We start from the raw sequence: 137,038 nt of genomic DNA, 5'->3' as shown, positions 1-137,038 counted from the left end.
GCAGGTGCGCAGGGACGCCGGGGGAATGGCGGGGATCTGAGGCGGGGGGGGGGGGGGAAGGACGCGGGCAGGGGCGGGGTGTGCATGTGCGCGGGGGGTGGGGCGCGGTCTCCAGGTGCGCGGAGTAGGGCGGGGGGAGTGCAGGTGCACAGGCGCACGAGGCGGCGCGGGGAGGGGAGCGGACTGCAGGTGCGGGGGGAGGGGCGGGGGTCTGCAGGTGTGCGGGGGGGGGGTGCCGTGGAGAGTGCCGGGGATACCGAGGGCACCTGCTACGGGGCCGGCCTCGGGGATGCTGGACCCGAACTCCGCTCCTCCCCTGCCCCCTCCCTAACCCCTGAGGTCCGAGTGAGCCCACGCACCGGGCCATCCGCACCCCACAGTAGCCCCCACAAAGACCTCCGGGGTCTCCGCCGGCGGTGCGGGCGCCCCCCTCGTCCCTGCCCCGGGGCGCATGAGCGAACCCCCGGCGCGGACGCGGGAGGAGGGCAGCAGGCGACCGCAGGGACAAAGGCCGTCGCAGCGCGACGCGCGCGGGAAAAGGTAAAGACGGGGGCACCTCGGTGGGGCGGGTCCTAGGGAGGCCCGCCGCACCCCGGGTGTCCGCGTTCTGTCCGTGCTCGGGCGCCGCCGGGACCCGAACGCCCGGCACCGAGGGCCTCGACCTGCGGGGCGCCACACGCACAAGCTACGCCCGCCGTCGCAGGCGTCACAAACATTCCTCACAGGCCGCAGAGCGGGAGCGGAGAACGCGCGGGAAAGCCGCCACCGCCTCCGGTCACCCCACCCATTGGCTAACCCTGCCGTCGTTCACGGCGGCCCGCCTCTCCTGCTCGCGGGCGATGTTCTCATTGGCTGACTACCGCCAGCCGTCCGCCCTCATTGGCCCGCCCCTCCGTTCGTCGGGCTGGAGCGGTGGAGACAGGCCGAGAGCCGCGCGTGGCCCCGCCCCCGCTCGCACAGAGGCGCATCGGTGTTGGTGCTGGAGGCCCCGCCCCCCCGTGCCGTGTGCAAAACCAAACAGCCGTTAGGGAGGAGGTGCCAGGGGCGGGGCCTGGTTAGAAGAGGCTGCTCGATTGGGCAGCCTCTGGGGTTCAAACCAGCAAGGCGAACGAGGATTGGCCGGGGCGGCCCGAAGCGGGCCCCGGTTATTGTCCGGGCTTCGGCGGCGGCGGCGGCAGCGGCGGCGGCTGCGGTCGGTGCTCCGGGGCGGCGGCTCGGCGGCGGCTCGGCGGGAGCAAGGGCGGGTGCGGCCGAGACCATGGTGAGGGCGGCGGCCGAGTGGCCGAGTGGCCGGGCGGCTGGCGGCGCGGATACCTGTTGAGGCAGCCCGGGGTCGCCCCGCCCGCCGTGGTGACGGCGCGCAGCGAGGGGAGCGGGCAGTGAGGCTGGCCTGCGGCCCTCCGCCGGCGGATGAACACACGGGCGGGTCTCGGGAGCCAAAAGTCCCGGCGGCGGCGGGCTGTCGGCTTGCTGCGGAGCCGCGGCTCCCGGGCCCGGCGGGCAGGTGTGGGGCCGGCGGCGGCCCCTCCGACCCCGGCGGCGGACCTGCGTGGGCCGCTGCCCCGTGCGGCTCGGAAAGCCCGCGCCTTAATGCCGCTGCCTGCGGAGCGGGTGGGACGTAAGTGACTTCGGGCCCGGCCGGCGCGGCTGGCGGCTGAGAGCGGGTCGGTGTTTCCGGACTCGGCACTGCGGGCCGCCGGAACCGCCGGAGCCCTGGGCGCGGGGCGGACGGGGAGGGTCTCGTCCTGCGGAAGGACGGAGTGCAGGAGGCTCGGGACGGCTCGTAGGTGCTGCTGCCTCCGTGCTGCCGCCGCCTGCGCGTTTAGTGCCGAACGTTAGAGCCGCTGAGATGCGTGCGGTGGACGCTGTAGTCTCCGGGTGCTTCGTTTTGTGTTTCTGTTGACGTGACAGAGATCGCAAGCAGGCAGAGAGGGGGAAGCAGGTCTCTACCGAGCTGAACGCCCGACGCGGGGCTCGATCCCAGGACCCAGGGATCATGACCCGAGCCGAAGGCAGAGGCTGTAACCGTCCCAGGCACCCCTGTAGGCTACAGGTTCTTTGAAGAGTTGCGCTGCAGAGGGGCCGCGCGGTTTCAGAGCTTAGCGTCCATTCGCTGGCACAGCTGGTCAGTCTTGTAAACGGATTTTAAATGTTGACGACGCCGCGGTAGACTTGAATGGTACGGATGAATCCGTCAGGCCGAGAACCTCGGGTTCCGTCTTAGCTCAGGTCCTTGGTGTTCCCTCCCCGAGGCCAGAGCGTGTCTGACTTACCAGTGATGTCCCGGTGGTGTGTGCGCACGCCTGCTGCGCAGCCCGGCTCTATGGGGGGGGGGGGGGGAGGCGGGGGGGGGCTATGGCCCTTGTCTTTTTCTCCAAAACGTAGTTTTGTGGGGGTTCGGGTGGCGCGTACCTGCACTTCAGTTGTTGAAACGACTGCGAAAGTCTCCCTTGCTTCCCTGTACCAGGTCCTGTTTGTGAACGGTAAGACTCTCCAGTCCTCCTTTTACTGGCTGTTGATAGTAGGATTCGTTTAGCCCTTTCCGTGTAGCTGGAAGGTCTTTCTGATTCTCAAATATACCGAACAAAGTTTGGCATTGGAGCCATTCTTCAGTGTCCCATCAGTGGCATGAAGTCCTGTCACCTCACTCTGCAGCCAGCACTGCCGGTCCTCTTCAGACGGCTTCTTTCTTCCAAAGTGACACTCTGTACCCGTGAGGCACTCACCCTGGTTCCAGCCCCCCTGCAGCCTCCAGCACCCATCTTTCTCTCTGTTCCTCTGGTTTTGACAGGTGCCTCCTGTAAGATGCACCAACAGTATCTGCCTGTGAGGGTCGTGTCCGGCAGGTGCCACGGTGCCCTCCTAGCTGAGTGCTCGTCTGGTGGACATGCGCAGTGCATCTCTGCCCCAGTACGCCAGCTGCTTGTGCCTCTGGGCTGCTGGGGACCTGCGCGCTGGTCGCGGCCTCAGTTCCCGTGGTAGAGCCCCGGGTGGGACGGCTGGAGCACGTGCTACTTCATGGGCATGTTCTTGAGGGTTTGGTTTTTATAAGGTGCTTTTTTCCTCTCTCTCCAAACAGCTGACTTCTGACTATTTCTGTGGAAATGATATATGTTAACTGGTTTTTAAAAAATATTTTAAAAATATTATTTCATTATGAAATATTTCCAGCATAAAAGTTACATTGACTTGTTGAAGGTTCTTCAGGGTGAAATTCGAGAAAAAAAAGTCAAAACTTCGGGAATCTCATTTTAAATAAGTATTTAAGATTTAACATTATGTTTATATACGTTAATAAATGGTGGCGTAAAACCTGTATGTCTGAACTTGAGGAAGGAGATCACCTAGAATTTTTTTAACTACCTGAGGTAAAACTGGAAGAAATTGTTTCCCATATCTTTTTGAAATAGCATTTTCAAGTCTTCATCTGGAGCTTTTTTTCACTTAGGCTGGAGGCAAAGCTGGAAAGGACAGTGGGAAGGCCAAGGCTAAGGCCGTGTCTCGCTCCCAGAGAGCCGGGCTACAGGTAATTGATGTTCTCATAATTCGCTATTAAATTAGTTTCTTTAAACCCAGAGGTGTTTCATTAATTATGAAAATGTACTTGTATTGTTGACCTTTTAATGAAATTAATTGGTTGAAATTTAAATACTAAAACAACAGTGTTTTAATTTGTATATTTCTAAATAAGAACAAGTCATGAAATGACCTTAAATGAACTCTGTGATTTTGCTCTCATAAAATGTGTTATTTCTGGATTGTAAGTATGTTCTTGGTTCTCTTATAAATTGGGGCACGTTCAAGTAAGTCTGCTGTGGGCTTTCTTCTGGGGGAGGTGTGTGTGGTGAGGGGGTAACTCTGAGATGACAAGAATTTGGGGCAGAATGACGGGCGGTTTGTTAGTTCTTTGACTATCCCTAGTAGCTTCAGCTCTAGACTGCAGTGATGTACCCGAAACACTCAGTACCTTCAAACTTTCTTGCGACTGTAATCCACAAACTCAGAATGTTCTGAATAAGTAAGAATTACTCCCTGCGTGTAAGACACCCTTTTCAAAGGAAGATGTGTGAAGGCCAGACTGTAAGGTTTGGATTTTCAGCCTCTCGGCTGTGGTGAGCCACTGAGAGCTTTGGATCAGGAGCGTGGCATGACCCGTGGGTACTGAAGGAAGGGGCTAAAAGTCACCCCTGATGCTGCCTTCTGTATCGCAGAGCATCGTTTGAACCTGACCGCAGCGGGTGAGAGCCAGGCACGGCGGGCGGCTGGCCTTGGTGCTGTAGTCGGCAGCACGCCCCTGCGCTGGTGCGGGGTGGAAGGAGCAGCAGGCGCGTGTGCGATCCGCCGGTAGAGGGTTGACAGGCGAGAAAGGTCTCCCTAACGCTCAGAACCTTCGGGCGGAGGAGTTTGTCTTGAGGCAGAAGCAGGTTGTGACATAATCGGTGTCAGGTGGGTAACTTGAAGTTCCCCAGAACACCGGCAGGAAGAGACTCGCCAGTGGTAGATCGGAGCCCCCATTCCAGGAGGAAGCGATCAAAAGAATGACAGATTTAAGTTCCCTTGTGTCAGATTGTTGATGCTACAGATGTTTGCTGATAGAGCATGAGAATAGAACACGGGGACCCTGGCAGACCCTCAGAAACACATGGGATCTGAGTCAGAGAAAGAAAAGCCTGAAGACCAGCCCTCCTGGAAGACCATTAGAGCTCTGTGTCATCCCTGCAGCTGATGGAGAAATGGGGTTCCACGTCCTAGTGTGTCGTTAGACAGCCTGCCTGCTCCGGGGGAGCCCGGGGTTACTTAGTGAAGGACTGTGAGCAGAATGCCGTGCCTGTCCTCCTCAAGGATGTGATCTAGAAGTGGCCGCTAGATTTGGCAGTTCGGGTGTCACCACTGACCTTCAAGAATGATGTTCGGGGGGCGCCTGGGTGGCTCAGTGGGTTGAGCCGCTGCCTTCGGCTCGGGTCATGATCTCAGGGTCCTGGGATCGAGTCCCGCATCGGGCTCTCTGCTCAGCAGGAAGCCTGCTTCCCTCTCTCTCTGCCTGCCTCTCCATCTACTTGTGATTTCTCTCTGTCAAAAAAATAAATAAAATCTTTAAAAAAAAAAAAAAAAAAAAAAAAGAATGATGTTCGGTGGGGCGCCTGGGTGGCTCAGTGGGTTAAGCCGCTGCCTTCGGCTCGGGTCATGATCTCAGGGTCCTGGGATCGAGTCCCACATCGGGCTCTCTGCTCAGCAGGGGGCCTGCTTCCCTTCCTCTCTCTCTGCCTGCCTCTCTGCCTACTTGTGATCTCTCTCTGTCAAATAAATAAATAAAATCTTTAAAAAAAAAAAAAAAAAAAGAACAATGTTCGGCAAAAGCCAAGTTTGGGTTGGAATAAAAGAGGTGACAGGAAAGTTAGGGGTTTGGGGTTTCCTTTTAAGTTTTGCCTTTGGAGGGTCACCTGGGTGGCTCAGTGAACCAGTTAGGTGTCCAACTCGAGATCAGCTCAGGTCAGGCAAATTCAAGCCCCGAGCTGGGCTCCAAGCTGGGTGTGGCACCTGCTTAAACATCAGTCCATCCATCCGTCTGGGCCTTTGGAAAGGAGATGTGCAGACAAGCAGGAGCTTTGCCAGAGGCGTGGAGGCGTTCTGAGCGAGGTACACATGAGAGGCCGCATGAGGGGCTGGTGGAGCTGCTACAGTGCCAGAGCAATGTAGGGTGGGGCGGTCAGGCACAGGGGTGTGGAACAAGACCCCTTGGAGCTGAGGAAGTGCCTCGTCTCAAGAAGAGTCCCAGTGAGAAAATGGTGTTGGTTTCTCTTAGCCACCAGATCACCTCTTAAAACCAAGCACAGAAGGGTGGCCGGGGCCCAAGGAAGGTGGCGGGAGGGGAAGTCCCACGAGGCTGTTCCGTGAAGGGACTAATGATCCCCACACGAGGCAAGGCCCTGTGGGGTGTGCGCGGCTGCTGCACCGCGTGCTTTCCCTGCGCGTGGCTGCGACACTCTGCGTTCCGAACAAGTGCTGTTCTACCTTTTCTTCTCTTCGCAGGAGAGTAACTGGCATGGAGGGGTGGGCTCCTTACTAGGACATAAGCACAGGTCCCGGGAGCTCTCTGTTGCTAGATCGGTGTGACTTTTTTTTTTCCTTTAAATATTTTATTTATTTATTTGACAGAGATCACAAGTAGGCAGAGAGGCAGGCAGAGAGAGAGAAGGGGAAGCAGGCTCCCTGCCGAGTAGAGAGCCCAATGTGGGGCTCAATCCCAGGACCCTGCGACCATGACCTGAGCCAAAGACAGAGGCTTAACCCGCTGAGCCACCCAGGCGCCCCAGATCAGTGTGACTTCTGACATGCACAACCAAATTCATCTTCTGTCCTGTGTCACCCCCATCACTCAGCCTTCGGTCACATGCGGGGTGTGACGGTGAGACTCTCAGGTGCTTCCCACCCTGATGGTTTGTCTTTCAGTTTCCCGTGGGCCGCATCCACAGACATCTGAAGACTCGAACTACGAGCCACGGAAGGGTCGGTGCCACGGCTGCCGTGTACAGTGCCGCGATCCTGGAGTACCTCACTGCGGAGGTGTGCGGGACGGGCTCATGTGGGTTCTGGTGGGGGCAGTGCTCTGAAGGACTGGAGCCCTCGGAGTTGGGGCTCAAGACAAAAAAACATGCGTGCTTCGAGATGCGTCTTACTGGCTGCCAGGGTCGAGCGGAACCTTGATGTACTCTTGTCTAAAGTCCAGACGAGAGTCAGCAGTCTGTACCTTTAAGCCATGTGACAAGGAGTGTCACATACTCTCAGTGCTCCTCTAGTAACGCAGGGAGCCATGACTAGGTATCACTGCTCCGTGATCTTTGTGAGATTAGACCACAGTCTCCTGGCGAGTGAGGATTTGAGGTGGGTAGAGATTTGCCATTGTGAGGATGCATTTTTAAAAATCGCAGGTACATGATGGTGATGGGGTCGTATGCATAAAATGCCGTGTCAGTTTGACACTTTAGGATGATAAGTTAGTTAATTCTTAACAGTTGGGTGATGGATCAGCACTGCCTCCGTTGCGGCCACTTCTAAGGCTCTGAAACTCCTTCAGCCACCTCCCAAGCCAGGGAAGTCATTAGAGAAGCAAGCAAGCCAGACGGTGGCCATGGCCAATCTGGTGGAAACAAGGAAGGTTATTCCTCAGGAGAGCTGTGGTCGGGACCAAGGCTAAAGGTGGAAGTTTGGTCTGTTCATTGTCACTGCCGCTGCTCTCTTATCTTCCCCAAGTCCATAACCTGCGGATGGCCTCGTCTCCTTTAGGTCCTGAGCCAAGGATACGGTGTTGGCAGCATGGACCGTCTGCCCCCTTCTCCTGCAGCTCTCCCAGTGTGTGTGTGCATGTGCATGTGCGTGTGCTTAGCGGCAGACTTTGGAGAGGGCCGTACTGCATTCGCTCGTGTGGAGGCATAGTCTTCTGGCTCAGAATGTTCCAGATAGTTAAGTTGGGGAAGTTAGTCATTATTAGAAGTAAAGAAAATACTGGAATCTAAGGTCAGGGATAATCACTTTTCAGCCTTGGTTTTGTACTTGGTGAGCTCTCGAAAGATGCTGGTACCCCGCCTCCCGCCAGAGCAGCCAGTTTTGGAAAGAACGGAGCGGGGTCCCACTGGCTTGTAAAGTGTGCCCATGGCTTCCGGTGCACACCAAGGCTTCTGGCTGCTCTGTCTCCGTGCGGCTCTAGGGACTTGCTTTTGTAGGTTGTACAATGCCGGTATAGTCTAGGGAGGCAAAAAAAAAAAAAAAAATTAAAAATGCAGTTTTATGGCCAGCTGGGGCTCTGAAGTTCTTTTAGTTGAAAATTCCCATTCTAGAATAAGGCATGCTGCCTGCGCATTATAGGGCCCACTGATGTTAAAAACTCTGAGAAATTGGGACGCCTGGGTGGCTCAGTTGGTTGAGCAGCTGCCTTCGGCCCAGGTCATGATCCCAGCATCCTGGGATCGAGTCCCACATCGGGCTCCTTGCTCCGCAGGGAGCCTGCTTCTCCCTCTGACTCTGCCTTCCACTCTGTCTGCCTGTGCTCGCTCTCGCTCTCTCTCTGACAAATAAAAAAAAAAAAAAAAAAAACTCTGAGAAATTATTTTCATTAGGTTTTTAAACTTTTCTACGAGTACTAAGAAATAAACTGCAGCCGCTAAAGGCTGGGCAAAACTAGACTACAGGGACACAGAGAAAGAACGCTTTTCCGAGGCGTTTGCATTGAACATGGCGGCAAAGGGACAGTCTCTCCCTCGCCTTCTTGTAGAAGCGGGTGCTTGCCCGGGCGTCTCTTGTCCCTGCAGCAGGCAGCTGCGGAAGGGCCTAGTGAAGTAAGGAGTCCTCTGAGAGCATCAGGAACATGCAAGCGCAGGTTGTCGGTTCCCACGTCTGTCATGTCCAGGCGCCTCGGGGATCTTTCTCACTCTGATGGGTCCACACTGACCCTCAGAGCCTTCACCCCCTGACGCGCTGTCCCCCTGGGTGCTTTGTAGGTGCTGGAGCTGGCGGGCAACGCCTCCAAGGATCTCAAGGTAAAGCGGATCACTCCGCGCCACTTGCAGCTGGCGATCCGTGGGGATGAGGAGTTGGACTCGCTTATCAAGGCCACCATCGCCGGGGGCGGTACGTATGCTAACCCGCTGGCCTCGGCCATCCGTGGCCTCTGTGAGGAAGGCCAGAGTCAGATCTACACTCCCCGGTGTGTGTGTGGTCTGTGTGTGCTGACACACGCACACCCCAAAACCCATAAGAGCGCTATTCTGCACAGTTTCAGTGGGGCTCCTGGAGCCCGAGAGAGGGAGCCCTGGGGGTAGGTACTGTCACAGGGTCGGCGTGTGGAAGGGGACTTGAGTCTGTGCGGTCGCTGACCGTCGAGGCGCAGTGGCCGTCTGATTCTGTGCACTTCCTTGCAGGTGTGATCCCGCACATCCACAAGTCTCTGATTGGCAAGAAGGGACAGCAGAAGACCGCTTAGAGCATGGTTTTAACCAACCCCTTCCTCCCCGTCATCGTACTGTAACCGGGTCGAAGAAAGAACGGGGCCGTGTGGAGGTTTTCGGAGAGGCGGGTGGAAAAGCATAGACAGTTATTGTAGACGCGATGAGAGACCTGTGTGTGTCCCAAGGCTCCAGTTTGACAAAGCCCCTTTCCACGTGGCAGCACCTGGGTGTTGATTGGCTGGGTTTCTCCCGTGTGTTTTATACAAAAATGGAATCGATAAACCATTTTTTACAAAAATAACATGTCTCAGAACTGTTCTGTTCGTGAGGTGTTGGAACTGTTTTGCTCCTTCTTTGAAATTTTTAAAATTTCAAATCAGTCATCCTATATTCACGGTAATTTTTAAACAGAGATTGGGAATATGGACTTCCCAGGATTGATACCATGTCCTTCTATGGGGTCGTAGGCGCGCTCTGCTCACGGGACGCACCCTCAAGTTACACACCGCGAGGGAGGGAACCGGCGGTGAGACCGGGGCACGCCAGCAGTTAGGAGGTGCGTCCCGATTCCACAGGGACTCGAGGACGGAAACGTACAGTCAGAACCTGTATACGAGGCTAGTGGAGTTGTCTCCGGAGCCCTTACTGTGTGGCAGACAGACCCTTACTGTGTGGCAGACCCTGAGCTAAGCACTTTAATGATCAGGAAATTGTGCGCACCCACTCACGAACATACGGAAACCGGGGCTCACGGATGTCACCGTTAGCCAGAAGATGCTTCTCTCATAGCCAGAAGGTGGCTGAGCCGGGATACAGCCTCAACTTGGCCGACTCCAGAACCCACACGCGCACCTGGGATTAGAGTTAAAATTGATCAGAGTTTCTGCTTCTGCTTCAACCTCCAGCTTCCACTTGTCTTGCCTTGACACAGCAGAGCACTCAGCAGGTACGGGCCGTGTTTCTGAACGCTGGCTTGCTTGGTCAGCTTCCAAGTAATGCGTGCGATTGAACCCAGCTGCCAACTCAGAGACCATCAGAAAGCTCTATGTTTCTGCCAGGGAGTCTTCGTTAAAAAAGAAAGTTTAATGTTTTATAATGTAGCACTATCAAGATAAAACTTATTTTTAAAAACTTATTTTATTAATGGAAATTTTCAAAAATACCGAAAATAAAGAGAATAGTGTAATAAAGCCTGGCGTGCTCCTCCTCCGGCTTCCAGGTTACCCTGTGCTCAGCTCTGTCTTACCTGTGCGCCCGCCTGGCCCTCCTGCCAGTGGGCTGCTTTGAATCCCATTTCAGGCGCCATCTATTTGAGTGCCTGCATACTTACTGAGCTCTAAAGAGGGGACACTTTTTGGACCATAATCACAATCTTTTCTTTTTTTAAGATTTTATTTATTTGGGGCACCTGGGGGGCTCAGTCGTTAAGCGTCTGCATTCAGCTCAGGTCATAATCTCAGGGTCCTTTAAAAAAAAAAAAAAACCTCCTGGGGCACCTGGGTGGCTCAGTGGGTTAAGCCTCTGCCTTCAGCTCAGTTCATGATCTCAGGGTTCTGGGATCGAGCCCCGCTCGATCTCGGCTCTCTGCTCGGCGGGGAGCCTGCTTCCTCCTCACTCTCTCTGCCTGCCTCTCTGCCTACTTGTGATCTCTCTGTGTCAAATAAATATATTTTTTTTAAATCCTTAAAAAAAAGATTTTATTTGACAGCAAGAGACACAGCGAGAGAGGGAACACAAGCAGGGGGAATGGAAGAGGGGGAAGCAGGCTCCCTGCTGAGCAGGGAGTCCAGTGCGGGACTCGATCCCAGGACCCTGAGATCATGACCTGAGCCGAAGGCAGAGGCTTAACCCACTGAGCCCCCCACATCCCCCTACAGTCAATAATTCTCATACCTACCTCCTAGAGTCTACAGTTAATAGTTCATCATGTAATTCATCTGTGGGATGGCTCTCATTTGCCTGATGTTTTTATGCTCTGTTTGTCCTGGTTGCCCTGGTTTTCTTGTTGGAGAGGGGAAGGTGTGTGATCGGATCATGTCGTTATGTCAGATGACTGACAGGTTTTGAGGATCTGGGGACACAAGCGTCCCCTGGGATATGTGCTAAGTTCAGTCAAGGGCTTAGTGTGTTGAATAAGGACGTTTGCCTCTGAGATTCATGAATCCAATTCTGAGCAAGATCTGTCATCTGCTTGGGAAGGGCTTCGACTGAAAGTAATTTCAAAGCACTTTTTGGGGCATGTTCTATCTGTTTGGCCTTCAGGTGATGTGCACGGCCTCCCTGGCGAGGTCAGAGTTTGAGGCGTGCAGGCGCCGGGGAGGGTGAGGGCACAGCCTGAAATATGCAAAGTTGAAGGCCACCCCCGCCCTGCAAAACCAGGCTTTGGCACAGTTTACCAGTCGCCGACCAGCCTTTCTTTCTTTTTTTTTTTTTTTTAAAGATTTTATTTATTTATTTGACAGAGAAATCACAAATAGGCAGAGAGGCAGACAGAGAAGGGGAAGCAGGCTCGCTGCTGAGCAGAGAGCCCGATGCGGGGCTCGATCCCAGGACCCTGGGCTAAAGGCAGAGGCTTTAACCTACTGGACCACCCAGGAGCCCCGCTGACCAGCCTTTCTTAGCGCACAAATAGGAAGTTAACGTGTGATCCGATGAGGCTCCAAGCTTAGAATTCTCTTCTGGAGGTAGGGAAGGTCACTACACATTTTCTTTGAAAACTCCCCACACATCTTCTATGGATTTGCCTCTAGCCCCCTAAATAAATCTGAGAATGCAAAGAAATCCAGACCCACGGGCGTTCGCTAGCTGGTCTGGCTGGCCACACAGCTGGAGTTGGAACTCAGGTCAGTCTGACTGTGGGTTCCAGGCCCGGCTGCGCTGAGGCCACCATGGGGGACGAGGGGTCTGCTGCCCACCCAGCCTGTGCAGGCGCTGCCGTTCGTTGTGTGCCTGGAGCTTAGGCTAGAAAATGTGATTAACGCAGGTCTGGACGTCACTCGAAGGAGCTCCTTCCGACACCTGCATGGACAGCCCGGGGGTCTTGTGTGACAAGTTTCCGTTTTCTCCCAGTTCCCTCTGTGGCCTCAACCCTCACTCAACTGCCATCCTATCCCCTCCCATCCAGGCTTCTGCTGCAGGGGTGAGCACAGCCCCCATACTTCCCACAGGTTTCACGGGAGTGCGTTCCGAGTTTATACTTTCTAGAACATGCGTCCCGATTTTTCCCAAAAATGCCCCATGCCAGGCCACCCAGGCCACCATGCTCACCTCCTGCCCTGCCTCCCTGTTTCAGCCCACACGATGCGACACTGCCAGATGCATGGATGTGTCCCTTTTAGTGTCACAGCCAGCTCCTAGGCTGAGTCCGTGCACCCTGTGAAGCCCTCCCTCTGTGGGGACCCTGCTGCCAGGATCTGCTGCCCCCATCCGAGCCTTGGCTGTGCCGTGAGCCATCCACACTCCCCGCAGCAGCTTTGCGTGAGGCCCACCGGGGTCTCTGGCGGCTGTACTCAAGGACTGCCGTGAGGCTGCGTGCTGCATAGGACGTGGCTCCCCGAGGACTTGCACCGTCCCTTCCACCATCCACAGATTGTTTTATCAAGTATCACCTTCTAAGATTTGTTCCAAGTGTTTAAAAAGTGTTTTGAAATGTTCAAAAGGGTCCAAGTAGGAACACCTCCAAGTTCAGACAGAGCTCAGCTGAGGGGCTGGAAAACCCGGGGAAGTTTGGGCAAGTGACAGGACCTTGCCATCAGCGGGGACAGGACTGGGGTGGGGTGGGGGTGGGGCATTCCTGGGGAGGACGCCCCCAGGGAGGAGGCCTCACCAAAGGGGATGGTAGTTTGCGAGTTGTGCTCCATAACTTTCTGCCTCCGAGGTGTTCCTGTATCCATGCATGGTCCCGATGGGGAGGAGGTGGTCTGAGAGCGTGATGATGAGGCTGGTGGCCTGGGAGAGGATGAGGTGATGGGAGAGGGAGCTTAGGACAGATCATCTGAACGCAGAGAGCCACAGGTTGCGGAGACGTGGGTGTGTCCACGTAGACGCCCCATATTCTGCAGAGAGAAGTGAGGTCTGTACCTGCACAGCCAAGGACAAAGGGCCCAGTGGGAGGACCTCTCCCAGGCAGAAGCCTCAGAGCTTCCCAAACCAGGCAGCAGTGCTTTGCACCACCAAGTGGGCGGGCCCTGAGGCCCCAGGCCCGGTAGGAAGTGCCTGCCGCTGGAGGGCAGAGGGAGCCGTTTCCAGTTCGCATGTCACCCTTGACTGAAACCCGGGTCCCCTCCTGGCTTCTGCCTTCCTCCTTCCCTTGGCACGGAGCACAGGGGCACTCCCGGTCGTGCCGGCACAGCTGCAGACGGGCTCCCAAGTTCACCCCGTCTGCACACGTGCGTAAGGGAGCCCAGGCAATGGTCCTGCTCTTTTTTTTTTTTTTTTTTTTTTTATTTCCAGCATAACAGTATTCATTATTTTTGCACCACACCCCGTGCTCCATGCAATCCGTGCCCTCTATAATACCCACCACCTGGTACCCCAACCTCCCACCCCCCGTCCCTTCAAAACCCTCAGATTGTTTTTCAGAGTCCATAGTCTCTCATGGTTCACCTCCCCTTCCAATTTCCCCCAACTCCCTTCTCCACTCTAAGTCCCCATGTCCTCCATGCTATTTGTTATGCTCCACAAATAAGTGAAACCATATGATAATTGACTCTCTCTGCTTGACTTATTTCACTCAGCATAATCTCTTCCAGTCCCGTCCATGTTGCTACAAAAGTTGGGTATTCATCCTTTCTGATGGAGGCATAATACTCTATCCCCAGGGGTACAGGTCTGTGAATCACCAGGTTTACACACTTCACAGCACTCACCAAAGCACATACCCTCCCCAATGTCCATAATCCCACCCCCTTCTCCCAAACCTCCTCCCCCCAGCAACCCTCAGTTTGTTTTGTGAGATTAAAAGTCACTTATGGTTTGTCTCCCTCCCAATCCCATCTTGTTTCATTTATTCTTCTCCTACCCACTTAAGCCCCCATGTTGCATCACCACTTCCTCATATCAAGGAGATCATATGATAGTTGTCTTTCTCTGCTTGACTTATTTCGCTAAGCATGATACGCTCTAGTTCCATCCATGTTGTCGCAAATGGCAAGATTTCATTTCTTTTGATGGCTGCATCGTATTCCATTGTGTATATATACCACATCTTCTTGATCCATTCATCTGTTGATGGACATCTAGGTTCTTTCCATAGTTTGGCTATTGTGGACATTGCTGCTATAAACATTCGGGTGCATGTGCCCCTTTGGATCACTACGTTTGTATCCTTAGGGTAAATACCCAATAGTGCAATTGCTGGGTCATAGGGCAGTTCTATTTTCAACATTTTGAGGAACCTCCATGCTGTTTTCCAGAGTGGCTGCACCAGCTTGCATTCCCACCAACAGTGTAGGAGGGTTCCCCTTTCTCCGCATCCTCGCCAGCATCTGTCATTTCCTGACTTGTTTATTTTAGCCATTCTGACTGGTGTGAGGTGATATCTCATTGTGGTTTTGATTTGTATTTCCCTGATGCCGAGTGATATGGAGCACTTTTTCATGTGTCTGTTGGCCATCTGGATGTCTTCTTTGCAGAAATGTCTGTTCATGTCCTCTGCCCATTTCTTGATTGGATTATTTGTTCTTTGGGTGTTGAGTTTGCTAAGTTCTTTATAGATTCTGGACACTAGTCCTTTATCTGATATGTCATTTGCAAATATCTTCTCCCATTCTGTCAGTTGTCTTTTGATTTTGTTAACTGTTTCCTTTGCTGTGCAAAAGCTTTTGATCTTGATGAAATCCCAATAGTTCATTTTTGCCCTTGCTTCCCTTGCCTTTTGCGTTGTTCCTAGGAAGATGTTTCTGCGGTTGAGGTCAAAGAGGTTGCTGCCTGTGTTCTCCTCAAGGATTTTGATGGATTCCTTTCGCACATTGAGGTCCTTCATCCATTTTGAGTCTATTTTTGTGTGTGGTGTAAGGAAATGGTCCAATTTCATTTTTCTGCATGTGGCTGTCCAATTTTCCCAGCACCATTTATTGAAGAGGCTGTCTTTTTGCCATTGGACATTCTTTCCTGCTTTGTCGAAGATTAGTTGACCATAGAGTTGAGGGTCTATTGGAGACTAAACAGCATCCTTCTAAAGAATGAATGGGTCAACCGGGAAATTAAAGAAGAATTGAAAAAAATCATGGAAACAAATGATAATGAAAATACAACGGTTCAAAATCTGTGGGACACAACAAAGGCAGTCCTGAGAGGAAAATATATAGCGGTACAAGCCTTTCTCAAGAAACAAGAAAGGTCTCAGGTACACAACCTAACCCTACACCTAAAGGAGCTGGAGAAAGAACAAGAAAGAAACCCTAAGCCCAGCAGGAGAAGAGAAATCATAAAGATCAGAGCAGAAATCAATGAAATAGAAACCAAAAAAAAATAGAACAAATCAACGAAACTAGGAGCTGGTTCTTTGAAAGAATTAATAAAATTGATAAACCCCTGGCCCGACTTATCAAAAAGAAAAGAGAAAGGACCCAAATAAATAAAATCATGAATGAAAGAGGAGAGATCACAACTAACACCAAAGAAATACAAACTATTATAAGAACATACTATGAGCAACTCTACGCCAATAAATTTGACAATCTGGAAGAAATGGATGCATTCCTAGAAACATATAAACTACCACAACTGAACCAGGAAGAAATAGAAAGCCTGAACAGACCCATAACCAGTAAGGAGATTGAAACAGTCATTAAAAATCTCCAAACAAACAAAAGCCCAGGGCCAGACGGCTTCCCGGGGGAATTCTACCAAACATTTAAAGAAGAACTAATTCCTATTCTCCTGAAACTGTTCCAAAAAATAGAAATGGAAGGAAAACTTCCAAACTCATTTTATGAGGCCAGCATCACCTTGATCCTAAAACCAGACAAGGATCCCACCAAAAAAGAGAGCTATAGACCGATATCCTTGATGAACACAGATGCGAAAATACTCAACAAAATACTAGCCAATAGGATTCAACAGTACATTAAAAAGATTATTCACCACGACCAAGTGGGATTTATTCCAGGGCTGCAAGGTTGGTTCAACATCCGCAAATCAGTCAATGTGATACAACACATCAATAAAAGAAAGAACAAGAACCATATGATACTCTCAATAGATGCTGAAAAAGCATTTGACAAAGTACAGCATCCCTTCCTGATCAAAACTCTTCAAAGTGTAGGGATAGAGGGCACATACCTCAATATCATCAAAGCCATCTATGAAAAACCCACCGCAAATATCATTCTCAATGGAGAAAAACTGAAAGCTTTTCCGCTAAGGTCAGGAACACGGCAGGGATGTCCATTATCACCACTGCTATTCAACATAGTACTAGAGGTCCTAGCCTCAGCAATCAGACAACAAAAGGAAATTAAAGGCATCCAAATCGGCAAAGAAGAAGTCAAATTATCACTCTTCGCAGATGATATGATACTATATGTGGAAAACCCAAAAGACTCCACTCCAAAACTGCTAGAACTTATACAGGAATTCAGTAAAGTGTCAGGATATAAAATCAATGCACAGAAATCAGTTGCATTTCTCTACACCAACAGCAAGACAGAAGAAAGAGAAATTAAGGAGTCAGTCCCATTTACAATTGCACCCAAAACCATAAGATACCTAGGAATAAACCTAACCAAAGAGACACAGAATCTATACTCAGAAAACTATAAAGTACTCATGAAAGAAATTGAGGAAGACACAAAGAAATGGAAAAATGTTCCATGCTCCTGGATTGGAAGAATAAATATTGTGAAAATGTCTATGCTACCTAAAGCAATCTACACATTTAATGCAATTCCTATCAAAGTACCATCCATCTTTTTCAAAGAAATGGAACAAATAATGCTAAAATTTATATGGAACCAGAAAAGACCTCGAATAGCCAAAGGGATATTGAAAAAGAAAGCCAACGTTGGTGGCATCACAATTCCGGACTTCAAGCTCTATTACAAAGCTGTCGTCATCAAGACAGCATGGTACTGGCACAAAAACAGACACGTAGATCAATGGTCCTGCTCTTTTTTTAACAAAAGTCCAGGTGAGCAAGTTTTGAACTATGAGTCGCTGCGTCCTTCCCGCAAGCCTATCACATTCCGCTCGCCCCGGGGCTACTCCGGCCTGCCCATGGCTTCGTGGAGGCCTGCCTGGGCACTGCGCTGGGCTTTGCTGCCAGCAGGACGGACGGTATCTATCATCTCAAACCGCCGCACAGGGAGGAAGGAACTGAGGCCAGCCCTCTGCAGGAGCGGGACGCAGTGGCCCTTTGCAAAGCTCTGACCCGAGACGTAGAAGAATGGCTTTGGGGGATGCAGGTGCAGATACGGGGCGTGGCCACATGACTGGTGACCAGGACACCGCTCACTCTGGACCCGGGACACCCAGTGCGCGATGCCAAGGGATCTGAGCAGCTGCGGCGAGCGCTCTGCCCCGGGACATGTGCCCGGCCCTGGGGCTGGCCTCCACTCCCCAGCCTCGGTGGGGGCACCGGGGCTGAGCCTGCATCGTGGGGCCCTCAGCACCGGGTCCTCGCGGCCCTCCTGGCCCTTCCCGGCACCCCCACCCCTGCAGCCATCCCTCAGGACAGGGAGGGGGCTTCAGGAAGTCTCTCCACCCTCAAGAGCCCTGTCCCCTCCGCATACACTCTGGAACACCCGATCAGCTAAGGACGTGGCGGATCTTCAGGGGAAGGAAAGGCCTGCACTTCGCCTAGTGTGGGCACAATTTCTCAGCTCTCCGTGGTACTTTCCAGCGAGGTCCGTGACCTCCTGGCTCTAAGCAGAGAAATAGGCTGAGTTTGACGATGCGCCCCCCCCTCATGTGGTCATCCTGGCGGGTGGGTGGTTTCAGGGGCCCAGAACACTGGCCAGAATGTCTCACCAGTGGGGAGCGCGATGTGCTGGAGCTTTGCACCTGCGGTGGAGAGCGGATGGGGGTCCTGGGCCCACCAGCACTTCCGGTAAAGAGGTGGAGTTGGGGACTGTGGCGCCACCATCTGTGAGCGCATCGCTTCGTATCTGTATCTGCATCGCTTCGTATCTGTCGCCGAGCCGCTCCTACAGCAGCGGGCTCTCCAGTCAGAAGCTATTGTCTCGGGGCGCCTGGGTGGCTCAGTGGGTTAAAACCTCTGCCTTCGGCTCAGGTCATGATCCCAGGGTCCTGGGATCGAACCCCGCATCAGGCTCTCTGCTCAGCAGGGGCCTGCTTCCTCCTCTCTCTGCCTGCCTCTCTGCCTACTTGTGATCTCTGTCAAATAAATAAAATCCTTAAAAAAAAAAAAAAAAAGTTATTGTCTCCTTTCTGGGTTTACCAAGAATCCATTTGATTTCTTCCCAGATCTGGTTATGCAAGTAAGTCGTAACTATTTTAAGTATGCAACTCAGTTAACAATTATGTAACTCCATGATGAAGTAAGTTGTAATGTCTATGACCTATAGGTTTGGGAAGGGCCCAGGAGCACAAACTCCTGTTTGAGAAGTGAGAGGCCCGAGGCAGCTGGGAAAGACCTGGGTTTTGCAGGGACGTGCTTCATGGAAGGCCGTGCAGATGCCCCAGTGGCAGGCCCTGCACGCAGTCACAGCCACACCTGCCAGTCCGTTTGGAGTAAAAATCCCATGTTTGGGGCACCTGGGCAGCTCAGTCGGTGAAGCGTCTGCCTTCGGCTCAGGTCATGATCTCAAGGTCCTGGGATCGACCCCCACATCGGGTTCCCTGCTCTGCGGGAGCCTGCTTCTCCCTTTCCCACTCCCCCACTGTGTTTCCTCTCTTGTGTCTGTCAAATATATAAATAAAATCTTTTTTTTTTTAAGATTTTATTTATTTGACAGAGAGAGAGAGAGAGAGAGATCACAAGTAGGCAGAGAAGCAGGCAGAGAGAGGGGGAAGCAAGCTCACCACCGAGCAGAGAGCCCGATGCGGGGCTCAATCCCAGGACCCTGAGACCATGACCTGAGCCGAAGGCAGAGGCTTAATCCACTGAGCCACCCAGGTACCCCCTATAAATAAAATCTTTTTTTTTTTTTTTTTTTTTTGACAGAGAGAGAAGGATCACGAGTAGGCAGAGAGGCAGGCAGAGAGAGAGAGGGAAGCAGGCTCCCTGAGGAGCAGAGAGCCTGATGTGGGGCTTGATCCCAGGATCCTGGGATCATGACCTGAGCCGAAGGCAGAGGCTTAACCCACTGAGCCACCCAGGTGCCCCTAAATAAAATCTTAAAGAAAAAAAAAGTAATGCTGCTAGGACTTGCCTTGGGTTTGGCCACAGTTTGTTTTTCCCAGCTTGCAAATCATTTTTATTTTTAAAAAAGATTTTATTTATTTATTTGACAGACAGAGATCACAGGTAGGCAGAGAGGCAGGCAGAGAGAGAGGAAGGGAAGCAGGTTCCCTGCTGAGCAGAGAGCCCGACGTGGGGCTCGATCCCAGGACCCTGAGATCGTGACCTGAGCTGAAGGCAGAGGCTTAACCCACTGAGCCACCCAGGTGCCCTGAGAGAGAAAATTTCTTTCTTTCTTTCTTTTTTTTTTTAAAGATTTTATTTATTTGTCAGAGAGAGAGAGAGGGGGAGAGAGCAAACACAGGCAGACAGAGAGGCAGGCAGAGGCAGAGGGAGAAGCAGGCTCCCTGCCGAGCAAGAAGCCCGATGTGGGACTCGATTCCAGGACGCTGGGATCATGACCTGAGCTGAAGCAGCTGCTTAACCAACTGAGCCACCCAGGCATCCTGAGAGAGATCAAGCAAACTCCCTATTGAACCCAAAGCCCAATGTAGAAGTTGATCCCAGGACCCTGAGATCATGACCTGGGCCAAAATCCAGTCAGATGCTCGACAGACTGAGCCACCCAGATGCCCCTGCAGATTTTTTATTCCTGAAAACACTCATCTTTTGTGGATAAAATGTACACTTGCCATAAAAGTACATGTACTTCATTTTCACTGGTGACCGCCTCCCGCTGGTCCCTGCACACCACTTGCCCCAGATGACACAGTGGCCCCAGGACCTCCACCTCCCACGGTCTACACTCGGCACATAGTCAGAGGGATCCTTTCACAGTGCGAGCTCCATGGATCTTAATTGGATCCGCATTTCAATAAACAGGGATAAATTATTCCAACTGGGAATAAAAAACACTTCCAAGACAGAAGACACAGGAGAGGGATTGGATAGTTGATGATATTAAGGGATCATTATTTTAGATGGTTATACTAAAAATGCAAATTCACATCTTTTGGAGACACACTATGTACTAAGACATTCGTGCATGTGTCTGGAATTTGCTTCGAAACAGTCCAGCTGGAGGACAGGGAGGACGAGGGAGGAGAGCCGGAGCCCCACCGTTCCTGTGCCGCGCTGTGCGCTTCTGTCCAGTGAGCCCGGAGTGGGAGCTTACTGAGCAACTGTGGGGTTGTGGAAAAGAGGAATATACCCATCTGAGTTTTGGTGGTGACTTTTGTATTTTGTATCTTTTTTTTTTTTTTTTAAATTTTAGTTATTTATCTGGGAGAGAGAGAGAGAATGAGCAGCAGGGAAGAACAGAGGGGGAGGGACAGTCTCTCCCCTAGGCAGGGAGCCTGATGCGGGACTCCATCCCGGGACCCTGGGATCATAACCTGAGCTGAAGGAAGATGCTTCACTGACTGAGCCCCACAGGCGCCCCTAGATGGTGACTTGGATTCAAGTATCTACTTCTCTCCATGGACCCTGATGTCACTGCAGCCAAGGGAGTGGGCCAGGGAGGGCTCACCGCGGGGGGGCACCAGGCCGAAGCCACACAGACAGACAGCTCATGTCAGACAGGGGATGGCGTGAGCGTCCCAAATGGTATCGTTTCTAACAGGTTGAGAGTGAAAGTCCACGAGTCCTTAGTTATCAGAAGAGAGAGATTCGAAATTCACTCTATTTTCACGGTTTCAGAATAATGATTGATTCAGGCCGAGGTGAGACCGGAGGCCTGGGAACCGAGGCAGTGTCGCCTACGCACCACCTGCTCACCGGGAGGCGGACAGAGTCCCTTCCAGTAGGGCCGTCCAGCGGGCAGCACTGCCTCACCGTGGAGACAGCCTGAGGTCAGGTGCACCCCACCAGAGGCAAAATCGAGGGCACACAGCCTCACCCACAAGGTCTTCCTGCTCAGAAGGGTCAGCTTGAGAGTAGTGAACATTCTCCGCTTCACTTCTAGCTCACAGAGGAACATGCAAGGAAGGGACACGGACAGGTGATGTCTGGCTGCTCCAGAATTGAGGAGCTGCCCGACATCACTGTTCCCCGCTACTTAGGGAGCCAATGATAAAGTGCAGGCTGGGGCTCCTGGGTGGCTCAGTCGGCTGGGCATCTGCCTTCAGGTCATGATCTCCGGGTCCTGGGATTGGCCGACCCTCACCCCAGAAGCAAGCGTGACAGCGCATGGGTCCAAGCATGTGGTCTTCCTGGGGTCTGGGGCAATGGATTATGGTGACAATTGCCCAAGTCAGTAAGTTCACTAATAATTATTCTATTAAGAAGGGTGAATTTTATGATGTGTAATTATAATCTCAAGAAAGTACTTAAGAGAAATCCCACTATGCAAAAAAAGTGGAAGGATCATTGTGGATTTAAAGAGACTGGAGACACAGAACAAGATGTGGGGCCTGGGCTGGGTCCCGGCCAGGCGGAGAAGGGGGTTGCGGAAGGCACCAGTTGTAGGGGAGTCCCACCGTAACAAACTTGTCCCAAGCCCCCTGGGGAAAACCTAAATATGGACCAGGTACCACAGATTGTATGGATTTTGCCCCATTTTCGGAGGTGTGAGAGGCGTTGGGTGAGGCCTGCCTTCAAGGGAGCGTGTTTGGCCAACTCCCCAGGGTATGGGGGACACCGCAGCCACACCACAATGCGGACCTGCCCACCCTGCCTTCTCCTGGGGGCCTTCATCATGGAGCACTGACTGACCCTTACTTTGCATAGGTTTGAGCTTGCCCTCATTTTGAGAACCAAGCCCAGTATGTTTTGGGGAGACACATGGGTGCTGGAGATGGACAGGGACAGAGATTAGAACCACGGCTGCCTGTGGCGAGGGAACCAGCACGCCTCGAGCGACAGGCAGCTGCTCTCCTTCCCAGCTCTCCCAATGCACGGATGCTGGGCAACTTCTAAAGGTGGCCTGAGAGGATCCCCACCCTGGTTCTGCGTGCCCTTGTGCAGTCCCCTCCCCTCAAGGGTGGGCTGAACCTCACAAACACAGCAACTGTGACACTGCATTGTCCCGTTGTGGGGACTGACTTCCACTGACTCTGGCATCACCCCTCGTATCACCGTAATGGACACAACCACTGACCAGGTGTGGATGATCGAGGACTAACCTGTTAACAAAAGAACAAGGCAGACTGGGTTGATGAAACGTCTCCCGGACACATGACGCACATGGACAGTGTCCCCACAGTCACCGAGGACAAGAGAAAATGACACAGCCACAGACACACCAGCACCGTGTGCAGAGGGAACTGGCGAGCAGCCAGACATTCTCACACCACTCAGAACAGCTCCCGGCTCAAGAGCCCCTACAGGCAGGGGTGCTGCGGGTCACAGAGGGTGCTCCTAGCTTGTAGTTCTAGACCTTTAGCAGGCTCCCTTCTGCCTGTCCAGCAAGCTTATCACTGAACATCTGCACCACTTGGTCTCAAGCCCAGCTCACGAAGGGCAAGGGCCTTGCCTCAACCAGACCTGGGGACTCCGGATGATCAGGTTCCCACGATGGCAAGGTGGCAGCCCTGGGAGTCCTGACAGAGGTGGGGATTCAAGTCATGGGTCAGGCAGATTCCTGGGCTCTTGCCCACCTTTCCCCATCACTTTCCTTTGTTAACATCCTTGCTTGCCAACCTTGTCCCCTAAGGCTGTTCCTGAAGTCAAGCTGAAGATCCAGCTACTCCACAATCACAACATGAGCCAAAAACCTTCCCCAGGCTCTCCCGCAGAGGCACTGGGCACCTACAAAGCAATCGCCTCACAGGAGATCCAGAACCAGGTGCTGCCAGCGGTTAGAAGACTCAGCATAGGTGAGCCTGGGCTGGGCAGGTCGTCAGCCTTTGGCTCAAATCATGATTTCAGCATCCTGGGATCAAGTCCTACATCAGGCTCCCTGCTCAGCAGTAAGCCTGGTTCTCTCCCTCCCACTCATAAAAATAAAGCACATAGTCCACATAGCAAATGGGGGAAACCTAGCACCCCCTTAATGCCAGCAGACTTACATCCCAATGCAGGCCTCCAAAAGTTAGGATTCCACTTCCTGTAACAGTCCCCACCCCGCTCCAAAGCTCTGGTCCAGCAAGAGTCACCTCCTGCTGAAGTCACAGTCTGTGGACCCCCAGCCCCCACATACTCTGGGGTCACCTTGTGATGGCTATTTCTTGGGTCAGGGGAGCAAACCAACCTGTTGCTGCAAGGACCCCCCGCCCCCCTCAAACAAGGACAGACAGCTGTGGTTTAGGTTTTATTTCATCATAAACTGAACTCTGAGATCCAGCTAGGCCTGGGGGTAAGGAACCATGGAACCCACAGAACTGCAGCGAGCGGAGATTCTGGGGTAGTTCGAGCAGGCAGGGGTAGAGGGATGCTCTCCCGAGCTACAGAAGGAATGGTCGGGTAGTTAAGATAAAACACGAGTCAGACTGATCAGATCTGTCCACAGTCAGCAATGGTGATCTTCTTGCTGGTCTTGCCATTCCTGGACCCGAAGCGCTCCATGGCCTCCACGATGTTCATGCCCTCTTTGACCTTGCCAAAGACCACGTGCTTGCCATCCAACCTACAACACGACAGGCGGCATCAGTGCTGGGGCCAGTGACCAAGCGGCTCGCACTGCGCAGGTAAGGGAGCGGGGGCCCCACACCCCAACAGAGTACATCCAAGAACATCAGGAGGGGAGCGCACTCAGCTTTTAGCACCAGCGCCCACTGACCCAACACTGCATCCATTTAGCTGAACAAATGGCAACACCACAGTGACTAGGAATCAGCCTCAGAAGGTGAAAGTTCTCTCAACTGCTGTTAACAATGCTCTGCTCGAAACAGACCCTGAAGCGCACCCGTGTGGCCCAGTGAGTTAAGCACCTCCAGTCATCATCTCAGGGTCCCAGGGTCCCAGGGTCCCTGCTCAGCGGGAAGTGTGCTCCTCTTCCGCCTCTCCAGTACCTCCCCCAGCTCACAGGCCCTGGAGAGCCAACAAGCACCGCTCTTTCCTTGTTTGTGAGTGATCTCCACACCCAACACAGGGCCTGAATTTATGATCCTGAGATGAAGCGTTCAGCCCTCCTGCGGAAGTGCCATTCACTCCTCTGCTGAGCGCCCCTCTCCCCATTCCGGTGTCTGTCTTTCACGATTTTATTCATTAGAGATCACAACTAGGCAGAGATGCCGGTGTGTGTGTGTGTGTATAGCAGGCTCCCTGCCCAGCAAGGAGCCCGAGGCAGTACTTGATCCCAGGACCCTGAGCCCAAGGGAGACAGACGTTCAACCCACTGAACCACCCAGGCATCCCCAGTATCTTGCCTTCTGTAGCACAGGACGGAATTCTGTAGCTCCCCCACGTTCCCCCACCCCTTTAGATGGAAAACAGAAACGGGGAAGAGAGGGTCTGTCGCCCCTTGGTACTCTTCGCCGTGCTCTGCCCTTACCATTCGGTCTTGGCAGTGCAGATGAAGAACTGGGAGCCATTCGTGTTGGGTCCAGCATTGGCCATGGACAGGATGCCAGGACCCGTGTGCTTCAGGATGAAGTTCTCATCATCAAACTTCTCCCCGTAGATGGACTTGCCACCAGTGCCATTATGGCGTGTGAAGTCCCCACCCTGTAAACAAGAGCAAAACCTGTCACTCCTGGCAGCGCGATCGGAAAATGCACCAGACTTCGAAACTCTACCCTGAAAACACCAGCTCCAGCTGACTCGCAAGGTCAAGTGGGCAGCAGCTCCCACACACGCACCGGCTCGCTCTCCGGGGAGACTCACAGCAGCGCAGCCCGTACCTGGCACATAAATCCCGGGATGATCCTGTGAAAGCAGGAACCTTTGTAACCGAATCCTTTCTCTCCGGTGCTCAGAGCACGGAAGTTCTCTGTCGCGAGAAAACACACACACCCACATGTACACAGACACACCCGCAGGCGCTCAGGGTCGCGACCTGCCGCACGCCAGGGCTCCGCACCAAGAACACTCACCTGCCGTCTTCGGCACCTTGTCTGCGAACAGCTGCAAGAGAACAGAGCGTGGTAAGCGTCCGCGCGCGTCTGCGGCTCGGCAGCCCGTCTCAGGGCCTCCAAAACACGACAAGAAAATGCCTCTTTGGTGATTATCACGAATCCCAAGAACCAACGGCTCCCGCCAGGCGGAGGTCCCGTGGGGTCGGGATGGGCAACACAAGACCCAGACGCGCCAAACTCCGCCACCGGCCAGGAACCCGCGCGAGACTTCCCTGCCCCCAACATCAGGGGCCTCACACTCCGAACGCGCGTGGCGGCTCCGAGCACCCGCTCCGGAGCGCTCAGACCCCCGCGGCGGCCTCACCCCGTCGGCTCCCGGGGGCCGTCCTGCACCCGGAGTCCCCGCGGGGCGTGGGACCCACTTCCCACGTAACTGACGCCGCGTGCCCGCGCGGGGGCCCCCGCCGCAGCTCCACCCGCAGGGGTGCAGGCGCCTCCCGCAAGCCCCGCCCGCCCGACCACGGGGCGTGGGGAGGCTGGGATCTGCCCCCGGAGGCCGCCAGGAGGGGATTCCGCACGTCCCCCAGCAGATGAGCCCCCGGGAGGGGCCGAGGCCGCGCCACGTGCGGAGGGCTGCCGGGCGCGTCCCCGTGCGCCGCCCGCAGAGCTGCCGGGGGACCGTTGGGCGGGCGGGGCCGGCGTCGTCGGCGCAAGGCGGGGGCGCCGCACGCTTCCGCCGGGCGGGGCCGGGCCGCTTCCGCAGTGCGCCCCCCCTCCCGCACCGCTGTCCCCTAGGCCGCCCCCCGGGGCCCCCGCCGCCCCGCCTGCGGGCGTTGCCTACCCCGAGCGCGCGGCCCGAGCACGTGCGCGCCGCCCGTCCCCCGCCGCCCCGCCTTTGTCCGCCGCCGCCCCTCCCCCGCCGCCCCCGGCCGCCCAAAATGGCCCCTCGTCAGGAAATGGCGCCGCACCGCCCGCGCTCCTCGGGCCGGGGCTGCCCGTCCGCCCGCGCCCCCGCTCGCCGCCGCCCCCCGTTCGCCCGCGCCCGCCCGCCCGCGCCCGTGCGGCGCGCCCCGGCCGCCCACCTCGAAGGAGACGCGGCCCAAGGGCTCGCCGTCCACGGCGATGTCGAAGAACACGGTGGGGTTGACCATGGCTGGGCGGCGCGGACGGCTCCGGAGCGGCGGCGTCTGCAAGGCGGCACGAGCCGCGCCGCCGTCCCTTTTATAGCTCGCCGGGCCCCGCCCATGGCCGGTCGCGCGCCCGGACTCTGGCCAATCGCGAGCGCGAGCTGGCCGGAGTGATGGTACGGCTGGCCTATGAGCGGAGACGGCGCCGGAGGGGCGGGATGGGGGCGCGCGTGCGCGCTGACGGCGCAGGCAGGTTCCCGCCTGCGGGCTCCGTCGCGCCGCTGCGGCGTGGGGACTAGGTCGGGGACGGGGTGCGGGCGTGGGGGGCCGAGGCCCTGCGCGCCGGCGGAGCCCTAGGGAGCGCCGGGCGGGAGGGGGACGGAGGCGACGGCGCGGGCAGGCCTATGCAGCCCGGCGGCCAGGGCGTGTCCCCATTGCGCAGAGGGGGCAACTGAGGCGAACGCAGGCCTCAAGGTCGCGCCGCCCGCCAAGGTCGCCCGTGCCCCCAGGCCTGCACCCCGCGACCCCGCGCGCGGCTGGGGGCGTCGGGTGTTCCCGGGCATTGCCCCCTTCTCCAGCGCACGGAAGGCGCCGCCGCCCCCGTCTCAGAGGTTACGAAATGCCTCCAAATGCCCCACTTTCCGAAAATACCCTGCAGAGTCCGCTCGAGCTTTCTCCGGGAGGGGGACGTGGACGCGAGGGCCGGGCAGGCGCGTACCTGCAGAGACGCGGCGCGTGTTCTTGCCCCCTTTCGACCTAGGGAGCAGGAGTGAGCCGCGCCCCAGACGGCGTCCACCCCCACGCCCGGGCTCTGACGCGGACGGTGACCCCATCCCCCGTGCGGAGGCTGGAAGGGGGTTGTCAGGTCCTCGGAGGCCGCTTAGTTGCAGCAGTCCCGGTGTCCTTTCGTGTGTCGTCCGCCCGGCCCAGGAAGCCGCTCGATGCGCCCCGCCGGGGGCGTCCCGCGCTGTCCCGGCAGCTGCGTGCGGAGCCCGCGTGTGCTGGGCTGGCAGACCCTGCTTCCCGGCCCCGCCACCCCGCGGCCCCCGCTGTCAGCGCTGCAAAGTGGGGCTCCTCCCTGTGAGCAGCTGCTCGGAGTCACCGGCCTGCGAGTGTTCCGAAGCCAGACCTGGAAACCGTCGCCCCCCTCCCGTATCCCCTGGGGCTTGGTGACCTTGAGGAAGCTGTGCGTTTCCTTTTGCATTAAACAAAGTGCCCCAGGCCCTCAGCCCTAAACGCGCCGCACGGCTCTCTGGCCTCCACGCTGAGCCCTGTAGCACTTAGGGACCCGTCCTAGGGAAGGGAGGACCCTGCGAATGCAGAAGGGACCTGGCTCACGCTCACATCCCAGTAAAGTGTTGCCTTCTCGTAAACATCCCCGGGGTCAGCACAGTCCCGGAGCTGCCCCTTGCATTCACACCAGCACGCAGTGTGTGCACTCAAGGAGATGAGCGTGCTAGAGGAGCCGGTGGGGCAGGCAGTCCCGAGTTAGCATTATCAGCTGAACCCAACTTCCTAACTGAGTAAAGTATCAGCTGGCCCAGAACCTCAGGAATGCGGGGCTGTCCTGCCTTGTTTGGATGAATCACACTTGAAGCAAACCCGATGGAGACAGCTCCCTGATCCCACTAGCTCCGGGGTGCTCTAAACCCACCAGCACGGCTCTGTAACCTTGTTCCTATAGCATGTTCTGCACAAATGGGTCTCCCAAGATGTCTCTGAGCCACAGAGAACATAATGGGAGAAAAACCAGGTTACTGAAAACATTAAGGAAACAGACCACTCTGGAAGAGGGTGACTCGACTCGTCTCCTGTGTACCTCTCGCCCAGGGACTGCCGTGGACCGTCTGTCTTCCTGCTGCTCCTGTGACTTCAGAGTCCACAGTCCCAGGGCTTGTCCTGGGCCCCCCTTCCCCGACACTGCCCTGCGTCAGCCGTGTCCCCCACAGCTCCTACTGCTTCCCTGAGGCCTTGGCTCCCCCAACCGTCTCTCCAGTTCTGCCTTCTCCCATGAACTCCTTCAGATTGCTCCTGAGTCACAGTTCTGTGTTCCACTCGGTGATGCTTCTTACACACCCACCACGGTCAGTCTCACCCATTCCCGAGGCTCAGATCACCGGGAGGCTTCTAGGCCAGCCCCCGAGCCCACGGCTCCCTCCAGAGCTGCCATGGATCCCTCTGTCATTCCTCCTCGTGGATGAACCACTCGCAGACAGCTCTGCCACCTCCCTCCCCAAGCTGCCGCTGCTGCCTCCTCCTCCTCCTCTTCCCTCCCTCCCTGGGCCTTCCCACAGCTACAGCTCCTGCTTGGCCTTCTGCAGCAGCGCCCTGCCTGATTATTGGGCCCCAGTTTTTCCAGGGACTTCCAGAATGGTCATTCTCAAATCCTCTGAAATTGTAACTCCCATGCTAAACGACACAGGATAGATGGAAGCAGCCCTTCATGGCCGCGTCTCAGCCGGCCTGTGCTCCGGTTCTGTCGGTGGACGGCCCTCCTGCCAGCTGAGCTTCTCCGCACTGCCCCCCTGGCTTTGCAGGACTCACCCTTTGCCTACACAGGGCCTCCCTGTTCCCCACCTGCAAAGCTCACTTTGTGCTGGGTCCTCCCTGAGACGCTTTCCCGAGCTCTCCTGGAGTTGGGTGCCTGAGAACACTCCTCAGAATAGAGCTCAGTAAAGGTGTGTTGAATCAATGCCCAGGTGAGGCCTGCAGTTCCGTGTGCTGAGTGGAAGGGCCCACAAGAGCTGGCTCTGGGTGCGTCTCCCTGGTGGGCTTGTCCATGAGTCCCCCCCGACGGCCGGGCCTGGGCCTGCGCCCACCTGGGTGTCAGCTGGCTCTCCCAGCTTTGGAGAGTTAGCCTGCCTGTGGACGTGGTCGAGGGATGGGCGGCTTGCCTCTACTCCCACCCACCTCAACAGGCTGCTGAGAGACATCAGCACCCTCGCTTTCTTCCCTGACCTGTCTGTCCTCTCCAGGCTGCTGTCTGTCCAGGCCCGACCTACGTGTGTGGCCTGCCTCCTTCCAACCCACCACTCTGAACTCGCTTGCAGGGATAGCTGGCACTGCCACGTCCCAGACTCCTGCCTCACTTTGCCCCTCAAGCTGCTCCCACCCAGGCCCCCTGACCTCTGCTTCACCAGCCCCACACACTTGTGTGCTTTATGGCGGTTGGCATCCGGCCCCGTGAATGAGGCAGGGTCCTCCACTCGGGGCCGCAGGGACCACCCCACGGTTCGATTCAGAGCAGGCCAAAGCAAGGGGGGGATGCCCACAACAGTGGCTCCCAGGGGAATTTGTCTAGGCACTGAGGGTCTAGGGCAGAGCCCAGCGCCTATGTGCTGTCAGGGGATCGAGCTGACCGGGAAGTCCGGAGTCAGGGAGCTGTGTGGGAAATGCCATCCCAGCAGGTACCCCTGTCCGCACCCGCTCCCTGGGCTGGTGAGCCTGGAAAGGAGACGGAGGTCCTCTGGCTGCCCCGCAGGCATAGACACCACCAGATACTGAGGAGACATTTGCGGACCTGAGGACTGCGTCATGGTTAAGGAGGCTTATTTATTTATTTTTTTAAAGATTTATTTGACAGAGAGAGAAAGTGAGCACTAGCAGGGGTGCTGCAGAGAGAGAGGGAGAAGCAGGTTCCCGCTGAGCAGAGAGTCCGCCTGATGTGGGGCTTGATCCCGGGACCTTGGGATCATGACCTGAGTCGAAGGCAGACGCTCCACTGAGCCACCCAGGCGCCCCGTGGTTAAGGGTGTTCAGAGGAAGAGAACTGTGAGATGGCACACTGTGTGTCCCCCCGGCCTGTGAGCAAAGGGGTGCAGGCAAGGATGCGTCCCCAAAGGACCTCGTGCCCACTTTTAGGAACTCGCTGTCCCCAACCCCAAACTGCATTTTCAAATGTGTAGTTACAAGTTGATTGAAATTTCCAGTTCAGACCTGCACATTGAAATCCTGCAAATGTTATGTATTGTGTCTTCACATTTAAGACAACTTTACGTTCAACATATTTAGAAGTTCATCAATCTTATTTAATACTAAGGGAGATTTTCTTTGTTATTTTTGGCCAAATAAGGACTTTAAAAGGAAACCAGATAGATTACATTTAGAAAGGCTGTTGAAATATTTGAAGGTGTATTTGAACAATTTCAAATCTGCTATACTCACAAGCAGACTAAGATGGTTTGCAAGCTAAAGAGTTATGTGTTTGTTTTTAGATTTATGTTTTTAGAAAGACAAATGTAATAAATTAAGTATCAGCTGGTACAAATAAAATAACACAAGCCTACATGAGAAGCCATAGGGCCCACAAGGCCACGACAGGGGCCCTGGGGACTTGGCTCCTGCCGTCCCCAGGCTGGTCAGCTCAGGGCTCCAGATAGCGCCTCTCCCCCGCTCCGTATCTCCCAAGTTCATGTCCCAGATCATCCGGCTGGGCTGCCGGAAGACCAGGGAAGGGGAGAGAAGGAAATCGCAGGCTGGGAGTGATGCCGCCTATTAGTCCTGTTCCCAGCTTCCCCTGAGCCTCCCAGAGGCGGTCGCCCTCCGTGCAGTAATCCGGGAAACTGGATATTTGGGCCTGGGCGCACCACCACCGAGCCCCCTGCGTTCTGCTGGTGATGAGGTGGCGAGAGGGCACTCCGGGGAGATGGACGGCTGGCAGCAGACAAGGACTGGGCATCCTGAGCCGGGCAAGTGGCACAGGGAGGACCAGACCCTCCAGGGCTGGGGGAGGCCCTCCAGCTGCTTCTTCAGCCTCCAGACAGGGCTGCGTTTTGGAGGCGGAGCCAGGTGTCTGCTGCGTGGATCCCAGATGGCCCAGGTCACCGAAAGCTGCTGGGGTCTGGGGCTTTCCCACGGCCTCCCACCGGGACTCACGAGGTGGGGAATCCCTCCAACAGAGAAGGAGGTACAGTAACCAAACCCAGGGGACTGAGGCCTGAGTCCTTTCAGAGCTCTAGGGAGTGTCCGGTGCCATTCTTGGGGTCAGTGTGGAGTTCTCCCACCAGTCCTTCGAAGTGGACGTTGGTAATTTCCCCAGGGAGATGAGACTCAGCAAGGCCACACGGCTGGCAGGAGCTAGAGGCGGGTGACACCTGGTCTCCCGGGCCCGGGTCACCTGCTCATTGCCAGCACACCTGGTCCCAGAAGTAAACCAGACAGAGGGCTCTGGTGCCGCACACACAATAGGACATTCGCTGCTTCAGCCGCTGTGGACAGCTCCACCACATGGAGCGCGTTCATTTCACGCTGCCATCCCCACCCTCCATCTCCAGAACTTTCCGTCTGTGCCCCCCCAACACGGAGTCCCCACCCCCTCCCCCACACCCCTGCCCCCTGCTCCGCCCACTGTCTCTTACTGCAGCTTCTGGGATACCTCCTGTAGGTGGGACTGTGTCCTTCTGTGACCAGCTCATTTCACGGCACGTCGCGTCCCCAGGGACAAATCAGTGTCGCAGGTGTCCTTCCTTTTTGTGGCTGCATGATGTCCCACGGCAGGGACACGCCCTCTTTTGTTCATCGGTTCACCTGTGGATGCACACTCCGGGTGCTTCCTGCCGCTGGTTGCTGTGAACGTGGCCGAGTCCCTGCTGTTGGTCCTTCTGGGTGCATGACCCCGAGTGGCTCTCACTGGGCCACAGAGTTAACCTAGGTTTCATTCTGTCAGGAACCGCCATGCTGTTTCCTGCCACTGTGGCCTCATGGCCACAGCCACCAACCCAGGTCCTCCAGGTCCCGCCAGCACCTGCTGTGTCCTGCTTGTTTCTCTGATTTGGTGGCTGTGAGGGGCAAGGTGGTGGTTTTGTTTGGGATTGTCCTCATGGTCACAAACACCGCGCATCCTCTCCGGGGTCGGCCGTCTGTGTCCTCTTCCGAGAAACGTCTGCTCAAGTCCTCCGCCTATTTTTTTCATTGGATTGTTTGCTTGCTCTTTGTTTGTTTGTTTCTTTTTTTAAAGATTTTATTTATTTGAGAGAGAGAATGCGCGCAGGCTGGGGGGAGGGGCAGAGAAGCAGGCTTCCCGCTGAGCAGGGAGCCAGACGCCGGACTCGATCCCAGGACCCTGGGATCATGACCTGAGCCGAAGGCAGACGCTTTACCACCTGAGACCCCCAGGTGCCCTGTCGAGGTGTCGGGCTCTGGTCACATTCTGGGTATTAACCCTTTATCAGACGCGCGACTGCGCGAACCGGGACCCCTGCGGTGTGGACTGCGTGTCCTTCCCCTGCCGCCTGTTGGGGCCGTTTGGTTGGTTTTAAAAAGTCAATGACGATCCGTGAGAATTGTATTTGGGAATTACAAATAATACGTAAAAGACCAACTTTTGAGCAGATTTCTTTAAATAGACATTTTTCGAGCAGTTTCACGTGTACAGCAAGACTGGGTGGAAGCTTCAGATGGAGATTTTCCCCCAGGCTCCCCCTGCGCCCACCACTCACGTCCCCACAGCGGGAGGCGCTGGTGACAAGGGATGGGCCGCGCAGACGGGCCATTCTCACCCAGAGCCCGGGGCGCACCTCAGGGCTCCCTGTGGCTATGGACGAACGCCCTGCCTGTGTCCACCGCAGAGCCCTTTCGGCGCCCCCCAGCCCCTGCTCACCCCCAGCCGATCCTTGCAGTCTCCGGACCTGCCCGTTCTCCAGAAGGTCAGACTTGGGATCCCGCAGGCTGAGCCTCCTCAGACCGGGGCTGTTGCTCAGAGCCGGACTTTGGCATCTCCACGACCTCCCACCGCTCGCGCTGCTGGGAGTCCCCTGTCTGGACAGGCGGAGGGGCTACCCTCTCGGCCGCGGAAGGATATCATGTGCATCCAAGTTTTGCCAACACTGTTTGTCAGCACCTGTGTTCGGGTTCGATGCGGACACAAGTTCTCGGTTGCTTTGGGTAAATACCAAGGAGCCCAGCTGCCGCAGACGGGAAGAGGCTGCGGTTTTGTCCGACACTAATTGCCCTGCAGAGTGGCTGCCCCATCTGGCATTCCCGCCGGCACTGACTGAGAGCTCCTGCGGCTCTGGGGCTTTACTTTTATTATAATAATTATTATTTTTAAAGATTTTATTTACTTATTTGACAGAGAGATAGAGAGCACAAGTAGGCAGAGCAGCAGGCAGAGGGAGAACGAGAAGCAGACTCCCCATGGAGCAGGGAGCCTGATGTGGGACTCGATCCCAGGACTCCAGGGTCATGACCCGAGCCGAAGGCAGCTGCTTAACCGACTGAGCCACACAGGCACCCACTTTTATTAATATTTTTTATTTTTATTTTATTTGACAGAGGTCACAAGTAGGCAGAGAGAGATGGGGGAAGCAGGCTCCCCACTGAGCAGAGAGCCCTATGCAGGACTCGATCCCAGGACCCCAGAATCACGACCTGAGCTGAAGGCAGACACTCAACTGACTGAGCCACCCAGGCGCCCCTATTTTTATTTTTACTTTTTTTTGCCATGAGAGGGTGTTTACTGTACAGAAGCAGGCTTTCCTGGTCGCAAGGAGCTCTGGGGGACCATGACTCTGGCAGCTGAGCTCCATGAGTGGCACTGTGGGCTCGTCTTACTTTGGGCTCCCGGTGGGGGGCGGGGGGATGGGTCAATGGACACAGAGGCAGATGGCTACCGGCCACCCCCTGGCCACCCACTGGCCAGTGACAGGGGAAGCTGGAAAAGCAGGCTGGTGGACGGCCAGAAAGCAGGATCTCAGGCTCTGGTTTGGCTTTGCAACAGGTCACCTCATGAGGCTGGCGGGCTCCCGCTATGTGGGTGCCACTGACCTCAGCACATGAGGGGAGTGCCCCAGAGTCAGCGCTCGGGAAGGAGAGGCAGCACCATTCGGCCTGCTCCCACCGGGGTCCCTCCACTGGAAGGTGGCCCTTGGGCGTGGAGCCTGTCCCCTGCTCAGCGAGTCCCGCCGAAGAGCAGGGCCACTCCTCGCGGAGCGAATGGGAGGTACCCTGCTCGGGGTCTCCAAGAGTGGGTCGGGGGGCCTGTGCTGGGAGCCAGTTATCATCTCAGCAGATGCTTGCCAGACACCTGCTGACCGTCCCACTGCGACCCTGCAGGGCACAGGTGCTCAGCCGGCAACAGGGTAGGCTGGGAGTGTGGGGGGAGGTGCAGATGGGGGCGCCCGTGAGCGTGCTGGGTGCTCAGCACCCCCTGCATGTGGACCGCAGGCAGCCCGCTCCTACTTGTCCCTGTCTGCCCAGGTTAATCTCTTGGACAAACGTGTTGGCTTTGGGATAAATCAGCACACAAAAGAGGTCTGTTCCCATGGAGCTCACAGTCTCATAGGAAAGGTGGGTAGCAATGCTCATCTGACCCAGAATGTTTAGTCAAGCTCTAGACGTCCCTTTTAGGGGACAGGGGACAGAACACACAGGGGTCAAGGAGAAAGTGACCCTTGGACTTGCTTCGAGGCAACTTGCCTGAATCGTTTGGAAAATTGGTGTAAGGGGAAAACGCCAAGGACTCTCCCACGTTAATAGAGTAGAGACATAACGACCAGCCCCAAGTGTGACCTGGACTGCATCTGGGGTTGGATGCAGTTACAGGAGGTGCTGGGAAGCCAGGCCGGGAGGGAGCACGGCGTGGAACGCGGCTCCCCTGCCCCGGTAAGGAGGGTGCTCCCATAAGGGAACGTTTTTGCTTTTCCAAGATGCACGCTGAGCAGCTCATCTGCATCGGACTTTCCCAACTCAGAGGCCACTAAACCCGCAGGGGCATAAAAAATGCAGCCGCGTGGTAAGACGGAAGGAGCAGGCCGGACTGGCAAAATGTCAGCCATCCTCAACCCAGGGCTTATGCGGGTGATCCCTGTGCTGTGTGCAAAGGCTCAAGTATTTTTAAATAAAACATCAGAAAATGATCACTACTGAGCTGTGATTGATTAGCTGTGATGGGGATCAGGGAGGCAGCCATGGGGTGGAGGGGAGCAGCAGCAGAAGGCTCCCCGTGGCAGGGGTGAGTCAGCCAAAGCCTGCAGTGGGTAGGATGTGGAGGACCCTGGAAAACCCTAGGGGTGGCCAGTGTGGCAGGTGCAGGGCCGGAGAGTGGTCAGGTGGGTCGTGGGCAGGGTGGAGAATGATCCTAAGGCCAACCCACGCCTGCCCCCTTCTGGTACCTGTTCCCTGTGTTGGGAAGCACTCCTGACCCCACTCTGGCCGCAGGCCCCTTAGCTGCCACCAGAGAGTGTGGTCGGGGCCTTCCGGTGGCATCAGTAAGAGCAGGGCTCGGAGGCTCTGGTCTCTGCTCCGTAGCAACAGCCGTTCTAGACAGCGAGGCTCTCCAAGGGGACGGGCCTATCACTCTGGAGCTGTGTCTGCCCATGTCCAGCCTTCTCCAAGGCCCTCGGTGTCCCTTTCAGGATGGCTGTCTTGAATTCTTCCCCCCCAGTGAGTGGCCTGTGGGCACTTGCAGCCTGAGCTGAGGCAAGCGGACACGGGAAGGGTTTGAGCAGGAGGCAGGGAGCTCGGAGGAGCATCCACAAATCCCACCCCCCACCACAGCATCACAGCCAGCGGTGTAGCCGATGGCTAAAGGTGGGGTGCAGCCCTGTGGCTCCACTGACGGGTTCAAGACCACGTGAAGCCAGTCCCTGGTGGCAGAGGCAGAGGTGGCTGCAGGGGATGGGGATGGGCACGTGACATCACGGAGCCTAGTGCACTTGGCTTCGGGGCGATTCACTGCTCCTCAGCTCAAACAGATTGGGCGAGTGACTGATGACCCCTGACTAAGAAGGCATCCGTAGTCCCAGGACCCTGAAACATCTTGGTCCTGTCCAGAGTCCCCCACCTGATGGTCCTGATGGGTCCCTGTGATCAGCCCAACTTGGGAGGTGACCAGGTGAGGATGCTAGCGGGCAGGGGCCATGGGGACAGGGACATTGCCCTGACATCTGGTAGCATCTGGTCCTGGGCTAGGGTCTCTACCCTCTTCTTTGTGCTGTGCACTGCTTCTCGGGCTGGTGCTCTGGGGTCCTGTGCTCTCACGGTTGGGGGGGCGTGTCTGACCACTGGCAGCTCACGGGGGACCCCCTTCTTGTCCCTCTGACAGCTGCTCCAGCCCCACTTCTGACCCGAGTCACTTGTCAAACCGAAGTTTAGCTTGCCTGGATTCACTGCTACATTTCTGGTCTCACACCTGTCCTGTCTTCATTCCTTCTGCTGTTTTGCCTCGTGTGTTTTTTTCTAGTTCCTTCTAGTGGGCAGTGAGGTGTAGCGAACTCCTGGACCGCAGACGCTCACAGCTGTCCCATGTCGTCGTGACGCTGCGCTCGCAGCACCTCTGAAGGTGGGCGCGCCGCTGCGTCTTAGGATGGCTCCTGATTTCACCTGCGTTTCCTTCTCCCACCCCCAGGCTGTTCAGTGCTTAACTTTACCACCTGTTACTGTTCCCTGAAATGGGAAACATTGTTGCAGTGATGCTGTTAGCAAACTTGAGCTTCATTCCTTGCAGTAAGGGACAGGCCTGGCACGTGGTTGGTTTCCATTTCTGCACCGGGGCTCTGCTCCCGCGTGCATCTGGTCTGCGGTCCACTTATCTGAAGTGGTGCGCGCAGCACACGGGAGGATGTGACTGATGGGTGTAAGGTGACAGCTGAGAAGACAGCACTCCTCTTGAGGAGCCAAACGTCACTGGCACCTCCCCCGTCCCCGAGTGCACTCCTGTGCCACCCCGCGGGGAAGTGGTGTGGGCAGCCCATCCACGCCCCCACCTTCTTCCTGACCAGCGGCACGGACGTGGGACCCCTGGGAAACCCGTGTCTGGTGTCAAGCTGTACTGAGATACATGGACTTCTGCATCCTGCTCCCTCACTGCGTGCTCCCCATGGCGCTGTGCTCCCTGTTCCCCTGCTGTCCTGTCGTGGCCTGGGTCCACCCTCCTGTGGGTGAACGCTGGTTCATCTCCGGATTTCTCCATTGTGCCCAGCAGCACCCAGGAGGACGTCCAGAAACCACAGCATGTGTGGCACCCGTTCTTGGCTTCCTCCCCAACCCCAGCCTGGCTATGGATGACAGACAGAACTCTGGACAGGCCCTACTCATCCCTGGGCCTCCGTGTCCACCCCCCCAATCCCAGCCAGCACTGAGAGCGTGCTTCTGCCCCCTCAGCCAGAAACAGGCTGCAGAGGCACGAAGGTCCACATCTGGGGTCCCCAGTAGTAAGTGGGTAAAGCCACCCAGGCCTGCCTGCCCTGGACCCCACCCCCCCGAGCTTTCAGGGCCCTATGAGCACCCCCCTTTCCCCACTGCAAGGCGCATCAGCCTCTCCTGCTGGGCCAGGAGGGAAAGGCCACCCAGGCAGCTGGTACACAGCTGGAGGGGGTTGTGCAGGCCCAGGAGCCCAGGGCCCCTCCATGGGCCTCCTGGAGCTGCTATCTGGAGCCAGCCTGGCCTTCAGCCCTGGTCCTTCCAGAGGCCCCTGACTCGACAGCTGGCTCCCTGCCCCAGGCACACCCACACAAGGTGACAGGGTGGCAGATGTGTCTCCTGGCCCTGATGACACTTCACAAAATAGTTCTCTGGCAGAAGCCAACTTGGAAAATTCCAGAGACAGGGAAATTTACCATGAGGCGGGAACAGCTGGGTCTGGGCTAGGAACAGAGCCCCGCCCACGTGGAGAACACAGGCTGGCATGAAGGAGGGACCCGGCAGGCCCGCGGTGAGGGAGTCCTTTAATAGAGATGGGCAGACAGGGGACACAACTTGGCTCTGGGCCAGTGGGGGCAGTGGCTTCTCCCCCACCTGGCTTGGCCTCAGGGTGGACACGGGAAAGGCAGTTTTAAAAAACACAGCGGGACTGATTCTTCACTTTCACGGAAAAGGGGACCTCAGAGGAGCAGCCCGCTGGAGAATCTGTACACAGAGCGGGTCTCCGCACCCAGCCCTTTGGGCCGAAGCCTGCAGCCACCCCCACCCCCGCTAAAGGGATGGGCCGTCCACACCCACAATGTCCCTATGTTATGTACATCGTTGTGCTTTGGAGCGCCCCGCCCTGCAGCCTTAGCCTGGAGCCTCCGGTGGGAAGAGGGTCCCACTCCCACTGCGAGCTCGGACTCAGGACAGAGTAGCCCTGCTCCTCGCCTGTGAGCAAAGGGCTTGTTGAGACAGAAGGGTCAGTGCTGGACAAGATGCAGGCTGGTGGGAGCAGGCAGGACCGGGGGCACCGGGGCAAGGCGTGAGGCCAGGGTAGCAGGTGTGTGTGGGCGGGGCAAAGCTGGGGTGGGGGTGGGACCAGGCGGTGGCTTGGGGCAGGGCTGAGCATCTAGTAAAACCCCATTCCGCACTGGAGAGGAGGGGTTAGGGGGTCCACCCATGGCCCTCTCCCACCCAGCGCAGATGCTTCCAGTGTCAGGGGCCAGGCGGCTGGCCCGGCCCTGGCTCTGGCTCTGGGTCCACAGGTGGGGAGGGGCGGGGCACGATGATGTCTGCCTGCGTGACCTGGCTGGCTGGGTGGGGTCTACGAGATCAGTTGTTCTCGAAGAGAGAGAGCAGGTCGTCATTGTTGTTTGTGGGGAGGTCAGGCGGGCCCAGGTAGGACAGCAGTTCCTCCGGGTTGGTCAGTTCTGGGAGCAGCTGGGGACAAAGCAAAGCCATCAGCGGCTCCGGCCTCGGACCCACCATGACCCTGCATGGGACCCTGACCCTCAGCCTGCATAGGGCCTCCCCCTGCCGGAGGCTGCTCTTTGAGCAGGAATCATTGCACATGGGTTGTCCAAGGCCAGCCAGGGACGCGTGGTGCTGGCAGGGCCAGCGCATGGGGTGGGCTTGCCGGCGCCCGCAACTCACTATTCGGAGGGGCTCTAACTTCCCTCATCATGAACTTCAGGGAATTTGGGTTATTCCGGTCGAGGACGGTTACCTGCGTTTCACACACCGATTCTGGCTCACCCAGCAAGGGGCGTCAGACAGGCCAGCCCGCACCCTGCGCCAGTGTGGTCAGTTCCAAGCCCAGTCTTCTTGGGCGCCAGACAGTCCCCAGAGCCAACCCCGCCGCTACAGCAGGTGCCCGACCTCCTAGCCAGGGCTGATACTACCTGCCCAGCTCTCCTGGCTCTGGAAGTCACTGGGGCAACGGCATTCTCCCTTCTATGGAGCACGTGGACCCTGGGGACGATGTGCATGCCGTCCTCCCCAGCCCCAGCTCCCACGCGCTCCCCAGCGTGGGGCCCGTACTCACGTCCAGGGCTGGTTCAGGGGCCTCTCCCGCCCCAGACATGGGGGGCCCCATCACGCCTGTGGCCGCGCTGAAGGCCAGCTCGCCGATGGGGCCCGAGCTCACTGGGCCCAGGGGCTGCCGGGATGCTGGGGGAGGGTTTGGATGGTGCAGCTGGGGCCCTGGGGGCCCCCCAAGGCTGGGAGCATGCAGCCCCTGTGGCCCGGGGTTGTGGGACGGGTCCAGGTGACCCGCTGGTGCCATCTGAGGAAGGAGAAAAGAACCTGGTCAGATGGCCCTGGGTCCCCCTCCCTGGGAGCTGGCCCCCCAACCCTCTGGCGGCACTGACCTGCCCTGGGAGACAGGGGGCAGACTTCTCTGGTGTCAGGAGGCTGCTGGGAAGGTCAGACTGATAGGAGCTGGGGGGCAGCCCCGCGGTGAACTCAGGAAGGGCCGGGGTGCTGGGTGCGGCAGGCGGGAAGGAGTCAGGGAAGGTCCCGGGTCCCAGGAAGCTGGAACCTGAGAGTAGAGCCGGTCCTGGGTGAGGCCTGGGGGCTGGCGCTGGTGGAGTGGTCCGGGGAGGGGCGACCCCAGTGGTCTCCCGCAGGTAGTGCCAGACCTCACAGGAAAGGGCACTTCTTCTCATCACAGACGTTGCTTTGGGACCCGCCTCACCCAAACACACCCACATGTGGCGTCAGAGACGCCCCAGAAGCAAGCTGGCAGAAGGTCTCTGCTCCTCGGCTACTGCCCACCCCCACGGCCACGTCCCCAGCAGGCCCCAGGTGCGGGACCTGCGTGGTAGTGCTGCAGCGGTCTGAAGAGGACGGACCATTGCCCTGTGGCAGCCGTGTCCCCGGGCCCAGCCCGCTGTACTCACCCTGGCTGGGGTAGTCGCCAGGGGCTGGGGCCGACGGGGGCTGCAGGGGGGCGAAGGGGGCAGCCCCGGGGCCCAGGGCCGCGATCATCTCCATGACGCTGGGCATGAGCACATGCGCGGGGCTCACGGTGCGGCAGCGTTTCAGCACAGGCCCGTCAGGTTCCTCCTTGATGTGCACGTCAGGCTTCACGGGCACGGGCTTCCAGCTGCACGTGGGGTCGATGGTGATCTCCTCATAGTCAGAGCTGGCGGGGGACACATGCACTACTCACTAGCTGTCCTGCTGCCTCTCCCGGCCTCCAAGGCTTGTGGCCACCCGGCACGTTCCACGGGCCCGGGGTGGGGGGCTGTGGGTTACGGCCATGGCAGAGCAGCGGGGTGGGGGGTGCCTCCCAGCCATCCTGGGGCTGCCTGCTGCCAATTGCAGATTAACCGGAGCCGACCGCAGCCGGGCAAGGGGCGGACACTTACTTCTGAATGTAAATGAGAATCCCCAGCATGTACTGGTCCACCTCCAGCCCCTCCAGCAACGCCGTCTTGCTGTCGGAAACCAAGAGGATGGGGCTCGGAGGCCTGTCACTGCTCTGCTCCATCACTGTGCCCGAGACCACCCCGTGGGAGGTGATCCTCAGGAAGGGGACCCCACGTGTGAGGTCTCTGCCCTGAGCCACAGCATTCTCGTCTGGGCGGCTACCACTGAACCTGACTTGGGTATTTTCTGGTGCTGCAGGGGGAGCGGACGGCTTCTGACAAGGACCGTACTGCACCCCAGGCAGCCATGAGGGCGTCTCAGGAATACTCACTTGCACACTGGGCATCTCCAGGTCCCCCGCTCACAGTTGAGCTGTAGGTAGGACTCTAGGTCGAAGCACTGTGGGGGGCAGGACAGGTGGCTTCTCACACGGGGGCCGGGGGCGACCTGGCCGTACCACACGATCGAGCCGCGTGCTTCTGGGCTGATCTGCTCATGTGTGGAGAAGCCACACGTGCCAGGCTTTCCCCAGGGCATCCCTCCTAACAGACAGTCCTCATAGGGACTGGGATGCCACGAGGCCAAAGGCCTGGGCATCTGCGCTGAAGGGCCGCGTCCAGGACGCATTGTCCAAGGAGACCCCGTGGCGGAGCGTTGGGGATCCGAGGGGTCGCTCCTGGGGCCTCAGGAGGACCGCACCCGCGGCCTCATCGCCTTTTGAGAGGAGACCCCGCGAATGCAGGGGAGCAGTGACTGTCCTCGGAGACAGGGGAGGGCCGACAGAGAACAACTGTCACAATTCCTGGCAGAGCTCCACAGGGACCACCCACCTGGATGTGGCGGCAGTCGTGGCCGCGGGCAGGGAGCTGGATCCTGCGGAAGGTGATGGGGCACTTGAGGGACACCTTGATGGCCGTCTGTTCCACGCCGTCCTCGCCGTTGGGCCCGGGCGTGCCGGGGATGGTACCGCTGCTGAAGTTACGCTTTACTGGTGTCGACAGGGCAAAGGGCTAGACGGAGGGGCTGCCGCTGGCGCCACAGCCCCAAGGGACCACGTGGGCTGCCCACTGTCCCCCCCAACCTCCAGCAGGGCCACTTACTCTTGCTGACGCAGTGCTCAGCGGGAAGGAGGCGCTTCTTGAGCAAGCCCTGCAGCACCGCGCGCACGGCGGGCCGGTGCACCAGCTGCAGCACGAACAGGTGCGACTGCGGCGGGAGGGGCCAGTCAGGACTGCAGCGGGGAGTCTCCCCTGCTCTGGAGCCCCCATGCCGCAGGTTGGCCCTGCCCATCCGGGGAGCCCGCCAGGGGGAGAACACCGGCATCTGGGAGCCCCCAGCCTATGGCAGTCCCATGACCACCCCCGGAGCCAGCTGGGGCACGCCCGGCTGCCCCTCTTTGCCCCGGTGAGTCCCAGCGAGGCTTTCAGGATGGGGAGCCAGGGGGCCTGCTGAGCCTCCTCGCGGGGAGACAGGGTCAGGAGGAGCGCTCCATCTGCCTGCGCGGTGTGGGCCTCGCTGGGAAGCAGGGAGGTGGCTCCACACCGCCGTGGGGCCAGGAGATGAGACAGGTTGGGCGGGACTGACGCGGGGGGGGGGGGGGGGGGGGGTGCGGGGGCACTCACGCAGCAGCAGGCCGTGACTGTGATCTGGATGGTGTTGCGGCCCGGCTGGCACACGTGCTTTAGGTACAGGGGCTTGTGGGAGGTCTTGTTGTCGCCGCGCTCGATGGTGAGCGGGGTGGCATTGACGCTGACCTGCACCGAGGCCGGCCAGTTGGTGTTCATCTGCCGATCCTCGTGGTGGTAGCACTTGAACTGCAGCTCTAGGTCAGGCCTGCGCGGGCCGGGTGCACACTAAGGACAGGCTGGCGGGGGCGCGGGTACAGGGGTTGGGGCCGCATGCCGGGCCGGAGCCAGCTCACCTCAGCATTAGCGTCTTGTAGACGGAGTCGCGCAGTTGGAAGGCATGGTTGCTCACGGCCAGGTTGTGCTGCAGGCGGAAGGGTTCCAGGACCACCCCGTCGCGCACGGGGAAGGTCAGCCGCAGCTCATCACAGGGGCCACTGCCTGGGAGCGGGCCACGCTGGTGTGAGCCGGCAGCTGGCATGGAGGACGCACCCCCCCCGCACCCCTTACCGCAGGGATGTGGGCTGGGGAGCAGGGCCCCTCCTTCCCCACCTCGGGGCTGGGCTGTGGGCAGCATCTCCCCCGGGGCCCCAGGATCTTGGGATCCTGCTGTTCCATCCTGCCTCAGGCACCTGGCCCAGGGTCCCCGAAATTATAACTGGAGATCGTGCCCCAGACCCAGAAAAAGAGGGTGCCATTGGTGCTTTCGGGAGGGTGGAAGGCTGCGGAGGTGTGAATGGACCCCCTTCACCATCCCCACGCTTGAGCTAGGTTTCTAGGACCTCGGGTTCTGCTCTGGCAGTCTACCCTGGACCAGGGGGTCCCTAGCCGGGAGAAGACTTCAAGGGATGCATAGACTCCCTAAAATGATCCAGAGTTTCGTGCGCACGCATGTCTTTCTAGAGAGAAGATCCACACCTTGAAAAATCCGCTAAGACGTCTATGGGTGAAAGACAGGGGTATGGGCCCCCAACCCTCATGTCCCCAGAGGACCCCAGCCCAAGCAAGCTGAGAACAAGTGACACTCACCGGGGGGAGACGGGTGCAAGGAGCTCACGCTGGGCTTGAGGTCGGGCAGGAAGGGAGACTTGACCTCCTGGCTGGCAGACATGTAGGGGACGCTGCTGCCGGGAGTCATGGGCGGCGTGGGGCTCCCCGGCAGTGGGGAGCTGGGGTAGCCAGGGGTGGAACGGGTGGGCTGTGGGGGCGAGCAAACGGTCAAGGTGGAATGGTGGGGGGTGAAGTTTGTTCTTGGAGCACCCGCGGGGAACAGTGAGGACAGAACAGAACAGGGCAGTCCCAGAGGGTTCTGGCTGGGCACCCCCAATTTCCTCCTGCTTGGGCGCCCTCTCTCCATGGGTCCACCCCGTGAGCCTCCCTCCTGTCTGCCCGTACCCCACTCAGGCCAGGCTGGCTGTAGCTGACGCTCCCCCCGTTGAAGCTGGCGCCCTGCCCGTTGAACTGCTCTGTGGGCTGCAGGAGAGAAAAGTGCATGCGCCCAGGGTCCCCGCCTGACCCCGGCACTTAACCCAAGGAGGGGGCTGGGGGCAGGGTGCCTACCGCACACAGGGGCACTGGCCTCTAGTCTCTTCTTTGGAGGCTCTCTTCCTTCAGCAAGTAATCAACAAGGGGCTCATAGTGCTTTCATAATTTATGACATTACTACTCCAGGAACAGAGATAGACTACTCACGCCCCAAGTTAGAAGGGTCGCAGGAGAGCCAGGGAGAGGCTGAAAAAACACACCTCCTCCTCCCCACATGCCCCCAATGGGCCCGTCCCCAGCAAGCAGAGGGAATGTGGTCGCTGTGCCCTAAAAGACAATCAAGTGGCCTGGGGGCCTGTCCCCCGCCCCGCCTGCTCCCTACAGTGATTTTCTGAGCAGATACAAACATCCCGCAGAGGATCCTTTCAGAACTGGATCCCCACACTGCTTGGGACCCCCGCGGAGCTCTGGGCTGCCTGTTCACTCTCATTCCTCCGGGCCAGCTCCCTCATCAGCCTGGCCAGGGCCCAGCACAGGGCCCTGCGGGGGTGCGGTGGGCCAGAGGGCCCAACCCTACCTTGTAGTGCAATCCTGCAGGGCCAGCGGCGGGCAGGGCCTGGGCCACGCTCTGCTGCAGGGGCAGCCGGTGCCCAGGGTAGGAGGAAGGGGTGGGAGGCTGCCCGGCGCCAGGTGCGTACTGGCTTCCTGGCAGGTACTGCTGCCCGGGGTAAACCTGAGGGACAGAAAGGGCACTGTACTAGGGCAACGGCTGTTGGGGAAGTCAGCTCCCAGGGAGGACGCGGTGCCCACCCCATCCGGCGTGGCTGCTTCCCTCCTGCGGACGGCCGCACCCGCTGCAGCTCTGGGTGCAACTGGGACAAGGGTGGTCCGGATGCTCACCTCACTGGAGTAGGCCCTCTTGACCCCCTGTCGGGGCAGCGGCTGGGCCTGGGGAGGCCCGGGATACCCGTGCTGGGGCAGGCGCTGCCCTGCGTACAGGGGTGCCATGCCTGTTGCCCGGGTGGGGTTCATGCCAGAGGGGCCCAGCAGCCCTCCCACGGCGGCAGGATTCATACTGCTGGGGACGCTGGGCCCCCGGGGACCTCCGTGCTGCAGGAACTGGTTGTTAAAAGCCTGCCCAGCCCCCATCTGGGGAGAGAAGACAGGAGCCATTCAGGCCAACCCTCAACCTTGGGTGCCACCCAGGGACCCCCACCATGCCTCACCCCTTCCCCCCACTTTATCTCACTGTGCACCCGTCCCCAGACCCTGACCCTGGTTGCCCAACCGGTCCCTGCTTTCCAGACCAGCACATGTGGGTGCTCCGGGAGGAGCGGCCGGGCCTCACCGCTCCGTACTGGCTCAGCTCCTGGCTCTGCTTCTCCTGGAGGGCGGCCACAGTGGCCGTGGCAGTGGCCGTGGCTGTGGCCGCAGCAGCAGCCACCGCAGCCGCCGCCGCTGCCTGGGTGAAATCGGTGGAGGGTCGTGCAGCATGTGAGGGCAGACCCAGGCCCCCGGGCCCCCCCGGACCGCCCGCATACCTGCGGGAGACACACAGGGCCGGGCTCAGCAGCGCTTGCCGCCCATCACCTGGGGGGAGCCACATGGTAGTTCTTGGGGCTCCACTTGCGTGCACAGAGCCCTGGGGGGGCCCCCAGCAGTGCAGCCAGGGGAGGGGTCCTGCTTACCCAGCGGAGAAGCCAGGGCCGCCAGGGTAGCCCCCGCGGCCATACACCCCCTGCGGCACAAAGCCCTTGCTGGTGGCGCCGTCACCAAACGCCTGCTGTCCAAGGCACTGCGGGGAGCTCAGGGCAGAGCCGCTGCCGGCCACTCCGGGCATCACGGAGCCGCCAGGAGGGCTCCCTGCAGGGCCCATGGGGTTCCCCAAAACCTACAGGGAACAAGAACCACCGGTGAGCACCATCCACACAACTTACTTCATGTGGTCGCTCCAAGGAGAGGCCTGGCAGCGGGGGCGGGGGTGGGGGCGGGGCAGGGGGGGGCAGAGGTGAGGGGAGGAGAGCAGGGGTGGGATGCAGGGCGGGAATGGCATGAAGGCCAGAAGACTCCATTTCTCCCTGAGGAGGGGGGCAGGCGCGGGCTCACCTGGCTCTGGGCCGCGTTGCCGACGCCCCACACGGTCGTGACAACGGACAGCGATCCTGCGGGCTGAGTGGCGCTCTGTTGCCAAGGCACTGCCTCGTAAGCAAACGGACCATCACTGGGAGCAGAGAGGCGGGTGAGAGGCCCAGGTCAGGAGCGCCCTGCTGGGGAGGCTGAGTGCAGGAGCAGCGAGGTCCCGCCCACCAGGCCCGCACCCCTGGGCCTGAGGAGGGAGCGCAGCAGGAGCCGCACTCACCCGTGTGGCGTGGGGGGTAGGGCGGGTTTCACGGGGTGCATGGGGTTCATTGGCTTCGGAGCAGCCTAAAGGCCAGATCTGTAGGTGGCAGGAAGTGGTCCTCACTGCTGGTGATGTGGGACTCAGGTGCTCTGGCTGCCGGGACAGGAGGGAGGACATCAGCGGAGAAGCAGCCAGGGGCTGTCGGCAGCCTGCAGGGAGCCCTGAGCACGAGGCCCCCTGGCGCTGTGCTGAAAGAGGGAGGGCAGGGTGACACCGGCATCTGAGGGCCACCTTGCCCTGCACTGCCCGCCCTGCCCATCCTCTGCCTGCCTCAGCCCCAAACCCCAGCCTGGAAGCCAGCATTAACCCTGTCCGGCCAGGACCTGGACCAGCTCTGGAAGCAGGCTTTCTTTCTTTTTTTTTTTTTTTTTTTAAGATTTAATTTATTTTTCAGAGACAGAGGGAGAGAGCGCGAGCGAGCACAGGCAGACAGAGAGGCAGGCAGAGGCAGAGGGAGAAGCAGGCTCCCTGCCGAGCAAGGAGCCCGATGTGGGACTCGATCCCAGGACCCCGGGATCATGACCTGAGCCGAAGGCAGCTGCTTAACCAACTGAGCCACCCAGGCGTCCCTGGAAGCAGGCTTTCTGAACCCCAATACTTTCCACGCTTGTCCTCCCACACAAAGGCCTGGATATTTGTAAGAGTCAGGGAGCATCTAGGACCTGATTGCCAGAAGCCCCCAAGAAAGCACCAGGGGGGCAGGTCAAGGCCAAAGCCAGAGAGGAGGCTGGAGAGGAGCACCCGGGGGCACCATCTGCTCACGCTCCGAGGCCTGCCCGCTGCAGAAGGAGCTCTGGTAACCAGGGGGGAGTGAGCTCAGCCCTCCCTCCTGCCCTGGATGGCAGGCCGCTGCAGCAGCAAGTCCCCCAAGGGCTGCTCTGGGGCCCAAGGGTGCCATCTGGGACTGATGTGGGCACAAGGCCAGGCAGGCAGACCTGACCCACCGGACAGAGTTCCTAAAAGGGGAGGGATCCACACACACAGCCACGGGCGGAGGGCTGGCAGGTGCCCATGGACATGGCAAGGGGCCAATGGGAACACAGCAGCAGGGCTAGTGAATGCTTGCAGGACCCGTGTGCCTATGTCGGGGGCTTTCTCCTACCCCGTGAGGCTCACTCTCTCCCATTTACTGTCTCAGAAAAACCGGTGACGGAGGGCTAGGCCACTCACATCCTCCAACACCCCCAAAAGCAAGTCCAGATCCTTGCTGGCATGGCTGGGGCCACATGCTTCTGCCTGGTCTCCGCGCAGACACAGGCTGGTGATGGTCCTCAGGGGGTACCCTGGGGGTCCTCGGTGGGGAGGCTACACCCCGCCCTTTGGACGTTGACATTCTGTCCCGGAGCACCGCTGCCTTTCTGGGGCTGTGAGGCCTCACACATGCACACAGACACATCACCTGTGCCAGGCTAACCTCCGGTGGCTCAGTCCTGCCACTTCAGCACTCTCGGGGCGTCCTTCAGGCCCAGGAGTGAGAAAGTGGCTCCAGCACCCACCTGGCCCCGAGACTCACATTCCTTAGTGCTGCCCAGGCACCTCCAGAAAGTCACGTCCTCTGGAAATACAGTCCAGGAGGGGTGTGGGGGGTGGGTCCCTGAGCGGGGGCCCAGGGGAGATGGGGTGCAGTGGGGACTGCGATCCGGAGCCTCCTCCACCGAGCACAGAGGTACATGCGTCCTGGAGTTGCAGCGTGGCTGGGCCCGGGGCCGGGTGAGACGGGGGGGGAGAGACAAGTGGGCTTGCCCACCTTACAGCTAGTTCTGCTTCCCTTCCCCGCCAGACCAGGCCCCACTCAGGAAACAGGGGCCAGAAAAAGCGGGGGTCAGTGGGTCCGGAAGGCTCTAGACCCCTAGACTCTGGGCAGAGGTAAGCGTGGGAGCCAGGACACTGTGACCAGGCAAGGGAAGGCTGGTCCCTACAGGTCCAACTCCAGGATTGGGATGGGGGTGGGAGGTACGGATGGACAGACCTGCCAGTAGGTCAGTGGGACAGACCAGAGAACCAGCTGGTCTCTGATGAAGGTACAGAAAACATGCACTGGAGGAAACCTGCCATTTCAACATGAGGTGCCAGAGACGCTGGATTCCCGAGCAAAAAACCAAACCAAACCAAACCCTAATCTTCCCATCGCAAACAGAAATTAACTCAAAATGTGCCACAGATTCAAATGTCTAGCACAAAGCTGTAAACCCTTTGGAAACACCTGGGAGCGAATCTTCGGGATCCAGAGCCAAGAGCCCTCCCACAACACACTGAAAGCACACACCGTAGAAGAGCAAACCGAGAACCTGTCTGCAGAGCCCAGACCGGATGAAGCTACGGACCAGGCGCTGCCTTCAAGAGCCACCGTCCCTGACAAAGCATTAGCATCTAGAATATATAAAGAATTCTCAAAACTCAAAATAACCCAAAAAAACAAAACCCAAAAAACCCACCCAGAAACTGGGCAGAACAGACATTTCACCGATGAGGTGATAGGGACAGTGAGTCAGTGCTCGGAACCGGGGTCCAATCCACACAGCTGGGGTCCAACATCAGGGCCATCAGGCACGGGCAGAGTAAAGCCGCTGGGAGCCCTGGCTGCACCCCACCTTGGAGCCGCTAGGACAGTGCCAGCGCCGGCCAGGCAAGGAGACCCGGACCTCATCCCCACGGTGGCTGGGAACAGACCAGGGGCAGCCGCCAGGGACCACAGTTCTGCGGCTTCCCGTAAAACAAAGCACACAGCCACCCCACGAACCAGAGATATCACTTCTGAACATTCATCTCTGAAAACTGTAAACGTCCGGTCACAGCAGAACCTGTATGTGCGTGTTGCCAGCAGCCCGCAGGGATCTTGGGGGAACATGCTATGTGGGAAAGGCCAGTCCCAAGAGATTCCACATGTAGGGTTCCCTTTACGTAACACTCCTGAGATGACAGAATCCCAGAACCCGAGAGCAGAGCGCGTGGCCAGGTGGGGAGGAGGGAGACAGGTGTGAACACAAGGTGGGGAAGGCCGTGTGTGTATCTTGCCTGGCGCCACCTGGCCTCCTGCTGGGACATGTCCTACAGCTCTGTAAGATGGCATCACCAGGGAAGCCGGGTAAAGGACACGGGGGTGTTTTTTACAGCCACACGTGAATCCAAAATTCCCCCAAAATTAAACTTCAGAGAAGGAACTGCCACCACCCAGCCCGCTGTCTCCACAGCGATGCCCACGGCAACCATCCCTCCTCCAAGCTGGTGGGTCTGGCTGGGCCTGCTCTGGTCCTACAAGCAGTGGCTGGAGTCCCTGGGGCTGGAGGGCTCCGCTCCGAGCTCCCGCTTCCCCAGCGTGGCCTCCGGGACTTCAGACTCACCTGCAGGGCTGGAGCCGGAAGACCACATTTCTAATGGGTCCATGGTTGAGGACGCTGCTGATACAGGCACCCCAGTCTGAGAGCCAGGGATGCGGGGGCGGGGCGGGGACTCCACGGGCCTAGGGTCCCCAGCAGACTCCTACGTCCCATGGGTTGGGGGAATTCCACCCCCAAGACTTCTCTGTTGTGAACGAGACCACAGATGTTTCCAGTTCCCCGAGCTGACTGCTCATGTGGCTGTATGGGTGTGTATGGGTGTGTATGGGTGTGTGCGCGTGCGCGTGTGTGTATGTGTGACTTCCTGCCAGACCAAGTCTGGTCTCCTCCCTGAGAAGACCTACACTCTCCATGACACTCTGCTCCTGACAGAGGGAGAGGGGAGCTCTGAGCCCAGACCCTCTTCTCACTTCCAGGCCTGGAAGGCAGAGCTGGGAAAGCCTGGGTGTGTGTGTGTGTGTGTGTGTGCGCGAGCGCGCGCGTGCGTGCGTGCAAGGAGGCCTGAGCAGACCTCTGGGGGCTTCTGGCGGCCAGAGGCTCTCCGGTATGCAGCTCCAGCAGGAAGCCAGGACCCCTGGGCAGAACCCGGCATACGGCTAGCTTAGAAGGCCCCACAGCTTTCTGTGGGTCAGGTCACATCTTCCTCCAGAAAAAGAGCTACAGAAAACTCACTACTCTGACCCCTCTTCCCCAGGGGCTCAGAGCAGCTGCACCCAGTCTCCTGCGTCCCAACGAGAGGGAGACCTTAATGTGGGTCACCCCTCTTCCACCTCCACTCTGTCCCTGCTGCCTGGTCACCCAGGAGCAGCACACCCCATGACAAGCCACCTGACCTCAGGAGGAGAGGCCTACTCCACGGTCCCAGAGCAGGGACGCCGGGAGCCCGTAGTTCCTGGGAAAGTCTCCGACCAGAGGGACACCGGAACCTGGGCTCTACTGGGCTCTGAGAGGGTGGAAATGATGGATCCAGGGAGGCAGGACGACACAAGGCGGGGACTCACATGCTCAGGGAGCTGAAGTCCTGATGCTCTCCATGTGAGGTCACAACACTCATCCCAAACCCCCAAGAACGAGCATCTACCCACAGACCAGACGCGGGACACTTCGGAGAGCAGCTAGAGCATTTCACTGCTCCAAGCCTCAGTTTACAATGTGTACAACGGGTACCTGGTGCCACCCTGGGACTGAGGAAAGGGGAGGACACATGCCCACCTTTACACTCTCAGCCCTGACCCCTGTAGTGGGGGCAGCTACCGCTGGACACTTCAGGGGGAGGCCTGGCTGCCTGGTCTTCATTACCTTCCTCTCCTCCCTGACTTCTACTCCCAGCCTGCAGAGAGCCCTTGGGCATGACAAGTCCTCAGGCCCAGTACCCAGAGGGTGAGGCTAAGACCCCCCTCCGGGATCCTGTTATCCCTCTCGAGCCCCTTCAACAGAGGCCCTCTGGCTCTAGCACGCCAGGATTTGGTGGGTGAGTCTGTGTTCACCCTCTCTGCATCCACCACCCTCTTACAGACCAAGTCACGTGTTCTGTGTATGTCCCTACGAGATCTCAGATAACACAACCGACTTACAGAGGGGCCACGGGTGTTCTGCAACTATCAGGAAGAGAGCAGGGCAGGGTGGGAGAAGGATGGCGGGGGGGGGGGGGGGGGGGGCAGGAGGGAAGCAAGTCCGGGAGCAGGGCAGGGAGAGAGCATGTCAGGGGGTGGTAAGGGGGAGCAGGGAAGCGGGGAAAGGGGACCAAGGCAGGGAGGGAGCAGGTCGTAAGCGGAGAAAGGAGGGCGGCAGCGGCCAGCGCAGAGGAAGAAAGAGGAGGATGAAGGGGGCAGGTCCGGGGAGCAGGTGACCCTCCCGCCTCGGCGTGAGCACGTCGGGTTAGGAAAGGGGTGTCCCCACGGAAACCACGGCCGGAGGCTGAAAGGTCAGCCCGCGTCGCCGCCCCCGGGGCAGACCCGCGCGGGTCCCACATCGCCTCGCCGGTGGGAGCGCACGGCCCAGCACCAGCCCGGAAGGCGAGCCCGCCGGCCAAGCGCGGCGTGGAGGCGGCGCAGCCAGGTGGGGCGAGGGCCCCGGGTCATCCGCCCCGCTCAGGAGGTCGCGGGGGCCGCGCACACCCCCCGGGCGCTCGGCCGGCTTCCGGCTGCCCCAACAAAGGCTCAGGTGAGTGTCGCCCTGCGCGCGCGAGGACGGTGGGCCCAAGCGCACGACGCGCACGAGGCAGGTGCGGCAGGTGGGCGGCGGGGCCGCCTTCAACCCGGCCCGAGCCCGGCGGAGGCGCCGCAGGGCCGGGCCCCGGGCGCAGCACCTGCCCGCCGCGCGCACCTGCCGCACCTGCCGCCCCCGCCGCCCGCCCCCGCCCCCCCCCGCCCTCTCACCTTCGCCTGGCCCGGCCCGGCCTCTCGCCGCCGCGGCCCCCGGCCCGCGCCGCTCCATGCGCTCAGCCCGCCCTCCGCGCCGCCCGCTGCCCCCGGGCCGCTGCCGCCGCCGCCCGCGCCATCGCGCCGCCGCCCGCTCCGAGGGCACAATGGAGCCGCCGCTCCGCTCATGCATATGCATGACGCCGCGCGCCAGCCCCGCCCCCAGGCCAGAGCAGTGGAGCCCCGAGCCGAAGTCGTGCGCGCGCGGGGCGGCCGCTGGCCTGCGCAGGCCGGAGCGGCAGGCCCAGGCCGGCCGGGGGCAGGCGGGCAGCGCGGGCGGCGGGGGATCACCACACCCGCCCTCCGCCCCCTCCACACCTTTCCGAACGCCGCGTCTGCGGAGCCCCCTGCGCTTCCTGCTCGCTAGCCGCCGGGGCGGGGCCTGATGGAAGGGCGGGGCCGAATAGAGCGGCGGGGGCGGGCGGCGGCGGCGGGGCTTGCCGATGGGCGGGGTCTGTCAGAAGAGGGTGTCAGAGCCTGGTGGAAGCGGCCCTGTCGGAGGCGGGGCCTGGCGGGGGGCGGAGTCCGTCAGAGGGGGGCCTGCCAGAGGGGCGGGACATTTGAAAGGGGGCGGTCGGGGGGCGAGTCCTGACGGGGGCGGGACCTGTCAATGGGAGGCCGGTCGGAGGGGCGGGGCCTCTGGAGGGGGTGGGGCCCGGAGGGAAAGCGGGGCTGATGGTCGCCGCTGCTGGGCCTCAGGGTCGCGGCCGAGCCGTAGCGGTGGAGGCGTCCTGTCTGCCCCGCCGGCCCCTTCTCGCCTGGTCAGCTGTCCCGCGCGCTCCTGCCGCCGGTTCAGGGAGGCCGCGCTCGGCCGGTGTGGTCTCTGGTCGCGGGCACGGGACGGGGCGCGTCTCGGGCGCAGCGGGGCCGGCCGCCCTCACAGCCGTCTGGGTCGCCTCGGGGCTGTACCTTCGGGCCCGGCTCCCAGCCAGGGGTCGCGCAGCGCTCATCCTGGGACGGCCCGTGTCCTCGAGGTCCGCGCACGTGCGGCGGGGCCGGGGCTGCGTCCTCCTCCAGGCCGCCGACACTGTCCGGCGGGTGGGCCGCGCCTGCTGCGTCCGCTGTCCTTTCGGGGCTCGCCAGGGTTTTCGGCACTGCGGACATGTCTCCCCTAAGGCCGGCTGGACCTGTGCCCTGTTGCTTCGAGAGCCGTCGGCTTGCTGGGTATGGGGCCTGCTGTGTGCCAGGCTCTGGTCTGGGCTCTGAGCCCTGCTCCGGGCCTCAGCCCCAGTGGAGGCTGGAGAAGTTGCCGTGTGTCCTTGGGGGACAGGGTAAGGACGACAAAGAAAGCAAGGCCAGAGGGTGGGGCGAGTGTAGGCTGGGGGAAGGCTCTATGGAGAGCTGCCCACATGAAGTGGGGAGCAGGTACCTGGGGATTCTGATGCTCTTCTGCCTGCGGGAGGCCAGGAGTGGCTTCGTGAGGGTCCAGGGCCTGGGACTGGCAGGCGGCTCTGCCCTCTCCCCAGTGTGACCGCCGCCCCAGTGACCCTCCGAGATGCCGTTTGGTGTCAGCCTCTTCTACAGTGTTTTCATGTTTGACCATACGGACTGTTAGAAAAGTCTCTCCTATTTACTGGGGAAATATGCCTTCCTAAAGCCTTTCTTCTAGGACTGCATAGAATGGGAAGCCTCCCTTTGCTATCTGACAGCTGCGTCTGCAAGCATGAGAAGGAACTTCCCACCCCTTGAACCTCCCGCTGGAGACACGCAGGCCCACTCCCTTAAGTGCCAACAGACGTGTGAATGCTGGGACTTCGTTCCAGCGGGCTGTCTCCTGGTGCACGGCAGCTGGACAAAATCCTTTTTATTTTTATTTATTTATCTTTTTTTTTTAAAGATTTTATTTATTTATTTGACAGACAGAGATCACAAGTAGGCAGAGAGGCAGGGGGAGAGAGAGGGGGAAGCAGACTTCCTGCTGAGCAGAGAGCCCGATGTGGGGCTCCATCCCAGGATCCTGAGATCATGACCTGCGCGGAAGGCAGAGGCTTTAACCCATTGAGCCACACAGGCGCCCCCAAAATCCTTTTTAAAATGTGACACCAGAGGGGACATGATACTCTGAATGTGACCAAAACCTGCACTTAGTTGTAACCTCAGACACTGAGTTATTACGAACAGTTAAGCACCCACAGTTTTCTCACTTCTTGACTTGCAGAACTAGCTTGAGAAAGAGAAAACGGCCACTTCTTTGCCTACAGGTGTTCTTCTGTGGAAAATACGGAGGAACTTTCATAATCAGTCGTGACCTTTCATCATCCAAGTATTGAGTGTTAATTCCTGTTCATTTTTTGATCTCTTTTCTCCCAAGTGCTTCTCCGCATACGGTTGCAGTTTGGAGGTTACAGCCTAATGCGTGACTTCACACCCTTACTCCTTCGCTCCATCCACGGAAATGTGTCCTTTCTTATAATGCATCCTCTGAAATAAGCGTGAAGACTACGGGCAAGGACGTTTGCCATGGCCTTACCTGGGCTACTGAAAATCTAGACTCAAGCTGTGTTTGTTCCTTCAAACTCTCTGTCAAGCGTCTGCCAGATACTGTTGTCCGTGGAAAACACGGTAGCCGGCAGAACAGCACAGAAGCCCTGGTGGCCCAGAGCTTCCACCAGTAGCTCATAGCTCGACCCTCGTGGGTAACACGGCCGTCACCTACCTCCATGGGCTGGAAACCCAGTCAGATCGCGTCTGGAGAGGTTTTTAATGGTAGGAGAAGAGTTTCCCACACTTGCTAAGTGAAAAACCGGATACAAAGTTGCATGATGCCAACATAGTTTCTTTCTTTCTTTCTTTCTTTCTTTTTTTTAAGATTTTATTTATTTATTTGAGAGAAATCGTGAGAGAGAGAGAGATGATGAGCTGGGGAGAGGAGCGGGGGCGGGGAGCAGGTTCCTGGCGGAGCAGGAAGCCCGATGTGGGGCTTGATCCCAGGACCCTGAGATCATGACCTGAGCTGAAGGCAGACGCTTCACCCACTGAGCCCCCCCAGGCACCCAGCCAGCAAATGTAGTTTCTAAAAAAAACCCCAAAACAACCCAACAACAAAATACATTTATTCAGTATAAGCTCTTCCTCCAGGCCATTAATTAACTTGTCAGGAGTGGAGGAAAGTACCTTTACGAAAGATGTGGGTCAGGCACCACCTTAACCAAAGGACCAAGTCAGCCTCACCGAGCATGGGTGCGGCTGACATCCGTGCCCTTGGTGACATGATGAGAGAAAGGTCAGAGACACCCCCCCAACTCCCAGTCCCGGTGGCAGTGACAACAGGAAATGTTTCACCTGGATCTAATCACAAGTCCACACAGAGTCAGCCTCCAGGGCTGGCCTGGACTCAGAAAACTCCAGAAGACCAGCCTGGGGAAATGGTCAGAGGAGACCAGAGAGCCAGGACACTGGGTGGGGACTGGGCCACGCCCTAGGCCTGGTCAGTGCTATGCTAGTGCGGCCTGGGGGTGGGTGCCCAAGAGTGACACTGGGGCTGCTTGGGGGAGTGCCCTGTTCTCTGGAGGCCGTCCGGGAGCAGGCCGCCCGGGGGCAGCACCTCGGACGGGCCGCCAGGGCTCCCATGGGTACACTGAGCCCGCAAAGCATGCATGGCTGGAAATAAAGGCTGAGTCTTTTCAAAGGTATGAAGAAACAGCATGAAGGATATGTTATCTGTAACTTCGGTAAAATGATGTAAAATTCTTTTTTTTTTTTTTAAGATTTCATTTATTTATTTGACAATCAGAGATCACAAGTAGGCAGAGAGGCAGGCAGAGGTGGGCGGGGGAAGCAGGCTCCCTGCTGAGCAGAGAGCCCGATGCAGGGCTCAATCCCAGGACCCTGGCATCCCAGGACCCTGACCTGAACCGAAGGCAGAGGCTTTAACCCACTGAGCCACCCAGGTGCCCCATGATGTAAAATTCTTTGCAACACTGTGGATCACCGCCTCCTTCACAGGCGTGTTATGATCCACGTCATAGGCGATAGGGAGCCCATCAGGGCCTTCACGGGGCTGCAAGGTTGTGCCCAGCGGCCACACCAGGAGCCCGTCAGATGCAGCCTGACCCACCCCAGGCCCCATCCACCCAGGCTTCACCCCAGAACCTACCCCCAGGTTTAGTAAATTATATTAGCTCTTATTTTTATTTTTTAAAAAAGCTTTTAGTTATTTATTTGAGAGAGACAGAGAGAGAGAAAGCGTGCGTGGGGAGGAGGGGCAGAGGGAGAGGGATGCTGACCTGAGCCGAAGGTAGTCGCTTAACTGACCGAGCCATCCAGGTGCCCCTGTATTAGGTTTTATTTTTATTTTTTATTTTTTAAAAATATTTTATCTATTTATTTGACAGAGCGAGAGAGGGAACACAAGCAGGGAGTGGGAGGGGGAGAAGTAGGCTTCCTGCTGAGCAGAGAGCCCGACTCAGGGCTTGAGCCCTGGACCCTGGGATCATGACCTGAGCCAAAGGCAGAGTCTTCACCGACTGAGCCACCCGGGCGTCCCTGTGTTAATTTTTGAATAAAGAGTGTAAATGACAGGTCCAACTTCATTTTTTCTTATTGGAATCAGTTGTCCCAGTTGTCCAGTTGTCCCTGATTCCTTATTGGGATCAGTTGTTTTCATTGAAAACAGTCTTCTTCCCTCATTGAATGGTCTTGACGCCCGTGCAGAAAATCACTGGAGCATCAGGGAAGGAGTATTTCTGGGCTGTCAGTCCTATTCCATCGGTCTCCATGTCGGTCCTCATGCCGGCACTCACTGACCTCGTTGTGGCTGCACTGTAGGTTTTGAAATGGGGAAGTGTGAGCCCTCCAACTGTTTTCCTTCTGCAAGGTTGGTTTGGATATTCTGGGTCTCTTGAAGTTCTGTGTGAATTTTAGAATCAACTTGCCAGTTTTTACAGAAAAGTGTGGGACTCTGAAGGGGATTATGTTGAATCTGTAGATCAGGGTTTTTTTTTTTTTTAAAGGTTTTATTCATTTATTTGACAGAGATCACAAGTAGGCAGAGAGTCAGGCCGGGGTGGGAGGGAAGCAGGCTCCCTGCTGAGCAGAGAACCCAATGCGGGACTCGAACCCAGGACCCTGAGATCATGACCTGAGCCGAAGGCAGAGGCTTCACCCACTGAGCCGCCCAGGCGCCCCCTGTAGATGTTCTGAGTGACGCCGTGTTAACGACATTAAGCCTCTGATCCATGAACGTGGGATGCCTCTCATGTTCAACAACAGTCGTTTTCAGAGTATACATTTCACACGCTGTTGGTAATTACTTTGGAGCACTTTCTCTCTCTGATGCTGTTGTACATGGAATCGTAGCTTCGTTTTCATTCTGTCGGTTGCCACGGTCTAGAAATACGTAGATTCATATGTAATGGCCTTGTACACCGCAACCCAGCTTGTTTCATTTTGTAATTCTAATAGTTGAAAATCGATTCTGTAGGATTTTCTTTATATGAGATGGTACCATCTGCAGATGGAGATAGTTTTACTTCTCCCCTGCCCGTCTGGCTGTCTTTCATTTCATTTTCTCACCCAGTTGTCCTGGCTAGGACTCCCACACAGTGCTACGCCGAAGTGGCGACCAGTGCCTCAGCAGGGACGGGCACCCGTCCCTGCCTCTCCCTCCCTCGGCCAGCAGAGGGCGCCCTTTGAAGTGTAGCTCAGCGTGGGACGCACCACTTCTCAGAGCCCATGGCCGCATGCTCTGCCCAGGACCCCTCTACCTTTACCTCGGGGACTCTCCATGCTTGGCCCATGCTGGGCCACCTGCTGACCCCCAAACCATTCCAACTCCTTGCCTTTTCACACCTTTGCTCCTTTCCCAGATTTCCACATGACTTTTCCCTTATTTCCTTTGGGTCAGTGGCTCAGGCAAGTCTGTACTCTCAACACTTTTTTTTTTTTTTAAAAGATTTTATTTATTTATTTGACAGGCAGAGATTACAAGTACGCTGAGAGGCAGGCAGAGAGAGAGGAGGAGGAAGCAGGCTGAGCCGAGAGCTCTATGCGGGGCTCGATCCCAGGACCCTGGGATCATGACCTGAGCTGAAGGCAGAGGCTTTAACCCACTGAGCCACCTAGGCGCCCCTCTCTTAACACTTTGTGATGGAGACCCTACGTCTGGAAAGATGGGGGACATATACTCTTCCTATTCGTCCTGCTAAGTACAACCCAAACCTTAGATATTATATATAAATACAACATAAGACGGGGCACCTGGGTAGCTTAAACAGTTAAGCCTCTGCCTTCGGCTCAGGTCATGATCTCAGGGTCCTGGGATTAAGCCCCTCATTGGGCTCTCTGCTCAGCAGGGAGCCTGCTTCCCTCTCTCTCTCTCTGCCTACCTCTCTGCCTACTTGTGATCTCTTTCTGTCAAATACATAAATAAAATCTTTAAAAACAATAAATAAAATACTGAGGCATGCTCTGCTACATGTGGCCATCTTCCTACCAGAGCTGGAGGACCCTTGGGTAAGCTGCAGGGAGCACGAAGAACATACCAGAGATTCCAAAGATGCTCCAAGGACAGGGGACCCAGGTGTGATCTAGAGGATGGGGTGGTCACCAGCCCCTATGTCCACACCCAGGCCTTTCCCTGAGCGCCACTCCCCCAGGCCAAGGATGGTGTGCTGTGGGCCCAAGATGGCGAGGCTCTTGTCAAGAGGGGACACTGGGCCCCCAGGGGCCCTGCTGCTACGGCTGGTGCCTGGCAGAAGTCTGAGGAGCTGTGTGGGCTTCCAGGGGTGCAGACTGGCCAGGGAGCAGGGGGGCTCAGGACCGGGGTGCACCAGGCACCACTTGCACCCATGGCACAGGGCCGAGCAGCGAGGGGCTGCCTCCCAGACAGGGTGGGGAGGCCTAGGCCAGCTCCTTCGGGGGGGACGGGGCGGGGTGGCCAGAAAGAAGGACACGGAGACAAGCCTGAGGGTAACTTTGTTTATGGGTCAAGCCAAATGCAATGCACAGTTGTTTTTGTTCTTTTTTTAACCAAAATAAATAAATCAGATCTGTCCCTGTGATGGTGAGGGAAGGACCCCTCTCCTCCAGCTGCCCCTCAGCCCAGCCCTCCTCTCCCGCTCCTGACCAGCTGAGGCACGGCGGCACAGAGAAGAGCGCTTCCGTCTCCATGGTGTCGGAGTGGACGGGATGGGCAGGCGGGAGGCAGGCAGTGGCTGCACTGGGCCCAGCAGTGAGCCCTGAGCCCCACCACACCCTGTGGCTCCAGTGCTGCCAGGCCCCAGGTGGGTGAAGCAGGCACGGTCCCCACACGTGGCCCGGGACCCTCTCGAGCAGAGGAAGTGGACACTGCAGAGAGCGGACCTGCCCTCTCTGTGCCAGGCTGGGTGCAGGCCCCCTCCTGCCAGCTGCCCCAAGCAGTGCCGCAGCTCCCCGTGCAAGGAGAGCCCCACCGGAGCCCAGCCCACCCCACGAAGTCTGGACAGTGATAGCTCCCTCTGAGGGGCCTGGTGCTCAGGGTGGGAAGAGGCGGCCACCTTGTCCAGGTGCAGCAGCCGCCGTGTGGGGTGACCAGGACAGCTGGTACCTGCGAGGCCACGTGAGGCTGGTCCTATGGGGGCAGCGGGAGGGAGGGGGCACAACTGACCCTCCCAGGACACCTGCAGGGGCCTCCTTTCCTCCTCCCGCTCCCCGTGGCCTCCATGAAGGATGCCCAGCTGGACGGAAGTCACAGCGCTGGGGGCCTCTGGCCTCGGGGGGCAGCCAAGCACACGGGGACAGCAGCCAAACTGGTAAGCGAGAGAGGGGGAGCATGGTGCAGCGGACGGGCAGAGGCGTGGGCAGCGCTGAGGCACTATTCTTTAGTTGAGAAGCGAGGGGCGGCCGTGGCTGTGGAGGGCAGTGGCCCACGCGGCGTCTATGAGAAGTTCTTGAAGGCGTCCAGGTCGAAGGCCGTGTCCAGGAGGCGCTGCAGCTCCGTGAGGTGGGTCTTCTTGTTGCCAGTGGCCGGAGCGGCGGCGGGGTCCCGGCCGGCATACCTGAGCGGTGACAGCAGGTGAGGGCTGAGCCACGGAGGGCCTAGCCCTGTGGCTCTCCTGGCGTTCCCGGCACCCCCCGCGGCTCTCCCGGCCCCCATGGCTCTCCTAGCCCTCCAGCCCCCCGCAATGCTCCCAGCCCCCCGCGGCTCTCCCAGCTCCCGCGGCTCTCCCGGCCCCCGGGGTGCACGCACCACACGGGCTTGGCACGGCTGATGGTGGTACGCAGCCTGGGCTTCACGTAGTCATAGTAGCCCTGGTTCTTGTGCTCCTCCTGGCACCAGGCCAGCTCGGCATTGGGGTACTTCTGCACCTCCCGCAGCAGGAGGTCGAAGGGGAACGGAGACAGCTGCGGAGAGAGCCAGGGCTCTGGTCAGGAGGGGCGTGCAGGGAGCCCAGGAGGAGGCACCGGAAGTGGAGGGGTGTCGGGGGCCCGCGCTGCGCCCTGCCCAGCCTCACCTGCTCGATGCGTGTGATGGCCACCTGCTCCGCCATGCCCCGCGCCTTCCGCTCCCGGGTGAGGTCGTAGTATACCTTGCCCGTACAGAACAGAAGCCGCTTGACGTTTTCCGGGTTCTGGGCGGCAAGGCCATCTTCTGGGATGACCCGCTGGAAGTGGGTTCCTGCAAGACAATCCCCGTGGCCGGAGCTTCCCTCAGGACTTGGCGGAGGACCCCAGGGCCCTCCCACTGCTGTCGTGCTCGGTCGGGGCCCCCAAGGCAGGGCTGTGACCCGCGCTGACGCCACAACATGCAGTTGCCCGTGCGCACCAGCCCCAGATGCCCTCGAATCCTCCCAGACCAAGAGCCTCGAGCAGCACATTGTGCACAGTGCACAACAGGCCAGGCCAGCCTTGGACCGCAAGTGGCGCCAGTTCCTTCTTTCCCAACAGCTCATCCCAGAAGACCAGGGCTGCCGACCACTCAGTCAGACTCCCCACGAGCTCGCAAACACCGACACCTTCCGCACAGCCAAACAAGTACTCAGGAGTCCTGCCAGCAGGGCCGGGCCCCGCGAGGGGAACAAGCTGCATCCCGCAAGTGGCACCCATAAAAGGGTCTCCCTCGTGACGGGCACGCACACGCACATTTGTGCCACAGGGGACCCTGTCCCCACGGGAGGAAGGCCAGATAGGAAGGCCCCAGCAAACGTCCTACTCAGTGGCGCGAGGCTGAGCTTCTCCCCTAAGATCAGCAAAGAGACAGAGAGGCCCCCGTCACCGCCCCCATCCGGCCTCGTACTGTAAGTCCCAGCCGGAGCCGCTGGGGGAGAAGACAAAAGGCCTCTGAATTGGAAAGGAAAAAATATTATCTATGTGTGGATGACGTGATCTGGCATGTAGAAAACCCGCAAATTAGAATAAATAAACTCAGCAAAGTTGCAGGATACAAAAGCCAACACTCAGAGCTCAGATGCGGTTCTGTGCCGGCAAAGACCGACCTGAACACAAGAAACTCCACTTGCTGCAGCGTCAAAAGGAACAAATGCCAAATAAACGAAGACAGGGAAGACCCTGCCTTCCTGCTGCCCGGTGCCACCAAAGAAATGAAAGACATGAGCACAGAGAGTGGCGTCTGTGCTCCCCCGGGGGCAGGAAACGGCAGTCACGATGTCCACTGCCCCCAGAGCGAGCTAGGGATTCAGTCTGACCCAAAGCCCAGTGACGTCTTCTGCAGACACAGAGAAATCCGCCCTAAAATGTGCGGAATCTCGAAGAACCTCGAACAGCCAGAGCGGCCCTAGAACACGAGAGTGAAGCTGCAGGCCTGGTTCCCGACTTCAGAACCCGGCCCGGAGCCACAGCACCCGGGGCCACGAGGCGCCAGCACCGAGACATGCAGACCGTGGACACGGAGCCCAGGCCGCTTGGTGGGGAAGGAGGGAGACCTTCCTGCCAATGCTGGGAAACCTGGACATCCATCTGCAGAGGAGGAACCCTCACACCACACAGAAATTAACCCAAAATGTGCTAATGACTCCAAAACACGAGCTGCCACACTCAAACTCTTAGAAGAAAATATAGCAAACACATCGTGACGGTGGATGTGGCAGCGATTTCCTGGAAGCGATGCTGATGGCCAGCAACAAAAGAGAAACGTAGATTTCATGAAATTTTAAACATTTTTGTGCACCAGAGACAACACAGGGGTTGGGAAGGCACCTGGTGGCTCAGAAGGTGAAGCCTCTGCCTTTGGCTCAGGTCCCAGGGGTTGAGTCCTGCATCAGGCTTCCTGCTCGCCAGGAACCCTGTTTCCCCCTCTTCCTCTCCCCCTGCCCTTCCCTGTCAATCGGTCTCTCTCAAATAAAAAAGAAAAGAAAAGAAAACAAAGGAGCCAGCACACAGAATGGGACAAAGCAGCTGCATCCGAACCGATGCCAGGTTCGGATCCGGCATACAGAAAGAACTCCTCAAACTCAACAACAGTGCAAACAACTCGGCCGTAAATCAGGCAAAGGACTAGCAGACACTTCTCTAAAGCAGACTCAGGAGAAGAGGCTCCCCACCACTCGTCAGCAGGTATCAAAACCCCTGCAAGGTATGATTTCCGAGGCTGGAGGACGGCTGTTAGAAACAAAAACCAAGCTCCGACTCGGACGTGGAGAAGCTGGAACGCTCGTGAGTGCAGGTAGGAAAACAGAAAGGCACAGCTGCTGGGGAAAATACTACAGAGGTTCACCAAAAACCTAAAACCACAATCACCACACGAGCCCACAGTTCCACCTCTGGGAATACACGTGCACGAACCGAATGTGGCTTCCCGAAGGGACCCCGCACACCCACGCTCACAGCAGCATCGTTCATCGGCCCAAAGTGGAGGCGACCAATGTCCTCTGACGGACCCAGACACAAGAGGCTCATCCGCACGCTGGGCTCTCATCCAGCTTAAAGCAGGAGGGAGTCCTGACAGCTGCTGCGACGTGGGCAGCCCTGGAGAACGTGACATGGTTGCACGAGCAGACCCAGGGCCACCTGCCGCATGTACACCTGGGACCTCTGAGTGCAGAAAGCAGGAGTTCTGGAGACGACCACACCGCTGTGGGGGCACGCATCACTCGCAGTGGCCGCACACGCAGAAACACTGACGTTTTAATTTTATGTGATTCCAGCACAAGAACGATAAACCAACCAAGGAGCGCTTCACCGTGACTGATGACTAAGGGGGCTCCACGGCGGGGAGGAGGTGGGTTCCCCTGGCCCAGGGAGCCCGAGGATGTGTCCGCGGCCTGCTATCCAGGTGGAGTCTCAATGCTGAGGGCCCCAGAGGACACCCTCTGGGAGCAGCGGTCAGGCAGCCGGGGCACCCTGAGCTTAGGCTTGCTTCCCCACCTCTAAACAAGGCCTGGAGTGCGCCCGGGTGAAGGCCGCAGACCCGGGGGGACACAAGACGCACGTTCTGAGCAAGTCATAAGCAAGCTCCGACTCGTGGGCCGTGGTGGTCACTGGTCTTCACCCAGTGACAAGGAAGGCAGCAAGAGCCACGGTGAGACCCTCGGGTGCAGGCCCTGAGCCCCACGGAGCGGCAGCCTGTCCCACACCCACCTGAGAGCATCTCATCAAAGCTGGTTCTGGCCTCGGGGTGCCGCAGCAGGGACTTGGGGGTGAAGATGATGAGCTGGAAGGAAGCAGCACAGCCTGCGATGGACCCGGGGACCCGATGGCAAGGACGACCCCTGCGCGCCTCAGACCTGGTACTGTGCCTCCAGCTCCGTGGGCAGGAGGGGCCTGGACGATGCTGCTTCCCGTTGGGCTGCACGCGCACTCCTCCAGGACGTGTCCCAGGCTGCTGAGCCCCGGGGCCCCTACCCTGTGCCCGGGAGACAGCCTGCAGCCTCTCTGTGGGGTCCCCACCCAGGGCCAGGTCCCTTCACACAGCCTCCTCCTCACCACTCCACACCCTGCCCGGAGCCTGCTGGCCAGGACCCTGCGCACCTCTCCTCCGTGACCGGAGCGCCACCACCCACCACCCGCTCCCGCACCCATCCCCTGCTGGGTAGGGGCGCCCCGCACTGACCGGCTTCCGGAAGGGCAGGAGGATCTGGCGCCGCAGCACGTGGAAGAAGTTGCCGGGGGTGGAGCAGTTGACCACCACCCAGTTGCAGTCGTATAGCTGGTTGATGTCGAAGTTGGCCTCCTCCAGGTTCTGCGGCTCGAGGGAGAGGCCAGAGGCCAGCGGACTAAGCCCCTGCCACGGGGCTGCCTCAGGGACCCCGCCAGGAGCTCACGCTCTGGGTTCTCTGTCCCACTCCATCCCGCCCCTCCTTTGCAGACCAGGGCCACACCTGCACCCGGTTCTACCACGGGCCAGTCGGATTTGCTATAGAAACAGATCCCCGGTTACTGTGCCCAGTCGTACAGCTCCATTGACACCAGCCCAGAGCTGCCCAAGCTCCCTCCTCTAAGGCGTCTGCCTGAACCCAGTGCACACAGCTGCTCCTCACACGGCAGCGGGATGGGGACTCTCACTTCGGGGGCCGGCAGGAGCTGCCTACATGTCACCGAGGCCCAGTGTGCTGCCACCACCCCGCTCACCGGTAGGACGTCTGGATCGTCATTGCACATCTGCAGGAACCGCTCCGGCCGGGCAGAGGAATGTTCTGGGCCCTGGAACCACACACAAAAATTACATCTCAGGAGCTCTGCAGAGTGGGAGCTGCACTTGCCTGGACTCGGGTCACTTCTGTCTGATAAACTCTGACTTGCACTGACCCGCTGGCTCTTCCACCCTGTCCCCTCCCCCAGAGTGTGGAGGGGCCCACACCCCGGCTCTGCAGGGTTTCCGATGCCTTGTCCTGGGATGGTCTCTCACACGGCCTCCACAGTGAGGAGAGCAGGGGCGTGTAAGCTGGCCTCCTGCTTCTCGGCAGAGGTACAGCAGGACCTGACACTGGCCCTTGGGGATGGGGCGCACCGCAACGGCCATGCCAGCTTCCAGGGCCCGTGGGGCTCACCATGCCCTCCATGCCGTGAGGCAGCAGCAGCACGATGCCGTTCTGCCGCACCCACTTGGCCTGTCCTGGGCAGATGAACTGGTCGATGATGCACTGGGCCGTGTTGTGGAAGTCACCAAACTGGGCCTCCCAGAGGACCAGGGCATTAGGGCTGGCCATGGCAAAGCCCAGCTCAAAGCCTGCAGAGGGAGGAGGCGGGAGAAGAGCAGACTGAGTGGGGGGTGGGGTGGGAACAGGTGGCGGGTGGGGCGGCGGGAGGAGGGCCCGAGGGCGGGGGCACTCACCCAGGACCCCGTACTCAGACAGTGAACTGTTGCACACGGTGTAGGGGGCCTGGTTGGGCCAGAGGTGGTTCATGGGGATGCAAGTCTTCTTGTCCACGTTCTGGTCGTGCAGCACGTGGTGGCGGTGGCTGAGGCACGACACAGATTAGGGGGGCCGTGCAGCTGCGCCCTGCCCTGACACGCAGACCCGAGAGGCGGCCACGTGCTCCGCAGAAGGGCCCGCGTCAGAGCAGGGGAAGGCTGCTTCCGGGCCAACCAGAGTTTCTTCCCGAGAAACCCCGGAGCCCTCCTCTCCGTCCGCCGCGCTCGGCGCTGCCATGAGAACCCCGAGGGGATTATGGGTGTTACCTGAAGGTGCCACGCTCCACATCCTGGCCGCTCAGGCGGATGTGGATGCCCTCCTTCAGGAGCGAGCCGAAGGCCATGTACTCCGCCAGCGCCCAGTCCACGGTCCTGTTCTTCACCAGCTCCCCACGGGTCTTGAGGATCCGGCTCAGCCCTGCGCAGGCGCGGAGCTCACCAGCTGCCCGCTTGCCGCCAGAGCAGCACCGCCGGCGGCCCTGGTGTCCTGCCCTGTCCTCCCCGATGGGGCCCAACTGCCCCGCGGCTCAGCGGGCATCCTCACCTCCGTGAATGGTGAAGTTCTCCACAGGCACGGAGCTGGCCACGTTCCCGATGTGCGTCAGGATGTCCTCCGTCAGGCCCGTGGACGGGCAGGTCATGCTCCTCGGCTGCCCGTCCAGGGTGAAAAAGCCTAGGACAGGGGGTGAGCGGACACGTGGCTGCCACGTGGGGCCCACGGCCGGCCATGGGGGTGGGGAGGGGCGCAGGTGGGGCTGCTCGCTCAGTGGGGGCAGGGAGGGGTGGAGGTGGGGCCGCTGCTCACCGGGCCAGGGCGAGTCCAGCCAGTGCTTGATATGCAAGATCTTCTCGTCCTTGGACCGGGCGAAGGCCTCCTCGCAGATCCGGTCGTACTTGGAGATCTCCTCCTGCAGGGGCGGGCACGGTGTGGCCGTCAGGGGTGCCCTGCACAGCGCCTCCAGGTGCATGACAGCTCTGAGGCCCGGGAACAGCTGGCCATGTCACAGTCTTTGGTCCGGGCAGCCGCGTCTGCCGGCCGTAGGCCTGCTTGGAGTCGGAGACCTGTCCCTGCAAGCCTGTCCCCACCCTCCGTGAGCCGGAGCCGGGGCACACCTCGTACTCCGGCTGGTCCACCACGCCCTGGGACACCAGCAGCTCCGCGTACTTCTGCAGCACGGGCTTCTGCTTGCGGATCTGCTTGTACATGAGCGGCTGCGTGAACATGGGCTCGTCCATCTCGTTGTGACCGTTCCGCCGGTAACACACCTGCACACGGTGCGGACACACGGGCATCAGGGGCCCGCCGGCACCTGCCCGCTCTCCTGCGCGGCGCCCCAGCATACCTCCCCTACAGTCTAGACCTTCACAGCTGAGTCACTGTCACAGATGAAACGAGGGACCTGGGGACACCCAGCACAAGACCCCAGCTTCCTTCTTTCCTGGCCTGGCTCACCCAGGCTGGGGCCTCAGGAGCCCTGAAGAAGGGCGGCCAGCGGACCGCGGGAAGGCCCTTGGATACTGGTGGGTCCGCGGTGTGTGGGAGCCCATGTGGGGAGCAGCACTGCGAGTCAGTCTGCGGGAGGCCGCCCCTCCTCTCCCGCACACAGAGGCCGCTCACCAGGTCCACCACCACGTCCTTGTGGAAGGTGCTCCGCCACTCGGCCGCCACCTTGCACACGTACATAACGGCCTCTGGGTCGTCCGAGTTCACATGGAAAATGGGGGCATTCACGACGCGGGCCACGTCCGTCGGGTAGGGCGAGGAGCGGGCCATGCGGGGGTCTGTGGTGAAGCCAATCTGCAAAGGATGCGCTGCTGGGCGGGGCCGGGCGCAGCGCCACTAGCCAGTGGCCACTTGGCCGTGCCCGCCTTCCGGAGTCCCCAGGCAGCCGTTTGGGACTTTTTTTTTTATTGTTTTATTGGTTCCTATTCTGCAAATGAACTTCATGCACGTCCAACACACAGTTTGGAAGTATAAGAAAATTATAATTTAGGGGCACCTGGGTGGCTCAGTGGGTTAAAGTCTCTGCCTTGGCTCAGGTCATGATCCCAGGGTCCTGGGATCGAGCCCCACACCGGGCTCTCTGCTCAGTGGGAAGCCTGCCCCCCACCACCTCTGCCTCTTGTGATCTCTGTCAAATAAATAAGTAAAATCTTTAAAAAAATTGTAATTTAAACAAAGTTACGTATCTTTCCGCCAGCAGCAGCATAAATATTTTGATGTTTTCTTTGCCCATGTACATGTAACACATATTTAAAACTTCTGACACCATTCGTAACTTAGCAGTTCGCTCACTTAACGTGAGGAGCTAGCATTACAAGTTTCTTAGAAAGGAAAAGTTAAAGCCTTCACAGCAGTCCTTACTTTGTCAATGTACTACAAATTCTGTATTCATAATTTAACAACCTGCATTTCCTGACTTCTATGAAACGCCTCAGACAGACACAGTGTGATAATACCACAGCAGTCATGCCTGAGCTCCACGAACGTGACCTCTCTTCTACAGCGGGGCCTTGCCAGCCTGGACAATACCCACTGTCTTTTTACGCTTGTCCCTGCTTCACAGTTTTTAAAAAAAAAAGATTTATTTATTTATTTATTTATTTGACAGACCCATCACGAGTAGGCAGAGAGGCAGGCAGAGAGAGAGAGAGGGAAGCAGGCTCCCTGCTGAGCAGAGTCCGATGTGGGACTCGATCCCACGGACCCCAGGATCATGACCTGAACCGAAGGCGGAGGCTTTAACCCAACTGAGCCAGCCAGGCGCCCCTAAAATTAGTATTTTAAGGGGTATCTGGGGGGCTCAGTCAGTGAAGCGTCTGCCTTTGGCTCAGGTCATAATCTCAGGTTCCTGGGATTGAGACCCGCTGCTTCTCTGTTGGGCCCCCAGGCCCGTTCATGTGCATGTGCACGCACTCTCCCTCAGATAAAGAAAAAATATATGTAATCTTTAAAATTAGTATTTTAAGAGCACATAAGGCCATGAGAAAATAGCGAAAGGAGTAAGAAACGGGAAGAACACGGTGCATAAAACCAGGGTTCCTTAAAGAAGGATAGCCACCTATATGCTTGTGGGGCTGGAAGATAACACACCAAGGTCACATCACCATCTTCAGTAACAGGGTCAAAATCTCTCTTCTGTTTTATGTTTTTAAAAATATTTTTATTTATTTGAGAGAAGAGGGAGAAAGAGATAGGTCACAAGTAGGCAGAGAGGCAGGCAGAGAGAGAGGGGGAAGCAAGCTCCCCACTGAGCAGGGAGCCCAATGCGGGACTTGATCCCAGGACCCTGAGATCATGAACTGAGCAAAAAGGCACTGGCTCAACCCACTGAGCCACCCAGGCACCCCCAAATCTCTCTTTATTTTTATTATTTTTTATTTTTTAAAAGATTTTGTTTATTTATTTGTCAGAGAGAGAGAGAGCGAGAGCGAGCACAGGCAGACAGAGAGGCAGGCAGAGGCAGAGGGAGAAGCAGGCTCCCCGCTGAGCAAGGAGCCCGATGTGGGACTCGATCCCAGGACACCGGGATCATGACCCGAGCCGAAGGCAGCTGCTTAACCAATTGAGCCACCCAGGCATCCCAAATCTCTCCTTTTTAAAAACATGTTTCTGGCGCTGTCTCCATCTTTTATAAAAGAGCCACCTTTAGAGCCCGAGAACTGTCCTAAATAACTGAGACGCATCAGACGGCCGCAGAGCACAGAGTCCTCAGGAGGTCTGTGGCTCCCTGGCCCTGGGGCCCCCGTTACCTGGTTGTTGACGACCACATGGACAGTGCCGTGAGTCGTGTAGGAGGGCAGGTCGCTCAGGTGGAAGGTCTCATACACGATGCCCTGGCCGGCAAAGGCAGCATCTCCGTGCAGGAGGATGGACATGACCTGCGGGCACGCGAAGGAGACCCCAGATGCAACACAGCCCGGCTCACCACGGCCATAAGGCACACCGACGCTGAGTCACAATTTGCTTTTCCAAAAGTAATGCATTTTGAGATCATTTCCAACTTATAAATAAAAACAAAGTGGTAGAAGAACACAAGACCCCCCAGCCCCACTGGGCCCTGCCCTGCTCCAGTGGCACACCGGCCAGTCCACCACCGTCTGCTGCGGAGCCCACGGATGCCACACCGGGCATGGCCTGTGGGACCCTCCCAGCAGGAGAGCAGTGCTGGCCGGGCTCCAACCAGGAGCAGCTCTTCCCTCTCCTGTCTCCACGGCCTGGACAGGCCTTCGTGACCAGACCCAGGACAGGTGCACTCCACACTGGGAGATGCCCCAGCTTGCCTGCCCCTTGCTGGAGGGCGTCCCTGTGCTCACCTGGACAATGTCTCCCTTCCACTCACTGTTTCCCCCTCGGTCATGAGAACCTCTGGGTCCTGCTCCTCACTAACCCCTGCCCGGTGGCCGCAGCAGCCTCTCCTGGGCATTGCTAGGTGTCCCTCCTACGTGGATCTGCTGGTGTTCCGCCAGAGCCTGCCCCTCTCGTCTGCTATTCACACTCCCATGTGCTCGCGCTCCTGTCTCATTCACCCCCCGGGCCTGACTCTCATCACAGTACAGCTCCCACTGTCCCACGCTCAGTGTGAGGGCCCTGTGTCGTCTGGACGGTGGCCCCTACACAACCTGGAAGGAGACGGTTCTCCAGGAGCCTGGTGCCCCCAGCAGGGATGGCCGGTGCTGCTCAGGGTCCGCGTTTATAGGAGGACGCAATGCTGCCGTGTGCAAACCGACTGTGCCGTGCTATCTTCCCTCCACATGCACAGGCATATCCTAGACCGTGAGACCCCGCTCCCGCAGCCCCTGCTAGGAGGAAAAAGTCTCCCCTGTCCTCTCCAGGGGCAGAATCTGGATCTCGTGAACGGAACCCTGCATGTCCTGCCTCTGGCTGCGGGGATGCTCCCTGGGACGGGTGTGTGCAGGGGCCTCCGTGGAGGGGTGGGTAGGAAGGCCACGAGAGTCCTGCCAGAGCCTTCTCCACACACGCTCGGCCTCCTGCTGTCGGGTGCTCTGGGGAGCCTCCTGCCTAGATCGCCCGGGGAAGCCACACTGGGGCCCTCGCCAGGTGGCACGGCTGTCCCCGAGGCTCCCTCAGTGTGGTACTGGGTGCTGACACCAAGGGGCCTGGCGCTCCTTGCGTCTCATGGCGCCCCAGTAAGCTGACCGTCCTGCTGCACCGGGGGCTGCATCCCCACAAACACCCCAGGGCCCACCTGGGTCAGGCCCTGTCTTCTCCCAGGTCACAGAACAAATCCGGTCACATGCACAGAGAGAACGTAAGCTTTCTGAGACGCGGAAGGTCGTGGAACAGACTCCAGCTCCCTGAGCTCTCAGCTGAGCAGAAACCAGCTAACTGTCAGGCTTCTGGACGAGTGGCGAGGACAGGCATGAAGGGTCTGGATCCATGGTTGGGGGTAGGCTAGGGTCGGAGCGGCTCCCACACAGAGGTGGGTGCTCGAGGGGAGGGCTGTCTGCACCCGGAAAGAGCCCTCTCGAAAACCTGAACCTGGCAAGCACGCGGGCGGGCTCCCCAGCCTCTCCTGGCTGCACGTCTCACAGCAGGCCTAAGGGCTGCCACCATCTGGAGGGTGCAGTGTCCTTGGGCCTTACTTTCTTCCCCTCAGTGTCCCCGCAGTAGAACTGCTCCGCCTTCGTCTTGCCCATCACCACGGGGTCCGCGGCCTCCAGGTGGGATGGGTTTGCCACCAGCGACAGGGTGATGTTCCTGTCGGTCACGCGGTTGATCCGCCGGTGGTACATGCCCAGGTGGTACTTCACGTCCCCAGAGCCCTGGCACACAAAGACGGGGCTTTACTCCTGGGATGAGGGGGACGCTTGGGCCTTCGACCCCTTTGCTCTGTGCTATTTCTATTCCCAGATCCCCCCCATTCCTGAAGGTTTCTTCCCAAGGCTCCCACCCATGGCCCCAGGAGAAGGGCCGTGTGTCCCCAGTGGGAGGACCGGGACCCGGGGGCCACCACCCATGTGATGGAGTGGAGGCAGCCAGCTCCTGCCAGGGGGTGGCTGTCCTGAGTGAGGGTGGGGCTGAGGGTCTCGGGTGGTAGGGGTCCAGGGCTGAGGGTCTCAGGGCGGGGGTCCGGGGCCGAGGGTCTTGGGGTGGGGGTCCGGGGCCGAGGGTCTTGGGTGGGGGGGTCCGGGGCTGAGGGTCTCGGGGCAGGGGTCCAGGGCCGAGGGTCTCGGGTGGGGGGGTGTCCGGGGCCAAGGGTGTCGGTGGGGGGTGGGTCTCGAGAAGAAAACACGCGCCTCACCTCGTCAGCGGCTTCCAGCTTGGAATCGAACTGGCAGAAGATCTGCTCCAGCTCCTTCCGGATGACGTTGGCAAGCACGTTGAGCCGCCCCCTGGGACACAGAGGCGGGTGAGCCCAAGGCCAGGGTGCTGGGGACCGGTGGGCATGGTCACCGGGGCGGCGGGCGCGCACCTGTGGGGCATCCCCATGATCACGTAGTCTACCCCATTCTCGCTGGACTTGTCAATGATGGTCTTGAGCGCGGGGATCAGCACCTCGCACCCTTCCAGACCGAAGCGCTTCTCGGACGACCACTTCCGCTGCAGGAAATCCTCAAACCTGGCCAGGGACCGCCATGTCACCTGGGCCAGCGCCACTGCCCGCCCTCCCGGGGAGAGACCAGACAGCGCGCAGCCCGCACCTGGTGGACCGCACGAGCCGGGCCAGCAGGGTCCGCTTCTCCTCGTTGGTGAACTGCATGATCCCGGGCGTCTCGAACTTCTGCCGGATCCACTGGCACTGCTCCAGGTCGTTGATGAACATGAACTCCACACCGATGTGCTGACAGTAGGCCATCTGTGCGACACACACTCCTCCCCGTCAAGGGCTGCTCCCCCCGTGGTGTCGACTGCCCACCCAGCCCAAAAGCTGGCCGGAACAGCGTCCTCCCTTCCAAAGGCAATGGGGCCAGCTGCAGCCCGGGTTGCGGCCTAGGTCCGGCGGGTCATGCTGAGCCTGGCGAGCAGGGAGGGGACGGTAAGAACCGTGGGGCCAAGGTTTTCCTTTGTGTCAGGAAGATGGAGGCACCAGCCAGAGGATGGACGATTCTGGGAAGCCAGCTTCCTTGACCTCAAGGTTAGACCGTGGCCAGCGCCACAAGACAGAAGGGACCCGTGCTGCCCATGTATGACAGAGTCCAATGGCCACTCAAGATTCCTAGTTGTTTAGATTTTAAATTCTGCTTTTAATAATTGGCCCCTCCTGGGAGGCCTGGGTCCCACAGAAGTGTGAGTGCACACATTACAAAACAGAGGACCCTGAGCAGGGCAGCTGTGTCCCACCCATGGTGCTCACGTGACAGCTGGGAAGGCGGCTGTGTGTCCTGTGGGATGCGTGGGCTCAGTGCAAAGGAAGCCAGAGTGGGAGAGGACAGGAAAGCCACAAGAGCGCCCGGCTTCAGGTGCGGCCTTCGCAGGGGCCCGCGCCTTCCTGAGACAGGTGAACAGGGCCACTTGTCCTCCTTCACCCACAGCTGTCCGGGTGACAGCAAACCCCACATCAGCTCTGGAGTTAAAGAAGGACGCACCCTGGTGTGGCAGAGGGAGGCTTTAGAGACTCCCCAAACCATCTCCGGCAGCTGCACTGCCCGCGCACTCAGACGGCCAGGCTTTGCTCGGAGGGTGCATCTGTACTCTGCTGGTTTTCACAAGAGACATGGAGTCGGCTGGCCAGGTGCAGGACGGGGATGTGCCCTGGACCCCTCACTTGGGTCTTCGGAGCAAGGGCGGGCATCTTTGCAGGTGGCTCCATGATCGTGAAACAAAGGAAGGTCTGCCTGAGCTCACAGTACCCACCGAGCACTATACACACCAGCATTCCGGCCAAGAGAGGAAGATTGCGTCTAAGGATGAAGAGAAGTGGGGCTGGAAGAGCCTTGGTGCCTCTCTGAAGACATGTCACCAGGAGTGCAGGAAGCCTGGGGGCCGGCCTGGCCTGCCAGGCTGTCCTCCCTGACTTCCTGACTTCCCAGGGGCTGCCCCCCTGACTTCCTGACTTCCCAGTCAGGACCGGCTCCTGCTGCCAGAGCTTCATGGTCCCACGTCCACTGGGCCACAGGAGAAGTCACATGGCCCAGCCAGAGGGCCTGTGAGCAGGAGCCCTCCTCTTCTGCCAGTCTGAAAAGGTTTTCCTGGGGCCCAAATCTGGGCTGCAGGACAGAGGGGAGTGAGATGGAAGAGGGAGCAGAGGGAGCTCGAGGAAGGGAGGGTTGGAGGGGGAAGGAAAGAGAAAGAGAGGAGGAAAGGTAGGGGAGAGAAGGGGAGGGGAATGGGGGAAGCAGGAGGAGGAGAAGAGGGGATGGAGAGATGATGGGGGAAGGGGAGAGAGGCAAGGGGAGGGAAGGAGGGAGGGGATGAGGGGGGAGGAACGTGGGGTGGGGTGCAGGGTGAAGGGATGGAGGGAAAAGCAGGAGAAGGACAGGGGAGGGGAGGCAGGGAGGGAAGAGAATGGGTGAGGGAAGAAGGGAAGGGAGCGGAGGGAAAGGAAGGGAGAGGACAGGGGGAGGGAAGCAGGGGAAGGGGGGTGGGGAGGGAGGGAGAGAAGTAGGGAAGAGGTGAGGGAGGGGAAAGGACGGGAGGGGGTAGGGAGGGGAGGACGGGGGAGGGAGAGAAATAGGGAAGAGGGAAGGGAGGGGAGAAATCTGCAGAGAGAGGGGGAGGGAGAAGGTGGCTCCTTGTACCCCAGGGGCAGCATTTCCCCGACTTGAACAACTTAGGGGCTGGCAGGAAACTAGGAGGTGGAAACTGCAGACACTAGTGTGCGTCCACCACCAGGAGCACAAGTTTAGCTATTGACTTGGACTCACAGTTACAGGGCCCTGGGTCATGTGTTGTTTTTCCTGTTCTTGGCTCAGTCCCCAGGAGAAAAGGTCATGCCTTTCCAGGCACGGATTCTATCTAGCAGGACACAGCGTGGGGGCAACTCGAAGCCGCACCTGCCCCGGCTGCTCCCAGTGGCCCGAGCCGGCCCGCGGTCCCAACGGCTCATGCCAGCAACCTGGTGTGCACACATGTGTGTTAACACACACATCATGGTCAGCAACTTTGCCCAAATACCTGGAAGCCATGAGCATAGCACACAGGCTGGGATGTGGGCACCCTGGGGCCGGGGGAGCTACGGCCAAGGTCCCCCAGCCAGAGCCTGACTCCTGGGCTGAAAGTGAGAGCCATCAGACTCTGGCCCTCCATAGGCTGGGCTTGGGACCACGGGGACCAAGGCCGAGGAGGTCAAGCAGGGGGCTCTGCACAGCCCCGCTCTGCTCTGCGGGAAGTAAAGTGCTGAAGGTGCCCCGAGGAGGGGGCCAGAATGCCCCTAAGGTTTCTGGCTTGGAAGAAGGGCTGAGCTCCCCACTGGAGACTGTGTAGGGGTAGGGAAGGAGGGGCAAGCGCACTGTGCCAGCTCTCCTGCTGACCAGTCCAAGCTCTGCTTTCCAGACAACACCAGCACCAGATGCCTGGGACACCTGTGGGTGGGGCTTAGACGTCCTGGGAACGTGACACGGACAGACTTATCCGGAGAAGGACTGGTCTACAAGGGGTGCCGTTTCTGGGGTCCAGACCAGGGGAACCCCTAGCTCATTATTGTCCCAGAGAAACAACATGATCATGGGGTGAATTTACATTTTTCTAATATGAATGAAGGAACTCTCAGACTCTATTTGGTCAATGTATCAAAACATTCTCTCTCTGGTACTTAAGTCACTCAGATATTCTGCGTGCTTCCAGAACTCAGCGGCCCCAAGGGGCTGCTGGCCACACTGGACAGAGCGGGTCTAGACACTGCTGTCAGTGGTGAGGCCAGTGCGAAGGGAGGAAAAGGATGATGCTGGTCCTGGGTAGGTCCATTGGGTAATCCTGCCCACCTCTCCCCATCCCTCCCCAAGGCCCACACCCCTCCCCGAGGCCCACCCCTCCCCATGTCCACACCATCATGCTGGCACGAGGTCTCCAAGTCTCATTTCCCCAACAGCCCGTGGGGAAGTGATGAGGGCCAAGCTGAAATACTGACACCATGGCACGCTTGTCACAAGTTAAAGACAATGTCCCCAACAGACACTCAGACTTTTTTAGGCCACCACAGCCACGAGTGACACCAGCAATGGGATTCTGCTTTTCTGATCAGACCCCACTGCCTGCAGCAGGTCCCTGTTCATCAACTCCCGAGTCCCGGACTGGGGTGTGAGCAGCAGTGCTGGTGCCTGGCTCGGAGAGCCCCACTGCTGGGAGTCGTGCAGCTGGGGCTTGCCAGGAACGCCAGGTGCCGCCCGCGGTTCAGAGTGTACGTGCCCCACAGCACGCTGGGTGACAGCATGCTCCCTTCTGGGGAACCCCATGCCAGAGTTCTTGTTTCCTCTGTGTGTCTTACTAGGTAGCGTGGGCACCGACCCCCCCCACCCTCTATGGATGAGGGGCCGGACAAGGTGGCCGGCAGCAGAGCCCCCTGACGCAGCTCCATGCAAACCAGGTCCCGAAAGGCGAAGGGAAAGAAGAAAACAGAGGAAGGGTGGGAGAGCAGACAGACCTCTGTCTGGAGTGGGGAGCCCCGCTCCAGCCGCAGCCCAAGGCGCCCGGTCCCGGCTGGCAGAGCATGGGTGCTGGGAACCCCCACACCGGACATAAGCTCCCATGGGACCCAAACGCACAGACACTTTTTCTCCTCTGTGCTGGACGGTAAAAATAAAAAGCATGAATTTTTACCTACAAGAGAGCAAATAAGCTCCCCTTTCTTACACTTTTAAATGCGAGAGTCCCAAGAGAAATGACCACCCCGTTGGGAGGCCCCGTCAACACAGGCTCCGGCAAGCGCACACCACCACTGTGCCCGCTGCTGCGCGCTCACCTCCAGCCGCCGGATGATCTCTCGCAGAGGAAGCGCCGACTCTTGCCCCCCGATGAACGTGGTGGTGGGCAGGTGGAAGACCTTGTCCAGGTCAGACTCGTCCAGGCCGTAGAACCCTGCAGGGGTGTGGAGAGACGGGCACAGCCACACAGAGGCCACAGTTTAAGGAAAGGGGAAGGGATTCCCCAGAGGACAGAAAAAAGAAAAAAATTCATAAAAATCTCTGATATACATGAAAATAAGTAATAGTTTACAGCCAGAAACACACACTTGAACAACAAACAGAAGCTGAGAATATTGCCAGCACCGTAGCTAAACAAGAGTAAATCCGTGTTACACGTGTGTCAGTCCTGAGCATCGTAATCCTAACTCAGAAACAGATGCACTGCAAGGTCCCGGACACACAGATTCGACTTGGAAGGCACTGGTGAGTGGATCGGAGAGCAAAGGAGAAGTAGTTCAGGAAGGAGCATAGGCAGATACTGAGGAGCTGGCGTGGGGGAGCCCTGCATCCTGTGTGAGGATAGGATGGCAGCCGGGGGACGGAGGCAGGGGTGACGGCCGCCCCCTCTCCGAACCGCCCGTCTGCACCTGTCCTGCACGGGGTACTCGGCAGGCCCCCCGGCCCCCGCTAACACACATCCACGGACTAGTCACCAGCACTTCCCGCAGTGCCCGCTATGCAGGCGTCTCCTCTGACAGCGGATCTCAAACTGACCCAAACGCAGGCGAAGGGCTCCTCCTCGGGCATGATGGTTTTGTTTCCTGTCACGGTGACTGTCACGGGGAAGAGGCTTGGAGGACTGCCGGGCAACAGAGTAGACTGGGCTCCTGCCAACCTTGAGAGCTCATGCCGGTGGGGGTCACACCAAAATGCCGGACGCCAGCAGGCCACAGCCCGGGACACCCAGCTGCCAAGGTCACACTCTGTCCCAGTTTTGGCCTAAATGCTGACGGAACAGAGGGCCGGGAGTCGGCCTCAGGCTGTGGCAGGCAGAACCCAGGAGGTCTTATATCTGCAGGCCCCACTCCAGGGCTGACACCCTGTCAAGGTCATCGGTCATGGGGGGACCAGGAAAGTCCAGGTGTTCCCATCCAAGCTGCCATGGGGACCATAGCCCTAATGCATTTAACACTTTAGCACACATTTTTTAAGTCTTAAAAGCAAATTCTATTTCCTAAACCCTTTTGGCTTTCTTGAAACAAACGCAAACTGGCAAGCTTTTTCATGTTGGGGCAGTGTCAGCAGCAGTGGCTTGGGGAAAGGCACGCACCCCTTTCCTGCTGTTCTATCCAGAATGAGGTCAGGCCACCACACAGTTCTGCTGAGGCTCCGGGAGCTCACCAGCTGGCTGGTGGTATTTACGGAGGACAGTCAGGATCACATGGGGGGCATTGTCCCCAGATAATGAGAACAGGCATGCATACTCTGTTGGGAATGCGCTGATCAAGAGAGCCTCAGCATGGTAGGACCCACCCAGCATGCGCGCGGCTCCTCGCCCTGTCAGTCTGCACTGACCAGTCCCGGGCTGTCCTATGGCTACGTTCTTTAGTCACAGAAGAAACTGACTTTTGGACACCTGCTTCCGGGAAGGTGGAGCAGACATATTTCTAACTGTGCCCCACGAACTGCAACTACAAAGCCCAGACACCAGAGGTAAAACAAACACAGTGCAGAAGAAGGCTGACCAGCCAACAAGGCCCCCAGATCTCCTTCTGGGCTCCCAGACCCCAAACTTGGGGCAAAGAACAAGCAACCTGAGAACTCTTCCAGATACAGACAAAAGAGCCCCAGTGAAAGCCACTCTCTCTAAAGGGTCAGGAAAGGGGCAGCGGAGCAGGGCTGAGAATTCAGACAATGACCACTCTATTCTGCCCAAATATGCAGTACACGCTGCAGCCCAGTCACACCCCTGCAGGCTGCGAGGCACTCCAGCGTCCAGCTCCATCCCAGGGTTTCAGGGAAGGCCCAACAGAGAGCCCAGACTTGCTCCCCAAGAAGCGGATGCACCAGCCCACTTACCCATCCCAGCATCAGCAGAGTCCGTGGGCACTGGGGCCCCTCCCTCCAATGGCAGTGTTTAGACAGGCCCTGCTGTAACAGACATCGGAGTACGATTCTAAGTCTGATAATACCCAAACATCCCGGTTTCTATTAAAGAATCCCTCACAACAAGAACCAGGAATCACTCAGACTGAATGGGGAAAGATAACCTATGGAACCAGCTCCCAGTAGCACGGACACTGGAACTACCTGCTTGGGGCTCTCCAGGAGCCGTCCTCAGACACTTCAGTAAGCACTCAGAATATGACAGGAACCGTGGGCAACTGAGTGTCTACAAAAACCGAAGATGCATAAAGGACCAAATGGGAAAGTCTGAAACTGCAAAATGTAATCACCCAAATTAAAGTGGGCAGGTGGGGTTGAGGGCAGAGGCAAGGGTCAGAGGACCAAGGACCCTGAAGACAGAACAATAGAGATGAACCAATGTGAACAACAGAGAGAGATGAAGAAAGCCTTGGGGACATGAACGTAAAACAAAAGCCTTCATGTTTGTGCACAAGAATCCCAGAAGGGGAGGAGGGAGAGGGAAGATGAAAAAAGGGACCTGGGAAATAATGGCTGAAATGCCTAAAATATGGCCAGAGACTTCAACCAGGGTGAACGCCCAGGAGAAACACAAAGAAAACCACGCCAAACATGGCATAATTACACTGCTCAAAATTAAAGACAAAGAAAAAAATCTTGAAAGCAGCCAGAGTAAAAGGAGGGAGAAACCACTTGAAGGTAGAGGGTTTCTCATCAGGAGCCGGGGTGCAGGGGAACACGGGTGCACACTTTTTCAGAGACCTGTGTCCAGGGATAACGCCCTTTAGGAATGAAGGGGAAATGGAGGCATTCTCAGTTGCAGGGAATGGAAAGAGTCTGTCACTTACAGGAATGGCTACAGAAAATTCTCTACAGAGAAAGCAAGTGACATCAGAAGGGATCTTAGACATTAGGGAGGAAGAACATGGAATAAAAAGGACAGGTTAATAAAGCAGACTTCCCTTCTCCTCCTGGGTCTTTTAACTTAGGGCTGATGGTTGAGGCCAAACTATGCCACTGTCTGATGTGGTTCTAAACATGTAGAAAAAATATTTAAGGCAATTTTATTTTAAATGAAGACAGTAAAGGGATAGAGAGGGAGATACACTGTCTACACTTCATTTGAACTCATAAAATAGTGATACCAGTAGATTGTGATGAAATGTAGATAAAGAATATCATACCTAGATAAGCACAAAAAAGACTGAAAGCAACTACTAAAAACACAAAAATATGACCAAAAATACTATATAAAAATAAAAATGAAATTCTAAAATATAGGCTTAAAAGCCCATCTGAAGTCAGGAGAAAGAGGGCAGAAAAATGAAAAAGAGAATAAACAGAAAATAAAGAACAAGATGTTAGACTTAAGCCCCAGCGTATCAATAATTACATTAAATATAAGTGATCTAAATATACCAACTAGAAGACAGAGACTGGCAAAATGGATTAAAAAAAATGAACAAGGACCCCACCAGATGCTTGTCTACAAGAAACCCACTTCAAATATAATGACATAGACAGATTAAAAGTAAAAGGATAGAAAAAAATAAAAATGTAAACACAACCAAAAGCAAAGGTAGCTGTATTATTATGAGATATAGTAGACATCAGAGCAAAGAAAATTACTAGACGCAGGGAATAGCATTACGTGACGACAGGTCAATCCACCCGGAAGACAGGAATCCTAGCCGTGCATGCACCCAATGGAACTACAAATAACATGAACCAAAAACTGAGGACAGGAAGGAGAAACACACAGGGGTGCCTGGGGGGCTCAGATGGTTAAGCGTCTGCCTTTGGCTCAGGTCATGATCCCAGGGGCCTGACACTGGGGCCCTGCATCGGGCTCCCTGCTCAGTGGGGAGTCTGCTTCTACCTTTCCTTCTGCCATTCCCTCTGCTTGTACTCTCTGACTCCATCTCTCTATCAAATACATAAATAAAACATTAAAAAAGGGAGTGAAAAAGGAGAAATAGAGAAACCCACAAGTATAGTTGGAGACTTCAACTTTTCTCTCTTGAGAATTCATTGAAAGAGTGAACAGAAACTCGCCAAGGATACAAGAGTCAACCACCACCGACCAGCAAGCTCTAACGGGCATTTACGGCACACCGGACGCAACCACAGCAGAGTATACCTTAGTCCCAAGTGCCCTGGGGCATATGGGAAGACAGACAATTCCTGGGCCATAAAAACTCCTGGTCAAGTTTAGTAGAACTGAAATCATACAGAGTGCATTCTCTAACCAAAATGGAATTAGACTAGAAATCAGTAAGACAGATAAAGGAAAATCTCCAAATTACTGGAAATGAAACTACACACTCCTGAACGATCCATAAATGATGGAGGAAGTATTACAGGGTATTAACACTGAACTGAATGAAAATGAAAATATGATACCAAAATCTGTGTCACAGCTAAAGCAGTTTCCAGAGGAAAATCTCAGCAGTAAACACACACATTACAGAAGAGGCAAAGTCTCACGGCGCAGGAGTGGCTCAGTCACGTAAACAGCTGACTCTTGGCTTCAGCTCAGGCCATGCTCCCGGGGTTGTGAGATCAGCTCTGGGTCAGGCTCCATGCTCAGCACAGAGTCTGCTTGAAGTCGCCTTCTCCCTCTACCCCTACCCGCCACACGCAACAGACATGCACGCTCTCTCTCCCCCTCTCTTTCTAAATAAATAAAATCTTAAACAAAACAAACACTAACAGAGACACAAATTACAGGTATCAGGAACAAAACAGGGTAGCAATACAGACTCTGCAGATATTAACAAGATACTAAGGGAATCCTATGAACCACTCTCTGTAAGTACACTTGACAAGTCAGATGACAGCATTCGGAGAACAATACAAACGGCCATTACTTGACTCAGTACAAAACAATTTGCAAGAGCTCTACAACCATTAAGGACATTGAATTTCTAAATAAAAAGCTTCTGAAAAAGAAACACCCATGTGTTCTTGCCGAAGAAGTCTACCAAATGCTTCAAGAATAATTAACACCAGCTCCACATAATTTCTTTCAACACAGAAAAGAAAGAAGGAAAAAAAAAAAAACCCAACCACAATAATTCATTTTATGAGGCTAGAACCACCTTGATACGAATGGCAAAGACAGATGAGAAAGAAAATTACAGACCAACATCCCTCATTAATATAGATGCAGGAAATATGTAGTTGCAGCAATATTTAAAAAGAATTCAGGACTGTGACCAATGAAGTTTATTCCAGTGATACAAGGTTGGTTCAATATTTGAAAATCAATCCGTGTAATCCGCCGTACTATCACGTTAAAGAAAAATCATCTGTGTCAACAGATGCAGAACATTTTCACCCTTCTTCAAAATAAAAACCGGCAAAAAAATATGAATAGAAGGGAACTTTGTCAACTTGATAAAGAACATCTATAAAAAAATCTATAGCTAATACTAAATTGGTGATGAAGGACTGAGAGCCTTCCCCCTAAGATCAGAAACAAGGTGAAGATGTTTATTCTCAGCACTCTTACTCAACAGTGTTTACGATTCTCGCCAGGGCAATTAGGCATGCAAAGGGAATAACAGGAACATGGGTTAAAAAGGAAGAAATAATTATTCCTCTTGTTAGATGACATGATTCTCTACACAGAAAATTCTACAGAACCTACTCCCCCCAAAATAAAGTCCTAGAGTAAGTGAGCTCAAGTAAGGCCACAGGATACAACATGAATACAAAAATCCACTGTATTTCTAGATATTAGTAATGATATGTAGACACTAAAATTAAAAAGAAAAAGAATCTTGGGTATAAATCTAACACGACATTTCCAGGACTTACACAAAAAGTACAAAAAACTGGTGAAAGAAATAAAAAACGATCTAAGTAAACAGACAGGCATACTAGGTTCATGGATTGGGAGGCAATGGAGTCAACATGCCAATTCTCTTAAAAGGATCTGTGGATTTAGCACTGCTGTCACCAAAATGTCAGCAACTTGTGTGAACAGACAAGCTGCTTCTCAAACTCATCTGAAAGAGAAAGGCCCTAGAACAGCCACAACAGTTCCGAAGCAGGAAAATAAAGCTCAGTAGTTAGGGTAACCAAGAGAGTTTCAGTGGTGGGGGAACAGGTACAGAGACTATAGGAAAGGATCGAGAACCCAGGGACAGATTGGTGCAAGTCAATCCAACTGACTTTTGACAAAAATGCAAAAGCAATTCAACAGAGGGAAGACAAACTTTCCAGGTGTTGGGGCAACCGGACAACCACAGCCAAAAAAACTCCCCCAAAATCAACAAAAAAAACCCCCCTCGACCTAAAATTCAGTTTTTATCCAGAAACTAACTCAAAATGGATCAAAGATTTAAATGTAAAATGCAAAACTGGAGAACCATTAGAAAAATACATAGAGCGGTGTCTGGGTGGCTGAGAAGGAGAAGTGGCCAGCGGGATTTCAGCTGAGGTCATGATCCCCGGGTTGTGAGACGGAGTCCACCGTCAGGCTATGGGTTCTGCACTCAGTGTGGGTCTTCTCTCTCCCTCTATCCCTCCCTCCACGTATACTCTCCCTCTAAAATAAATAAACACATCTTAAAAAAAAAAAAGAAAACGGGAACAATGCCAAGGTCCTTGAGTGAACAGCGACATGTGGGACACCCACAGAGAGGGTTATGCTCAGCAAGAAGGGACAAACCAGTGTTACAAACCCACCTGGCTTGAACCCCAGAAAAACTGGGTTGACTGAAAACTGCCAATTCCCAAATGTTATACACTGTAGTCCCATCTGCATAACGTCCTTGCACTGCCAAAAATGCTCCAGAAATGGAGCCCAGGATCTTGGTTGCCGGGGCCGAATAGGAGGAGGATGGAGGGAAGGCGGGTGTGGCTAAGGAAGGCTACAGGAAGGCCCCGACTGGCCTGGCCAGCACCCTGGTGGGACGCGCTATGGTTTACAGGATGTCACCATGGGACGGGCCTCAAGGCAGGAGGATCTCTGCGAATTCTTACAACTGCCTATGAATCCACAATGATCGTGAAACAAAGTGTCATCAGAACTGGGGTCTCACAGCTGTGGTGAGATGGAGGAAAAAGAGAACTGCCCAGGGCCACCTAGCATGGAAGGAAGACTAGCCACCAGGGGCGTGACAACAGGCAGATGGACCCCAGCCCTCACTCTGGATTCTTCAAAGTGTTTTGCCCAGAACCACGGGTCACTGAGGATTCCTTATGTCATGAAGTAAGTTTCTATCAGTACTTTAGTTGTCCTTCAAACATGGGAAGATCAAAAGAGAATCTTGTCCCAAATGCCCCAGAAACAGAACCAGAAAGAATCCAGAGCCCAGTCGAAGGCACAGCACGGAAGGTGGAGGAGAGGGTGTGCTGACATGCAGACGCCGTGTGGCCTCCGCCCCGGCCCGCTGGGCAGGAGCTCCAGGTGGCCTGCACTGGAGACAAGCTCAGCAAAGCAGCAGCGAGACACACGGGAGGTGAGAATGGACAGGAACAGAAATGACACAGAAGTGGCGCCCCCTGCTGGGTGAGAGTGGAGTGATGGGACAATGCATGTGAGGACAAGGAACAGCCAACTTTCCCCAAATGGCATGCTGGGAAAAGTTGCACATCCTGCTCAAATGAGGTCCTCAGCTCTGGAGAGGTGAAGGGCGCGTTATTTTCCTACCTCCTACTGTTAGCATTCGGAGTCGTTCCTTGAACACTGCAAGGTCTGAGAGGCAGAGTGAGGTGGCGTGGGTGAGCGCAGAAGGAAAAAGACAGCGAGAGTTAGTTCCAGACCCGGACATCCCAACCCTGCACTGTCACCGCGGTCACGGGGGGGGGGGGGGGGGGGGGACAGACAACGCCACACAGACAGACACTGAAGGGGAACAGGGTGGGGCTTGGGGGGCCGACAGCGACTGGGTGCATGTGGGAGCTGCTCAGAAACAGCCAGAATGAGGTGAGCCCACAGGAGGGAAAGGCCGCTTCCTGCACAGGGAAGACCTCCTCGCCTCCCCGTCTTGAAGGAAGGGCTGACACAGCGCTCTCCTGGGGAGTCGAACCCACCCACCTAGCCCACTTCGGGGTGACAAAACCAGGGGACAAAACCAGAAAGGCCTAATTTCTAGCAGACCATCCTCAGAACCAAAGCAGCAGGGAATGGACCAGACCCTAACCCCGTTCTGGATTCTGACAGGTTCTGAAGGACAGAGGTGGGTCCTTAGTCCCTCCTCAGTGACAAGGCAGAACCAGGAGGGAGCTCAGCTGCACAGGACCGCCCATGGTCCTCCTGCGGCAAACGTTTCAGGGCTCTGTACCATTCCTGGATGCCTTCTGGGCCACTGGTGAAAGCCAGGGTGTCCATCTGGGCACACAAAGCACTTTCCTTCTCCTGTCCCTGGTGCCTCAGGAGCATGAGCCTGGGGGCTGGGGTGGGAGAGGGTCGTGGTGGCAGGGCACGCAAGGACTGGTGGCTGAGTGGTGGGGGGCGTGCTCACGGCCACCAGAAGTGCAGAGTCCCCTGCTCTGTGTGGGCAAGCCCTCCCCCTCTCCCGTGGGGACAGCAGCACACAGCAAGGACCGCAGAGCTGGTGGCTCTTAAGACAACAGATCATCCAAGTTCCACACAGAAGTCTGGACGCTTTGCTTAAGGGCAAGAAGAAAGAATGTTCCTTTCTCTCCTTCAATCCTCAGAACCAAGACAAAGGACGACGCTCAACCCCAACAGAACTGCCAGCAAGCCCTGTCGGTTAGAAACTCTACAGGCCACACAAGGAATGTCTTGAAATGCTGATGTCTGTTCACTTCGGGTACTGGTGGATGCTCTCATTCTGATCTGTACTTCCTGGTAGAACTAACAGGAGACAGGAATAGCCAGTGCGTGTGTGTCACCTGCAGAGAACACACGGGGATCCCTGCAACCCACATGTTCCTTCCTGATGTGTGCACGACACTGCAGGAGACATGAGCGGGTAGGATTCGACCATGGTGGCCCCGGGCTCTCTGGGCATCCGGGAGGACGCCTCCGCACGACATGACCCCTGTGACCTTAGCTCGGCATGAGGCTGATCCCCAGCACACGGCAGCCCACAGATGTCAAGTGAACGGCTCCGTGTCACTCCAAAATTAGGAAAGCTAACGATCAACTCTATTTTTGGTTATTCTCCCCAGATGTCAAAGGAGCAGAAGTGGCTGTGGCGGACACGGAGCGCTCTAGAAGGACAGCAGGACAGCACAGCCCCAGCCATGCCGGAAAAAGCAAAACCAGGGACGTGGTCAGAGTGGTGCTAGGATTTTTGGCTTCTGAATGGGCCCCGCGCTACAGGGACACCTTGTTCTATCGTGCTTCACAGATACGGAGCTTTTCTGGTTTTCTCCTGTTCGGTTTTTTGTTTTTTAACAAGTTTTAGGTATTTACAACTTTGTGGCAGCCCTGTGCCCAGCACACCCACTAGCCCCGTTTCTCCAACAGTATTTGCTCACTTGCTGTCTCTGGGTCTCGTTTTGGTAACTCTCACCACACTCCTGACTTCTCACTCTTAAACACTACCCGCCACGGTGCTGCGATGGGATGACTGCCCGACAGCTCAGAGGACAGTGAGCGTGAAGGTGTGCGCGCCGTCGTTACCCAGACACGGCGCTCACGGTAACAGAGGTGTCTCGGCAAGTGAACTTGACCAGAAGCCCCAGACCAGCAAAGGAGAGCCAGTGCGGCCACAGAGCGAGCCCCTGGAGCTCCTCGGTGTACTGGGGCACCCAGGTTTCCTCCCTGTGATCTACAGAATCTCTTCCAGGCTCCCCTGTGTGTAGAAACCTCCCATCACACTAAAGGGCTGTGACCCCTGTCACCGTGTGCAGCATGCATCTACCCAGACCACAAACGCCGGGACATCAAAGCTGGAGTCTAATTCATGCGCCACACGTGAACGCTGGACACGGGTGGCAGGTCAATGGGACCTTTCTGCACATCCCAGACCAGTGGAGGGTGGTGGTGGCTCAGCTCCCTCCCATGAGAGCGAAACGAGCATGCCAGCCTGCACACGACACAGGTGTGACTATGTCCAGTTTGTCTGTGGTGAAGATGGCAAAGAGCCCAACCTGCAGGACTCTGTCTGGAGCTTTCCATCGAGACCCATACCCCGACCCTAATTTAGGGCCAACCAGGTAGGCCTTGCTAGGAAACCTGAACCTGTCTGGACCTCCCGAGGGATGCGAGGAGGAATGTGTGCCCAGGCACCTCGAGTCCATGCTCCCCACCCTCCTCCATGGGTGTGGGTTTGACAGGAAAAAAGGGTACAGATCCAAGGCCACGTTACTGATAACACACACCCTGAGGAAAAGGCGCCCCATTGTTAGTGACCGTCCACCCAATCACGGGCCAGTTGAGAAACTGTACAAACGCTGGTTTAAACTTAAAATCTCAATTACAGTCACCAGTCCTCACTGGCAGCAGGCGGTATTTCTGTGAGTGCATCTGCTGGTGACCCCAGCATCCCGGCCACCCAGGAGCCCTGCAAACCAGCCGAGTCTGCTGTGACTGGTAAGAGCCTGCCCGTGAGTTCTCTCTCCAACCATTACTTCGGGGGCCAGGAGGACGCGTGTGACATCAGGGTAGGGACTCTAGGTCTGCAATTCCCAACCCTCTCCAAACCAGTCAAAGGCCAAGACCTTAACGGTAACTACTTTACACAAACACCTGGGAGCACACAGCCCTGCTCGCACTGCAGACCAGTGTCTGCAGCCCTGGAGACAGCCGGCTGCCTAGCCCTGGGCTCACACGCCTGCCCACAGCTGCCCCTCTGCCCACCTGCTTCTCCAGCAGCACAGCGTGCTCTCAGACGTGTGCGGAGGGAGCATCTCCCGAGCCTGGGCTCCCCACAAGAGGATGGAGAAGCTGTGCCTGCACCCCCAGGGAGAAGGGGAGTTCAGCCCGGAGGAGGCACGAGGGGGACCCAGGCTCCACGCAGACACGCAGGCTACCCTGCTCCAGCCCCAGCTCTGGGGCTCTCTCACCAAAACCAACTTGGGGGTGGCCCCGGGCTGCTTGCTCCGTCCCTCGGTTTCTGAATTCACCTCATTACCAGACGGCCTGGCAGCTACCTGGCTCGAAAGTCTGATCATAATTGTACTAGTTCACAGATCTGCGGAGCGTGGGACGCTCCAGGCACTGTTCTAAGAGTACGATTCTCAAACAGCCTCACAGACGAGGAGGTGCGACACATCCTGAGCTGGGGTTCCTGCCAGGGGAGCTGGCTCTGAGGCCAGGCCCGTGGCCTAGAGGCGGCGAGGGGCATGGAAGCACCCAGAAGTGTCCAAGTGCACGAGCAGCGGGCGCGACGGGCTGGCTATTTTCCCAAAGACGTGCACGCACCAAAGGTGACACAATTCAAGCAACTTTCCTGCAGGTTCACTATTTCCATTTTTTATACCTCAAGAACAAACTCATCACAACCATTTCAAATTCTCAGGATGAAATTGCACTTTCCTCTGCAGAGCAGGGGCTGCCCCCGACTTGCTCTGGGCGGTTCTGAAGGGCTCCTGGCCAGGAGAGGCCACATCTCTTCCACAAAGGAGCCCGGGGGCTCTGGGGCCACGTCTGTGTGGCTGTCCTGGTGCACCAGAAACGCTTGGGGACACGACACTAGGAAAGTGAGGCCACGGTGGCCGGGAGCGAAGTGGGAAGCATGACAGAGGCCCTGCTCCCATTCCTGCCTCTGCCCTCGAACAGCACCGGGACAGGGACACTGGGGCACGGCCAGGCGTCCCAGCCTCCACAGACTAGCCGGGCTGGGAGCGTCGGGGGACCTCTGAGCAACTCTGCCGGTGCCTGTGGGCTGCGGGTCTGTCCTGCCGTGACTAGTCTCAATGTGGGACAGAGCAGAGCTTCGCACCCTGCTCCCTGAAGTTCGAGTGAGAGCGCAGGACCACCAGGGCGGCGCCCATGTAACAAAGGAGCCACTGCGGTGCTGCAGTTTGGGGCAGGACAGGCCACCCCTACCTGCCGTGTCCCCTTCCTGTTGGAATGCCTTGCGGTGTCCTGGTGCATGAGGCCCTCACCCCTCTCTGGAGAGAGGCCCCAACTTCAACAACTGGGGGGGCGCTGAGGGGCTTCAGGATAGGTGAGCACAGGTTGCACGGTGCTGGGGTGCTGCTGGGGCTGCGCAGGGAGGAGGAAGCGAGGGGAAGCGGCCCCGGCAGCCTCCGGCAGTTTCCTCCAGTGAAGACGGCAGGGACAGACCACTAGCTAACACGTACCCTGGAGCTGACCCTGTCTGAAACCTCGCCTTACCTGGCTGGAGCCTGACCACCCACACCCAGCCCAGCGACGTCTACGGGGTGCTGGGTATCACAGAAGGTTAGAGACCAGTGCTCGAGGAGGCGAGTTCTGTCCCCTCCCGGAGAATAGCATTAGGCAGGTAGGCAATCGTGAGTTTTATTAGCATGCACGGTGCGTCTGATGGACACGTGGCCATTTCCGGATCAGTCATCTCAGCACAGGTTAGCGGCACGGTGACCGAGAGCAGATTAACTTGAGAAAGCAACCGCAGGGTGAGCCCAGCTGCACTTATGTGTGCTTCGCGGCGGCAGAGGAGGTAGCGGGGACGCGGGGCAGCAACTGCCTGAGCGCCACGCACCTCCCCGCGCGCCGGGATGCCTTCCAAAGTTTCCTTCCTCAGTGTGATCACCAGCGTTTGGGAATCGACACCCAGTGCACAGCGCACTCTGGAACTCGCCCGTTAAAGGCAGGTCGTGCCGTGCGCCAAGAGCACCGCACGTGACGACAGTCCAGAGCGAGGCCGTTTCAGGCAGAGGCCGTGCCACACTGGGATTTGGAAACTAAGCCAGCAGAGCCGGCCTCTGGCACGTCACGTGACCCGCCTGCCCGGGAGGTCATCTCTCGTGTCACAAACCGGGTCTGCCCCGAGTTGTACTCCAATTTTGAGACTTAGACAATTGAGCTCACAGAATCTGTGTGAAAAGCTGGGATAAAAGTAACTTGCCCCAAACCCGCTAAATTTCAAGTGATCAGAATGAAGGAAACTTAAGAGCCTCTCCCTTCCGTCTGAGGACGTCCTGGCCGTCACAGCTGTGATCGGAGCAGCTAAGCAGCGCGGCGCTGGCCGCTCCCAGACCCTCACCAAGTTTGTCTGTGGAGGAGATAATGTCAGCGGGCACGGACGAGTCCAGATCGGCGTCCAAAATCCCCAGGGGGTCCAGCTGCGCTACATGGTGCCCTCGTATCTACGGACGGGCCAGCGAGGGAGGGGGACACACACAAAAGGACAGGAGAAAAAAAAGAGGGAAGGGGTAAAAAAAAGTAAAATTACATTAAAATTAGCGTTTACAGATCAATTCTCACCCACGTTTGAAGAAACAGTTACCGGAGCATCATCAAAATTTACACAACTAATTCCGAGAGGATCAAGTTTTGCAATGTGGTGACCCCTGACCTGGAAGCAATAACACAAGCAGTGGTTAAGCAGGACCCGCGGGCTGTGGGGGGGGAAAAGTCACACTTGGTCAAACCTTAACCCAAAATAACAAAATCAGTTAAAAAAAGCCTTCGAATATTTTATCATGAAAGTGCTCTTGTGCTTGTAAACAGAGATAAACTTGGGTCACAGTGAACTTGGCGGTTCGGGGGATCCTTGAGTTTCCCTGGATAAACCAAGTGGGGCCCGCTAGGGGCTGACGCCCCCGTAGGGTTGTGTAGCTCAGCACACCAGTGCCCCCAAGGACAGGAGCGCAGGCCGCGCTGAGGGGCAGAGGCTTCAGCATCTGAACTGAACTAAGAAGGAAAAGGAGGAAGACAATCCCGCCCAACCTCAAGCGTTGGCTGCCTGACCCAGGACTCTGCTAGCAGTGTGAGAGCAGGCGGCTGCAGAGGGGGACCTGGGACTGTGTGAAGTTAACGAGGCTACACGAGCCAGGCAACGGTCAGAAGCCACCAAATGCATCTCCTTCCTCCAGAAACACCCACTGAACAAGACTCCAGAGCACAGGGCCATGCCAGCCACGTGGCTTGCGGTGTCTGTCGACTTGCCAGGACCCACTGCCCGGCCTGTGCCGCCTGCCCTGATCTGTGGCGTCTCCTGGAAATGCGCCCAGAAGAGATAAGAACTCCATGTGAGCCCAGGTGCCCTGGGACCCTGGAAGGGAACCCCCAGACCCGATTTCTCCTCCTGTCCTCAGAGCTTCTCTCAGAACCAGCCTTCCGGTATGAATTCTGGGCTCTTCCCTGCCAGGTGGAGAAAGGTCAGGGGAGCCCCGCATGTCCTGCCCACCAGCATCTGATGGCGCGGACTGCTAACTGGAAGGCTCCAGGACACCAGCCTGCCCCTCAGCCCTGCTCATGCAGCCATGGGCTCTGCTCCTGTCCCAAACTCCCCGGGTTCATTTCCTCCTGTCGTATGTGGGTGCTGGCGACTGAGAGGGGGGGTGCACCCCTGCCGGTCCCTGCTCCCTCCTGGTGAGCAGCAGTCCCCCTCGAGACCCTGGCAAGGACCGTTTTCTCCTGCCCACGAATTTTTCTTGTCAACTTATGGAAAGAAAAAGGAGCTATCTGCAGGGCAGGGGCTACGGGTGGCAAGGACGTGCTCAGGCAGGGGCAGACTGGCTATCCCCAGCTCCTCTGCTCTGGGCATGGTTCGTTTCTGCCTCCCTGGGCTCCCGGGCAGGGACAGCGCGCTGGCTCCAGGACACGTCACTGGGGCACTGGCAGCCGGTGGGTGCAGCCTTACCTGGTAGGCTCTGATGAGAGACTGCACGGCCAGGTGGTCTTCCACCAGCTTGTCCACGTTGGGCTGCGCATCCACCAGAGGCTGCGCTCGCGCCATGGCGGACAGGGAGCCCGGGCTCAGGGGGAGCGGGCTCTGGTAGGCGGTGCCCGGCGGCGCTCCAGCATTGGTGTTTCGGAAAAAAATGTCCCATGACTAAAGACAAAGAAGGAACTCGCGTTACCCCATGGCTCACCTAGGACGTAGGACTCATTTTTAGCCCCAAAGAGCAGTGTTCCTGGCAGGCAAGCCACGTCCCAGTTATATCCGCCCACCGGCAGGCTGGCTGGGCCAACTCACTCCTAATCGGACGGCCTGACTGCACCCCTGCAGGGTGGGGCCCCCGGGATGCCCCCTTTCTCCTGGCCCTAAGATGCAGGCGATGCGAGGCGGCCCTGCCATCAAAACCCCACAGGCCCAAGGCCGCAGCACTCCAGAGCCGTAATGATTGCTTCTGCGGTGGGCGGCCAGGATGCAGGGGAACAGAGACCTTCCTAGCCCATCTGCCCCGGCCCAGCTATCTGGAAGACCGGAGCTCCTGGCCCTTATCTGCGGGTCTGCAGCTGCTCCGACGGGACCACCTAAAGGGGACCAAGCCTTCCAAGTGTCTCTCCAAACGCAGAGGCTGGACACAGTGTTGGGGGGCCTGGGCTGGCCTTGCTCGTGCTTGTGTTCCCAAGTGCAAGACAGAATGAGGCCCTTGGAAGGCGTGAAGGGCTCACGTGTGGAAGGCTGCCATGCTCCCTCACTGGCCGCTGGCGAGGCAGCCTCGCCCCTAACTCAGGAGGGCCACTTAGGAGCCACCGGGGGCACGTGCTCAGGGATAGAACTTGGATCTCAGCTCCGACACGTGGGTGAGTCACCCAACTTCCTGTGCTCCGTCCCGTGAGGGGAGGACAGCCCCGAATAACCCTCACAGGTCTGTCGTCGAGAGCGAAACACACGGTTAAGGACACCCAGACCATAACCTGTCGGCAGTGAGAGCGTCACCGGGGTGACCGCTGCTCCCAACCGCCTTGTGCTATCGCGATCCTGGTTCCGTCTGTTCTTCTGTCCTCGGTATTCCGTGCTCGGAAGGTCCCATTTGCAATTTAAAGGAACACCGCGAACTACAGTAGTTTGTCAACTCAGGCAAAGATGTGAGGTCTCAAAAATGTGTTTCTGAGCTCAGAGGGATGAAGGCTGAGGGACGTTCCTCTGGGAAGAGCACTACTGGAAACCAGCAAGTTCAGACACAGGAACGCTGTCTTCCCTCAGTGTCTGAGGTTCCTCCAAGAGTACGATTTAGACCCGGGACCAATATCGCTGACTTCTGTGCTCGCCATCCCAGGATGAGCCATCAGGACGCCGTCTGGAGCAGCTGGGCCAGGGCTTGGTGGGAACCGCACAGGTGGACCGTATGTGACCGAGACCATGGTGCGGGTCCTCACCGCCTTCTCGCTTTCTCAGGCAGGTTCAGTTCAGCTGTTCGGGGCCCCTGTGTGACCGGTCACAAGCCTGTCACCAGCGCAGGCCTGGCGCACTGCCTCCTGTGGGGCAGTCTGGTCTCTCCCTGTAACTGCTTTGGAGGGAGCCAGGCGAAACGTTTTAGAACATTCTACGAGAACTTCCTCCTTTTGTATTCAGAAAAGGTCATTCTCAAAAATCAAACCATTAGTGGGATGACCGTCCAATACTGAGTTGCACACTTTATGTGCCTTTGTGTCTGGATAACAATTGTAAAATGTTTTAACTTGTTAGTCAAGCTTTTATTGCTTTTACTTTTCCAGCTCATTTGCAGCGTGTCAACTGATGGTAGACGGGCTCTCTCCTGGCACCTGCCTTCATGCCCACGTACAGCGCCCTGTGCCGCACGAAACCTGACAGCTGGGGCACCCAATACGATCCAGGACCCGGGGGTCCAGGCCATCCCCGCCCCCTTCCCCCACCAGCCTGGCCTGCCTGTGACACCAGTGAAAGCCTGTCTACCCGGGAAGACAGCTGCCTTCGTTACTGAAGAGAAAGAGAGGCCTCCTGAGTGGGGGAAGGGAAGGCTGCCTCCCAGCTCCCACCTGGTTCAGGACGGGCACACAACAAGCTAACACACTGGACCCCCACATCCTCTTGTCCCCGTGGGGCTTGTCCAGCACATCTGAATGAGCCCTTGCATCTGGGGAGTGGCTCGGACCCAGGGCTCTCCCTGGCCTCCGTCCAGGCCTCCAGTGACCGAGGGCCTGGCCCAGAAGGAGCCCCTCCGAGGTGGCAGTGAGGCTTAAAAGCCAACAGCGTGCTGCCCAGGGCACTGGGACAGCCAGGTCACAGGGATGGCTGCAGGGACACGGGACAGTGGGCAGCCCTCCCATCGATAGCATCGCTCACCCGCCCACCCCGCCAAGGAAACGCAGAAATGAAAGGCCTCTCCAGCAGATGCGGAGGGCACGGCCAGGAGATAATAGCGGCAGGGGCCCCACCCAGCCCGGCCCCGGAAAGTGGGGATTGGGGGGGATCATTGCCACCATCGGGCCTCCTCCCTCTGACCTTCTTTTGTGCTCGGAATAAAACTCCAGGTGACTTCCAATTGGCTGAGGACAAGCGCAGGGCTGGTGCTGGAGGCAGAAGAAACTGGTTCACACCAGTCCTGCAGAGGAGGGAGTCCGCAGGAGGACAGAGGCCGGAATGTGGCGCCCGGTTCCCGTCACTCACCACCCCCCGAGGCTGGGCACCTGCCCTCCGGTGAGCTGTCCCCACAGAAGCAGCGAGCCCCCTGCCACCAAGAACTGGGGGGCTTTCACACGCGGATCTCTGCAAGCGGCAGTTTGGGGCGGCGTGTCTGTTCATTTGCACACCCACCGCCCCGCAAACCGAGACGGGCATGTTTCGATGGCTGTCAACCCTCACCAGAACTGGCTGGAAAGTCTCTGCAAGCGGAGGTCACATTTTGGCGGCAGGCCTCCCCACCCCACACAACCGCTCCCATCCTTCTGGTGGTTTCTGCTCCCCAAGGAGCCTCTCTCTCCCTGTCTCCCTCTGTCCCTCACCCCGGGCCCCGAACACGGGGGAACACGGGTCCTCGGCACCGCCCGGAGAGGGCTTCCTGTCCGAGCACCACAGCCCTCGCCGGCACACACCTCAGCAGCAGGTTCTCAGACCCGCGTGCTCGCCACTGCTGCACTCAGTGGAGCGGTGACCGCGAGGGGCCAGTCAGGGGAGCCCCTCCCTCTGAGAGGAGGAAGCTTCCAGAAGAGGACAGCTATCCCTGCCCATCTGCTCCTTGAGCCTGGCAATGTGAGGCCTTTGTGCCATCGCGGCGAGTGGCCCCAAGTGTCTTACTGAGAAAAACCCCGTGTGCATGTGCGCATGTGCAAGCGGCACATGTGCTTTCCTCTCTGAGCCAAACTCGCTCCTCTTCTCTGGACACCTTAACCCTGTGGCGTGGTGACCTGTGCTTGAGCACTAACTGCAGTGACAAAGCAGACAGGGAAGGGAAGCCTGGGGATCGGCCGGCGGGATGACCTCTCAGCGCAGATGCCAGCAGCACGTCTAGTCCCGTCTCTGGAACACACTCAACCAACAAGGCACCGCCGACACTGGCTGCGGTACTTGGGCCCAGAGGGTGGCCTTCCGTGTCAGACCGAGCCGGGAGGGAGTCCCAGCCCCGTCCACAGCCCTGCAACACAAGCCCCCAGCCACCAGACTCACGCCGAGGGTCCAGACACCCCATTGCCAACCTCTCCATCTGCTACTGGTGCACAACTAACCCACCAAGGAAATGCTCTGTCCCACTGCCTGCCCTTGAACCTAGCAGTGGCAATTAACGGACACTCCGTCCCCCGTCCACCGCTGGAGAGGGAGTGGTGGTCTGAAGGGAGGATGAGAGAAGGCACCTGCCCAGGGGAGTCTCGCAGGACAGGAGGCTTCCAGTGACATTTTGCCCGCACGGGAACAGTTTTCCCAAAGGCACCCATGATGTACCCTGGCAGTGCTCTTGGACAGTTCAGTCCCAGGGAAACCAGCTTGAGGCCACCTCCATGCAGCCGGCTTTCAGGTTTGGGGACAGGTGGACGACCACCAGGAGCCCCTCTCTCAGGAAACAGAATGGGGTGGACATGGAACAAGATGGCACCTCAGGGGCAGCCAGTGCCGTGAGCCCTGCAGGACAGGGTGACTTGGTAGAGACAGGACTGGAGAGTCAGCTGCAGCCAGACCACAGGCTACACGGGAAGAGGGGACAGCAATCAGTGGAGGTGTGGGCCTGCCACCCCCTCCCACGAGTGGGGCTGAGACCATCACTTGTTGCCGAAATGACCTCACCAAAACACAGGAGGTTTTGAGTATAAATAGGTAGAGTATTCTGATCCAAAATACACCAGAAAAACAAAACAAATAAAAAACAACCCCCCCCCCCCACACCACTAGAATTCTTACTCTGAATTTCAGATAAACGAAAACATCCACCTATGGTCTGCAAAGCTCTGTTCCAAAAGCCAGCAGCCTCACACCCCCAGACTTCCCGCAACCTCAAGGGGCTCTCCTGGTCGTCATACCCCGTCTCCACTCTAAGCAGAGAAAGCCCTTCGAAAGCCACACACACGTCCCTCAGGAAGCTACTCCAGGCTTTGCACACAGCAGGCGCTCAGCACACCCGAGTCAAACTCGGACAGGTTCAGGCTCTGCCACAGGGAGAGCAGCCGGACCAGTATGCTGTGGTGCCTGGGTGGGGGGTAGGTGGCAGGTGCGGGGTCAGGCGTGGTGCCAGGTGAGGTGTCAGCTGTAGACACCCGTGGCCTCCAGAATGCAGAGGCGCCCCCCTCAACCTGCAAAGGGTGCTGGCGCAGGTGGGCGCAGCAGACGGGGGAGCGGGCAGGGAGGCAGACGCACTCTGCCCTCACTGTCAGCAGGTCACAGGCGCCTCGGGGCCCGGTTCCCGGCCGTTCACGGAGCGCTGCAGTATCAGAGGGGCGGCAAACATGCCACCCTGAGCCCCATCACCCGCCTGAAGGCCCCGGGTGTGTCTGACATGGCAGCCAGCATGAGCGCGCGACCTCAGGGCCCCAGGGACACGAGCGCATGGCGGTGGCGAGCCTGCCTCCCGCGGGCTGGGCAGGGCCGGGCCAGGCCAGGCCAGGGAAGCCGCTCTGGCTGCGTGTGTACCAGATCCTCGTGGCAAGCAGAGAGACCCACCCCTGTACCCGCAAACCTCACCGCACCGTGACAAGCAGCCCCAGGGCATGTGGAGCTGCTCTAGATGCTGAGGGTCAACGCTCCACCCTGGGACTACTGAGCTCTACTCCAGCCACCGACTCCACGCCGCTGGTTTCTGGGCTGACCACCCCGTCTCTTCCTGTCCACCGGGCCCTACCTGCCCGCATGGAGCACCCCGGCCTGGCAGGTCACCAGATGCCACCACCACCCTCTGGCAGCACCCTGCCAAGGGCCCTGGCATAAAGCCAGCCTGGAGGTGGGTAAGGCAGCTTCTGGACTGGACCAATCCCTGGGCGCAAAGGCCAGTGCAAGGCCGAGGGAGTGCGGGTCTGGGTCGGATCCCTGCCCCTTGATGAACGACTGATGGTTAAGTCCTGGTACCGACAGTGCTTCCTTGCACCACCAGCACAAGTGTCAGGGTGGGAAGCGGCCCGCGGCCATCCTGGAGCAAGGGTTCGGCTGCTTCAGACTAATTCGGTTGAACAGACCGATGGGGGCAGCTCCTCAAGCAGAGGGTGGTCACTGGTGGCTCGCGGGCTGCCGGGGGCCACTGTGAAGCTCCTGTCCTCCCTAGCCCCCTGCACATGGGCTCCTCCCACGTAGAAGGTGTGCTAGAAGCTCTGCACTGCGTTCAGGTCACTGAGCCCAGTGGCCCAGCCACGGGGCGTGGCTCTGCGTCCCCTGTCCCCGCTGTGTATGAGAAGGCTGCACTGGACGGTCCTCATGCCCGCCCGATGTGCCCTCGTTGTGCCAACTGCTGGGTCGCGGCCTTCCCTGAAAACGCTGTGTGTGCCCACCCCAATGTCCCACCATGTGGCTCTCACCCCTCCATCTGCTGGCAGGGCTGTGACCGGCCCAGCACCGTGTCTGGGAGGCAGGGACTGGCAGTGCCCTGGGGTCCGGGCCTGCCTGACTTGTTGCCACGGAGCCATCTCTACGCAAGCAGTTAAAATTCGAGGTTCTACCTGGGTACCCACTCACTCACAGTGACACCGTCGTGTTGAAGGCCCAGCACCGCACAGGGGAGGGAACGTCTTCAGACGACCTCTGCTACCTTCCCTCCCTGTGGGCGCACGAGCGGAACCTCAGCGACCCCCAACACAAGCAAAGGAAAGCTGCCTCGGCTCTGCCCTGTGTGACCTGACTGTGACTGCTGCTCCCAGCCTCTGCTCAAGATGAAGGCTGGTGGCCCCTTCACACCTTGCCAGAGAGGACCTCGGGGGGCTGTCCCCGCATAGCACAGTCCCCGCAGGTGCCAAGAGAATCTGACCCTGGGAGTCACAACAACGTGGCGTAGAGGCCTTCTTCTCAACCCGCAAGGGCGGCAGAGCCAAGAGCCCGCAGACCTTCACACGGCTCTGGGCTTGGCTCATTACAGCCCCCTCCAGGAGAGGCAGACCTGCGGCCCTGCGGTGGCCAGGCCAGTGTGCACAAGGCCCCTGCCCCAGCATGTCTCCCCGCAGCCTCTCGCCCCTGTGCTCCAACCGCACAGCCTTGGGCTGCAAACTGCCTCCTGTTCCCTGCACCGTGGCCGTGAACTCCGGCTCCCTATCAGCATCCTGCGGCCGCTAGAGAAGGTACCCCGCCTACTGGGTGCCTCCACGCACACCGGTCACCGTGGCTGAGGTACCGCTGATGGGGGAAGCCAAGCACACCACCAAGGGATGACATTACTGAAATCCCACCATGTACCTGTGAGCCAGCACTATGCGAGTGTCTGTCGCTGAGGCCGGCACAGAGGTCTCTGGGCACAGCCAGGGCGGCTTCAGAACTGCACGGTGCAGGGAAAAAGGCACGTGTCACTGTGAATGGGGGATGATGTGCTTGTGCTCTGCCCACCTGGCTCTCTTACACGAAACGAGGGGGTTGTCTCTCACGAGCATGGAACGAAGAGGCAGAATGGTCCAGGCTGCAGGACGTGGGACTGAGTCTGGAGACTGTCTGGGTGCAGGGAGCACACGGGACCAGACCTGTCCCTGTGCTTGGAGCAGCCCGGATAGCACAGAAATGGGTGTGGTTAACGAGAAGAGGAAGAGACTATTTCTGATGAGGGCTGAGGCCACTAAGAAGGCCTGGCAGGGGAAGCAAGCTCTGCGGCTCCGGGGACAGCAAGAGGCAGAGAGGGCCTCCCTCCAGCTCCAGCACCGGGAGCAAGCCAGGGTCTCCCCTCGCAGGGCTGACACCACGCTCCGCTGGTGTGTATGTGGTCAGGGGGTGGGGGGGACGTGCCTTTGCACACAAACGGGGTCCGGCAGTGCCCAACGTCTGAAATACTGATGGAGCGATATGGCTTTCATTCCAAGTATTTCTAAGACTTAAACAAAAATAAGCTGCTCTGGCGCCTGGGATGCTCAGCTGGTTGGGCATCTGCCTTTGGCTCAGGTCATGATCCAGGGGTCCTGGGATCGAGCCCCACATCGGGCTCCCTGCTCAGTGGGGAGCCTGCTTCTCCCCCCGCATCTCCTTGCTGCTCCCCCTGCTTGTGTGTGTGTGCGCGTTCTCTCTAATGAATAAACTCTTAAAAAAAAAAAAGATGCTGTCATCTGACTTGTCCTCAACACAGCTGAGACTCCCATGAGGGAGGTCTGCTGACAAAAAACGCCCGTTGAGGGTTCCTAATGGGGTCCAGCGGTGGGCTGTGCTGGATAAGGCATTTAGACTGGAGGTGACGACGGGGAGGGGGCAGAGTCGGGGCCAGCGGCCTGTCCATGCACCAGGGGCACGAGGGCCCCAGCTCAGAACCGCTCATGGACGTCACCAGTATTCACAACGAAACATTTAAAAATGTAAGTGTTCCATGGGGTGCCTGGGGGGCTCAGTGGGTTAAGCCTCTGCCTTCGGCTCAGGTCATGATCTCAGCGTCCTGGGATCGAGCCCCGCATTGGCAGGGAGCCCGCTTCTCCCTCTCCCTCCCCCTGCTCACATGCGCGCTTTCTCTCACTTACTCTCTCTCAAATTAGTAAGTAAATAAATAAAAATCTTCAAACCAAACCAAACCAGCACATATGCTTTAAGAGAGGCACAGCCGGCTGAGGCTGAGAAGTAGACGCTGGAGAGTTATCTTGTGAACTATTAGGTGTGGTAAAGACCACATTCCTATTGGTGAGAGTAGTTCAGAAATGACGCAGGTCTGGATTGGCTTCAAAGACTTCCCTGGGCCCCCACCCAAATGAACCAACAAGCAAAAAAAGAGTGGGGCAGGAGGAGGTTCTAGAAACTGGCACACTGTGGAGTGCTGTTGAGGCTGGACGTGGGTCTCCTCGTAGAGGCTCACTTTATTCTCTTCCCTCTACTGTTTGAAAATATCATAAAAAGCTAAAATAATTGGAAAGCTGAGTGTAGCAGGGCAGCGAGGGGAGATGCTAAAATTGTTCTGTTTCTGCCAGATATGAATAAGTTCTGTGCCAAAAGAGAGGGAGAGGACAGGTCCAAACCTCAGGGCATAGAGTCCATACCGTACCATAATGCACACACGGGGGGTCCGAAAGCCAAACCATCTCCATCTTCAAATCTAGTGTATCATTTCTGCTTAGACTATGGGTTCTAAAACACAAGTACAAATGAAGCACTCTTGGAGAAGTCAACATTTCTAAAGACTTCCCCACATCACGGAGGCCTCTGCAATCCGATGCAAGCTCTGGACTGTGTCTCTGAAGAAACACGGACACATCGGGTAGGAGGCCTATCCCAGTTTGGAGAGAAAATCGACTCCCCATGGCTGGGACAGTGGAGAGGCACGCCCCCTGACTAAGCCGCCTTGCCCCCGCTCTTTCTAGAAGACGGGTTGTCCCCTGGAGAATCCCTGCCACAGACTCGAGCACATAAAATCTGGCCTAAGGATGCTGACCCATGCGGATTCTCGTATCTGGCTGGCAAGTCCCTTCCTGAGAGCCGGCACACTTGCTCTGCAGCGTCTGAGTGCTCACTCTGACGGCAAAGCCCAAGGACCCAGTCCTCAGCCCGCACTCCTCCCCGGCCCGTCGGTGGACCCGTCCCTGTGCCCTGCTCCCCGGGAGCAGGAATGAAGTCTGGACGCCGCAAAGGCACACGCCACCGTGCCCGGAGTCCACGCACTACTACAGCCCAGAGGACAGAAGCCGTGGTTGGTTCCACAGAGCTTATGTTTGGGGAGAAGGCCGAGGGACAGGCCCGGCGAGCTTTAGTCCAGAGCCCAGTGTGCAACGCCAGTCTTCAGAGTGGCCAACGGCCAGCACCGCCGGCAGGGCCACTTTCTCGGGACACCTCTGGACGGTCCTTTGTGTACAGACCAGGGATACAGCTACTCTCACAGGAAACCAAGTCTCACCTTGCTCAGGGAGCCAGGTGGCCTCCAGGTTGCCAAGGGAACGGGGAAGGACTCAGCTGGATGCCCTCCTTTGCCGAGCAATGAGGCTCAGACCAGGATGAGACAGGCCAGTGGCTCCAGCAGTCACACGAATGTACCCAACCTTAAATGTCACGAACATTTCAGGGTAAAAACACTCTCAGGGGCCCAGCGGAAGCAGCTGCCTTTTGACAACGAGACCCCGAGATTCATGAGGAAGGAAGAGGCCAAGGCAACAGTTGCCGCTGGCCAGCCTCTGTCGGGCACTCCCTGCGCAGACCCTCGGCACCTCATGTGTACCCTCTCCTCCAAACCTCCCACGGCCTGCAAACGGGGCACAGACGGAAACTGGAGGACCCACCCTCCAGTTCCTGTAACCAGGCCAGCTGCCTGGCCTGAAAACCCGCCAACATCACCGGCCAGAATGCTAGGAAGAAACTCGGCCACCAGGCATGCCCTGTATCAAGCAAACGTGTGCACACGGGGGCTCTGACGGACGTGCCTTACAGGCGACAGAGGGGAATGAGAAAGAAGCACGCACGGAATTTACTTTCAAATACAGAAGCATACTGATCGAAAATGCCATTTACACATCATTCGCCCACGATGGTTTTAGGATTTCTCAGGAAGATGGGATAGAAGAGTATCCTGCAGGGTAGTAGCTGCTGTCTGCCTCGTGTCTTTGGAGTCTGTACCCAAGGCATCCTCGGGGAGGCCTGGAAACGGTGCATGAGCCTCTTCAAGATGCTTGTAAGTCGAACAAGCCTTCTGTTCCAGGTAGCAGGTCTCCAGTGAGCGGGTCTCCATCATGCGGTGCGCCAAGTGAGAGGGGAGCGCTGCTCCAGAGAGGCGGTCGCTGGGGGCCGGGCTGACTGCCGAGCTGCCAATGCAGACGACTCTGCTGGGTGGGATTTTGTGCCGCCTGCCGGCTGGCCTGCCTACCTTCCAGAAGGCTCCTCAGGACACAGGCACTTACCTGGATGGCTGGCCAACGTCAGGCCAAGACTCCAAACACATGAAGACATCCACTCCCGGGAGCCTTACCTTGTGTACGCTTTTGGGGTTTTCCAACCAAGCATAGTACATTTCTTCCACATAGTTGGAGCTAGTCCCACTGAGGAATGGCTCAGCAGCAACGGGGGCGGTAAAACACCGAATCTGCCCCAACGTCCTAGCTGCTGCCGGTCTGTTCTGTGAAAATGTCTTCACAGTCTGTGAGGCCGTCAACGGCCTCAACTTAGCAGCACAAGTCCTTAAGTGAAACATCCTTGTCCTGAAGTCTCTCACGACTGTCTGCACAAAAAAAAAAAGAAGAAAAGTTAGAAAGGGCGATATATCAGGCAGGGAAAACCGACGCAGGCTGTGGCTGGCCGTGAGCTCCGCGTCAGCGCCGGGGTCCGGGTGCAGAGGACCCGGCTGAGCGAGTGCCCACCCACACCCACCTCCTCTGAACGGGCCTGAGCACACGGCACGGCAGGGAAGATCCAGCTGTCGACGTGCTGGACGGCTGTGAGGCCCACAGCACCGATGGGATGCTCTTCAAGTTTACGTGTGTGTAACACAATCCCAGAAAAGATAGCCAGGATCATCTCATGAGGATCAGATTAGGTTTAACCATAAAATCAGAAAGATATCTCTAGGGGCACCTGGGTGGCTTAGTGGGTTAAGCTGCTGCCTTTGGCTCAGGTCATGATCTAAGGGTCCTGGGATCGAGCCCCGCATCGGGCTCTCTGCTCAGCAGGGAGCCTGCTTCCCTCTCCCTCTCTCTCTGCCTGCCTCTCTGTCTATTTGTGATCTGTCTCTGTCAAATAAATAAATAAAATCTTAAAAAAAAAGAAAAGAAAAATATCTCTAATCTATCCTGAAACGACTGAGGAGTTACAGGACCCGTGCTGTTCTGAACATACAGAGAAACTGGAAAATATTTTGGTCACCCTCAAATAATTATCATCAGGTAGAAGAGAGAAGGAATTAAACAAAAAAAATTGCAGAGAGAACACGGAATACTTGAGAAGCACCAAAAATGCCAACAAAACTCCTGGAAAGGCCCGTCCCTTCCAGATGGGAGGAAAGAACAGCCCAGGGCGGTTTCGGGAAAGCTGCGGTTTTCAGGCCTGGAGAGAGCATTTAGCTGTGAAGGAGAAGAGGCATTCTAAACCAGAGGGTCCGTCAGGGGAAAGACAGCGGCAGTAAAGTGTGGAGAAGCAGAGAAAAGCAAGCGTCGTGGGCCGGAGACAGGGAGCGTCGTGGGCCGGGCTGGACAGCACCGCATGGAGCGGCCGACACAGCGGCCAACACAGCCCTGCGGCGCAGCCACACTTCCTAAGCACTGAGCTCGGGCCAGGGGCTGCGCTCTAAACAGGTTCCGAGGGGATGTCCACACAGCGACCGGACAGAAGCGTTTACCTGCCCTGTGACGTGTCAGGACTCCTCGCCGACCCCGCAAACCCCCAGAAGACAGGCATGAGCTCTTCTGTTTACAGACTGCCCTTCTGAGTTTTACTTTCTTTCTTGAAAGAAAGTCCGTAGGGTCACAGGGCTGTCAACAGCAGGGCCAGGATGCAACTCCCACCTTCCTGTTCCTCCTGGCCCTGAAGCAGCTGGAGAGGAGGGGAGAGGCCAGGGTGAGAGGGAAAGGGCTGTGGCAGGGAGGGTGGACGGGTACTTATTGCTTCTGAGTGGACCTTGGTCACAATCTCACTGAATTGCACACGTACCTCCGTCAAGCACAGCTGTGCCACAGAACGAGCGGCTGCAGCCACCAGACCGTGCAGAGTTCAGGCTGTTCCAGAGCACTGTGAACCAGTTCCAGCCACACCCGAGACCCCAGGCAAGCCTACGGGCAGGGCCCCTGTCGGAGGCATTGAGGACATGGTGCCGCTCCCCATTGCCCTGCCAGAATCCTGGCTGCCCGGGGCTGGGAAGGGGAGTGAGGCCCACGCCATAGCTCCCCACCCCCACAGGTGGCCAGGCGTGCAGGCCTAACGCCTCCCTCACGCCTGTCCCTCCAAGCGGGCGCCACGGAAGCAACCACACCCAAGTCCACACCTCCTAAAGAGATCCAAGCCCGGAATTTGCCGAGGACTCCCCTGAAATAACTGCTGTGCAAACTCACCCCTCCCACCCGGGGACTGTTTACGGGTCTCTCCCTCTTGGCCCGAATCCACTCAGAGTCCGCACAAGGCCTCAGACACAGAGGGCGCTGGCCCACTCAGCTGCTCAAAGACCGGCCGCGGAAGCAACAGCGGGGTGGGTGCTCCGGAGCCAACCTAGCCACCAACGCAATCTCGCCCAGCGCAGGGTGAAGACGGGCTGTCCACGGGTCTCGAATGTGACCGTGGCCTGTGACCTTCTCCCCTCAGGAGTCACGGCCATCTGTCCCAGCCGCTCTCCCCGGCCCTTAGCATGCGGCTGTCCACCGAGCACCTGCCAACACAGGGACGGCGGAAACCACCGCTGCCGCTCTTCGGGATGGAGGTCCCAAGGGAAACATTTGCGTCTCCCCTCCAGCATCACTGTCATCCGGGCCTCCTGAGCCACGCCATGGTCTCTGCTTTGGGCTCGCCCCCAGGACGTACGAGTCTCACCTCCACTAACTGTCATTACTGAGGTGCTGTGATGCCCAGTGACAGAAGTACCACACTGACAACCACAAAACCACTCATTCCTTCGGTTCTGCCAAAGGCAGTCCTTTCCCTCGCTGCTGTCTGCAGTCACTGAATCCAACACGCGGCTCAGGGCTGCCCAGTCACGGGGATACAGGGCCACCATCAAAGCCCCTTAACATGACTCATCAGAAAGACTGCTCCCCAGTGGATGGCTCCACCCAAGGACGCCCACGATTAGATGGACCTGAGCAGACACTGGGTTTACATTCCAGATTTTGGAAGAACCAGATTCTGTCTTTCTAATTCTGGAGTCCCCCGAAGTCCCTGTAAGAATAGAGCATCATTTGGTAGGGACACTCAATTGTTCATACACTTTCATGAAAACTGTGAGTTTTCAAAAGTCCAAATGTTCTGACTTTGGTTTGGATGAAGATTTTTATTTGACAAAGATGCCAAAAAGTAGTTCTTTCAACAGATGGTGATGGGACAACCAGAGTTCCACAAAAAAAGAGCATAAAATTAGACCCTATCTCACACCATATAGAAAATTAATTCAAAATGGATCAAAGACCTGAATGCAAGAGCTGAGGAACTGTAAGACTCTTGGAATCTCCTACTTCCAAGTTACAGTGGAGTAAGCCTTTGTGGCCCTAAGTCAGGTAATGGGTTCCTAGTTAGGAAACCAAAAATATAAGCCAACAAATAACAGATAAATTGGACCGCAGTGATATCAAAATCTTTGTACGTCATCACAGACACCATCGAGAAACAGAAAATACAAACATAAAATAGGAAGAAACATTTACAAGTCACATGATTATACATGGAATACATGTATAATCTCTTACCATTCAACAGTAAAGAAAAAAGTAACCACATCAAACGACCAGCACAGGACAGGAGTAAATGTCTCTCCAAAGAAGATCCACAAACAGCCAACACACACATTAAAAGATGGTTAAAATCATTATTCATTCGGGAACTTCAAATTAAAAATCTAAGATACCACTCGACGCCCACTAGACGAGACACGATCCAAGAGAAAACAGGCGTCGTGGAGGATGCGGAGGAACGGGCGTCCTTGCCCACGGCTGGTGGGAACACAGCTGGCACAGTTGCCTGGAATGCAGTGTGGCAGGTCTTCAGAAAGTCACACACAGGGCTACCACGTGACTCAGCACTTCGCTCCCAGGTACCAAGCAAGAGAAATAAACGTGTGTATACAAACCCGTCTGTGTGGATGTTCACAGCGGCATCATTCAGAGCTGCCAGAACACGGTACCAACCCAAATGCCCACCGACTGATGGAAGGGGGTACGGCCAGCAACGCAACAGCTGCTGGCAGTAAGAAGGGGTGGGGTGGAAGACGATGCTGTGACACAGATGAGCCTCGAGAGCCTTCTGTGAAGAAAGTCGGCCACAAGAAACAACAGGTTATATGAGTTCACTCACGTGAAGCGTTCAGGATGGACAGAGAGCCTGCTGGTGGCTACACAGCATGAGGGCAGAGGGGACACCTGCCCGCTAATGGGTGTGGGTCTTCTTTGGAGGGGGAGGGAGGCGCTCTACAGCTAGGTCAGGCCACTGTCCACACGACCTCCCAATGTACTGGGAAACGCCCAACTGTGAAACGTCAGTGGGTGAACTGTATGTGCTGCGTAAGGAAAAAACACCACGTCTAAGGAGAAACGTGAGTGGATCTACGGGTCTGAGTAAGGACCACAAAATGACAGCATTTGTGACTCAGTAATGTCCAGATGCAGGTAGAGACCTGTGCCTTCAGGAAAAAGAACACTTAAGCAAAAAACGAAGGGAAAATATCTGACTAAAGATTCCCTATACAGCCCTTATGCAACCGCATGCTGACCCAAGCAGGCCTTTATCATGCCTGGACCTTCCCCTGGCGGACACAATGCGTTCCCCAAGGCCACCTCCCCATGCACAGAATGCAGAGATAAACTGATCTTGACGCTATCGAAGTCGAAGTCACGAAGCCACACTGGCAGGGCAGAGGCGGGGCAGAGACAAGGTCCAGCCAAGACAGCAAGGCGGCTCCTCGGGAAATGGGTCTGAGGAAAAGAGCCTGCTCCGTTAAGGGACTGTTGCCCATGCATCTTGCCCGACCACCACTTAAAAAGCACAACAACTGATCTTGAAGACATTTTTTCTTTTTCTTTTATGGCTTCAAACTCATTGAGATGTTCGCGATGAGTCAAGAAGACTGCGTCTGCCCCATGCCCGCAGCTGTTCCTTTCCGGACGACGCTTCCCGCACTCGGGCAGTGACGCACGGATGTGTGCACAGGGGGCACGGATAGAAACTCGGCCCGGCCTGGCGGAAAATCTCCAAGAATTCCATGTGTTTCACTTGTGACGCCTCACCAAGCACGCACGGAAGGACAGGGAGGTAGTGACAATCACTTTCGAACTGCAGAGGCATTGCGCCATTGCTAGGTGGCAATGACGGTCAAGCCTGCAGAGCATACAGGCAAAGGGACTCCAGCTTGCTGTGCAAGCGTCAAACACACCACTGGCTCTGCGTTCAGTCTCCTTTGCCAGAAAATCAAGGCAGCCATCACTCCTAGTCCTGCCCACTGCTTTTTGCAATATGGTCTGAACGTGAGAGCACAGTCACACTCTGAGAGCGTTCTAGGACTACAGAATTACTGCTCACCAGCAGAAAAAAAAAGACCAACTAGTGAAAACTCTTAAAAAGCTTAAGTTCCCAAGGTAAACCTAACCACAAATTAACGTGGAGCGTGTCACTGACCGATCACTGAGAGGGGCTCCCACTGCCGAAGTCGGAGCTCCCCACAAGCTTCAGTGCGTGGGTCTGGAAGCTGACCTGTCCTCACTCAGACCGCCACTATGCGGTAATCTGGGGTATAGCTGGACGGGCATTCTTCAAGGGTGGTGGCAAATTATTAAGTATTAATAAATAAATTATATGATAAAATATTAGGTATTAGTGGAAAACAAAGCCATTTGTCACTATTTATTAAAAATTTAAAGACACATACAGTGGGTGCCTGGGTGGCATAGTCAGTTAAGCATCCAACTCTTGGTTTTCACGCAGGTCCTGATCTCAGGGTCATGAGATCGAGCCCCACATCAGGCTCTGCACTCAGCATGGCATCTGCTTGGGTTTCTCTCCTCCTCTCCCTCTGCCCCTCCCTGCTGAAGTAAATAAATCTTAAAAACAAAAACAGGGGCACCTGAGTGGCTCAGTGGGTTAAGCCGCTGCCTTCGGCTCGGGTAGTGGTCTCGGGGTCCTGGGATCGAGTCCCACATCAGGCTCTCTGCTCAGCGGGGAGCCTGCTTCCCTCTCTCTCTCTCTCTCTGCCTGCCTCTCTCTCCATCTATTTGTGATCTCTCTCTATCAAATAAATAAATAAAAATCTTTAAAAAAAAAACAAAAACAAAGGAGGACACATATAGAACTTCAGTTTCCCACTAAATGCAGCTAAAGAGAAATAAGATGTTATATTTAAAACAAACAAAACATAAGACTCTGCAAGGTGGAAAGGAGGAGGCCGACTGGGAAGGGATCTGGGGCCCCAAAAAGACACAGCATCAAGTCCTCAATTTTCTTTCTGCTTCATACATCCCAGACTGGGTGCTGAGGAAGCTGGCAACCCAGAAATGCCAAATGACTTGGAAAAAGCTGCGAATGAAGCCTGCTCCCTGTGGCCAAAGGACCACGAAAGCACTGCAGAGCAGGAGAGAACACTTGTAGACAATCATTGCTCTGCTGCAGCCTGCAGCCAACCCTACAGAAAACACTGTGCCCACTTCGAACCCAGCGGGTGGTGTCAGAGAAGATAAGATCCAGGACTTCCATCTCCACCAGGTGACCCCCATGAGGGCAGCAGAGGCCAGGAAGAAGTCTGCATTCCACCTGTGCCCAGCAGTAACAGGGCAGCACCCTGCCCTTCCCAGGCAGGGTTAAATCACAAAGGCTTAATGGGGAACTTACACCCACACAGCAGTAACAAGGAATCCCTCCCCACAGATACCAGGGAGGCTGGGTGGGGAGCCTACATTCCACCCCTGCCCAGTAGCAACCAGGCAGCACCCACGGACCTGCAGCAGTGTCAGCAGAAACCCGTTCTCTGTGTTCAGACATTTAAGATTCAAGTCTCAAAATGTCACACGCCAAACGTCCAAGACATAACCAAAGATCACCTCGCCACATCAAGAACCAGGATGATCTCAACCAAAACCCCCCCAAAAGACAATCTATAGACACCAAGAAAATAGAAATGTTAGAATTATTTAACAAAAAGTTTAAGAGAGCAGCTTCAAAACGCTTCCTTGAGCGACTATGAACATGCTTACAAACAAAACTAAAACAAAACAAAAATTAAAAGCCCCAACAAAGAAATGAAGGATACGAAGAGGAACCAAATGGAAATTTAGAACTGAAAAAATACAACCATCAAAATTTTTTAAAATGATGGGGTAAGCTACAGATTGAAAAGGATAGAAAAAACTCAGTGACCAAAGACACAACCAAAAATTTACTCAAGTTGAACAACAGGGAATAGACACTAAAAGAAAAATGAACAGGGCCTCAGGGACATGTGGGACCATAACACGGACTTCATGATGAACGTGAATGCCGTCTACTACTGATGGCATGGAAATGTCAACAGAATCTCAAGAGAAGAAAGATGGAGGGGCTGAAAAAGTGTTCAAAATAATAATGACAAAACCCTACAGATTTGAGCTTAGTGAACCTCAAAAGAATAAACAAAGAAATCCACTGCTAGACATATCAAAATCGAAACTGAAAACTAAAACTTGAAGAGCAGCTCTCTCACCAGTAACTGCGGAGGCCAAGAGAAAGTGGCACGACACTGCTTAAGGGCAGGACAATCACTGTGAACCCAGAATCCTACCTCCAGCGAAACACTCCTGAGGAATAAAAGGATGAAGGAAAACGAAGAGACTATGCCACCAGCAGACCTGCCTTGGAACAAACGACTAAGTGAAATTCTCCGACCAGAAATGAAGTGACGAAACAAGGAATCCCTCAACATCGTGAAACAAGAAAGAACACACGGGTAAATAGAATTTCCGTCTCTTGACTCTTCTCATTATGGGTGACAGATCAAACAAAAATTGCAACTGTCTGATGTGGTTGTAAACGTGCACAGAGGTAATACATAAGGGCATTTTAAATGAGGGAGAGATGTAAATGGAGGTACGGTTTCTACACTTCCCTCAAACTGATATAAAGGTGACACCTATGGACTATGATAAATCACATTCGTATAACGTACTATCCAGACAACCATGGAAAAGGGTATTCAGAGAAATACACTCAAAACCACAGATGGCAGATAAGCACATGAAAATGTGTTCAGTGTCAGCAGCCGTCAGGGAAATGCAAACTGGAACCACAAGGACACCACTACATAGCTACTAGAATGGCAAAAACAAAACTAAACAAAACAATGACACCACGAAGTGCTGGGGAGGATGTGGAGAAAGTTACTAGTCAAATACATTACTAGTGGGAAGGTAAAATGGCACAGCCGCTATGGAAAAGTCTGGCTATTTCTTAAAGTACTGGACACGCAACCACCACATGACCTTGTAACTGCACTCCTAGGCATCTATCCCAGAAAGACAAAAACTTACGTTCACATAAAAACCTGCATATGAATGCTTCTAGGAGCCTTATTCATAACAGCTGAAGAATGGAAACAACTCAGATGTCCTTTAATGGGGTTGCATCCAAGACCTGGAGGCATAAAAAGGAGCTAAAAGAAGGCAGCAGGCTGCATTCATTGTCAGAGAACTGAGGAGTGCAAAACGCCAATCCCAAAAGGTTACATGCCTTATGATTCTCTTTATATAACATGCTTCATTTGCCAAACTCATAGAAATGGAGAGATCAGTGGCTGCCAGGAGCTAAGGAGATGGAGGCAGGAGGAAAGAAGGGGGCTACGAAGGCAAGAGGAGGGCTCCTTGCAAGGAGGGAAATGTTCTGCATCTTGGCTATTCTCAATGCCAGTACCTGGTTGTGATAACATACTCTAGTTTCTGCAAAATGTTAGCAACTGAGGAAACTAGGCAAAGGGACACCAGCATCTCTCCGTACAATCTGCTGTAACTACATATGACAAATTTATACGCAGAGTTATCAAAATAAGTCTCAATAATGGCAGTTATCCCCCAATTAAAAAAAAACTATCTAAAAGTTCAAAAGGTAGAGAGCACAGTATTTTTTCTTCAAATGGGGCAGTGGGGAGTGCGATCAGTTAGAAGCAGATCTTATATGTATGTGTAGGTGTGACAGACATACAATAAATACAATGTTTGGTATTTAATAAACTCTGCAAATTTAAATGAAACCCACAGAAATTCATGGTTCTGACATTAGTTTTTGAAAGCAACTAAACTGTGGTGATGGCTGCGTAACCGAACACAAGACAAATCATTTAATTGTGTATTTTAAGTGAGTGAATGATACGGCACACGAACTGTGTGCAATGCAAAGGAAAAAAAAAACCCTGAAATCTGGAATGTGCTCTCAATCATCAGGACACTCCGATCTTGCTCCAGCTTTCCCAGATCCAGTCCTCGTCCACTCTGCAAAGCTAGAGGAGTACTGCGTGTTTTCGTGTGAAACGTGCCTGCGCGAAAACAATGAGGTTTGACTGTGACAGCTCCTGCCACTGTGCAAACCAGGATCCATTCCAGGACACATGTCCTGAGGCCGCTCAGAGTAGCGGGCCTGGAAGCACGCCCCTAGTCCCGGCTCCACAGTCCAGGACCACAGAACAAGGCACAGGGGAACGCCACTCAGAGGTCACCCCTTGGGCCCAGGAGTCATATCTCTTCCGTTCTGCAAACTCAGTTTTCTTCTGAGTCTCACACACAGCTCACACCTCGCACCGGCAGCTCCACCGAGCAAAGAGGTGCATGACTAGGATACCGCCCCAAGAAGGCGCTTCGCCTGCACTGGGCCACCGGGCCTCCAAAGAGCGACCAGCAGGGTGGGGTGCTGCAGGGTGGTCTGCCAAGGCCGTGCCCCCCAGCACGGGGAGGAGGATGGGCAAAGCGGGTGCCGAGTCCGAAGGGAGTAGGGAGTACACAGGGGCCGCAGGGTGGTCCACTCAAGGGTGTCTCCCCAGGAGCTCAAGAAAGATGGGTAAGGCCGGGTGCGGAGTCCGGAGGCGCACAGAGTACAGGGTGCCGGGGAGATTTAATAACGCTCAGGGGCGTCGCCCCAGGAGTGCAGGGAGAAGGATGGGGAGATGGGCTATTCGGTCTAGATGGGTCCTGCCGGGGGTCCGCTCAAGGGCGTCCCCCAAGGAGTGCAGGGAGGATGGGCATGCGGGCTGCTGACTCTGGAGTACTGAACCCACTGGGTGCTGGGGGCGCTCCAGTCAAGGGCGTCCCCGCAGGAGTGCAGGGAGGGCGGGTAAGGCGGGGTACCCAGTACAGAGGGGTACTGGATCCACAGGGTGCTGGGGGCGGTCCTCTCAAAGGCGTCCCCCTGGGAGCGCAGGGAGGACGGGTAGGCGGAGTGCTGGGTCCGGAGGAGCACTGCGCACGGGGTGCTTTGCAAGGTCCGCGCAAGGGCGTCTCCCCAGGCGCGCAGCCCCGGTAGGCGCGGGTGGAGCACGGCCTGCGGCCCGCAGTCCGCAACCGCTCCATCAAGGGCGCGCCACCCTTCCGACCCGGCAGAGGACAGCGCCGGGCGGCTCCCTCGTGACGCCTCCTCGACCTTGGGGGTCACCCCGGCCGCGGCGCCCGTTCCCTCACATCCGCCCAGCGGCCCGCCCCAAGCCCGCCACAGCCAATAGCTCGCCGCTGCGCGCCCCCCGCGACGTCCGCGCGCGCCCGCATCCGCCAATCTCCGCCCGTCAGGCGGCGCTCGCCGTGCCATTGGCTGTCAAACCCGTCCGTCAAGCCCTGTCCCACCCACCTCCCTCCGTCAGCCCTGCTCCATCCGGCTTCACTCCCTGTCACCGCGGCGCCAGCGACAACGAGGGCGCGGCGCCCTCGCCCTCTGCCGCAACCCCCGCCTCCTTCCCGAGGGCGCGGGTCTTCCCAAACCTGGCCAGGCCCGGCGGCAGTACGCGCTTACCTGTCCCCGGCTCAGCTCCACCCGAATGAGGCGCCGACACCCCACTCCGGGGCACCAAACTCTTGACCCCGCCCCGGCGTGTGGCGTCAGCACGCAGTCCCGCCCCTGAGGGAGAAGGCCCGCCCCGCCTTGTGGGCGTGGCCTTGCGTCATAGAGCCGCGCCGGCGGTGCGGCGGCGGGTCATTGTTGTCCGCCGTGAGCCGGCTGGGTTGGCGGGTTGAGGTGCGCAGGGCTTCTGCGCTTGGCGGTTGGTGTAGCGCGCGAGGGGCTCGGCGGACCCGACCCGCGTGGCCGGAGCGGAAGAAGCCGGTCGGACCCCAGGCCTCAGCGCAGGGCGAGTGCGTCTGGAGGCCGTCGCGGACGCCGGGGTCTCGCACGGGCGGCGGGGCCACGAGCTGGCGCTGGACGCTGCCCTGCGCGCCCCGACTGCGCGGGCGGCGGCTTTTAGAGGCCGCTTCCCCGAGGAAGAGCGCTGTGCGAGGACGCCGGGGCGGCCGTGGGAGGCCCCGTGGGGACTGGGCGCCGCTGGCCAGGTTTGCGGCTGCGCCCTGTCCGCGGCCCGGTTATGACTGGCCGCCCGGCGGGCAGTCCCGGAGCTGGAGCCGGAGCTGCTCCGTCTTCCTGAGACCCGACAGCTAATCTGCGGTGCTTCCGGCGAGGGCGGGTGCCGCGTTCACGGCCACGATGAGGAGCTTTTGCAACAGACGGTAGCGCTTCGAGGCTGGGAGCGGGAGGGCGGTGTCCGGTGACCGACGTCCGGGAGACGCTGGGCCGCGCCGCCGCCTTTTCCTTAAATGTCCCCAAGTCTCGAAGGCAACGACTGTGTTCGGTGACACGGCGTAGGCCACTGGGTGACCCGGGCCAGCTCGCTGACCCACAGAGCTCCGTCAAGGACCCAGATATCTGAGTGTGGGCCGGGATTCAGGGCGAGCGCTATGCCACCCCTCGCGGATGCGGCGTGGACTTGGAGCCGAGTTGGAAGGGAGGGCTGCGGCGGGGTGGGGTGGGCTTTTGTTGTTTGTTTTGAGCAGGAGCTTAAGTGCTCCTAAGAGCGGCGTTGGACAGGCGCGGGGGTAAGGATCCAGAGACCAAACCTCAGGATGCTTTTATCCCCCCCCCCTTTTTAAATTTTATATTTTATTCATCTTGGGGGGAAGGGATCAAGGGAGAGAGAATCCTAAGCCAACACCAGGATGCGTGCAGGACCCTAGGATCAGGGACCTGAGCCAAAGTCAAGAGTCAGATACTTAACCACCTGAGCTACCCAGGCACCCCTTTAATGCCTCATTTTTAAATAAACTGTGGTAAAATGTGCATAAGGAAAAAATGCTGCCCTTTTATTTTTTAAAAGATTTTATTTATTTATTTGACAGGCAGAGAGGCAGGCAGAGAGAGAGGGGGAAGCAGGCTCCCTGCTGAGCAGAGAGACATGTGGGGCTGGATCCCAGGACCCTGAGATCATGACCTGAGTCGAGGGCAGAGGCTTTAACCCACTGAGCCACCCAGGCGCCCCAGGATCTCATTCTTTTTATAATTTAATAATATTCCTGTGTGTGTGTGTGTGTGTGTGTGCGCACGCACGCGCACGTGTGCACACCACAAGTGGGTCCCATGTCATCTTTATCTGCTCATCTCTCTGTGGACACTTCAGTTGCTTCTGTATCTCGGCTGTTGTGAATAATGTTGCAATGAATGTAGGGGGTGCCTATATCTCTTCAGATTGGTGTTTTGCTTTCTTTGGATAAATTCCCAGAATTGCTGGATCATAGGGTAGTTCTGTTTTTAATATTTTTAGGAACTTGCACACTGTTTTCCGCAGCGGCTGCACCAGCTTGCAGTCCCACCAACAGAGCACGAGGGTTTCCCTTTCTCCTTGCCAGCACCTGTTCATTGACTTGGTGATGATGGCTAACTTGACAGGTGTGAAAGGGCATCTCATGGTGGTGTTGACTCAAAATGCCTGGATCAGTGATGTTGAGCATCTTTTCATGTGTCTGTTGGCTGGTCTTCACCTTTATACTTAGGTTGTTTATTTATTTAGAGTTAGTTTTGGCATTTGGTGTGTGGTAGGGCCTCGCCGTCATCTTTTGCTTGTAGAATTCCAGTCGTCCCCGTGCCATCTCTGGAGGAAACGATTCTTCCCTGACCAAGCGGACCTGGCATCCTCTTTGAAATTCAGTTCACCACGTATGTTGGGTTTATTTCTGGACTCTCAATTCTAGTCTGTTGGTCTATATGGCTTTATGCCAGTACCACACTGTTTTGATCACTGTAGCTTTGTAGTAAGTTTTGAAATCCATAAGTGTGTGTGAGTTCTCCAACTTTGTTTCTTTTTCAACATTGTTTTGGCTGTTTGGGACCCCTTGTAATTCCGTATGAATTTAAGGACTAGCTTTTCCAATTTTGCAAAAAAAAAAAAAAAAAAAAAAAAAAGGCAGCGTTAGAATTTTGATAGGGACTGTGTTGAATCAGTAGACTGCTCTGGGTAGTGTTGACATCCTAACTATATCAGGCCTTCCAGTCCGAGAATACCTTGCCCTTTATTTGTGTCTTCTTTAGTTTCCTTTACCATTCTTCTTACTTCTTACTTTTCCATGTACAAGCCATGAGCCTTGGTAAAGTTATTAATAGAGTGTTTTGGGAAGCATCTGTAGGCAGAATTGCTTTCTTAATTTCTTTTCCTGACTGTTTATTCCTGGTATATTGGTTTTTTGTGTACTGATACCGGGCCCTGTAACTTCACCGAATCCTTTTTTTTTTTAATTTATTTATTTCACACACAGAGGGAGCGCACAAGCAGGGGGAGGAGCAGGCAGAGGGAGAGGGAGAAGCAGACTCCCCACTGAACAGGGAGCCCAACGTGGGGCTTGATTCCAGGACCCTGCGATCATGACCTCACCTGAACGCAGCCACTTAACCTACTGAGCCAGGTGCCCCCTCTGATTTCGTTTATTAGGCCTGGCAGCTTTCTCTTAGATTCTTTGGGATTTTCTTTCATATATGGGATTATATCATGTGCGAATATAGTTTTTCTCCCTTTCCAGTTTGGATGCCTTTTGTTTCTTGTCTAATTGATCTGGCTGGAACTTCTGGGACAGTCTTGAATGGCAGGAGTGGACATGGGCCTCCTTGGCCTGTACCTGATTTTAGGGGAAAACTTCAGCCTCTCACTTCTGAGTCTGATGTTTGCCATGGGATTTTTGTAGGTGCTCTTTATCATGTTGAGGAAGTCCCCTTCTATTTTTTGTTTTCTGAGTGTTTTTGATGGTGAAAGGGTGTCTGATTTTGTTAAGTGCCATTTCTTTATCAGCTGAGGTAATCATGTATTTTTCTCCCTTCCATTTTATTAATGTGATTTTATTAATGTGATTCCATTGATTTTCTTCTGTCGAACCATGCTTGCGTGCATGGGACGAATCCTCCCTGGCCATGATGTACAGTCCTCTTAATGTGCTCTTGGATTTGCTAGTATTTTGTTGAGGTTTTTTTCATCTATATTCATAAGTGAAATTGGTCTGGTTTTCTTTTTTTTTTTTTTTTTAAGATTTTATTTATTTATTTGACAGAGAGATCAATCACAAGTAGGCAGAGAGGCAAGCAGATAGGGAGGGAGAAGAAGGCTTCCTGCTGAGCGGAGAGCTCTGTGCGGGGCTGGATCCCAGGACCCTGAGATCATGACCTGAGCAGACACTTAACCCACTGAGCCACCCAGGCGCCCCTGGTCTAGCTTTCTTTCATTGTGATAACTTTTGTCTGGCTTCAGTATCAGTGTGATACTGGCCTCAGAGAATGAATTAGGAAGTGTTCCCTCCTTCTTAGTTCGTCAGGGGAGTTTAAGTAGGATTGGTGATAAATCTGTAAACGTTTGTAGAATTCAACAGTAAAGCATCTGGTCCTGAGCCTTCTGCTTTGGGTACGCCTGTGTGTTTTTAGGGATTTCATCTAAGTTACCGTACTTGCTGGTGTGCAGGTCAGAGTGCTTTCTTGCCCTTTTTATTTCTGTAAAGTCAGTGGTGTCTCTACCTCCCATCTTTGATGTTAGTGATTTATGTCTTCTCTCTTTTTTCCTTTGTCAACCGAACTGCAGATTTATCAGTGCTGTTGATCTTTTCAAAGAACCAACTTTTGCTTCCATGAACTATTGTTTTTCTAGTCTGTTTTATTTATCTCTATTTAAATCTTCATTGTTCTTTCCTTCCTCTGGCTTTGGGTTTAGTTTGCTATTCTTTTTTGATTCCTTTTTAGTTTCTCAAAGTACACTTTGATGTGTAGGTGACTGATTTGCTCTTTTTCTTCTGCTTTAATGTAGACATTGGCAGCTGTACGTTTTCCTCCGCACACTGCCTTCACTGCATCATACGGCTTTTGCTCAGTGTGCTTTTTCATCAACTGTACATTCTGCTTTCATTCAAGAATGTTTATATCAGTTTGGGATGAGGTTCTAGGGGTAGAGGCAAACCCGGAAGATGGGCAGGATCTGTGTTGTCATGGAGCTGACATTCTAGGACAAACCAATAAGCTAGCAATTGACAGCCACTGGAATCCTGAAAACAGAATGGTGGAAGCACTGCTTCAGGGTTTGAAGTCTATGTTATGAAATAGGGGCCATATTCACATAGCTCAGAAATCAGTAGTGTATTACAGGGTCTGCTTTGCAAAGTTTTCCTGGCCCCCTGTTACCATCCACTTCATTATCTGCTGGCTTGCCAGACCCCATCCCTGCTCGCAGCAACTCTGTTCGTTGGATTCAGGGGCAGTCAGGTGGGGTAGACAGCAGAGATGGAGGGAGTCCAGGTACGTGGGGCACGGCCGTGTAGCAACCAGGAAAGAATTATTTATTTTAGCCAGTACGGCCGTACTGCTGAATACTCGCGTTACTCTAAGTAACCGCTGACGTTTTCCAGCTATTGCACACTTGCTTTCTTAACTTAGTAATGCATGCTGGATATCTTCCTGTAACCGAGCCTCATGTCTGCCAGGTTTCCAGGGAGGGAAAGTGGGGGTCCGTGCAACCTCCCTGCACTGCCCTGAATTGGGCTGAGCAAGCCACAGGGCCAGGCCAGATTCCCATGGAAGGGAACACCTTCCGCTTCCCCGGGAGGAGCAGAGCGTGCAGACTCGGCGGTGGGAGGGGTGCGTGACACGGGTCTTTGCAGTCATTCTGATGTAGGAAAGACTGTTAGTGTTTGAAGCCAATGGCCAAGAAAGAATTCTTGAGATGTCTTTGATGCCAAAGGTGATTTTATTAAAGCAAGGGAGAGGACCTGTGGGTGGAAAGAGCTGCAGTGGGGTCAGAAGTAACTCATTGTATACTTTCAAGTTGGGAGGGGGTTAGGGACAGCGTGAGTCTCCCAAGGAATTTAGAAGCAAGGTTTCCAGGACGTTGAACATCTAGTTATTGTTAGGAAAAGGTCCTTTATTACCATCTAATAAAACCGTAGTCATGAGACCCTTCAGATACACGTCTGTGGGCCATATGCTTGGGGGATGATTGCTAACATGTATCTTGGGTTTAGAGATAAAGGGAAGTTTCCAAAGGAATTTTTATACGTTACAGTAGACTTTACAGGATTCGGGGGGTTAGACCTAAGGTTGCCTTTTGCCCTTAGAAAAGTGTCAGCACTGAGGCAGTTGAGTCCCTAGAGGAAGGTCACTCTGCCTGTTTCAAGGACTTGTCAGTGGGCTGTAGGTAGTCAGGAAATTTAATAATTTTTCTTCTGCCTTTGTTTCCCACATCAGTTCTAGCACACCGAGACCCAGGGGCCGCTGCATGCCTTGTGTAGTACCGCACACCTCTGGTCCGTCCTTGCCAGCTCAGTTTTCAAGTACATTTCCCCCACACTTGTTTTTCTTTTTGACTTCAGTGTTTGGGAGGTAGGAGCCAACTGCTCCATATTCTGGATTTGCCTTGTTATTTCCTCATGGCATACTTGAACTTCTGAATTTCCTGTGAACTGCAAGATGGGACAAAAGACCTGATTTAGGCTGCACGTTACTTAGAACAGCATTCTGATCCGTTGATCCTCCGGTGTTCCTGTTCTTTTACATGGTTATCCGCTGCCTGGACAGGATCCAGATTTTAAAATCTGAGTCAGGGGGCACCTGGGTGGCTCAGTGGGTTAAAGCCTCTGCCTTCGACTCAGGTCATGATCCCAGGGTCCTGGGATCGAGCCCCGCATCGGGCTTTCTGCTTGGTGGGGAGCCTGCTTCCTCCATTCTCTCTCTCTCTCTCTGCCTGCCTTTCTGCCTATTTGTGATCTCTGTCAAATAAATAAATACAATCTTTTAAAAAATAATAATAATAAAATAGAATAAAATAAAATCTGAGTCAGACATCATTCCTCATTCAGAATCCCCTAAGGGTCCTTTTTTTTCCCACATCAGTTCTAGCACACCGAGACCCAGGGGCCGCTGCATGCCTTGTGTAGGTCCTTAAAGTGCCATAAGAGGCCCACCCAACTCTCCTGCCCCAGTTAGGACCTCATTTCCTCCTGCTTCCCTCCCATGCTTGTGCCTCTTGCTACACTGGCCTCCTTGACCTTGTCCAACTCATAACAGCTCTTCAGGTAGCCATGTGACCTGCCCTCCAGGACCTCTCTCACAGGACGCCTTCTTGATGAGCCTTCTTTGGCCACTGCGCTCTACCCCACCCCACTTCTAACCAGACCTTCCCTGTATTGGTCTCCATAACAAATTAACCAACAGGATGGGTGAAGGCAACAGAAATTTATTCTCTTACACATCTCAAGAGTAGAAGTCCAAAATCCAGACGTCAGCTAAGTCGTGTTCCCTCCAGAGACTCTGGGAGAGATGGTCTTGTGTGTCTCCCAGTTTCTGGCTGATCCAGTCATTCCTGGCTTGTGGCTGCAGTGTCTGGCTTTGGCTGCGTGGCGAGTCCTTTTATCTGTGCAGCTCGCTCTTTCAAGCCTACACAGTTCGGTGACAGGCACCTGGTGGGACAGTTCTCCAGAACTGTTTTCATCATACAGATTGGAAACTCCATTAGACAACCCCCCTCCTTCAGCACCACCTTACTGTCTCTACGAATTTGACTGCTTTAGATACCCTCTTGTTTGTAAGTGGAATCATGCACTATTTGTTTTTCGTGACAGGCGTATTTCCCTTAGCACGTGACCTCAGGGTTCATCTGTGCTGTGGCTTGGTGTGGGATTTACTTCCTTTTCAAGGCTAAGTGGTATGCAGTGGTGTGTTTGTGCCCCTTTTGATTTCTTTTCTGTTCATCCATTGATAGACATTTGGGTGCTTCCGTTCTTGGCCGCTGTGCACAGTGCTTCTGTAAACGTGGGCATGCAAGTGTCTTTTCGAGGTCCTGTCTTCAGATTTTTAGAGCTCTACCAGGCTGTGGAATGATTGGGTCATATGGTAGTTCTAATTTCTCGAGGTGCCTCCATGTTATTTTCCAAAGTGGTTGCACCATTTATGATGCCACCCACAGCTCCCGAGGTTCTGATTTCTCCACATGCTCACTGATCGTTATTTTCTATTTGCTTTTTACAGCAGCCACTCTGTGGGTGTGTGGTGTCTCTGTGTCTCTTGTAAAGACCCTGGTCACTGGATTTAGGGTCCAGGATAATCCAGGATTATCACATCAGGTCCTTAATTACATTTGGGAGGACCCCAAGGCAGGTCACATTCACGGGTTCCAGGGATTACAACGTCGATCCTTTGTCTTTGGTGGGGGCACCGTTCAACCCACTACATTCCCTAACCTCTTCCTTGCTTAATTTTTCTCCTTGACACCTTCTCCCTCTGGCATGCTATAGAGTGTGTGATAACCAAAGGGTGATAACCAAAATAAACCCATGAGGACAAGGACTTTTGTGTTTTGTTCACCATTGTGTCCCCAGGGTTTAAAACACCAGCACAGTAGCTGCTCATAGATATTGGCTGAATGAAGGGGCAGCTGGCTTAACGTTGGCAGAAATTGCCCACCATCTTTGAGGGGAAAAGTTTTCAGGCCTGGGGATTTCAATTACCTAACATAAGTTTTTTCCTGTGAGTAATGCAATCTCTTTAAGATTACCCATCAATTAGGACAAATTTTAGGGTCCTCTTGAAGAAAAAAAAAACAAAATTAGAACTATGAATACCATTTCTCACCAAAGTGAATCAAGATCCTTAAGGTAAACAGCAGACTTTTTAAAAAGATATTATTTATTTATTAGAACGAATTCAGGGAGAGAGCTTGAGCAGGGGGAGGGGCAGAGGGAGAAGCAGACTCCCCACCGACCAGGGAGCCCTAGCAAGGCCCCCAGGATCATGACCTGAGCCAATGGCAGATGCCCAACTGAGTGAGCCACCCAGGCACCCCCAAATGGCAGATTTTGTGTGTAGGGCAGGCAGTGTGCAAAGTGGAAAGCAAGGGAGTCAGTAAAGACTAATTGTGTTAAAAGGGCGCAGAGCACTTGGACATCTTACGGGATGATCGGAACATTAAAAAGGGGTAATGATTGTAATGTATGCAGACACATTTAGTTTTACTGCAAATCCTCCCTGGTTGTGGATCTAATGGTGTACAGGATACAGCAGTGACCAAGAGATACATCTGTAGTGACATGTTAAGATACAAACCCCCAGTCTGGAACGTGGATTCTACTGGTTGGGTGATCTGGGTGCCTCAGTAGGAAATTGCACCATCAGCATCAACAACAAACAGATCGAGGAGCTGTGTCCCTGAACGGCTTGACTTTACCTTGTTTGGAACCTGATTAAGCATTCTGAAGTTTTTTGAGACAAAGAGGAGAAACTGAACATATGCTAAGTGTCAGACGACATTAACAGTAAAACTTTAATTTTGTTGGATGTGGAAATAGTATTTTTAAAAAGTCCTTGTCTATTAGAGACACAAGTATTTTTAGGTGAAATGATGTATTTTTTTTTTCTGGACATACATCATTTCTGGACACAGTTTCATATACTTCAGGGAAAACACGCCAAAGAAATGAAACAAGGCAGGCAAGAAACTGATTTTTGTTGAAGGCGGGTGATGAGTATATCAAAGTTCATTGTAACTATTCCCTCTTTACGTGTGTTTGGAAATTCTCTTTATAAAAAATTTAAGGTTTTCAACCAAGCTCTGCTGTGGTTCTATGCCCAGTAACAATGTCCTGGCTTGGTGTTCGTCTTCCTTCGTCCCAGAGAAGGGGGTGTTGTAACTAGGAGAGGCAAATACACCCATAACCCTACTCATTCTGTTTCCCTCATTCTCGCCCTCCGATTTTTTTTTTTAGCCCAGATTTTCAGTCTCATTTTGCAGCGCTTAGTGCAGCGGAAGCGGGGGTGGAGGGGCTGCAACAGCGCACGTCGAGTCAGTTAACCCAAGCCCATCGCTCAGATCAGAACTGGGATCAGACCGCAGAAGGTGGCCGATGCTTATTTATTGTCCATTCCATTAGAAGGACGTGAGCTAAATGCCTGTATTTAAAAATCAGGGAGTTTCATGCCAAACCCCAGTTTCCAGCTTCTGAAGAAGAGGGCTTTAAACAGAGGTTTTGGGTCCTCACACAGAACTACTGGGGAAGCCTCCCTTTTAAATGACTTTCTTTGATCCCCCGGGATACCTGTGTTGGCTCAGAATCAGAACTTACAGCACACACAGCAGCACACGCAACACCAGCCATGCCCAGAGCACCCAGAGCCCCTCTACAGCGCTTTTCTGCAAGGACGGCTCTCAGCATAGACACGCTGCACCTCCCGGAGGGCCCCCAGGTCCTCATCCCTCACCTAGGACACAGGGAGTAGTTCAGTCTGACTGGCTGGTAGAAAACCGCGGGGCCTGCGAGGACAAAATAAGACGGACTCGACCACACGCTTCGCCTTGCAGAGTCTAGTAAAAACTTGAGGAAGGGACCCTTTTCCTCATTAGTCCCCGTGCCACGCCCACCACATCTCCTTTACCATCAGTGCGGTACCTGGCAACCTCCCGCCCCGCACCCAGTGAGTCCCTCCCACGCAAGGGTCAGGAAATTCCAGCACAACAGCTGGGTCAGAGATCACGCATGGCGGTCAGCACTCCGAGTGACACAGCCCCACCAGCTCGGGCAGCTCCTGCCCCGCCTTCCGCGCGGGAACCCTCCTCTCCAGGCTCCTTCCCAAGTGCTGGACCCGACGCCCCCACGCTCCCTTCCCCATCTGGGGCCCCTCCTCCCCACGTCCCTTCCTCACGCCCCATCCCTTGGATGGGACCCCTTGTGTCTCCGCCCCGTCCCCCGCGCTGGACCCCACGCACCCACGTTCCTTCCCCCGCGCGGGACCCCACGACCCCACGCCCCGTCTCCAGCACGAGACCCCCACCACTTCCCACCCGCGGAGGAGCGGGTAGCGAGCTCATCGCCACATAATCGCCCCGAGCCCGGCTATGCAGCCTCTCCTGGAAGCCGGGCGCAGGCTTGCGCATGCGCGCAGGGGGGCGGGGGAGGAGGCGCGCAGGTAGGTGTCGGACAAAGTATCGTCTCCCGCAAAGCGACCCGGAGTCCTTCGCACACGTACTCTCCTCTCGGCCTGGCGGAGCGGCGGAGCCAGACGGACGCAGCGCGAGCGTCATGGCGCATGCGCGCTCTGCGCTCGGCTCTGTGGCGTTGGCCGGACTGGGGCGCAGGCGCGCGCATGCGCGACGGGCGGAGGGCGCGCGTTGGCAGGTGTCGGGGCGGGTGGCGGCGGGCGATGGGACGACCCGCGCTGCTGCTGCTCGCGCTGTGCGCAGCCGGCGCCCGAGGGCTCTACTTCCACATCGGGGAAACCGAGAAGCGCTGCTTCATTGAGGAGATCCCCGACGAGACCATGGTCATCGGTCAGGCGGGGCGAGGGAGGACAGGGCCCTGTGTGTCCCCGAGACGCGGCCACGGCGCCCCGCGGAGTGTGGGAGCCGGCCGGAGCAGGCGGGTCGTGACGGCTGTGTCTGCTCCGCAGGGAACTACCGCACCCAGATGTGGGACAAGCAGAAGGAGGTCTTCCTGCCCTCGACCCCCGGCCTGGGCATGCATGTGGAGGTGAAGGACCCTGAAGGCAAGGTAGGGCCACCGCTGGTCGTACTCGGGCTGTGGCACAGACGCTCTGCAGCCTTCACGAGGCCACGCTTCCCCCGACTTCTCTGGGCCGTGCAGGGCTCCGAGGACAGGGCAGCGTGCAGGTGGGGGCTGTCACGGTGTGTCCCGTTGCAGGTGGTGCTGTCCCGGCAGTACGGCTCCGAGGGCCGCTTCACCTTCACCTCCCACACACCCGGTGACCATCAGATCTGCCTGCACTCGAACTCCACCAGGATGGCTCTCTTCGCTGGCGGCAGACTGGTAAGAGGATTGCCTCTTTGGCCAGAGCTCAGAATCTTTCCCCTGATTCTGCCGAGTTCTGACCTAACGGCCACCGTCATTTGGGACACTTTGGGACACAGTCACAATCAGAGATAGGTGTTGCATTTCTGTCTCACTGCTAGGGACGAGAATAGGTTCCCCAACCTCTAACGGAAAATCCGAGGGTTTCCAACTTTGGGGCTTCGGGGCTCCACCCCGTGTCTTTGTAGCGTGTGCACCTGGACATCCAGGTTGGGGAGCATGCCAACAACTACCCCGAGATCGCTGCCAGGGACAAGCTGACAGAGCTCCAGCTCCGAGCCCGCCAGCTGCTTGATCAGGTGGAACAGATCCAGAAGGAGCAGGATTACCAGAGGGTAAGCATGCGTATGACCGTACTGGGACGTGGCAGATGACCTTTGTGCCTGCCATGCCCCCTGGAAGTTTCTGTTTAAGGCCTTTCCTGCTTGGGAGCTCAACTGTTCAGAGAATGGGGTGGAGGGTGTCCGTGTACCCGGCTGCTTCCAAGCTTTGCAGACTGAAGTGTATTGAGCACCGCTCCCAGCCTGGCAGAGCTGGTTGTGGAGGGGCGGGCGGCACTCTCCCGGGGCACTCCCCACGGAATCCGAGGCAGCGTCTCAGGAGGCATTTGGTCCTGAAGCTGAATTTCACACAGCAGGGAAGGGCCTCACAAGAGCGGGGACCATCTGTCCTGCACGTTTAATCCCGGCCTGTTGTCCTACACAGTATCGTGAAGAGCGCTTCCGTCTCACCAGCGAGAGCACCAACCAGAGGGTCCTGTGGTGGTCAATCGCTCAGACGGTCATTCTCATCCTCACTGGAATCTGGCAGATGCGTCACCTCAAAAGCTTCTTTGAGGCCAAGAAGCTGGTGTAGTATTCTCTCCGTACGATCCCTCCCCTTCACCTCGATTATTTTGTACTTTCCTCACCCTATACCATATCCACCTGGATTTTGAGGGAAAGAAAATGAAAAAAGAATACAAGCCACATTGGTTCCATGGCAACAAAGTGCTCACATCAGCCACTTGCTCACACTGGTTCTCAAGGACCCAGGACATTGGTCCAGGTTTTCAAAGGTCTGTTTTGGGGTTGGTTCAGAATTGAAACTGACCCCGGATGAAGTCTGGCTTGTTTCACCTGCAGTGATTCCCCTCATCCTCTTACAAAAAGAGCAAGTGAAAAAAGTCTCTGCTATTCCTTTAACTTCTCTTTTTACGTCTACTTAGGCAGTAGGCTGCTGAAATGCCCCACCAGGGAGGCCCTGCCTCACTGTCCCTCGTGAGTCCTGGGTTTGCTCAGTGGCTTTGTGAATGTAAATAAGGGGCAGAGGCCTCAGAGGATTGAAATGTTTTTTCTATATATTAGAACTATTTTTTGATAAATTATATATATTTTACTTCCTAGTTGAAGTGTTCCTGCCTGTGTGTGACTAGCTGAAAACACCAGTGTGGCCTCGTCTGTTTTCTGTGTACCCGTACGTTTCTGCTAAGGGCCACAGCAGCTCGCAGACACCACAGGTGCTCTCAGGGCCTTCCGAGAGGGCCGAGCAGGGACTCCCTGGACACCGGGGATTTCATCCCGTGGGGCCCCAGAGTGAGGTGGTGGCAGAACTAGCACAGGCAGGGCCCTCCTCCCCTCCCTCTTCTCTTTACTTTTATTTAAGCTGTGGTAAATGTTTCTTCACAGGAACCACATTTGGTTCTTCATACAGATTTTTCCAGTGAAATAAAATGTGTTGTAGTAGCTGTGTTTGAAGTGAACTAAGAGGCTGTGGGCAGATGGGAAGCACAGAGCTGGGTGGAAGAGAGGCCCCAGCCTTCCGGGCTACCGTGCTGACCTGCAGTGGGTGGGACGTCCGCAGGGGGCGCTCATGCTGCCAGGGTTTGGCCTGATGGGCACCCGTAGGTGTGGGAACAGTCTGGCGGTTGCTTGGCCACTCACAGAGGTCACCCCGGAGGGCCCACCAGTAGGGAATCATGTGAGGCGATGAAGCACCTGTTTCTCAGCCCCTAGACTTACACTGAAGCATCTTAGTACACTGCCCTTCTGCCGTATTAAACCTGGCTGCCCTTGCTTCTCCAGGGTTTTGTCATCTGTATTAGTACACATTGCTTATGTGACCTACAGAGCAAAATCTTTTTTTCCATGTTCTAAAGTGCTCTGTATATGTATCTATTTTTACCCATAAAAATACATGCAAGTTTGTTTCTAGGCTCTGTTTTGTAATATTTTTGTATTTTAAAATCCCCAGTGTTCCTCATATGTCTCATTCTGGATGGCTAACGGTCCAGTGAGGTGAAATAACCGTAACTGACTTCCCTAAAGCTGGGTATTCAGGATGGTTTTCAGTTTTCTCACGTTAGAATGAACCCGGAGAAAATGATATGGTTAGCCGCGTGGGCCTCTGGCCTGAGCTTCCCGGGAACTACGGGACAGGTCAGGCAGGGAACACGTCTCTGCCACCGTGGCTGTTCTGGTGGGCTGTGGGAGGGCAGGCAACCCTGCAGCCTTTGGTGGTCTGTCCAGCTGTAGGCACAAGTCAGTGCATCTTGATTCTGCCAGTAGCTCCCAAGGTCCAGGTTTCCCCTGTGAAGGTTTGATGAGAAGGAGCGTTTGTCCTACTGATGGGGCAGGTAGGAACCGACGGATGGCGGGAGGATGGGCCAGCAGGTGGCGGCTGTGGGGAGGAATTCCAGGCTGCCGTGTGACATCCACAGATACCCCACGATCTGGAGAAGTTGCATTTAGAAACCAGTTTGGCTACATTGAGGTAATTCTGTTATTCCTCCCAACACTACCCTAGTTCTGTTCTGGAATTCTTGCTTGCTTAGACTGTACCACATCCTTCCTGCAAAACACGCGCGTGGGGGGCGAGGCCTCCTCTCGGGCTCTGGGCAAAAGGGAACGAAGGTTGCTACCGACGGACTCTAAGACAGATGGTCTCGGACTAGGCGGGCGAGCGCAGGGTCATCTCCAGGTTCGTAAAAAGTGGCGGCCAGGGGTCGCCATGGTGGGACGTGAGGACTCCGGCCTCCGGCGCTGGCTCGGAGGAAGAAGTGGGGCGCAGGCAACGCGGAAGGCGAGGGAGGAAGCGTCCCTCCGGGTCTCCAGAACGACAGCAGCCCCGCGAGACCTTGCAGGACACCTGCGGAACCACAGCAGAGAAGCTGGGCCGCTTCGTGCCGCTGGGCCTGTGGTGACCGGCTAGGCCGCGACAGCGAGCCGACACAGCTGGGGACCGAGTCCTTGTCGTTAGCTACGCCGCTCGGGTGGTCGACTGGCAGCCACAGGCCAGCCCACCTCCGTATCTCGAGCTCCGCCCGCCCATGCCCCCGGACCGCGTGCTGGCATGCCCAGGGACGACCCGCGGGGCACCGCACGTCGTAGGTCACCGCAAGAGCCGCTGAGGGAATCGCCGTGAGGCAAGGGAGAGCCGTGAGCCGGACTTATGCCCGAGAGGCCCCGGCAGCCGGCGACGGCCCCGCCTCCCCCGAGACCCCGGGCTCGCGCATCTGCGCAGTCGCGCAGCCCCGCCGGCCGCCGGAAGCCCAGGCTCCAGCACTTCCGGGAGGGGGCGGTGCCCGCGAAGCTGATTGGTGGCGGCGCCCCACGCGCCGTCGCGCCCTTCCTGCCGTGCGTGCGTGCGCGCTGTCCCCGCCCAGCCGCGACATGGCGGACCCGGAGGCGTTGGGCTTCGAGCACATGGGCCTCGACCCCCGGCTCCTGCAGGTACCGGGGAGGGCTGAGCGGCCGGGCCAGCGGGGCTGGGGGCGGCGGAGGGGTGGCGCGCTGAGCCGCGCGTCGTGTCTCCTAGGCCGTCGCCGACCTGGGCTGGTCGCGACCCACGCTGATCCAGGAGAAGGCCATCCCGCTGGCCCTGGAGGGGAAGGACCTGCTGGCGCGGGCCCGCACGGGCTCGGGGAAGACGGCCGCGTACGCTCTTCCCGCGCTGCAGCTGCTGCTCCACAGGAAGGCGGTGGGTCGCAGCGGCGGGGTTGGGGGTCCGGGGCTCCCGAAGGCCGGCCCGGGGTGCCGCTGTGCTCCGCGCTCCGGCTGCATTCGCGTCGCCTGGCCCCGGCCCGGGAGCTGATGTCATCCTTCTGTGCGTCTTCTAGAGCGCATCCCTTTCTCTTCACCTGCTCTAAGAAGTGGGAGCTTCTCTCAGTCCTGCTTGTGGGGTTCAGGGGACCGTGCAGCGCTCTGGCTGCTCTGTGTTCACTAACGTGCTAACCACGGAGTGGCGTCTTTTGAGGGTCAGTTCCGCCCTCCTTCTGTCCTGGGAAGGGTGGCAGTCAGTGAGGGTTGGTCAGAATGCAGCTAAGTCGTGTGGAAGGCCCCAGCATTGGGTCAGACTGAGGAGGTCAGGTGGCCCTGAGGATGCGGGCCGGCAGGCTGAAGCCTGTCATTCGTGCTCTTGCAGACGGGCCCTGCAGTAGAGCAGGCTGTGAGAGGGCTTGTCCTGGTGCCCACCAAGGAGCTGGCACGCCAGGCCCGGTCCATGATCCAGCAGCTGGCTGCTTACTGCGCGCGAGACATCCGGGTGGCCGACGTCTCATCTGCTGAGGATACTGCCTCTCAGCGGTGGGTGAGAGCCCTAGGGCCTCGGAGGAGTGAGCCTGTCCGGGAATGTGGGATTGGGTTTGCTGGGTTGGTGTGCAGCAAACAGGGCCGGCCGGGGTGAGGCGTGGGTGGGTGCGTACTCCCCAACACGAAGGTGTTGCCCACCTGCAGAGCTGTGCTGATGGAGAAGCCCGACATAGTCGTGGGGACCCCATCACGCATCTTGAACCACTTGCAGCAGGCCAGTTTGGTCCTGCGAGACTCCCTGGAGCTGCTGGTGCTGGATGAGGCTGACCTTCTTTTCTCCTTCGGCTTCGAGGAGGAACTCAAGAGTCTGCTCTGGTAAGGAAGGGGTGTGTGTGGCCGGGACTGACCCTAGGGCCTAGAGCTGGAGGCTGATGGGTTCTGTTTGGTTTTAGTCACCTGCCCCGGATTTACCAGGCGTTTCTGATGTCAGCTACCTTTAACGAGGACGTGCAAGCACTCAAGGAGCTGGTACTCCATAACCCAGTAAGCTTCTGGGGCCCAGGACATGACACTTGTTGCTCAAAGGAGTTCTCTGGTATTTCGGGTGCGACACTCGTGAGCGGGTTAACCCTCTGGTCCTGAGGCACCAGAAGCTGATGGTCCTCAGCATGCCCCATCTACTAGTCTGCAGTTGCTACGTCATTGCAGGTGTTTGCTGGGGGTGGTCCAGACACGCTTACCTGAAGGCAGGAGCAGGGAACCCTGAGACTCGGAAAGGCTGCTTTGAGCAGCACGGCCAAAGCTCTCATGTACCTGAACTTGGTTCTGAGAGCTTATCGTTGTAGGTCTGTGTCCTCATTTTCCGTGTGTTCTCTTTTCTGTACCTGCAACACCTTGTAACCTTACATCCTCTGCAAAGCGCACAGCTGGGGTGCATTGAGTTGTCACGTCCCCCAGTGGGAGGGGACGCGGGCTGCCCTGCTTTGAGCCAGCAGCTTGGGGCTCTTCCGTCTCCTCCTCTTTCCTGACCACAGGGTTCTTTCCCTGCAGGTGACCCTGAAGCTGCAGGAGTCCCAGCTGCCGGGGCCAGACCAGCTGCGGCAGTTCCAGGTGGTCTGCCAGACGGAGGAAGACAAGTTCCTGCTGCTATATGCCCTGCTCAAGCTGTCGTTGGTCCGTGGCAAGTCCCTGCTCTTTGTCAACACTCTGGAGAGGAGTTACCGGCTGCGCCTGTTCCTGGAGCAATTCAGCATCCCTGCCTGTGTGCTCAACGGAGAGCTCCCGCTGTGCTCCAGGTTCTAGGCCAGGCCCTTCAGCTGAGACTTGGGAGGGGGAGATGGGGCGGAGCTGGGGCGTGGTTGGCAGTGGGAAGTGGAGGCCAGGCTGTGGGCTCGACCAACTCTACTGAGTTTCTGTGTCACGGCCCTGAGATGTCCGCTGTCGCTTCGTCTTCAGCTGAGGAGCTGAGGCGTGAAGGTTATGCAGGAGCAGAGCTGGAGAAGAGGGAAGAGTAGGGACAACGGTCGTGATGATGTCGGGGGTGGGAGGGGGCCCCCGACTGGCTCTGGGGCTGAGGCTTCTTCTGCTCTTGGGCCGTAGGTGCCATATCATCTCCCAGTTCAACCAGGGCTTCTACGACTGCGTCATAGCGACTGATGCCGAAGTCCTGGGGGCTCCCATCAAGGGCAAGCGCCAGGGCAGAGGCTCCAAGGGGGACAGGTGAGTCCCTTCCCTGGCGCACTTCGGGACCTGTCTCTCAGCCTTTCAGAAGGTGATGAAACTGGAGTCCCTGAGCAAGGCGTCCTGCTTTGGGGTCTGGCTGCTGGTGGGGGCCTCGCTCACTGCCACGGTCTGGAGAAGTGTGAAGGGCGCGCATGCACGTACTCCGGGGCGGCAGGCAGGGCTGACCCTGTGGGCTGTCAGGTCATCGTGCAGCCTGTGCTGGGCGGGCAGCTGTGACCTGTCCAGAGGAGGTTTCTGAAGGGATTGGGAACCTAGCGTCTGCCCAGCAGGCCGTCTGGGGGTGGTTGCCAGGTTGCCTTGTGTTGCGGTGAGTTCTGTCCTTCCCGCGGCACTGAGGTCAGGGCGAGGGCTCAGCCACCCCCGCTACCCCAGCTTCTGATATAGTCCTGATTCCTGATTTGAGAGTTTTCAATCTGTTAGAGTTCTCTGATTTGCCGTAAGGCTTTATTGAGTGATTTTACTGGTAAATGGCTTGAGATTGCTGACCTTGGGGGGGGGGGGGTCCGTCTGACTGTTGGGACATCTCCCCACAGGGCCTCTGACCCGGAAGCAGGTGTGGCCCGGGGCATAGACTTCCATCACGTGTCTGCTGTGCTCAACTTTGACCTGCCGCCCACCCCTGAGGCTTACATCCATCGAGCTGGCAGGTGGGAGAGCTGGGGCGTGGTGGGCAGGCACCAGGACCTCGGGCCAGAGATTTAGTCTGGGTGGTCTGTTCTTGCAGGACGGCCCGTGCCAACAACCCGGGCATGGTTTTGACCTTCGTGCTGCCTATTGAGCAGTCTCACTTGCACATGATTGAGGAGCTTCTCGGAGGTAAGAACCTTGCGTTCTCTTCCTATTGACGCCTTAGGCTCAGCGGCGGTGATGGCAGCACCTCCCACTCGGCCCCACCATGTGCTTCCTTCCTGCCCCATCCTCATCCCAACATGGGTGGCAGGCAGGGTCCCCCGAGATGCGCAAGTCGAGGTCCAGACTCAAGGGGCAAAAGAGCCAAGGGTGGGTAGAGGGGGTCTTGGGAGATGGGGCTGGTGGTGTCTCAGGAGAGGACCTAGGAGAGGGAGCTCATTGGGGGGCAGGGGGTCCTTCTCTGACTCCCAAGTTGCAAGGCCCAAGCCTGGGCGCCGCCCCCCCGCCCCGGGCCTTTTGGAGGCGACGCTGCGGCCGTGCAGCTGGTGCTGTTCCAGGCTGAGTGGTGGTCAGCAGAGGAGGCATGGGGAGGGCTGTCCACCAGCCAGGAGGCTCCCCAAAGGGGCCTTGTTCCTGCCTTTGTTGGGGGTCTGGGACAGACACTGTGGGCTCGTGCAGGCGGGGGTCCGGGGCACTGGCTGGCGGGAGCGTGAGGGCTACTTCCGCGCTGAGACGCCACTCTGTCGTGAATGTCGAGTATCCAGAATGGCTGTGGGGGAGGAGGGTGGGGGGGTGGGCAGGTGGTGAGGCTGCTGTGACAGGTACCCAGGGCCCAAGAGGCTGCCCCGGCACAGTGTGCTGGACCAGCTGTTGTGGGCCATCCACGGGACTCGGGTGTTTCACCGCATGTGTTCCTCACGGGGAAGGTGTGGGCTGGGGGCTGGGCTGCTTCGTCCTTGGGAGGGGCTGGGGGCTCTGGGCAGATGGCCTCCGGTAGACCCGCCCCAAACCTTCAGGGGACCCTCATTGCCGTGCTCTCTCTCCACAGAGAACGGGGCCCCTGTCTTGCTTCCCTACCAGTTCCGCATGGAGGAGATTGAGGGCTTCCGCTATCGCTGCCGGGTGAGCGGGGTCTGTGGTCGTGCGGGTGGGTGAGTCCCCCCGGTTAGGCCCCTGCCACCGAGCACTGAGGCTGGCACAAGGGAGGACAGGGCAGTGCCCTGCCCCGCTGCCATCCTGACCTTTGGTGTGTACGCCCAGGACGCCATGCGCTCGGTGACCAAACAGGCCATTCGAGAGGCAAGGCTGAAGGAGATCAAGGAGGAGCTTCTGCACTCGGAGAGGCTCAAGGTGAGGCTTGGCATCTGTGGGGGATGCGTGACTGCCGCTGTGGAGTTTGTCCTCGGGACACGCCATGGGGAGGGTGCCCTGGGGACCTGCTAGGCGAAGTCACATGTTTGGGGGAGGTGGCCCGCGTGGGGCCCTGCGTGGGGCCCTGCGTGGAGAGCGTGTGGGGCGCGGCTGCCTCGCAGGAAGGGCAGTGTCCCCACAGACGTGGCGCCTGAGGGAGGTGGGTGACCAGCACTGCAGCGGCTCCAGGAGGGCATGGCACACCCACTCAGAGGCCCCCGCGGAGCCACGGAAGGCAGACTGACCCTGTCGTGCGCCCGTCCTCCATAGACGTACTTTGAAGACAACCCCCGGGACCTCCAGCTGCTGCGGCACGACCTGCCGTTGCACCCTGCCGTGGTGAAGCCTCACCTGGGCCACGTCCCTGACTACCTGGGTAAGCGGCGGGGACTGCCGTGTGTGCCGGGCTGAGGCAGGACCTTGGAGGCCGGGCAGCCGGCACGTGCACGAGCATACACGGACACATCTGCTTAGATGCGGGCATGCTCACCCTGCACCCAGGCAGTCGGGAGCCCCTCTGCTGCGGACGTGAGAAGCAGGCAGTGTGGGGACCCCTATGCCGTGGGTGTGGGCAGAGTCCGCATGGAGGCCAGGTGCCTGAGGGCAGGAGCTGCTAAAGGGCCAGGCAGACACGGAGGTGTGGAAGGGGGTGTCGGGGGCGGGAGGCAGTGCCACCCCTGTCAGAGGACACGGGGCCGGTCACCAGGCAAAGATGGGGTGGGGCAGCTGGAGTCTATCGGCCCCGGAGAGAACAGGCTTGTCGGCCACGTGGGGACCAGGGACCCCCTTCCTCTGCCCTGTAGGGGCAAAGTCTCAAGGGTCAGGGTGAGTGGGGAGAGGGCAGCCATGGGGTGTGGAGGCATGTCGAGATCCGGGGCCCTGCCGAGGTCAGGTGGAGGTGAGGCCGGAGGCCAAGGGTCATGCCACAGGTGGAAGCAGTGACCATGTGGCCATGGGTGTTGGAAGGCTGTGAGGGGAGAGGCCCATTGTGCCGGGTGCATGTGTAATTATGGGCCGGGTAGGGAGAAGTTACACAGAGATCTCTGTTGTATTTCAGCAGTTTTGTTTTTTTTTTTCTCAGAAACATGCGAGTTTTTCTCTTTCTGCCATGTGCTTACTGTGAGGGACTTAAGGGCAGCCGGGGAGGGATTCAGCACAGGTTTGTGCGGTCTCGCCCTGGCGGCGCCATTCTTGGCAGCCCTGGGCCCGTCAGAGGTGGGGCTGGTGTGTCAGGCGCGGTGTCGGAGCCAGCTGGAGGAGGGGTGGGCTGCGAGGGGCGTGGCCGCGGCTGAGTCTGTGCCTCTTCTAGTTCCCCCTGCTCTGCGCGGCCTCGTGCGCCCTCACAAGAAGCGGAAGAAGCTGGCCTCCAGGAAGGTCAAGGTACGTGTGTCGGGGCCTTGGCCGTGCCGCAGGGCTTCCCTCCTCCCTCCTCTGTGTCATCATGGTTCGCGTGCCCCTTGCCTTTGGGAGGGATGAGCAAGGTCCCAGACCTGGCCCCAGACTCTTTTTTTTTTTTTTTTAAAGATTTTATTTATTTGTCAGAGAGAGAGAAGGAGTGAGAGTGAGCACAGCCAGACAGAGTGGCAGGCAGAGACAGAGGGAGAAGCAGGCTCCCTGCCGAGCAAGGAGCCCGATGTGGGACTTGATCCCAGGACGCTGGGATCATGACCTGAGCCGAAGGCAGCTGCTTAACCAACTGAGCCACCCAGGCGTCCCAGGCCCCAGACTCTTGGGTTGAGGGGGGGAAGTCGTGAGGGTCAGACACTCGCTGGGCCACCCCCAGGCAGCTTCAAGAACACAGGACAGTTTGCTTTTCTGTCCTCACTGTCTGGCCCGTGCTCTAGGCGGTGGAAAGAGGAAGGTGGTGGTTAGTGGGCCACAGAGGGTGACCAGAGTGGCTTCTGTCCTTAGCTCGTGGCCTGTAGGGCCTTGCCAAGGGGCCCCACCTCTCCCCTCCCTGAGTCCATCTAGGCAGACGGACATATGGTGCCCTCGGGCTAACCTGCGGCTTTGCCCAGCAGAAGGCCAAGACCCAGAATCCCCTGCACAGCTTCAGACATCGGAAAGAGAGACGCAGATCCACAGCTGTGCCTTCCTGAGGTCTGCGCAGCCTCGCCATCTCCCAGGGCCCCTTCCAGGGCTGCGCACCGAGCTTCCCACCTGGCTGGACTGGATTCCGGGGAGGCCCAGCCAGGCTGGCCTTGTGCTTCGTGACAACAGATTGCACCTGTCCTGATTCGGTTTCCTGCAAGCAGGAAGGGGTGCTCATCCCTGGCAACCTTGGGAATTAAACTGCTTCCAGGAGGCCGGGCCTGGCTCTCTGCCTGCTGTGCATGGTGGCCGCCTGGCCAGCAGAGGTCACCTGTGAGGGGCTGCAGTGGCCCGTCTGGGTCCCTGGGCCAGCCCACTGCCGGCCAGACGGACCAGCCTCCCTCCCCTGCAGCTCAGAGAAGGTGGGCCTGCCCAGCTAGGAGCCCCGTCCCTCCACTTACAAGTTCGGGCGCATCGTAAATTCAGCCTCTGTCCCGGAGCTGGCGTACTGGCTCCTGTCCTGTCCTCCCGTGGGCACACGTGTGTGTTCCCAGAGTACACGTGCTGCTGGGCTGCGTGCACCAGCTGTTGGGTGCTCCCCGCCAAGCCAGCAGCTCCCAGCCTTCCCCTCCTGCGGCTCAGAAGGTGGGTCTTCTTTCCACCGCTCCACTGCTGTCAGCAGGTGGGGGTCTTAAGGGGGCAGAGTCCTAGTATCATCGTCACTGGCTTGTGGGCGTCCTGAGGCCAGCGTGGCATTGGGGAGGCTGTGCCTCCACTTTGTCTGCGTGTGGTCCGTGCTTGGGGCAGGCAGGGTCTCGACGTTTCTGGTCCGGTTGTGTTTGAGGATTTCTGCGTACCTCTGGTTTGCGACGGGACTGCTCAGGTGGGGCTCTGCTAGCGAGCCCCAGTGGGGCACTGGGGTTCCAGCAGGCCTGGAGCCACCAGGCTGCAGGGCTTCAGTCCACGGGGCACTGTCCCACCTGCTTGAGGCAGGCAAGGCGCTGAGGCCTGGCTGTGGACAGCCTTCTCCCAGATGGTTCTAGGTCCTCTGAGCCTGTCACTTCCAGTGCTTCTGGCCAGTGGGCTTGTGTCCCAGAACCAGCCTGGATGCAGATGCAGGAGCCTTGGGGGCCAAGAGAGCTGGTTTGAGCCTTTGTCCCTGCCTGAGGATGGAGCCGGGGCTATATACCTATCACCCTCAACAAGCCCCAGGAAAATTCCTTGGCATGCTGAGCTCATTGAGTGCAGGGAGCAGGCGAGGGCTGGTGGGTGGGCGTGACTTCAGGACGGTCCGCTCTCTGCTCCCAAGGAAGTGTAGCCAGCATGGCTGGCGCTCTCACCAGCTGGCGGGAGTAGTGGAGAAAGTGGTGTGTCTCTGCGCCCAGACCCCACAGAGGGAGGGTATCCCGGGGCTCAGAAATCTCACCCCACCCTGAGGATAGGCCCCGCTGTGTCTCTTTACTTAATTTGTATATGGGGAAACAGGCTTCTAGGGACTTGTCCATCTGATGGATGCCCAAACCAGAGACAGACAGACCTTGCATGGGAAGGGCACCCTGGGCCTGGGTGGGGTACAGTGGGGTGAGCCTGCTCTAAGCTCGAGGCAGAAGCTCCCCCAGGGAAGGCTGGCAATGACCACCCCACTCCTTTGCTGCAGAGTCAAACCCACGCAGAAGCCTCAGCACGCGCCGCTATTCAGGCAGGCGAGGGGCCTCTGAGCATCAGGCCTTGGACGCATCCAAGCTGTGGGCTCCACTGGCCGGGGCCTGTGAGGGGCTGGCGCTGAGCCCGGGGCAGAAGGGGTGGGGTGCCTGCACGGCGAGCACACAGACGGGGACCGGTGTGTACAAGTACAACAGGTGGGAGGGGACCCAGCATATCTGAGGTCGAAAGGAGTCAGAGGTGGTTGTCACCAAAATTGGGAAAAGCTAAAAATCTGTCTTGTGTCAGAGATAACGTGGTGACGTACTGAAAACACAGGAGGTGAATGGGCAGGTGTTTTTCAAGCTGGGGAGCACCCGATCAGATAGGCCAGTGGGTGATAACGGGCAGGAGGACACTGTGTTCCTGGGAACCTGTGGACCCGGAGCACAAAGTGCGCGGGTGCCCTGCCGGCGGCTGCGTACCCCGCATCTGAAGAGGACCTGGGACCCGGGACTCCGGAGCTCACTGCACCCCGCACTTTGGTCTCAGGGCAGCAGCAGGTGGGCAGGTGGAATCCGTGTGAGGAGGCACTGCTGGCTTCCCCGCCGGGAGGGAGCACCAGGATGTCCTGCCTCGAGGCTCTCTGGTGTCTGTCCCTGCCGGGTGTGCCTGGGAAGCGAAACCGTGCTTACCCACTGGGGAGGGGGCCGGACCCCGCTGGGCAGACACCCTCTCAGGACACGAGCTTGGGGTTTACCCACAAGCCTGCAGCCAAGCTGAGAGTGCCACGCTGGCAGGCCTTCAGACGACGTGCTGGCCTAGCTGGGCTTTGAGCGAGGCCCCTCATTTGTCTTGGCTTCCCCCTGGGGTCTCATCTGTGAGCGGGGTCAAGTGACTCACACAAGCGTTCCTGTGTTAGGACATGCCGTGAGGACAGGCAGCCCCAGTGTCCCTGCGGGTGGCTGTGCCCAGAGTGTCCCTCATGTTGTGTGCCCCAGTTATGGGGGCCTGTCCCTAAGATGCGGGTCCCAAGCACCCCCTTGCCAGGGGAGGCCTTAATGCCTGCCCAAGTACCGCGTTCTGCAGGTTGGGAAGCTGACGCTTGCAGAAAGCCAAGCCAGGCCAGTGCCACCTGGCTTTGGACAGAGTGGGCAGGCGCTCAGATCGCAGATGCCGCTCTGGAACCCTAGGTGAGCAAGTGTGACTCAGGCTTGTCCCGTCCCTTCTCCAAGCCTGGTCTGCATCATGAGGTGCAGTGATGAAGAGTATCAACTTTTTTTTTTTTTTAAAGATTTTATTTATTTATTAAGGAAATGGAAAGAAATCACAAGTAGGCAGAGAGAGAGGGAGAGGGAGAAGCAGGCTCCCCACTGAGCTGGGAGCCCAATGTGGGGCTTGATCCCAGAACCCTGGGATTATGAAC

General features: G+C 56.9%; 6 protein-coding genes and 1 long non-coding RNA gene across 16 annotated transcripts; 3 read left to right on the top strand and 4 right to left on the bottom strand.

The window, feature by feature from the left end:
* The first annotated feature begins 927 nt into the window (after positions 1-927).
* On the top strand, positions 928-9,243 carry LOC116568552 (histone H2A.V). The gene is made up of 5 exons (XM_032304009.1): positions 928-1,261; positions 3,449-3,526; positions 6,451-6,564; positions 8,496-8,625; positions 8,916-9,243. The coding sequence occupies exons 1-5, from the start codon at positions 1,259-1,261 to the stop codon at positions 8,975-8,977; spliced, it is 387 nt and encodes a 128-aa protein (XP_032159900.1). The 5' UTR covers positions 928-1,258; the 3' UTR covers positions 8,978-9,243.
* A 14,238-nt stretch (positions 9,244-23,481) lies between these two features.
* Positions 23,482-26,413, bottom strand: PPIA (peptidylprolyl isomerase A). The gene is made up of 5 exons (XM_032304477.1): positions 26,282-26,413; positions 25,218-25,248; positions 25,026-25,114; positions 24,677-24,849; positions 23,482-23,809 (listed from the first exon to the last, which is right to left on the bottom strand). Exons 1-5 carry the CDS (start codon positions 26,348-26,350, stop codon positions 23,677-23,679), a joined length of 495 nt encoding a protein of 164 aa, XP_032160368.1. The 5' UTR covers positions 26,351-26,413; the 3' UTR covers positions 23,482-23,676.
* A 7,288-nt stretch (positions 26,414-33,701) lies between these two features.
* Positions 33,702-52,497, bottom strand: ZMIZ2 (zinc finger MIZ-type containing 2). Of its 5 annotated transcripts, none has more exons than XM_032304474.1 (19): positions 46,292-46,665; positions 46,039-46,153; positions 45,621-45,823; positions 45,281-45,473; positions 44,833-45,081; positions 44,510-44,665; positions 43,843-43,920; positions 43,477-43,645; positions 42,744-42,888; positions 42,445-42,655; positions 41,923-42,028; positions 41,653-41,810; positions 41,154-41,221; positions 40,822-40,890; positions 40,351-40,595; positions 39,820-39,989; positions 39,495-39,734; positions 38,762-38,890; positions 33,702-37,989 (listed from the first exon to the last, which is right to left on the bottom strand). In XM_032304474.1, exons 1-18 carry the CDS (start codon positions 46,339-46,341, stop codon positions 38,783-38,785), a joined length of 2,733 nt encoding a protein of 910 aa, XP_032160365.1. In that variant the 5' UTR covers positions 46,342-46,665; the 3' UTR covers positions 33,702-37,989; positions 38,762-38,782. The 5 variants fall into 5 exon arrangements, with proteins under 5 accessions (XP_032160365.1, XP_032160364.1, XP_032160363.1 ...); XM_032304473.1 differs by adding an exon at positions 52,410-52,497 and having other exon boundaries at positions 37,972-38,890; positions 46,292-46,426; XM_032304472.1 differs by adding an exon at positions 52,050-52,131 and having other exon boundaries at positions 37,972-38,890; positions 46,292-46,426.
* Positions 52,498-58,993: 6,496 nt separating this feature from the next.
* OGDH (oxoglutarate dehydrogenase) lies at positions 58,994-112,425 on the bottom strand. Of its 5 annotated transcripts, XM_032305506.1 has the most exons (25): positions 112,302-112,364; positions 102,997-103,190; positions 101,635-101,883; positions 91,050-91,241; positions 89,448-89,550; positions 83,993-84,037; positions 76,242-76,357; positions 72,046-72,200; positions 71,817-71,963; positions 71,646-71,736; positions 70,987-71,166; positions 69,133-69,261; positions 66,998-67,177; positions 66,493-66,645; positions 66,185-66,287; positions 65,924-66,052; positions 65,647-65,797; positions 65,299-65,426; positions 65,015-65,193; positions 64,596-64,667; positions 64,078-64,206; positions 63,606-63,678; positions 60,524-60,687; positions 60,259-60,413; positions 58,994-60,067 (listed from the first exon to the last, which is right to left on the bottom strand). In XM_032305506.1, the coding sequence occupies exons 3-25, from the start codon at positions 101,854-101,856 to the stop codon at positions 59,947-59,949; spliced, it is 3,117 nt and encodes a 1,038-aa protein (XP_032161397.1). In that variant the 5' UTR covers positions 101,857-101,883; positions 102,997-103,190; positions 112,302-112,364; the 3' UTR covers positions 58,994-59,946. The 5 variants fall into 5 exon arrangements, with proteins under 5 accessions (XP_032161397.1, XP_032161398.1, XP_032161396.1 ...); XM_032305507.1 differs by lacking the exons at positions 89,448-89,550; positions 102,997-103,190 and adding an exon at positions 89,669-89,759 and having other exon boundaries at positions 112,302-112,425; XM_032305505.1 differs by lacking the exon at positions 102,997-103,190 and having other exon boundaries at positions 112,302-112,425.
* A 5,553-nt stretch (positions 112,426-117,978) lies between these two features.
* LOC116569331 lies at positions 117,979-122,912 on the bottom strand. The gene is made up of 4 exons (XR_004276980.1): positions 122,616-122,912; positions 121,910-122,097; positions 119,041-119,228; positions 117,979-118,255 (listed from the first exon to the last, which is right to left on the bottom strand). It is a non-coding gene; the product is annotated as an uncharacterized LOC116569331 (long non-coding RNA).
* On the top strand, positions 121,917-125,833 carry TMED4 (transmembrane p24 trafficking protein 4). 2 transcript variants are annotated; one of them, XM_032305513.1, is made up of 5 exons: positions 121,917-122,055; positions 123,231-123,331; positions 123,482-123,607; positions 123,838-123,984; positions 124,355-125,833. In XM_032305513.1, exons 1-5 carry the CDS (start codon positions 121,941-121,943, stop codon positions 124,502-124,504), a joined length of 639 nt encoding a protein of 212 aa, XP_032161404.1. In that variant the 5' UTR covers positions 121,917-121,940; the 3' UTR covers positions 124,505-125,833. The 2 variants fall into 2 exon arrangements, with proteins under 2 accessions (XP_032161404.1, XP_032161403.1); XM_032305512.1 differs by lacking the exon at positions 121,917-122,055 and adding an exon at positions 122,919-123,111.
* Positions 125,834-127,154: 1,321 nt separating this feature from the next.
* On the top strand, positions 127,155-134,245 carry DDX56 (DEAD-box helicase 56). Its single transcript, XM_032305511.1, has 14 exons — positions 127,155-127,359; positions 127,445-127,606; positions 128,051-128,211; positions 128,362-128,532; positions 128,610-128,700; positions 129,208-129,452; positions 129,757-129,876; positions 130,434-130,547; positions 130,625-130,716; positions 131,579-131,652; positions 131,791-131,880; positions 132,211-132,316; positions 133,250-133,320; positions 133,962-134,245. The coding sequence occupies exons 1-14, from the start codon at positions 127,300-127,302 to the stop codon at positions 134,037-134,039; spliced, it is 1,635 nt and encodes a 544-aa protein (XP_032161402.1). The 5' UTR covers positions 127,155-127,299; the 3' UTR covers positions 134,040-134,245.
* Positions 134,246-137,038: the final 2,793 nt, after the last annotated feature.

The sequence above is a fragment of the Mustela erminea genome, chromosome 11 (assembly GCF_009829155.1).
Source record: "Mustela erminea isolate mMusErm1 chromosome 11, mMusErm1.Pri, whole genome shotgun sequence".
Lineage (NCBI taxonomy): Eukaryota > Metazoa > Chordata > Mammalia > Carnivora > Mustelidae > Mustela > Mustela erminea.
The sequence above is the reverse complement of the archived record's forward strand: the minus strand, read 5'-3'. Positions and strand labels throughout refer to the sequence as shown.

Coding starts and splice junctions, on each gene's coding strand:
- LOC116568552 (XM_032304009.1), top strand. Junction 6,565..8,495: donor TGGAGTACCTCACTGCGGAG/GTGTGCGGGACG, acceptor GGTGCTTTGTAG/GTGCTGGAGCTGGCGGGCAA. Junction 8,626..8,915: donor GGCCACCATCGCCGGGGGCG/GTACGTATGCTA, acceptor ACTTCCTTGCAG/GTGTGATCCCGCACATCCAC.
- PPIA (XM_032304477.1), bottom strand. CDS start 26,350: ATGGTCAACCCCACCGTGTTCTTCGACATCGCCGTGGACGGCGAGCCC. Junction 25,249..26,281: donor TGGGCCGCGTCTCCTTCGAG/GTGGGCGGCCGG, acceptor GTTCTCTTGCAG/CTGTTCGCAGACAAGGTGCC. Junction 24,850..25,025: donor TCCCGGGATTTATGTGCCAG/GTACGGGCTGCG, acceptor TCTTGTTTACAG/GGTGGGGACTTCACACGCCA.
- ZMIZ2 (XM_032304473.1), bottom strand. CDS start 46,341: ATGAACCCCATGCACCCCGTGAAACCCGCCCTACCCCCCACGCCACAC. Junction 43,921..44,509: donor CTGCAGGATTGCACTACAAG/GTAGGGTTGGGC, acceptor TCTCTCCTGCAG/CCCACAGAGCAGTTCAACGG. Junction 38,891..39,494: donor CCCCTGAACCAGCCCTGGAC/GTGAGTACGGGC, acceptor CTTTGTCCCCAG/CTGCTCCCAGAACTGACCAA.
- OGDH (XM_032305505.1), bottom strand. CDS start 101,856: ATGTTTCACTTAAGGACTTGTGCTGCTAAGTTGAGGCCGTTGACGGCC. Junction 84,038..89,447: donor CTCCTCCACAGACAAACTTG/GTGAGGGTCTGG, acceptor TCTGCCTCTCAG/ACCTTGCAGTGTTCAAGGAA. Junction 67,178..69,132: donor ATGTGGTCGTCAACAACCAG/GTAACGGGGGCC, acceptor CATCCTTTGCAG/ATTGGCTTCACCACAGACCC.
- TMED4 (XM_032305512.1), top strand. CDS start 122,928: ATGCGCGACGGGCGGAGGGCGCGCGTTGGCAGGTGTCGGGGCGGGTGG. Junction 123,608..123,837: donor TCTTCGCTGGCGGCAGACTG/GTAAGAGGATTG, acceptor GTGTCTTTGTAG/CGTGTGCACCTGGACATCCA. Junction 123,985..124,354: donor AGGAGCAGGATTACCAGAGG/GTAAGCATGCGT, acceptor TGTCCTACACAG/TATCGTGAAGAGCGCTTCCG.
- DDX56 (XM_032305511.1), top strand. CDS start 127,300: ATGGCGGACCCGGAGGCGTTGGGCTTCGAGCACATGGGCCTCGACCCC. Junction 129,453..129,756: donor GAGCTCCCGCTGTGCTCCAG/GTTCTAGGCCAG, acceptor CTTGGGCCGTAG/GTGCCATATCATCTCCCAGT. Junction 133,321..133,961: donor TGGCCTCCAGGAAGGTCAAG/GTACGTGTGTCG, acceptor TTTGCCCAGCAG/AAGGCCAAGACCCAGAATCC.